Here is a 122,806-nt window from a genome sequence, read left to right as displayed (position 1 = left end):
CTCACACCTTCCCCTCCCTTCCAGAACCGCAACAGTGTTCCCCTTATCTTCACTTTCCACCCCACCAGCCTCCACATCCAAAGGATCATCCTCCGCCATTTCCGCCACCTCCAGCGTGATGCCGCCACCAAACGCATCTACCCCTCCCCGATGAGCATCTCTGAAGGGATCGTTCCCTCCACAGCACCCTGGTCCACTCCTCCATTACCACAGACACCTCACCCCCCTTCCCAAGCAATCGCAGCAGATGTAATACCTGCCCTTTTACCTCCTCTCTCCTCACTATCCAAGGCCCCAAACACTCCTTTCAGGTGAAGCAGCGATTTATATGTACTTCTTTCAATTTAGTATTCTGTATTCTCTTCTCACAATGCGGTCTCTTCTACATTGGGGAGATCAAATGCAGATTGGGTGACCGCTTTGCTGAACACCTCCACTCAGTCCAAAAGCATGACCCCAAGCTTCCGGTTGCTTGCCATTTCAACACTCCCCCCTGCTAACATTTCAACATTTCAACACTCCCCCCTGCTTATGCTAACATTTCTGTCTTTGGCCTACTCCAGTGTTCCAATGAAGATCAACGCAAGCTCGAGGAGCAGCACTTGACCTATCGATTAGACACTCTCCAGCCTTGCAGACTGAATATTGATTTCAATAACTTCTGAGCACGACTTGCCTTTTTAAAAATATTTTATTTTTTAACCATGTGCCTGCTTTTCATGTAGTCAGAGTTGCTCATTATTCCACTATTAACAATCTCTCTGGACTTAATGCTTTGTCTTTCACCACAAGCATTAACACACGCTTTGCATTTATCCCAGGACAGCTTTGTTATTTAATCTCTCTCTGCCCTATCAAACACCTTCCCCTTTGTTCTATCCCCCACCCTCCCTCCCCTTCACTTGCTTAGTACCTAATTCTTTTCTAACCTTTGCCAGTTCTGATGAAAGGTCACAGACCTGAAATGCTAACTTTTCTTCTCTCTCCAAAGATGCTGCCAGACCTGCTGAGTATTTCCAGCACTTTTTGTTTTTGTTGCACATTCCCACCTAGTTTTGTTTCATCTGCAAACTTGGAAATATTACATTGTGTCTCCACATCCAAATCATTGATATATATTGTGAACAGCTGGGGCCCAAGTACGGATCTTTGCAGTACCCTGCAAAGCCTGCCAACGTGAGAATGACCATTTATTTCTGCTCTCTGTTTTCTGCCTGTTCACCAATCCTTAATCCATGCCAGTATATTACCTCCTATCCCATGTGCTTTAATTTTGCTAACCAACCTACTTTATCAAAAGCCTTCAGAAAATCCAGGTATACGACGTCCACTGATACCCCTTTATGAATTCTGTTAGGAACATCCTCAAAAAAACTCCAACAGGTTCATCAACCAAGTTTTGCCATTCATAAATCCATGTTGACTATGCCCAACCTCTCCAATCCCTATTCAGAATTCAGACCCTTGCTATTAGGATTCTGACTTGTCTCTGCATTGTTGTTTAACAATTAGAACTGGATACAATAATCAAGTGTGGCTTGCCCAGAACACAATACAATGTAACTTTCTCTGACTTATCTTCGATTGTTCTAGCTGTGCAGCTGAACGTTCTATTGGCTTTCTTGATTGCTGCCCTGTATTGATTGAACGTTGTTCCAGATGGCGAGTATAGTGCAATAAATTTCAAAGCAAATCTGCTAACAGCACAACATTATCTGCAGAAATAAAGGGCACTGCTCAGAAATCAAAACAGAAAATGCTGGAAATACTTAGCAGGTCTGGCAGAATCTGTGGAGAGTTAACGGGCTGGACTTTATGAGTGCGCTGCAATTTCGCGATGGTGCACTCTGATCTCAGCGGCGTGCCCACATGTATTGGCTGCCACTGAGCCCCAATGATATTACATGCGGAGGCTCATTTAAATGGAGGGGCCGGAGCGGCCACCCCCAATGACATATAGAGGGTGGCCGCGCCATCCCCAGCAATGGCATCTGGCGCCACCACGCAGGAGCTGGCACCACTTTCAAAGGGCATCAAGCCCTTACAAGACAGTTGAATTTTTAAAGCAACAGTATTTTACCTTGGCCTTAAAAAACTAAATAAAAGCTGGAGGCCCTTTCCCACACCCCCAAATGTTTCTGTAAATGGCCCATATGCCGAACATCAACTTTATTCCCATTCCGACCTTTCCCCCCCAACTTCGTCACATTTGCCCTTCAACCCCTTGTAAGATTTGTGTGTGTTTGGATGGGCTGTTGACGAGCTTTTGACCCATAAGGTACAAACTCTGGCTTCTTAATCAAGATAGAGAGTTTATTAAGTACAGCAAGAATAGACAAGCAATACTTAACCAACGACAGTAGTTATACAACAGGATATTGAATGTCCTCGGTCCTTGCCTTCCAAGCTGCTGTGGTGCCATCTTCTTTCTTGAGGTCAGGTGCTGCTCCTCGAACTTGCGTTGATGTTCACTGGAACACTGGAGTAAGCCAAAGACAGAAATGTTGGTATGAGAGCAGTGGAGAGTGTTGAAATGGCAAGCAACCGAAAGCTTGGGATCATGCTTTTGGACTGAGCAGAGGTATTCAGCAAAGCGGTCACCCAATCTGCATTTGATCTCCCCAATGTAGAGGAGACCGCATTGTGAGCAGCAAATACAGCAGACTAAATTGAGGTATTCTGTTGACTGTACGTTGCTTTCTTCTTGAATTGGTGCACCCCGAGTTGTCTGAGCACCTGTCATTTATGGCCCCCTCCAAGGGTTCCTTCCTTCCAATTGGTCAGGTTTAACCTCACCTTCTGTCCATTGTCTCTTCTTGATTAGGTTATAGTAATCAGATTACAGCAGATATGACCCTATCCTCTGTACATTGTCTCTGCAGACAGCTTGATGGCCAGTCATTGTCAAACAATGGGAAATGTTTGCTGTCAATTCAAGTCTTGAATGGTCTCTGAATATCTTTATTTGCATTATCATCCTGCGTGAGGCCCACCAAGTCTATTCCTTATTGTGACTGAATCTGTCTTAGTTTGAAATGCAGAATGGGCATCCGGTCTCATAGTAACGCTATTTTTGGTATGTTTGTGAAAAAAAAACACTGGCTTCCACCTTCTCCCCACTACAGTATACCAATATACATTGAATTTTTTACAACATGATTCTAAACACAAAGTCCACAACTTAGTTCTAATCTAATACATTGATTTTATATAGAAAGCAAACTATTCCCGAGCATAACCGGAACATAGAAAATAGGAGGAATAGGCCATAAAGAACAAAGAACAAAGAAAATTACAGCACAGGAACAGGCCCTTCGGCCCTCCAAGCCTGCGCCGATCCAGATCCTCTACCTTAACATGTTGCCTATTTTCTAAGGGTCTGTATCTCTTTGCTTCCTGCCCATTCATGTATCTGTCTAGATACATCTTAAAAGACGCTATTGTGCCCGCGTCTACCGCCTCCGCTGGCAACGTGTTCCAGGCACCCACCGCCCTCTGCATAAAGAACTTTCCACGCATATCCCCCTTAAACCTTTCCCCTCTCACTTTGAACTCGTGACCCTAGTAATTGAATCCCCCACTCTGGGAAAAAGCTTCTTGCTATCCACCCTGTCTATACCTCTCATGATTTTGTACACCTCAATCAGGTCCCCCCTCAACCTCCGCCTTTCTAATGAAAATAATCCTAATCTACTCAACCTCTCTTCATAGCTAGCGCCCTCCATACCAGGCAACATCCTGGTGAACCTCCTCTGCACCCTCTCCAAAGCATCCACATCCTTTTGGTAATGTGGCGACCAGAACTGCACGCAGTATTCCAAATGCGGCCGAACCAAAGTCCTATACAACTGTAACATGACCTGCCAACTCTTGGACTCAATACCCCGTCCAATGAAGGAAAGCATGCCGTATGCCTTCTTGACCACTCTATTTACCTGCATTGCCACCTTCAGGGAACAATGGACCTGAACACCCAAATCTCTCTGTACATCAATTTTCCCCAGGACTTTTCCATTTACTGTATAGTTCACTCTTGCATTGGATCTTCCAAAATGCATCACCTCGCATTTACCCTGATTGAACCCCATCTGCCATTTCTCTGCCCAACTCTCCAATCTATCTATATTCTGCTGTATTCTCTGACAGTCCCCTTCACTATCTGCTACTCCACCAATCTTAGTGTCATCTGCAAACTTGCTAATCAGACCACCTGTACTTTCCTCCAAATCATTTATGTATATCACAAACAACAGTGGTCCCAGCACGGATCCCTGTGGAACACCACTGGTCACACGTCTCCATTTTGAGAAACTCCCTTCCACTGCTACTCTCTGTCTCCTGTTGCCCAGCCAGTTCTTTATCCATCTAGCTAGTACACCCTGGATCCCATGCGACTTCACTTTCTCCATCAGCCTACCATGGGGAACCTTATCAAACGCCTTACTGAAGTCCATGTATATGACATCTACAGCCCTTCCCTCATCAATCAACTTTGTCACTCCCTCAAAGAATTCTATTAAGTTGGTAAGACATGACCTTCCCTGCACAAAACCATGGCCATTTGGCCCTTCGAGCCTGTTCCGCCATTCATTATGATCATGGCTGATCATCCAACTGTTCTCGCGTTCTCCCCATATCCTTTGATCCCTTTCACTCCAAGAGCTATATCCAACTCCTTCTTGAAAACATACAATGTTTTGGCCTCAACTGCTTTCTGTGATAGCGAATTCCACAGGCTCACCACTCTCTGGGTGAAGAAATTTCTCCTCATCTCAGTCCTGAAAGGTTTATCCCGTATCCTTAGAGCATGACCTCTGGTGGGGGAGTCCAGAACCATCGGGAACATCCTTCCTGCACCTACCCTGTCAAGTCCTGTTAACATTTTACAGGTTTCTATGAGATCCCCCCTCACTCTTCTGAACTCCAGCGAATATAGTCCTAACCGACTCAATCTCTCCTCATATGTCAGTCCCGCCATCCCAGGAATGAGTCTGCAAAACCTTTGCTCCACTCCCTCTATAGCAAGAACATCTTCCTCAGATAAGGAGACCAAAACAGCACACATTATTCCAGATGTGGCCTCACCAAAGCCCTGTATAATTGCAGCAAGACATCCCTGCTCCTGTACTCGAATCAAAGTTGGGAGAGCTCTCCCACAGACCAGTCAAGCCACAGCTTGGCATAGTCATACTCACAGAATCATACCTGACAGACAATGTCCCACACACTGCCATCACCATCCCCGGGTATGTCCTGTCCCACCGGCAGGACAGACCCATCAGAGGTGGTGGCACAGTGGTATACAGTCAGGAGGGAGTTACCCTGGGAGTCCTCAACATCGGCTTCGTACCCAATGAAATCTCATGACATCAGGTCAAACATGGACAAGGAAACCTCCTGCTGATTACCACCTACCGCCCTCCCTCAGCTGATGAGTCAGTACTCCTCCATGTTGAACACCCCTTGGAGGAAGCACTGAGGGTGGCAAGGGCACAGAATGTACTCTGGGTGGGGGACTTCAATGTCCATCACCAAGAGTGGCTCGGCAGCACCCTTAAAGGACATAGCTGCCAGACTGGGTATGTGCAGGTGAAGTGTGAACCAACAAGAGGGAAAAACATACTTGACCTCGTCCTCACCAATCTGCCTGCCGCAGATGGATCTGTCTATGACTGTATTGGTAGGAGTGACCACTGCACAGTCCTTGTGGAGACGAAGTCCCGCCTTCACATTGAGGATACCCTCCATCGCGTTGTGTGGCAGTACCACCGTACTAAATGGGATAGATTTCGAACAGATCTAGCAATGCAAAACTGGGCATCCATGAGGCGCTGTGGGCCAGCAGCAGCAGCAGAACTGTACTCAACCACAATCTGTAATCTCATGGCCCGGCATATCCCCCACTCTACCATTACCATCAAGCCAGGAGAGCAACCCTGGTTCAATGAAGAGTGCAGGAGGGCATGCCAGGAGCAGCATCAGGCATACCTCAAAAAAAATGAGGTGTCAATCTGGTGAAGCTACAACACAGGACTATCTGCGTGCCAAACTGCGTAAGCAGCATGCGATAACCAGAGCGAAGCGATTCCATAACCAACGCATCAGATCTAAGCTCTGCAGTCCTGCCACAACCAGCCGTGAATGGCAGTGGACAATTAAACAACTAACTGGAGGAGGTGGGTCCACAAATATCCCCATCCTCAATGATGGGGGAGCTCAGCACATCAGAGCAAAAGATAAGGCAGAAGCATTTGCAACAATCTTCAGCCAGAAGTGCCGAGTTGATGATCCATTTTGGCCTCCTCCTGAAGTCCCCAGCATCACAGATGCCAGACTTCAGCCAATTCAATTCACTCCGCGTGATATCAAGAACGGACTGAAGGCACTGGATACTGCAAAGGCTATGGGCCCTGACAATATCCAGCAATAGTACAAAGAACAAAGAACAGTACAGCACAGGAACAGGCCATTCAGCCCTCCAAGCCTGCGCCGATCTTGATGCCTGCCGAAACGAACACCTTCTGCACTTCCGGGGCCCATATCCCTCTATTCCCTTCCTATTCATATATTTGTCAAGATGTCTCTTAAACGTCGCTATCGTATCTGCTTCCACCACCTCCCCTGGCAGCAAGTTCCAGGCACTCACCACCCTCTGTGTAAAAAACTTGCCTCGCACATCCCCTCTAAACTTTGCCCCTCGCTCCTTAAACCTATGTCCCCTAGTAACTGACTCATCCACCCTGGGAAAAAGCTTCTGACTATCCACTCTGTCCATGCCACTCATAACTTTGTAAACCTCTGTCATGTCGTCCCTCCACCTCCGTCGTTCCAGTGAAAACAATCCGAGTTTTTCCAACCTCTCCTCATAGCTAATGCCCTCCAGACCAGGCAACATCTTGGTAAACCTCCTCTGTCCCCTCTCCAAAGCCTCCACGTCCTTCTGGTAGTGTGGCGACCAGAATTGCACGCAATATTCTAAGTGTGGCCTAACTAAGGTTCTGTACAGCTGCAACATGACTTGCCAATTTTTATACTCTATGCCCCGACCGATGAAGGCAAGCATGCCATATGCCTTCTTGACTACCTTATCCACCTGCATTGTCACTTTCAGTGACCTGTGGACCTGCACGCCCAGATCTCTCTGCCTGTCAATACTCCTAAGGGTTCTGCCATTTATTGTATACCTCCCACCTGCATTAGACCTTCCAAAATGCATTACCTCACATTTGTCCGGATTAAACTCCATCTGCCATTTCTCCGCCCAAGTCTCCAACCGATCTATATCCTGCTGTATCCTCTGACAATCCTCATCATTATCCGCAACTCCACCAACCTTTGTGTCGTCCGCAAACTAACTAATCAGACCAGCTACATTTTCCTCCAAATCATTTATATATACTACAAACAGCAAAGGTCCCAGCACTGATCCCTGCGGAACACCGCTAGTCACAGCCCTCCATTCAGAAAAACACCCATCCACTGTTACCCTCTGTCTTCTGTGACTGAGCCAGTTCTGTATCCATCTTGCCAGCTCACCTCTGATCCCGTGTGACTTCACCTTTTGCACCAGTCTGCCATGCGGGACCTTGTCAAAGGCTTTACTGAAGTCCATATAGACAACATCCACTGCCCTTCCCTCATCAATCATCTTCGTCACTTCCTCAAAAAACTCAATCAAATTAGTAAGACACGACCTCCCCTTCACAAAACCATGCTGTTTCTCGCTAATAAGTTTGTTTGTTTCCAAATGGGAGTAAATCCTGTCCCGAGGAATCCTCTCTAATAGTTTCCCTACCACTGACGTAACGCTCACCGGCCTATAATTTCCTGGATTATCCTTACCACCCTTCTTAAACAAAGGAACAACATTGGCTATTCTCCAGTCCTCTGGGACCTCACCTGTAGCCAATGAGGATGCAAAGATTTCTGTCAAGGCCCCAGCAATTTCTTCCCTTGCCTCCCTCAGTATTCTAGGGTAGATCCCATCAGGCCCTGGGGACTTATCTACCTTAATGCTTTGCAAGACACCCAACACCTCCTCCTTTTTGATAATGAGATGACTGAGACTATCTGCACTCCCTTCCCTAGGCTCATCATCCACCAAGTCCTTCTCCTTGGTGAATACTGATGCAAAGTACTCATTTAGCACCTCACCCATTTCCTCTGGCTTCACGCATAGATTCCCATCTCTGTCCTTGAGTGGGCCAACCCTTTCCCTGGTTACCCTCTTGCTCTTTATATATGTATAAAAAGCCTTGGGATTTTCCTTAATCCTGTTTGCCAACGACTTTTCATGACCCCTTTTAGCCCTCCTAACTCCTTGCTTAAGTTCCTTCCTACTGTCTTTATATTCCTCAAGTGCTTCATCTGTTCCTAGCCTTCCAGCCCTTACAAATGCTTCCTTTTTCTTTTTGACTAGGCTCACAATATCCCATGTTATCCAAGCTTCCCGAAACTTGCCAAACTTGTCTTTCTTCCTCACAGGAACATGCTGTTCCTGGATTCTAATCAGCTGACGTTTGAATGACTCCCACATGTCAGATGTTGATTTACCCTCAAACAGCCACCCCCAATCTAAATTCTTCAGTTCCTGCCTAATATTGTTATAATTAGCCTTCCCCCAATTTAGCACCTTCACCCGAGGACTACTCTTATCCTTATCTACAAGTACCTTAAAACTTATGGAATTATGGTCACTGCTCCCAAAATGCTCCCCCACTGAAACTTCGACCACCTGGCCGGGCTCATTCCCCAATACCAGGTCCAGAATGGCCCCATCCCTAGTTGGACTATCTACATACTATTTCAAGAAGCCCTCCTGGATGGTCCTCACAAATTCTGCCCCATCCAAGCCCCTAGCACCAAGTGAGTCCCAGTCAATATTGGGGAAGTTAAAATCACCCACCACTACAACCCTGTTACCTTTACATCGTTCCAAAATCTGTCAACATGTCTGTTCCTCTACCTCCCGCTGGCTGTTGGGAGGCTTGTAGTAAACCCCCAACATGGTGACTGCACCCTTCCTATTCCTGAGCTCCACCCATATTGCCTCGCTGCATGACCTCTCTGAGGTGTCCTCCCGCAGTACAGCTGTGATATTCTCCTTAACCAGTAATGCAACTCCCCCACCCCTTTTATATCCCCCTCTATCCCGCCTGAAGCTTCTAAAGCCTGGAACATTTAGCTGCCAATCCTGCCCTTCCCTCAACCAAGTCTCTGTAATAGCAACATCATATTTCCAAGTACTAATCCAAGCTCTAAGTTCATCTGCCTTACCTGTTATACTTCTCGCATTGAAACAAATGCACTTCAGACCACCAGTCCCACTGTGCTCAGCAACATCTCCCTGCCTGCTCTTCCTCTTAGTCCTACTGGCCTTATTTACTATGTCCTCCTCATTTACTTCACTAGCTGTCCTACTGCTCTGGTTCCCACCCCCCTGCCACACTAGTTTAAACCCTCCCGAGTGACGCTAGCAAACCTTGCAGCCAGGATATTAGTGCCCTTCCAGTTTAGATGCAACCCGTCCTTCTTGGACAGGTCTCATCTGTCCCTGAAGAGAGCCCAATGGTCCAGATATCTGAAACCCTCCCTTCTACACCAGCTGCTCAGCCACATGTTTAGCTGCACTATCTTCCTATTTCTAGCCTCACTGGCACGTGGCACAGGGAGTAATCCAGAGATTACAACCCTAGAGGTCCTGTTTTTTAACTTACTACCTAACTCCCTAAACTCCCCCTGCAGGATCTCTTCACTCTTCCTGCCTATGTCATTGGTACCGATGTGTACCACAACCTCTGGCTGTTCACCCTCCCCCTTCAGAATGCCCTCTGTCTGTTCAGAGACATCTTTGACCCTGGCACCAGGGAGGCAACATACCTTCCTGGAGTCTCTTTCACGTCCACAGAAGTGCCTATCTGTGCCCCTGACTACAGAGTCTCCTATAACTATTGCTCTTCTGCGCTTTGTCCCTCCCTGCTGAACAACAGTGCCAGCCGTGGTGCTACTGCTCTGGCTGCTGCTGTTTTCCCCTGATAGGCCATCCCCCCCAACAGTATCCAAAACGGTATCCTTGTTAGAGAGGGGGATAGCCACAGGGGATTCCTGCACTGACTTGCCTGCCCCTTCTAGCGGTCACCCATCTATCTGTCTGCACCTTGGGTGTAACCACTTCTCTAAAACTCCTGTCTATGACGCTTTCCGCCACCTGCATGCTCCTAAGTGCATCCAGTTGCCGCTCCAACCGATCCATGCAGTCTGTGAGGAGCTGCAACTCCTGTAGATGTAGTCGCCCGGAATGCTGGAAGCGTAACGGACCTCCCACATCTCACAGGTGAAGCACTTCACCCCTCTAACTGTCATTTCTATCACTAATTAGTTAATTGATATAAAATAAATAAATACTTATTAAATCCTTACTAAATTATGATACACTTCACTATGTGGTCCCTAGTGCTAGATTTCTACAATAAATATTAAATGTTGTCTAAATACAGTAATCTCCTCCCTCTGGTTTAGTTATTCTACTTATTAATTCGTTAATTAGTGTTTTAATCAATTTTTATCAGTTTTATTTTCAAATTCGGTACAGATTCCCTACCAGCCAATCAGGTCACAACTTTCCTGTGACGTCACCTTTTCAGTTTTTTTCCCACGCGAGGTAACTTACTCAGTATACTTACCGCTCTGGAACTCCGCCCTCCGAGTCTGCTCCGAGAATCCCCGAGGTAAGTTTTTTTATGTACTTACCGCTCCGGAACTCCGCCCTCCGAGAAGTACTGAAGAACTGTGCTCCAGAACTTGCTGCACCCCTAGCCAAGCTGTTCCAGTACAGCTACAACACTGGCATCGACCCTGCAATGTGGAAAATTGCCCAGGTATGTCCTGTACACAAAAAGGAGGATGAGTCCAACCCGGCGAATTACTGCCCCATCAGCCTTCTCTCAAGCATCAGTCAAGTGATGGAAGGGGTCATGAACAGTGCCATCGAGTGGCACTTGCTCAGAAATAATCTGCTCAGAGGTGCTCAGTTTGGGTTCCGTCAGGGTCACTCAGCTCCTGATCTCATTACAGTCTTGGTTCAAACATGGACAAAAGAGCTGAACTCAAGAGGTGAGAGTCACTGCCCTTGACATCAAGGCAGCATTTGACAGAGAATGGCATCAAAGAGCCATCGCAAAACTGAAGTCAATGGGAATCAGGGGGAAAACCCTCCGCTGGATGGAGTCATACCTCGCACAAAGGAAGATGGTTGTGGTTGTTGGAGGTCAATCATCTGAGCTCCAGGACATCACTGCAGGAGTTCCTCAGGGTAGTGTCCTAGGCCCAACCATCTTCAGCTGCTTCATCAATGACCTTCCTTCAATCATAAGGTCAGAAGTGGGGATGTTCGCTGATGATTGCACAATGTTCAGCACCATTCGCAACTCCTCAGATACTGAAGCAGTCTGTGTAGAAATGCAGCAAGACCTGGACAATACCCAGGCTTGGGTTGATAACTGGCAAGTAACATTCGCGCCACCCAAGTGCCTGGCAATGACCATCTCCAACAAGAGAGGATCTAACCATCTCCCCCTGACATTCCATGGCATTACAATCACTGAATCCTCACTATCAACATCCTCGGAGCTACCATTGACCAGAAACTGAACTGGAGTAGCCATATAAATACCATGGCTACAAGAGCAGGTCAGAGGCTAGGAATCTTGCGGTGGGTAATTCACCTCCTGACTCCCCAAAGCCTGTCCACAAGGCACAAGTCAGGAGTGTGATGGAATACTCTCAACTTGTCTGGATGAGTGCAGCTCCAACAACACTCAAGAAGCTCGACACCATCCAGGACAAAGCAGCCCACTTAATTGGCACCCCATCTACAAACATTCACTCCCTCCACCACCAACACACAGTGGCAGCAGTGTGTACCATCTACAAGATACACTGCAGCAAAGCACCAAGGCTCCTTAGACAGCACCTTCCAAACCTGCGACCTCTACCAACCAGAAGGACAAGGGCAGAAAATGCATGGGAACATCACCTGCAAGTTCCCCTCCAAGTCACACACTATCCTGACTTGGAACTATATCGCCGTCCCTGCATAGTCGCTGGGTCAAAATCCTGGGACTGCCTTCCTAACAGCACTGTGGGTGTACCTACCCAAAATGGACTGCAGCGGTTCAAGAAGGCAGCTCACCACCACCTTCTCAAGGGCAATTAGGGATGGGCAATAAATGCTGGCCTGGCCAGCAACGCCCACATCCCATGAATGAATAAAAAAAACTGTTTAAAAACAAGGGGTTGTCTATTTAAGACAAAGATGAGAAGACATTTTTTCTCTCAGAGGGTCGTGAGTCTTTGGAATTCTCTTCATCAAAAGGCAGTGAGTGGAAGCAGAGTCTTTGAATATTTTTAAGGCAGAGGTAGATAGATTCTTGATAAGCAAGGGGGTGGAAGATTATCAGGGGTAGGTGGAAATGTGCAGTGATCAGTTCAGCCATGAACTTATTGAATGGCAGAGCAGGCTCGAAGGGCCAAGTGGCCTACTCCTGCTCTTAATTTATATGTTCATATCACTTGAGGTGTTAGGTCAAATACTTTTTGAAGATCAAAATCGACAATGCAAATAGGCTTTCTCCATACTTCACAATGCTTAGATTTCAATAAAGCCAGCAACTATCCTACCCATTTCTCATGGAAACATCAAGTCTATACTTTTATGTTTACTGCATCTGGTTCCAGAATATTCTTTATATCTACCATATTAACTCCAAGAACCACCTTTCGACCCACTGATATTACTGGAAGTTTTTCAAGCTCACTCGGATATCCTTTTTCGTGGATAGGAACCATATCAACACTCTGGAATGCTGGAACATTGAATACATCTCAAACAAAATCTTATTCACCAACTTCACGATAAGTTACTTCTTCCTGACACAACTCACCAGAGACAGTAGCATTCTCTATCTCTCATCTAAATCAGCACTTTTTGGAAATTGACATTTGTATTATCTACACCAATTACCCCACCATGAGATGGGCAACACAATCAGCATCCATTTCCTTCTATTCAATTGGTTCATTAAATATTTCCAGCTGAGCAGCACACCTCATCATTTCCCCAAACTTAGTGTACATGAATACTTACAAAGCCTGTTGGGCTAGATACCAATTCAATGTAGTTTCCTCTCTTTGACCATCAGGTGACCCTTATCGCTTTTATCAGAGTACCAGACTTGTCATTATTGACACCAGCCCAGAGGAACAATTTTGGCAATGATTGACAATAGACTTTAGGTGGGAAAACAATTTAAGATTATAATTATATTGCTCTCTGAAGAACACAACCCAATGATTTAACCTACCTCCCTAATTACTCTCCTGTCCTCATAAAGCATTGCATTGTAATCTACCTTTACAGCAGCTCCTGATTACTATTACTTCATAGACCCTTTGCATTATCTTAACAGTCTATTTTCGTTTTCAAGTTGCCTTAATAGGGTGCTGTTTGGTTGATGAACAACTAACTTTTTAGTTCATGATCAACAAAATGCTATTTCTTCCATCATGAAGTAGCAGGTTAGTTGTTGTTTTGAACACCAAACAGTTTGTGCAATGTTCTGACCCAGGTCTCATCAAGTTACTTTTTGTCATCTTTGTGTTTCACAATCCCCTTCCAAAATCTTGCATAACTTTTCCACTGACAACCCAATACATTATTTGAACTTTCTTAAGAATCTCCTGCAGTTTAAGTGAATGATATTGATCTTAAAATACCTTTACTACTAACATTGTTGAACATTTGGGAAATTGGACCAATCATTTTAAGAGATGATTTAGCTAGAAAAGGCTTGTTTACAAATTAAGACTTATTCTATCATCTGTGAATGGCTTCAAGACCAGGGACAACAAATTTCTTTTTAATTGTCTTTTATTGAGCTGGAGAAATGTACCAGCAATTGTATCTACTCCATTAACTTTTATGTAAAAAAACTTCAATGCAACTAACTACAGAACAAAGAAAATCACTCCTTTTGTCTTATGTTGGCCTAGATAGATATATCTTGATCAACTCAGCCATATCTTTATCTACATACTCAAACATAAAATTTTAAATTATCAAGCACAAGACAAAACTCTTTTGTTTTGGCTATTTTGCCTCTTTATAAAGTTTCATCATACAATTGCAGTATTGGTTGCATTTTGATATTAATATTGGATTTATTTGAAATAATTAACTCTTCAACATAAAATTTGAGTTTCTTCTCCAAAAACAAATGGCGAAATGGTATGGGCTCAGAATTATCGATTAAATTTTACAAGTACTTTATTTACTGTTACATGCTGCAATATCAAAACAAATCACCACACAAAAAAACAAAAATTATTTGCTGTTCTTTCACCTGCTCTGCTTCACCAGTAACAAAGTCAGGAATTCTTTAATGTTTTTAGATTAATGCTGCAATTTAAAATATGTACTCCCAAACCTTTACCAATATTTCAGTGTCATTCCCAGGGTTTTCACTCTTTTTTTTCTCTGCTAGGAAATTGTCTGCCTTTGCTCTACACCTACTTGCAAAACAACTGACGAGATCAGTAATTTACTTGCTTACATCCTTCAGAACAATGTTTTACTGCAAATGATTACAACAACTTTATTGGATTGACATTAGAGGCAATGATAGTCTGAAAAATTGAATGGAAGATGTAACAACCAGAGCTTGGCAGACATGAGTGTGCACTTTGACTACACTGCAACAGTGTAGTTAAATTATCACAATGCTATAATATGTATACAGGATATAGAAGTATATGTTTCACTATTCATTTAAGGTTGTGGGACTTGGCTGTGTCGTGAAAATTTATTTTATGCTGATCATTGAAAGCTAATATCCCATTTATTTTTGTCCAAGTGATTGGAATTGAGACATTGAATAGTCGATTGACAGATATTTTATTGACTAGTGACAGAGCTGGATTTTTTTTGTTAATTATCCTTTGGTATTTAGTGCGAATCTCCATTTGCTGACTCAGACCAGTACCTTAGTATTGATCTGGGAACGTGTATGTCTCCATATACATATGAAAATACATAACGTCTCTGAAATAAAAGGTAATTGAAACAATAAATTAAATGCATCCTATATTCATAAGTGAGTTGGATTACATTAACAATATTTTTCAAAGCAAAAACTGTGTGTGGCTTTTCTGATTTATTTCTGAAAACAATTTCAGTTAAAGTATGAGAACAGAAAGTGTCGGAAATACTCAGCAGGTCTGGCAGCATCTGCGTAGAGAGAAAAAGAGTTAACATTTCAGGTCTGTGATCCTTCATCAGAACTGGCAAAAGTTAGAAATGTAACAGTCTTTGAACAAGTGAAAGCAGGGAAGGGGAAGAAGAACAAGAAGGAAGAACTATGATAGGTTGGTGCAGGGAGAGATTAAATGACAGATATCATGGAACAGAATGCAAATGGAGTGCTAACTAGTTATAGCGAAAGACAAAGCATGAGTCTGCCACTAGCACTCTCTGGACTCTCTCCCCGCTCCATCCTATCACAGTACTTCCTTCTTGTTCTTCTTCCCCCCTTTCACTTGCTCAAAGACTGTTACATTTCTAACTTTTGCCAGTTCTGATGAAGGATCACAGACCTGAAACATTAACTTTGATTCAAAATTTAGTTGAACCGTCAGGCTGAGGCACTAATACGACTGGGGAACTTCAGCTGCTTTGATTGGGTTCAGTTAGGTGGTTTTCCAACATGTCTTGGGTTTCTGCTTTCAGCTGGGCCTGTTTCTCTGGACTTAAGCAATAAGGATGCTGTTTTTTTGGAGAGGATTATCCTACATCCACAGAATGTATGGCTGAGGTTGTACATCCTGGTTTATCCCTACAGACTCCTTTAAATGCTGTGAGGATTCTTGTTAGGTCTTCTCGTTGTTCTGCATCTAAATATGAAAACATAGTGTCTAATCTCCCTAACAATTCAATACTGGCTAACCGGATAGTAGGAGTTTCAATTTGAGAATTGTCTAGGCCTCCTTCTGCCTCATCCTCACTATGCCTTTCATCCTTCACTGTCCCTACTACTTGACATACTTGTGCTTGCTTATCCCCCTCCCGCCGGTGATATTGTTTCAACAAATTGATATGACACAGCCGATTCTTTTTGCGGTGATCTGTGGTGTCAATCAAAATAATTTACAATTCTCTTGACTACTCTATATGGTCCACTGAGCCATGCTTTCAGTGGTTCACCCTGCAAAGGCAGTAATACTAACACCTCATCCCCTGGTTGAAATGTTCGGGTCTTGGCATGTTTGTCTGCCCATTTTTTCATGGTTTTTTGGGAAGCTTTCAGGTGTTCCTCAGCCACTTAGCAGGCTCTCATGAGCTGCTCCTAGAACATGGATACATAATCTAACACAGAAGATTCATCCCTCTGTTCTAAAAACTTTTCTTTGATTAGTTTTGGAGGACCTCTTACCTCATGTCCATAAACTAATTCAAAAGGACTAAAACCGGTAGACTCATTAGGTGAATAGCTAATGCAAACATAAGAAATTCCAGCCCTTTATCCCAATCATGGGGATATTCAAGACAATATGCCCTGATCATCGTTTTGAAGGTCTGATGGTACCTTTCTAAATCCCCTTGTGTCTGTGGGTGGTATGCTAAGGACTTTAATTATATTATACCCAAATTACTCATAACTTCCTGGATAATTTTAGACATAAAATTGGAATCTTGATCTGACTGAATCTCAATCGGTAATCATATCTAATGAAAAACTGGGTTAGCTTTTCTACCACTACCTTAGCAGAAATTGTTCCCAAGGGAATGGCCTCTGGAACCAGATAGTCATATCCATAATTGGCAGTATACATTGATGTCCCGTTTTTGTTTTCGGTAAAGGTCCCTCACAGTCTACCAACACCCTACTAAATGGTTCCCCAAAAACTGGTATGAGAATTAGAGGTGCCGGTTTTATGGCAGGTTACGGTTTTCCCATAATCTGGCATGTATGACACGTTTTACAAAACTGCACCACGTCATTGGAATAACCTGGCCAGTAAAAATGTCAACCTGTACGTGATTTGGCCTTCCAGATCCTCCAAATGTACTGCCATAGAATTTCATGGGCTATCCTTAACATTTCCTGTCAATACTTGGGCAGTACCACTACCTGGTGAACTACCATCCATTCTTCGTCTGCAGATCTGTGTCTCCACTTCCTCATCAGAATCCCATTTTTAATATAGCAGCCTTTCGTAACTCCCTTTGCTTCAGCTTCAGTTAGAGCCGATTGTGCCACTTAACTTAAACTCTGGATCGGCTTGCTGAGCCTTGATCAGAGAAGACTTACTGAACATTTTCTTCGGATTATCCAAATCCCCAAAGAAAGTTCAGATATTTGGCTATCTGTCTGTGGTGCCAATTTGACCTCTGACAACAGAACTTGTTTAGCCATTGCTCGGGCCATTACACATGAAGAAAAAATTCCTGGAACCTTTTCCCGCAACTGCTCTGTCTCTTTGACTTCACTTGGTCTTTCTGTGACTATTGGAGAAGCTACTACCTTTGTTCTGGCCAAATCATTCCCCAGGAGTAGGTCAACTCAATCTACAGGCAAACTATGGACAATTCCTTTGGTTACCATTCCAGAAATTAGGCCACACTCCAGGTGCACACGATACAAAGGTACGCGTATATACTCCCCGCCGATACCATTCACTAAAACCTTGGCATTCATTGCACTCTCTGGTGGAAATGTCATGCCTTTCCCCACCAACAGAGTTTTGGTGGCTCCTGTATCCCTAAGTATAACTATAGGTTTACCTGCCTCACTTGAGGAATAAGGAGTTACTTTTCCTTTTGACAAGAATTCCCTATAACTCTCAGGTATCTTGTTCCCAGCACTCACAGCGGTTTTTGTACTTGGCCTTACAGCTGCAGTTAGAGCTACAGCTTGATCTGTCGTACTCTCAGTCAGGGCCCCTTTCTCTGCTTTGGCCTTGTGTACCCCAATAAGTCCCATGGGTTTACCCCACAACTTCCAGCATTCTGCACAAAGGTATCCCACTTTGTGGCAATGGAAACACTTCGGCTTTCATGTTGTGTGGTTGCCTTTAAGAGTGATGTCCCTTTAAGATCTTAGTATGCTAATGAGCCTGAGTACCAGGATGCAGTCACGTGACTCCATGCCAGTCGCACTCTGTAACTGTAACACCAAGAGGCAGGTCCTGTAAATGGTTCGCTCTGCACTGTATATACTTGTTAGCTGTTTAATAAACCTGTTTTAGATCTTCAATCGACTGAACTCCACGCTTCTCATTTATGTTGCATCAGACAACATAAAAAGCTTCTCATTACATGGTGGCAGGAGTGGTGAGAAGACAGAATCAAAGGTTGAAGACCACAGGAAAACAGCTTTTAAAAACTACTGCAGCTAAAAGAGAGAAAGTTAAAAGAAATACTGGCCTAAACAGTGTAAAGAAAAAAACGCTCTCCAGCTGCAGAGGACAGAGAGCTGAACAACAGGCTGCAAATCAATCACCATGATCAGGTGAGTCAGTATGCCATTGGTACAGGAACCCCAGTTAAAAAAAAGCTTTGAGGTGCTTGTAAAGTTGATTTTCTTTAAAGGCTCAGTAAAATACGAAGGAAAACCCAATCCCTATCCCAGACTGATCAATTGTTTTCAAAGGCTCCCCCAGGCTGATCAGGCCCGCACCATTACAAGAGGCGCCCCACAGCAAAAAGCGCGGGAATCCTCCAGTCACGCAGCTCGCAGCTAGAGCGATAAGAAGAAACTCATTCAATCACTTCAGCATGAACAGCTTTCATTTACTCAGCCTAAGTTTAAAAACTCATAAAACCACTCAAGTGTGAAGAACTGCTTCTTGAATGGCTGGATAAACCCTAGTTTAAAAAAAGCACTTGAAATGCCTATTGCTCAGCTATATATACAGACAGACTAGAGTGCTGGAAGCTGCTCCTGTCAATCAAATAAGCCAGTCTAAAGAGAGAATTTGTTTAAAAAGAAAGCAATACAGAGTCACAGAACCAAGTCTTAAAGCAAGTTTTAAAGCAAAAGAACAGCAGAAAGATGGATACCAATTTTCCCAGCATGAACTTGAAAGCCTTGGATATCCTATCCGCGTTCAAACTGTTCCAGCAGAGAATGCAGTTATGCTTGACAGACCAAGTAATTGCAGAACCAAAAAAACAGGCTGTAAAAATGATAGTGATTGGAAATGAGGGATTGCACAGAATCAGTACGACTCTGGATTATCTGAACAGGACCAGACAGATCCCGCAAAGATATGGAAAGTGCTGCAAGATCAGCTCCAATTGATGGTGAATTTCGAATTCACCGCCTGTCATTAATGTCCTACAGGCAAGAGCCTTAGGAATCAATAGACCACTTCGTCAGCAAAAGCCGTAGTAAGGGGAATGAATGTGATTTCTCAAAGGTTGAGCAGTCAGACCAAATAATGGAGCTGGTAATTTTATCAACACCCATCGAAGTGTTCCAGAAAGACCTCTTGGGGAAAAGGAAACATCACAGCAGCAAAGCACTGCTGGAAGATGGCAGAAAATATGAAGTCATTGTAGCTGGACAACAGCACCTGCAAGCAGTAAGATCAGCCAACAGTATCGGCACCATAACCAGGTCAAAAAGAGCAGGCAAACTGTCTGTTAAGAGCGGCCGGTTCCACTCACTGTGAAATTGCCCTGCATTTCGTGACCTGTGCAAGGTGTGCATTGCAAAAGGACAGTGGGCACATCTATGCAAGAATTCTGCCTCGAACGACACAGCCAGAAGCCACAGTCGGACAGAAGCCAATGGAAGACAGGCACAGCAACATGGCAACAGCAGCAAGGAAAGCACCAGAGACGTCCATAAATTCAAGTCAATGCACGGAGTCCACAGCAAAACAAACCTGAGACAAGACTCAGGTAGGAGCAAGTCTCAGTCACAAGACGAGCAATCATTCCACATTGTCAACATACACATCATGGTGATGAAGTCAAACAACTGGAAGCTTTCACCACCATTAACATCATGTGCCCAAAGAAAGCTGGCAAACACACACTCAAGGTCAAGATTAACACCGTAGCTAGTGCAAATATCCTACCAGTCCGAATCCTCAAAGATTTGTACCAGACATGTTGGAAATCAACGATAAAACCAATGACTGCCAAGTTATCTGCAAATGATGGGTCACCCATCCTGTGCAGTGGCACATTAACGATGCAATGCAGCTATGGCAAGTTGGCATGGAAACTACAAAATTCTACCTAGTAGATACGAGCAGACCAGCAGTGGCAGGACTACCAGTGTGTAAGGACCTCAACATCATAACTATCCAGGAGAGCATTGTCAAGGGGAAATCTCCAAGGACCGGAACCCGCTTGCAGACTCTGGCCAGCATCAAACGGTGCAGTTTGGAAACCCAGCAACAGCACATCAATGTCGCGCCTTCACTTCTGCTCTCTAGAGGACCTCCAGCACCACAACGAGCCAGAACGGACAGGTATCTTCATGTGATCAAGTAATCCTCCCCCAACAAGTCCTCAACCTGGAGCCCCAAGCCTTCAGACACGGAGGATGAGGAGAGGCGAAGGACACGCAATCTTCTGAAGAGGCAGAGGAGGAATGAGTTGAAGCATTGTCTATTGGCTCTTCGAGATGAGGTGCCGGAACTTTCCAAGAATGACAAGACCCCAAAATTGGTCATCTTCAGAAAAGCAACAGAGTACGTTAGCAGGCTGAAGGCAGAGCAACAGAAACTGAATGCAGAGAGGGAGAAACTTCAGAAAGAACAGCAACAGATAAGACACAAACTCCCTGAGCAAAAGTTGTCAAATCACCAAGACGATATATGGACTTTTGAGCCTCTATATTTGTAAAGTTCATAATCTCTATCCATGTGTAAATAATTTCGAAGTTATCTACTTTTATATGTTCTTTCTTTTAGCATATGAGGCTTATCGTTGGAAAGAAGGGGGGATGTTGTGCAATTGCCTTTAAGAGTGACGTCCCTTTAAGATCTTTATATGCTAATCAGCTGAGTACCAGGTTATAGTCATGTGACTATATGCCAGTCACACTGTAACACCAAAAGGCAGTTCCTGTAAATGGTTAGCTCTGCATTGCATGTACTTGTTAGCTGTTTAATAAATCTGTTTGAAATCTTCAATCAATTGAACTCCACGCATCTCATTTATGCTGCATCAGACAACATAAAAAGCTTCTCATATCAGTCTCACTTCCACCCTCAATATCTTCCTTTCTGGTCTGAGGAGGAGATCCCAGGGGTTCCCAGCTGTCCCTTATTGTTGCTGGCTACTTGCCTTCCTTTCACCCTCCCACCTTCTATCCATCTCGGGTTTGTGGGGGTGATGGAAAAGGGGTGTGGGCTTGTAAACAAGCTCATAATCATCAGCGATCTCAGCTGCCTATCTAGCTGTTGAAACCTTTTTGTTCTTTGCATGGGTTCTTACTAACCGAGGGAATAAATTTTTAAATTCTTCCAGACGAATTATTTCCCTAAGGGTCTCATACGTGGCTCTACCTTTAGTAACCGCATCCAATGATCATAATTAATTTGCTTTACCCTCTCAAATTCTATATAAGTCTGCCCAGGCTGTCTCCAGAAGTTCCGAAATTTCTGCCTGTAAGCTTCAGGGACTAATAAGCAGTGAGAATAGCCTTTTTTACCATCTCATAATCTACAGAAGCCTCCTCAGAAAGCATGGCATAAACTCTATGATTTCTGCCAATCAACCTGATTTGCATGAGCAGTGTCCAGCTTTCTTCAGCCACTTCATCTGTCTAGCTATCTTTTCAAAAGAAATGAAAAATGCCCCTACGTCCCTTTCTTTAAACTTCGGGAGGGCTTGAACAAATTTAAGCAGCTCTCCACTGCGTCCTGGGTTGAAGTCAGATTCTTACTCTTCAGAACTTTCACTGGAGTCAAAGCCACCCTTTTGTTTTAGTTCCATCTTTTTAAATTTGAATTCTCTTTCTCGCTCCTCCTGCCTCTCTTCTCTTTCCACTTGAAGTGTTCTCTCTGTTTCCTTTTCCTTTCTTTTTTTCCTTTTCCCTTTCTTTTTCTCTTTCAAGTTTTTTCATTTCTTTTTCCAGTTCATGCTACTTCATCTGCAACTGAATTCCAGCTACTCAATTGAACTACCATCCGGATTGCATTTTCCTTCATCCAATTTCAAATGCTGTGCTTTTACTTCAATTATGTCTGCTTTCTTAGCTCCTGGTTTTAATTCTAATTCCAACTTTTCTGCCAGTTCCTTTAGCCTATCCTTGGTTAAGTTTTTCAAATCACTCAGGGATAAATCTGTTCTCTCCAAAAAGTTCACAGCAAGTGACAAAGTCAGTCCGGTAGTATAAACTATATTTTAATGCACAAGAAATCTGGTGTTTTCCTTTTCCCCTTTTCAATTATTATTACCCCACTTACAATTGCATGCCGTCAGTTTTGGGTTATCCTGGAAGAGCCCCCAATTATATGTTACGACCGAGGCGGGAGGAGTGCACTGTCTTCCTCCAGTTCCACTTCTCCACAGGTCACAACATACATTTAAATGTTTACCCAGTTACTGATACAGCCAATGATATATTTTTATTTCAGAATAAAATTCACCAACCATGTTTCTTTAATAAACAACATGATTAATTTATTATAAAACAGTAAAGATGCAAAGCATTAACACACAGACTGAAATATGAAAGTTCCCTTTTTAATTAGCCCAACACACGCACAAACACACATCGGTTAAAGAAAAAAGAAGTTTTCTCTGCAGAGAACTTTTTCTTCTTCTTTGGCCTCCTTGTCTCGAGAGACAATGGGCAAGTGCCTGGAGGTCATAAAGTCATAGAGTTATACAGCAAAGAAACAGGCCCTTTGGCCCATCGTGTCTGTGCCGGCCATACAGCACCCAACTATTCTAATCCCATATTCCTGCACTTGGCCCGTGGCCTTGTATGCTATGGTGTTTCAAGTGCTCATCTAAATACTTCTTAAATGTTGTGAGGGTTCCTGCCTCCACCATCTCTTCAGGCAGTGCGTTCCAGATTCCAACCACCCTCTGAGTGATAAAATGCTTCCTCAAATCTCCCCTAAACCTCCTGCCCCTTACCCTAAATCTATGCCCCCTGGTTCTTGACCCCTCCGTTAAGGGAAAAGGTTTCTTCCTATCTAACCTATCAATGCCCCTCATAATCATGTACACCTCAGTCATGTCCCCCCTCAGCCTTCTCTGCTCTAAGGAAAACAACCCTAGCCTTTTCAGTCTCTCTTCATAGTTGAAATGCTGCAGCCCAGGCAACATCCTGGTGAATCTCCTCTGCGCCCTCTCCAGTGCAATCACATCCTTCCTATAGTGTGGTGACCAGAACGGAACACAGTACTCCAGCTGTGACCTAACTAGCGTTTTATATAGCTCCATCATAACCTCCCTGCTCTTATATTCTATGCCTCAGCTGATAAAGGCAAGTATCCCATATGCTTTCCTAACCACCTTACCCACCTGTGCTGTGGCCTTCAGTGATCTATGGACAAGTACACCAAGGTCCTTCTGACTTTCTGTACTTCCTAGGGTCCTACCATCCATTGTATATTCCCTTGCCTTGTTAGTCCTCCCAAAATGCATTACCTCACACATTTCAGGATTAAATTCCATTTGCCACTGCTCTGCCCATCTATATCTCCCTGTAATCTAAGGCTTTCCTCCTCACTATTTACAACACCAATTTTCGTGTCATCTGCGAACTTACTGATCATATCTCCTATATTCACGTCTAAATCATTAATGTACACTACAAACAGCAAGGGTCCCAGCACCGATCCCTGTGGTACACCACTTGTCACAGGCTTCCAATCGCAAAAAAAGCTCTCGACCATTACCCTCTGCCTCCTGCCACTAAGCCAATTTTGGATCCAATTTGCCAAATTGCCATGGATCCCATGGGCTCTTACCTTCTTAACCAATCTCCCACGCGGGACCTTATCAAAAGCCTTACTGAAATCCATGTATACTACATCTACTGCTTTACCCTCATTGACACATCTAGTTACCTCCTCGAAAAATTCAATCAAGTTAGTTGGACATGATCTCCCCTTGACAAAGCCGTGCTGACTATCCCTGATTAATCCCTGCCTCTCCAAGTGGAGATTAATCCTGTCCCTCAGAATTTTTACCAATATTTTCCCAACCACTGATGTTAGACTCACCGGCCTGTAATTACCTGGTTTAGCCCTGCTACCCTTCTTGAATAATGGCACCACATTCACTGTCCTCCAGTCCGCTGGTACCTCTCCTGCGGCCAGAGAGGATTTGCAAATTTGTGTCAGAGCCTCTGCTATCTCCTTCCTTGTCTCACATAACAGCCTGGGATACATCTCATCTGGGCCTGGGGATTTATCCATTTTTAAGCCCACTAAAACAACTAATACTTCCTCCCTTTCAATGCTAATATGTTCAAGTATATCACAATCCCCCTCCCTGATCTCTACACCTACATTGTCCTTCTCCATAGTGACCACAGATGCAAAGTAATCATTTAAAACCTCACCTATATCCTCCGGCTCACACAAAGATTGCCACGTTGGTCCCTAATGGGCCCTACTCTTTTCCTGGTTATCCTCTTACCCTTAATATACTTATAAAATGCCTTGGGATTTTCCTTTATCTTGCCCGCCAGTGTTTTTTCATGTCCCCTCTTCGCTCTCCTAATTACTTTTTTAAGTGCCACCCTACACTTTCTATACTCCTCTAGTGCCTCTGCTGTTTTCAGCACTTGGGATCTGCCATAAGCCTCCTTTTTTTTCCTGATCCAATCCTCCATATCCCTTGCCATCCAGGGTTCCCTGGACTTGTTGGTCCTACCCTTCACCTTAACGAGTATATGTTGACTCTGAACTCTCACAATTTCCTCTTTGAATGACTTCCAGTGATGCGATGTAGACTTTCCTACAAGTAGCTGCATCCAGTCCACTTTGGCCAGATTCTGTTTTATCATATTGAAATCGGCCTTCCCCCAATTCAGTACCTTTATTTCTGATCCATCTTTGTCCTTTTCCATAACTACCTTAAATCTTACAGAGTTATGGTCACTATCCCCGAAATGCTCCCCCACTGACACTTCTATCACTTGACTGGCTTCATTCCCTAGGATTAGGTCCAGTACTGCCCCTTCTCTTGTAGGACTTTCTACATACTGGCTCAAAAAGCTCTCCTGTATGCATTTTAAGAATTCTGCCTCTTTTAAGCCTTTTGCACTGAGACTATCCCAGTTAATATTGGGGAAGTTGAAATCCCCGACTATGATTACCCTATTATTTTTACACCTCTCAGAGATTTGCCGACATATTTGTTCCTCTATCTCTTTCTGATTGTTTGGAGGCCTGGAGTACACGCCCAGCCAAGTGATTGCCCCCTTTTTGTTTTTATATTCTACCCAAATGGCCTCATTTGAGGAACCTTCTAAGATATCATCCCTCCTCACTGCAGTAATTGACTCCTTGATCAACATGCAATGCCACCTCCTCTTTTACCCCTCCCCTGTCACACCTGAAGATTCTATACCCTGGAATATTGAGCTGTCAGTCCTGTCCCTCCCTCAACCATGTCTCTGCGATAGCAATAATATCATAATCCCATGTGCTAATCAACACCCTCAATTCATCTGCCTTACTAGTAAGACTCATTGCATTGAAATAGATGCAATCCAACCTTGCATTTTTCCCTTGTGCCTTACCAGGTCTTTATTTGCTCTGCCTTCCAGGCAGACTCACCTTCTGTTCTATATTACCCTCTACTGTACCTCCACGCTGTATCCCACCCCCCTGCCCAATTAGTTTAAACCCCCCCCCCAACAGAACGAGCAAATCTCCCAGCAAGGATGCTTGTCCCATTCCGGTTCAGGTGCAACCCGTCCAACTTGTACAGGTCTCATCTTTGCCAGAAACAGACCCAGTGATCCAGGAAACTAAAGCCCACCCTGCTGTACCATCTCCTCAGCCACGCATTAATCTGCTCGATCCTCCTATTTCTAAACTCACTCGCACGTGGCACCGGGAGTAATCCAGAGATTACAACCTTAGAGGTCCTGCTTTTTAATCTGCTACCTAGCTCCCTAAATTCTTGTTGCAGGACCTCATCCTTTTTTCTACCTATGTCATTGGTACCGATGTGTACCACAACCTCTGGCTGCTCACCCTCCCCCTTCAGAATGTCCTGCAGCTGCTCCGTGACATCCTTGACTCCAGCACCAGGGAGGCAACATACCATCCTGGAGTCACGTTTGCGGCCACAGAAACGCCTATCTGTACACCTTACGATAGAATCCCCTATCACTAGAGCTTTTCAACCCCTTTTTCTCCCCTGCTGTGCAGCAGAGCCATCCTTCGTGCCACGGACCTGTTGCTGCTTTCTCCTGGGAGGTCATCCCCCCCCAACAGTATCCAAAGCGGTATATCTGTTTGAGAGGGGGATGGACACAGGGGACTCCTGTACTACCTGCCTGCGCCTACTACTCCACCTGGTGGTCAACCATCCCTTTTCTGCCGTGCTGCCATTACCTGCGGTGTGACCACCTCTCTAACTGTGCTATCCACGATGTCCTCAGCATCATGGATGCTCCACAGTGAATCCACCCGCAGCTCTAGCTCCGCAATGCGGGTAGTCAGTAGCTGCAGATAGATACAATTCCTGCACACATGGTTGTCAGGGACACTGGAAGTATCCCTGATTTCCCACATAGTGCAGGAGGAGCATACCACGGGGCTGAGCTCTCCTGCCATGACTTACCTTTAAATTAATTTAGTTACTCTCTTTAAAAAAATACTAATTACACTAAGGGTCTTGTTCTACTCCAAACACTACCCAGTACAATCTAAAGTCTTAAAAAATTGTAGTACTACTCACCTTATCACTTGAGGGTTTAAAAAAAAAATTCCCCTTTTTTAGGTCATTTAAATACACTAACAGCTGTTACTTACCCAACCAATCACCATGCAGAATTCCTGTGACGTCACTGTAAGTTTTTTTTCCCTCTTTTCGAGGCTCAGCGCGCGCTGAGAGACAGCCGCCGCTCCGGATCAGGTTCCACGCAGGTCCGCCAGCCGCCGCTCCGCTCTGCTCCCAGGTAAGTGAAAAAGGTGGTCAGTGGTTTGTGAAGCAGCGCCTGGAGTGGCTATAAAGGCCAATTCTAAAGTGACAGACTCTTCCACAGGCACTGCAGATAAAATTGGTTGTCGGGGCTGTTGCACAGTTGGCTCTCTCCTTGCGCTTCTGTCTTTTTTCCTGCCAACTACTAAGTCTCTTCGACTCGCCACTCTTTAGCCCCGCCTTTATGGATGTCCGCCAGCTCTGGCGATCACAGGCAACTGACTCCCATGAATTGTGGTCAGTGTCACAGGACTTCATGTCACGTTTGCAGACGTCGTTAAAGCGGAGACATGGACGGCCGGTGGGTCTGACACCAGTGACGAGCTTGCTGTACAATGTGTCCTTGGGGATCTTGCCAACTTCAATGCGGCTCACATGGCCAAGCCATCTCAAGCGCCGCTGGCTCAGTAGGGTGTATATGCTGGGGATGTTGGCCACCTCGAGGACTTCTGCTTTGTAGATAAGGTCCTGCCACCTGTGCCAAGGTTTCTCCGGAGGCAGCGAAGATGAAATGAATTGAGACGTCGCTCTTGGCTGACATGCGTTGTCCAGGCCTCACTGCCGTACAGCAAGGTACTGAGGACACAGGCTTGATACACTCGGACTTTTGTGTTCCATGTCAGTGTGCCATTTTCCCACACTCTCTTGGCCAGTCTGGACATAGCAGCGGACGCCTTACCCATGCGCTTGTCTATTTCTGCATCGAGAGACAGGTTACTGGTGATAGTTGAGCCTAGGTAGGTGAACTCTTGAATCACTTCCAGAGCGTGGTCGCCGATATTGATGGATGGAGCATTTCTGACGTCCTGTCCCATGATGTTCGTTTTCTTGTGGCTGATGGTTAGGCCAAATTCGTTGCAGGCAGCCGCAATCCTGTCGATGAGTCTCTGCAGACACTCTTCTGTGTGGGATGTTAATGCAGCATCGTCAGCAAAGAGGAATTCCCTAATGAGGACCTTCTGTACTTTGGTCTTCGCTCTTAGACAGACAAGGTTGAACAACCTACCATCTGATCTTGTTTGGAGGAGAATTCCTTCTTCTGAAGACTTGAACGCATGTGAGAGCAGCAGGGAGAAGAAGATCCCAAACAGTGTAGGTGCGAGAACACAGCCCTGTTTCACGCCACTCAGGATAGGAAAGGGGCCTGATGAGGCGCCGCTATGCTGAATTGTGCCTTTCATATTGTCATGGAATGAGGTGATGATACCTAGTAGCTTTGGTGGACATCCGATCTTTGCTAGTAGTCTGAAGAGACCACGTCTGCTGACGAGGTCAAAGGCTTTGGTGAGATCTATGAAAGCAATGTAGAGGGGCATCTGTTGTTCGCGGCATTTCTCCTGTAGCTGGCGAAGGGAGAACAACATGTCAATGGTGGATCTCTCTGCACGAAAGCCACACTGTGCCTCAGGGTAGACATGCTCAGCCAACTTCTGGAGCCTGTTTAAAACGACTCGAGCAAAGACTTTCCATGCTGAGCAGGGAGATTCCACTGTAGTTGTTACAGTCACTGCGGTCACCCTTGTTCTTATAGAGGGTGATGATATTGGCATCGCGCATGTCCTGCGGTACTGCTCCCTCGTCCCAGCACAGGCAAAGCAGTTCATGGAATGCACAGCCAGTTGCTGTGCAAATGACTACTGGCAACACCTATGCAGTCGTATTCAGCTGGCCTCCGACACCGGAAACATCAGAGGAATGTATGATGGCATTAAGAGAACTTTTGGGCCAACCATCAAGAAGATCGCACCCCCCTCGTCTAAATCAGGGGACATGATCACTGACCAACGCAAGCAAATGGACCGCTGGGTGGACCACTACCTAAAACTGTATTCTAGGGAAAATGTTGTCACTGAGACCACCCTCAATGCAGCTCAGTCTCTGCCAATCATGGATGAGCTGGACAAACAGCCAACAGAATCGGAACTCAGTGATGCCATTGATTCTCTAGCCAGTGGAAAAGCCCCTGGGAAGGACGACATTACCCCTGAAATAATCAAGAGTGCCAAGCCTGCTATACTCTCTGCAGAGAACTCTTTACAAAAAAAGACCAAAAAAAATTTCGACCAAATACTTGTTAATTATTGAAGTAAAATGATAAGATATGGAATGATATCAGTTGTCCCTTTTCTGACGTCCCAAATACACATAGTCGGCTGTTACTGGAATCTTTTTGGAACAGTTCTCTTCAGGCGATGTCGAGGATTAGTCTGACAGGTTTTCCAAGAGAAATGCAACATCAGAGGTTTCAGCTATCACACACTGGATTCTCAGGGTTTCTCGGAGAGGTAGAGAAAGGATGAACTGGTGTCTTCTTTCTTAGCAGGCTGACCCCCAACTGACTCAAAACAATCCAAAACAAAACCAACTCCTGACCACCATAAATCTTGACAATTCGCTTCTCTGTAAACAACTCCCCCTGGACACCAAGGCTCCTGTTGTTTACTTCGCTGAAGACATGGGACTTCCAGTAAGTGTTTTTTTAAACCAAGTCCCAAAACCCTTCCACTGACCTTGTTTTTAAAAAAAATAAAAGTTCAGCAGCTCCTCAGATTTACACAGACTTTTACACACAAGTCGTCAAAAAATATTAAAACATGGAAACACCTTCATAACACAGCAGCGGCACAGTGGCTGCAGCCTTGTTTTTTAAAAAAAGAAAGTTCAGCAGCTCCTCAGATTTACACAGACTTTTACACACAAGTCGTCAAAAAATATTAAAACATGGAAACACCTTCATAACACAGCAGCGGCACAGTGGCGCAGTGGTTAGCACCGCAGCCTCACAGCTCCGGCGACCCGGTTTCAATTCCGGGTCCTGCCTGTGTGGAGTTTGCAAGTTCTCCCTGTGTCTGCGTGGGTTTCCTCCGGGTGCTCTGGTTTCCTCCCACATGCCAAAAGACTTGCAGGTTGATAGGTAAATTGGCCATTAGAAATTGCCCCTAGTATAAGTAGGTGGTAGGGAAAATATAGGAACAGGTGGGGATGTGGTAGGAATATGGGATTAGTGTAGGATTAGTATAAGTGGGTGTTTGATGGTCAGCACAGACTCGGTGGGCCGAAGGGCCTGTTTCAGTGCTGTATCTCTAAACTAAACTAACAGCACACACATGTAAAAACTGACACCGTGTTTTTGGATGATACTGCTGAGGGGACCAAGGATATATTCTTGGAGGGCACCAGAGGAAATGGTGCGGGAGTGGGATTGCAGGTGATTCTCGAGCTAGAACCAACTAGATAAGAATGGAACCAGATGAGACAGTCCGACCCAGCAAGACGGCAGTGGAAAGGTGTTGGAGAAGGATGTTGTGACCAACTGTGTCAAAGACTGGAGGCAGGTTGAGAAGAATGAGGAGAGATAGTTTATCTTTGTCACAGTCACATAGGATGTTAGATGTGACTTAAAGAGCTGTTTTGGTATTGTGGCAGGGGCAGAAACCTGTTAGGAGGGAGGCAGTGGCATAGTGGTAATGTCTCTAGACTAATAATCCAGAAGGCACGCTAATGCTCTGGGGACATGGGTTCGAATTCCACCACAGCAGATGGTGAAATTTGAATTCAATTAATAAACTTGGAATTAAAAGCTAGTCTAATGGTGACCATGAAACCATTGTCGATTGTTGTAAAAACCCATCTGATTCACTAATGTCCTTTAGGGAAGGAAGTCTGCCATCCTTACCTGGTCTGGCTGACATGTGACTCCAGACCCACAGCAATGTGGTTGACTCTAAAAATGCCCTCTGAAATGGCCTAGCAAGCCATTCAGTTCAAGAGCAATTAGGGATGGACAACAATGCTGGCGTAGCCAGTGATGCCCACATCCCACAAACAAATAATAAAAAAAAGAGTTTGAGGAAAGATAGCCACTAATTTGGATATGACAGCAAGTTCAAGGACTTTGGAGAAGAAAGGGAGGTTGGAGAATGGGGCCATACTTAGCAAGGATGGAGGGGGTCAAGGGGTTTTTTTTGAGGATGGGGTGATGACAGCAGATTTGAAGGTGAGGGGACAGGACCTAAGGAGATAGAATCATTAAAGTATCAGCTAACATGGATCCAGGAAGGGAAGTTAGGTGATCAGCAGTTTAGTGGAAACAGGGTTGAAGTGCAGGAGGTGGGTCACATGGACAAGATGAGCTTGGAGAGGGCATGAGTGAAAATAGGAGAGGAATTAGAGAAAGATGTGAGTTCAGGGTGAGGACAGGGGAAAATCTTAAAGAAAGCCTGGCCCGGTGGGCTGGGGGGAAGGGAGGGAAGCAGCAGACGCAGCTGATAGGATGGTATCAGTCTTAGTAACAAAGAAGTCCATGAGCACGTGTTGTTGGAGGTGAGGGTGGAGGAGACAGTGGAGATGGGTTTGAAAAAGAAGCTGGGGCTTATCCTGCCAGCAGGGCGGGGGAGGTTGGTGTGAGGTGGGGTGATCCTGGAATAGTGAGCAGTTTTTGCAGTCAAGAGCAGGACCAGATTGTGCTTTATGTGGTCCATGGCTAAACTCCACCATTTCCATTCAAGTCTGCAGCCCTCGGATGTAAAGAAGCAGAGATGAGGGCCAGGATGAGAGAAAATTATGGTTTTAATGGGGACTAGGACATCAAGGTGGAGTTGAAGGTATGATTGAGAAGATTGATAGCTGCAGAAATATTGTACTGAATGAAGGGCCAAAGTCGGGCTTTTGAAAGTGCAATTGTAAGGGGCAGATACAGAAGGAAGTCGGGTTGGCAGAGCAAAGGGGGATATGGGTGGACAGCGATACAAGGAAGTGATCAGTAATGGCTTTATCTGTGATAGCGAGGCCACATGTGATGGCAAGTTCAAGTTGATGGCCATGAATGTGTTGGGAGTTTATTTGGAGGAAGGAATTTAGGGAGGATAGGAGGGTAGTGAACTCAGAAGAGTGACAGCATGATGAATTATGATGGAGATTGAAATCACAAAGGATGAGAAATCGCTAGGTGTAGAGGCTGAGGGAGAAAAGCACTGAAGATATCTAGATGAAAAAAATGTTCATGGTACTTGAATGGTCGGTTAGGGAATGAGGATTTTTAATGAGAGGTGAGAGGGTGAGGTGCTCAAAGGAGCAGAAAGTCCCAGAGGAGTAGGGGGCAAACTAGGTGTAATTTGGTGATAAGAACCACACCACCACCATGATAGTCTGGATGGGGCAAGTGGAGAGTAGAAGGTATAGCCAGACATGGAGGGTTCATTTAGGGGAATGTGTCATCATCCCTCAACCAGGTTTCTGAGAAGGTGTCACCGTAGCCCTGCAAATTTTCTTTCAGATAATTATCCAGTTCTCTTTTGAAGGCCTCGATTTAATCTGCCTCCACCACACTCACAGGCAGTGCATTTCAGATCCTAACTACTCACTGTGCAAAAAGGTTTTTCCTCATGTCGCTGTTACTTCTTTTGTCAATCACCTTAAATTGATGTCCTCTGGTTCTGGATTCTTCGGCCAATGGGAACCGTGTCTGGCTGTGGTGTTGATGTGAACTGACATTTTGGAGGGAGATGCGGAGAGGAGCGGTGATAGCAGAGTCCACAGGGTCAGTACTGGGAGAGGTCAGTTGGCCTGGAAGGAGATTGTCAGGATTAGCTCCCAGCAGGTACGCTGGGTGGGAAGGTTAATGAGAGAGTAGGATAGGGCAGTTGGGGTTGCTGCTTGTAAGGAGGCAGCGACAAGTACCTCGTTGTGCCCTCCAGAGGATGCCAAGAGAGGCAGTGAGGGTAGGTGCAGCCTTATATAAGGAGACAACCCTGAGACGGTGGAAGGGGAGTAGGTTGAACAGTGCTGTAGGGTTGGAGTAGGGATTTGGAAGACAAGAGTAACCATGAAAGGAGAAATAAAAGGAGGCATGACGACAGGAGAGAGCAATCTAGGAAGAGTAAAGAGAAAAGTAAAAATGGGGAGAAAAACAATGGAAATAGAAGTGATGGGCTCCAGTCTGGAGCAGCAGCCAAAATGCACACAAAAATGGATAGGGAAACACTCAAGTTACATAGGTCTGGATACATTGCAATTATTAGGATACATATATTCTGGTAGTATCATAGAATGGTTACAGCACAGAAGGAGGCCATTCGGCCTGTCATGTCCTGCCAGCTCTCCACAAGAGCGACTCACCTAGTCCCATTCCCCTGCCTTTTCCCATCGCCCTGCAAATTTTCTCTCTTCAGATAATTATCCTGTTCTCTTCAGAAGGCCTCGATTGAATCTGCCTCCACCACACTCTGAGGCAGTGCATTCCAAATCCTAACTACTCACTGCATGAAAACGTTTTACCTCATGTCGCTGTTGCTTCTTTTGCCAGTCATCTTAAATTGGTGTCCTCTGGTTCTGGATCCTTTGGCCAATGGGATCTGTTTCTCCCTTTGTACTCTGTCCAGACCCCTCATGATTTTGAACACCTCTATCAAATCTCCTCAATCTTCTCTTCTCCAAGAAGAATAGATACAACTTCTCCAACCTATCCACGTAACTGAAGTTTCTCATCACTAGAACGATTCTCATGAATCTTTTCTGCATCCTCTCTCATGCCTTAACATCCTTCCGAAACTGTGGTGCCCAGAACTGGACGCAGTACTCCAGTTCAGGCTGAACCAGCGTTTTATACAGGTGTATCATAACTGCCTTGCTTTTGTACTCTATGCCCCTATTTATAAAGCCCAGGATCCCATATGCTTTATTAACCACCTTCTCAACCTGTCCTGCCACTTTCAATGATTTGTGCACATATAGCCCCAGGTCCCTCTGCTCCTGCACCCACTTTAGAATTGTACCCTTTAATTTATATTGCCTTTCCTCATTCTTCCGACCAAAATGAATTACTTCACACTTTTCTGCATTAAATTTCAACAGCCACTTGTCCAGCCATTCCACCAGTCTGTTTATGCCCTCTTGAAGTTTATCACTATCCTCCTCACAGTTCACGATAATTCCAAGTTTTGTGTCATCTGCAAATTTTGTAATTGTGTTCTGTACACCCAAATCTAGGTCATTAATATATATGAAAAAAGCAGGGGTCCCAACACCAACCCCTGGGGAATCCCACTGTACACTTTCCTCAAGTAAATGGGGAATAGAGAGAAGACAAAAGCAGGGAGACCATAGTTAAAGTCAGAGGTCCTGTGGTGGGATAAAGTTGATGTAGCATCAATAAACTGTTGTCCAGATTCAGAGACAGGTATGGCGGGCAAGTGACATCCAGAAGGCATTTGAAGGGTACAGTATTAGAGGATGCACTGATGAAGGTATTTCCTTGGGAGTCAAGATCCATGAGGCATGCAGAATCAGTTAATCAGTTGTGAACAATATATGGTGGTAAAGTTGGCGGTCACCATAAGATCCATAAACGGTGGAGGATTGTACTTCAGCCCAGGAACCAGTCTGTAAATGAAGCTGAAAAACCAGTAGGCCAGTCACAGGCTCTGCAGAGAACAGCAGCAGTGCGTGAAGGGCTGAAAGCTAATCAAAGTTACTTTAAAACTTAAGCAACAGAGATCAGAAACACAGCAACTTATCTCAGTGTATCCAATACAGAAGTGTAGTCTTGATATGCAGAGAAGTTCAGGAATTTGAGAAAGTATCCAGCGTTCACTGGGGAAAGCAAACATAGTGGCAGTTTCACTTCCCTTTCCTCTCCAACCTCCTTAATGAATTACTACTTTTCTGCATTAAATTTCATCAGCCACTTGAGTGGGCATTCCACCAGCCCGTTAATGCCCCCTTGAAGTTCATCACTATCCTCCTCACAGTTCACAATAATTCTAAGTTTTGCGTCATCTGCAAATTTTGTAATTGTGTCCTGTATGCCCAAACCTAGGTCATTAATATATATCAAAAAAGCATTGTAGCCTTCCAAATTTATATCTAGTTTCTCTGGGCACCATGCAGGCCTCTGGCCTTAACACCAACTTTTAACAACTTTATATCTTAACTACAGTTCCCACTTTCTCTCTGATAGTAGGCACTGACATATGGATAGGTCTGCTGGAGAGATGGAATTGGTTTGTATGGGGACAGTACCACTACCCATTCTGTCTTGGAACACTATTGTTGCATGTTTCTTCCACCAAATTCTTGGAAAGGTGGAGTATTTCATAACTCCATTCTACCTATTTCTACTCAGCTATTCAACCCTGTGTCGTGTCTGTCTTTCCTCTTGTTAAAACTCCTTTGGTCTCCTGCAAATATTCCTTCTTCTATTTAAATATCTCCTGTTCTCCTCCTGAGCACTTCACAGATCTGTCTATTTTCGGAGTGTATTTTTTTGCTTCCCCCATTCCATTGTTATATTTTCTTTAAAAGATGCTGTTCATCTGTAATATCGTCTGGTCCTGATGCAGGGTCTAGGGCCTGAAAACGTAGACTTCCGTTTTTCCTTCTTGCCTGCCCGCTGAGCATTTTCAGCTTCCCGTCTGTTTTCATCTTCAGGTTTCAAGCATTTTATTTTTTAGTTGATGTGCCACAGGTTGGACAACGCTGCCTTCAGGCAACAAGCGAGTGCGGGAGGGAGGGAGGGGTGGGTAGTGGTAAGTAGTGGAATTACCTCGGTGCTTTTCTGTCGTGGTTTCTTTTAAGCCTATGCTTTTTGTTTGAAAGTAGGGTGGGGTGGTGTGGTGGAAACAGAATGGGAACAGCCAAAGAAAAGCCAGGCCCAGTGAGGCCTCTTGACCAACTGAGCCACAGTCGCGAAGTGTGCTGGGTAGTTGTCTGCTCCCGGCCATGACTTAGCAAAGATGACGCGGAGGGGGCGGGGCAATGGGCAAACGTCATTTGAGGGACAGCTCTTTTCGCCAACCATCACGAAGAGTTTGGCAATGACGCTGTGCGTATGGGCTGGCGCGGGCGATAGGCGGCCAATGGGCGGCGCGGTCGGGAGGGAGTTTTCCAAACTGGTTTGGTCAGAGGTGTTGGATTTTTCCCCCCAGTTTTGGATGAGGGTTTGTCAGAATCGCGTTTTTTTCCCATTTTAAAATTTTGATTTTAAAAGTGAGGTCTGGACCGGAGTGCGAGCCACTTCTGGTAAATTATATTAAATACAATTCATTGACAATGAGGGTGAAAGTGGTGGCGACCGACGCCGAGTTTCAGCCCGAATTGACCAACGCCGGCTGCAGGTTGACGGTGGTGAAGTTTACTATGAAAGGGTGAGTTACCGTGGCGGCGAGGTCCCGGGGAGTGGAGTCGGGGGAGGGGGTTGGGTGAGTGGGAAGAAGTACACCGTTGCTTCCTGATTGAGGTCCAGGCTTTGCGGCCTAGCTGCCATCGTACACAGTGCGTTACATCTCGTAGTCGGCTGTAGGAGATGGAGTTCGACCTTTCTGGTTTACTGCCGTCCCGTTGAATTCTATTTCTGAAAGAATGACTCGAGTTCGTACTAGACTGGGAACTTAATGCTACCGGTTTTGAGCAGAAAGAGGAGGAAGGGTGGGCTGATCGGGTTAGTAACGGAGCCTTGTCTTAGTGCAAGGTTGTGCTTGGGAGGTTAAGATTAAATCCATATGGATAATTAGAAAATAAGTAACATAGTTGTTCGTGTGTATTATGGAGGACCAAAGAGGAGTTAAGGTGGAGGGAATATCTGTACTTCACATAAGTATACCAGATCAGAGCAGGAATATTAAAATGATACTGTTGGTGGCTGGAATAGATGTATATGGTTAAAACAGTGAATGCATCTAGGACTGCTTCCTGGATTAGTAGTTTCAAATCCAACAAGGAGTGGTGTACATTCTGGATAAAGAGGAAGAAATTATGGGAGAGAACAATTGGGAAATACTGACCATTGTCATGGAGTCATTTACGACACAGAACGCGGCCATTCAGCTCATTGAGTCCATGCTGGCATGTAAGCTTAGTTAAGTTCAGTGTGAGAATAGAAACGAATAACAATATCAAATGGATAGGAAAAAAGACTTGCTTTTACATAGTGACCGCAGAACTTCCCAAAGTGTTTTGCAACCAGTTAAATACTTTTGAAAGTTAGTCACTTATAATGTCGGAAAAAGCAAAACTTGGCAAGATAAGAGGGGTTCTTGCACAAATTGGTCAGAGAAGTTAACAAACAAGTCAACAAATAAACAATGATGAATATTAAAATAAGGAATTTACTAGAATGGTATTGGGGATGAAAGATTACATTTAACGGTGAGACAGGAGAATCTGGGGTTGTACTCCTTAGAACAAAGGAGGTAAAGAGATTTGAGGTGTTGAAAATCATGAACGGTTTTGACATGGAAGGAACTGTTACCAATGGCAGAAGGGTCAGTACGGGTTTAAGGTGATTCGTAAAAGAACTAAAGATGACAAAACATTTTAGCGAGTTACTGTGATCTGAAATGCACTGTCTGAAAGGGTGATGGAAGCAGATTCAATAGCAAGATTTAGAAGACAATTGGGTACATACTTGAATGGTGGGGGGAAGGAGAGAGGGCAGCACAGTGGTTAGCATCGCAGCCTCACAGCTCCAGCAACCCGGGTTCTCCCTGTGACTGCGTGGGTTTCCGCTGGGCTCTCCGGTTTCCTCTCACAGCCAAAGACTTGCAGGTTGATAGGTAAATTGACAATTGTAAATTGCCCCTAGTGTAGGTAGGTGTTAGGAGAATTGTGGAGATGTGGTAGGGAATATGGGGTTAATGTAAGATTAGTATAAATGGGTGGTTGTTGGTCGGCCCAGACTCGGTGGGCCGAAGGGCTTGTTTCAGTGCTGTATCTCTCTATGACTCTGAGAAATTACAGGGCTACAGGGGAAGTGTAGGAGTAGGACTCATTGAGAGCTGAATGGCTGCCTTCTGTCGTCTGATTCTGTGATTAAACTGATGGTCTGCCAACTTCCCATCCTGGATCCTCTGTTAGCTGATATTGTTAAAGGATCCTTCTCCTTGGGTGATGTTACCCCCTCCCCTTCAAATCTGCTGTCACCACCCATGTTCTCAAATACCCCACTCTTAATCCTCTGTCCTGACATCTGCCAACCCTTTCCTACTTTTCCCCTCCAGTTCTTGAGCATGTTGCCTCCTCCCAAATCATCTTTCCCACGATGCCATGTTTGAACTCCTCCAATCAGGTTTTATTGCTGAATGGACCTTATCAAAATCACAAATGAGAACCCTGTGTGACAGTGACCATGGTAAACAATCGTTTCTCATATTTTTCAACCTCCCTGCAACCTTTGATATGGTTGACCACAGCATTCTCATTCAAAGGGCCTCCTCTGTTGTTGAGCTGGGTGGGATTGCCCATCCCTGGTTCTATTCTGACCTATCTAGTTGTAGCCAGAGAATCACCTGCAATATCTTCTCTTCCAGCTCCTGCGCTGTTAACTTCTGAGTTCCCTAAGGATCTATCTTTGGCCCCCTTCTATTTCTTAACATTGCTGAAAGCAGCATGTAGATATCGGAAAATCCTATATCAGGTTTCACGTGCACAATGACACTCGGCTCTACCTGACCACTGTCTCTTAACTCCTCTGCTACCTCTGATTTGTCAGACATTATATCCGATGTCCAGTATTGGATGAGCAGATATTTGCTCCAGTTAAATATTGGGAAGGTCAAAGCTGTTGTCTTCTGTCCCTGCCACAAACTCCATTCCCTAGCCACTGACTCTTGCCCTCTCCCTGGCCATTGTCTGGAGCTGACTGTTGGACATTGGACTGTTCACAACCTTGGCATCCTGTTTGACCCTCTCCATCACCAAGATATCTTTCTTTCTTCATGATTTTTATGTACCTGTTAATGATGTCAATCTATGTACCTGATCTCCTTTGGGCCCCCCTGTTTCTAGCTTTTTGCCACTTAGTACCCTGTTCTATCCTTTTTAGATCCAAAGTAGATGACCTCACATTTGCCTACATTGAAATCTATTTGCCACAGTTTTGACCATTTACTTAAGCTATCAATATCTCTTTATAAGCAGTGTGGATGGAAAATTGTAATGTTTCCTCTCTTTGTGTCATCAGCGATGATAGTATGCAGATCCGCAAGAATGCGGCTGCTATCCCATCATCAAGTCATTGTTAATACAATAAATGGTTGAGGCCATAATTCAGATCCTTGTAGGGCACATCCTGCCCATTATACCTACTCTCAGTCTCCTGCCACTTAGCTGGTTTCCTAACAAGGTCAATAATTTGTCTTCATTTCCATGAGCTTTAGCTAACAGGCTCTTATGAGGGACTTTGTCAAATGTCTTCTGAAAGTCCATGTAAGTAACATCCATAGCCTTTCTCCTGTCCACTACATCAGTCATCTCTTCAAAAAATTCAATCTGGTACAGAAGTTATGATCTACCATTTACAAATCCACGCTGGCTCTCTGATCAGTTGAAAACTTTCAAGGTATACAGTCTCTGTATCCTAATTATAAACTCTAATAACAAATGTTAGGCTAACTGATTATAATTCCCCATTGCCTTAACCTCCTCCCCTCCCCTGTCTCCTTCACCCTCACCTCCAACAATTGCAAGGAGCTCATGGATTTCCTGGTCATCAAGATTGAAACCATCTTGGTCTTTGCCATTTCCCTTCCTTTCCTGAGCCCATTGGGCCAGACTTCCTCTAAGGTTCCCCCTGCCCTAACCCTGAATTCCTATCTTGCTCTAGTTTCTCTCCTATCTCCCTTCATGCCGTCTCCAAGTTCATGCTGTCATTGAGTCCCGCTCCCTCGACAGAAACCCATTAAATTGCTGACCATTCAACTTCCTTTCCTGGCTCCCCTGTTAGCAGTTATTGTTAGCGGTTTTGTCTCTGCGTGTCCTCTAATTCTGGCCTCTCTATATCCCTGATTTTAATTGCTTCGCAGTTGGTAACTGTGCCTTTGTCTGTCAAGGTCCTAAGTTCAGAATACCCTCCCTGAACTCCTCGTTCCTCCTTTAAGATGCTCCTTGAGACCTGTCTCTTTGACCAAGGTTTTGGCCGTCTGCCTTAACATCATCTCACGTGGCTCATTGTCAGATTTTGCTGTATAATGCTCCTGTGAATCACCCTGATTACTTGAAAACACTTTGAACATAATAAAACAAAGTCCTTGTTTCTTCCAGTCCCCCACTCCCCATCTTAAATAAATCTAAAGGAACAGTTCCCAAATCACAAGAATTTTGTAGATACCCTTACTGTTATAATCCAATGTTCTTACCTACATTGTTTAAAACCCTGGAATGGGAAGTATCTGGTCCTGGGGACTTGTTGGCCTTTAATGCGGTCATTTCCTTCATTACTGTTATTTTGCTTACATTCATTTTGGTGAGTCCCTGATCCAGTATTGGTTTTCTTGGGATGTCTGGCATCATAACCTCTGCCTCCAGTGTAAATACTGATGCAAAATAATTATCCAATGTGTCTGCCACTTCCTGATTTTCATTGACAATATCACTCTTTGTTTTTGACAACCCTTCTTTTCCTAATATCGTCAAACATTTTTGTTAGGAAACTTGCAAGGGACATCAAAACTTTCATAGTAATAAAAACAAAAAGTGCTGGTAATACTCAGCAGGTCTGTCAGCATCTGTGGCGAGAGAAGCAGAGTTAACATTTCAGGTCAGTGACCTTTCATCAGAACTGGTAAAGGTTAGAAATGTAATCGGTTTTAAGCAAATAAAGTGGGGGTGGGACAAAAAAGAACAAAAGGGATGGAGATACACTTTGGAAGGAGTAATGTGACACTGAAGTATTCAATGAATGACCTGACACAGAAGTTGCGAGGAACAAAGGGACCTTGGCGTGTTTGTCCATCGATTTCTGAAGGCAGAAGGGCAGGTTAATAGGGTGGTGAAAAAGGTATATGGGACACTTGCCTTTATCAATCGAGGCATAGATTACAAAAGCAGGGAGGTCGTGTTGGAGTTGTACAGAACTTTGGTAAGGCCACAGCTGGAGTACTGTGTGCAATTCTGGTCGCCACATTGTAGGAAGGATGTGATTGCACAGGAGGGGGTGCAGAGGCGATTCACCAGGATGTTGCCTGGAATGGAACATTTCAGCTATGAAGAGAGGTTGGATAGGCTTGGGTTGTTTTCGCTGGAGCAGAGAAGACTGAGGGGTGACCTGATCGAGGTGTACAAGATTATGAGGGGGGTGGATAGGGAGCAGCTGTTCCCCTTAGTTGAAGGGTCAGTTACGAGGGGTCACAAGTTTAAGGTGAGGGGCGGGAGGTTTAAGGGGGATTTGAGGAAGAACCTTTTTACCCAAAGGGTGGTGACGGTCTGGAATGCCCTACCTGAGAGGGTGGTAGAGGCAGGTTGCCTCACATCCTTTAAAAAGTACCTGGATGAGCACTTGGCACATCATAACATTCAAGGCTATGGGCCAAGTGCTGGCAAATGGGATTAAGTAGACAGGTCAGGTGTCTTTAATGCATCGGTGCAGACTTGATGGGCCGAAGGGCCTCTTCTGCACTGTGTTATTCTGTGGTGTTGATAGGACAGAGGGTCACAGAGAATAACTGACAAGGAGGTCATGGGGCAAAGGCAAAGAGTGTGTTAATGGTGTCGTGAAAGACAAAACGTTAGTGCAGAGAGGGTGTTAAATGACAATAATGAACAATTTTCATAGTTCCTATTTGTAGCCCTTGCTGTCTATTTTGCCACCTGTTCTTTTTATTTCTCCTATTTGCCAGGATCTGTGATTTATTCATTTTTAAAAATGTTTTTCTTTTTGTTTTCTCCTTTGGTCATCCATGACTGCTGTGTTTTGGCAAATAGATTTAGCATTGAAGTTAGCCTTGCCTGAATTGAAAATCTCAGCTGTTGAGCATTCTTCCTTTTCAGTTACTACTTTGAACGCATTGTGATCTCCCGTAAATAAATATTGAAACACTGTTGGGTTGTTAACTAAATCTGGCTCATTGCTCATTAAATCTAATATGGCATGCCCCTTGTTGTTTTAGGACATATTGTTGCAGAAAACTATCCTGACCGCACGCAAGAAATTCACCTCCTTTCCAACGTGCTAGTCGTCGTATCCTGAGCTATATGCAAATTAAACTCTCCATTAAAACCACTCTGCCCTTATTACTTGTTTGTCTAATCTCTGCATTGGTAAAGTCTACCACTACAGCTGCTACCGTGGGGGGCCTATACGGAACTCGTATTATAGTCTTAAATTCTTTTCTGTTTCTTAATTCTACCCATAAAGTCTCCACTGCCTGCTTACTTCTCATCATGTCCTCTCATCATTGAAGTGATTGCATCCTTAATAGCTAAGGCTACTGTTCCCACTCTACCATTTTCCTTATCTTTTCTGTAGACCATGCACGCTGGTATATTTTGTTGCCTGTCCTGACTCTTGCAATCATGTCTCAGTAATAGCTACCAGGTTGTACCCTCCAGATTGAATGTGTGTAGTAATTCATTCATTTGTTCCTCACACTGTATTTGTATTAAAAACAATTATCTGAGTGACACTCTGACCTGCCTTTCTGCTCTAATGTTTTATACTCATTACTTATTTCTCTTTCCTGGTTTAATTACCTGACATCTTTTAGTTTTCCCTGTATGTGTTGTGCTGAAAACACAATTTCTGACTGTTATACTACCCCCTTCCCTTTTGTTTTTGAACTATGTACACTACCTTTTCCACCTGATAGTGACAAAGAGGGTAAGATCTCTCGGGAATAAAATAAAAATATAATTGTAAATGATGAAGGTGCAGTAGGAGATATTGAATGTTTAGCACCAGTTTTTTGAATTACGGTGCAAGTGAAAATCTGGGTGTACTAGACGAAGGTTAGGAACAATTGTTAGGAGGCAACTAGAAAAGGAATGGGATATAAGGTCCTAATATATGCTTTCTAGTTTGTTGAAAGAAGTCAGGAGCTGGTTGCGGGGGGTGGGGTTATGCAATTTATCAGTCTTCCTTAGCTATGCAAATTATGCTTTGGGGCTGGCGGAGCAAATCTAACATTTTTTGTTAGAAAAAGTCAAGCAGGATAAAATAAACCAGGTAACTAAAGACTAAAATCAGTTGTAGGCAAACTCCAAGGATCATAAATTGTAGATTGAATTAGCAATTGTATAGAAATACATGGGTAAATCGAGGACAGTCAGAACAGATTTGTTAAAGGCAAGCTGTGTTTAACAAATTTGCATGTATTGATTAGAGATACAGCACTGAAACAGGCCCTTCGGCCCACCGAGTCTGTGCCCAACATCAACCACCCATTTACACTAATCCTACACTAATCCCATATTCCTACCAAACATCCCCACCTGTCCCTATATTTCCCTACCACCTACCTACACTAGTGACAATTTATAATGGCCAATTTACCTATCAACCTGCAAGTCTTTTGGCTTGTGGGAGGAAACCGGAGCACCCGGAGAAAACCCACGCAGACACAGGGAGAACTTGCAAACTCCACACAGGCAGTACCTGGAATCGAACCCGGGTCCCTGGAGCTGTGAGGCTGCGGTGCTAACCACTGCGCCACTGTGCCGCCCTATTGCTGGAAATAGAGACGTTGTTGAAGTTTTTAGTCTTGCACTCATCAGGACAATCTACAAGAATAACCACTAAGGGAAAACAACAATTTATACTGCAATAGAAGAGTGTTGATTGGTTGGCAAGTAAACTCTGGTAGAGGTGTTGCCATTGTCATGCAGACCCCCACCTGCCAAGAATGAGGCATATTAATTTTGCCATATGAACATTAATTTTAAACTGTTGCTGGAGTGAAGAAATGACTTGTTCAAGAGATCACCAGACATTTGGGCTGGAAAGACATTTACATACTAAGACACTGCTTGTGGAGACAAAGGACTCTTCTCTGATCCAAGTAACCCAAATGGATTTGATCACTAGACACTGAAGGTGTAAGGAAGCGCATTCCAGGGCCATCTAAGACAATACAATCCACAAACGCAGAAGTGGTTAAGCCAGTTAGTCACATGACTGAACTGCCGGCCAACTTGGGTTTTTATTTGTGCCACACAGAAAAGAATTCAGAAGAAGGTTTTGCAACTGAAGCTGGAACAAGGAAGCCTCTCCCCTGGCTGTCTGTCTTGCCTTCTCCCAAGCCACCGGACCCACAGAAGACATGTACATCTCGAGAGAAAAGACTCCGACGTCAGAACAAGTTGAAGTGTGAACTGGGCCCCAACGAATAGCAGGACTTACCGGCAATCAAAGACTCCACTTTGAACTCAAAGAACAGTAACTAACTAACACATTACCTCAAACCTTTCCCCTTTATTTCTACTTTATCTGTCTCTATCTGTGTTTGTGTTTACGTTGAGGAACCAACTAGAGAACAGGCCATCCTAGACTGAGTATTGTGTAATGAGAGAGGAATAATTGACAGTCTAGTTGTGTGAGACCCCTTGGGGATGAGCGACCATAATATGATAGAATTCTTCATCAAGATGGAGAGTGATGTTGATTCTGAGGCTCGGGTCCTGAATCTTAATAAAGGAAAATACGAAGGTATGAGGCGCGATTTGGCTGTGATGGATTGGGAAATGTTACTTAAAGGGATGACGGTGGATAGGCAATGGCAATGGCTAACATTCAAAGAGCGCATGGGTGAACTGTAACAATTGTTTATTCCTGTCTGGCGCAAATGTAAAATGGGAAAGTTAGCCAAACCATGGCTTACAAGGAAAATTAGAGATAGCATTAGATCCAAGGAAGAGGCATACAAATTCGCCAGAAAAATCAACGGACCTGAGGATTGGGAGCAGTTTAGAATTCAGCAAAGGAGGACCAAGGGATTGATTAAGAAGGGGAAAATAGAGTACGAGAGCAAGCTTGCGGGGAACATAAAAACTGACTGTAAAAGTTTCTATAGGTATATGAAGAGAAAAAGATTGATGAAGACAAATGTAGGTCCCTTACAGTCAAACGGGGGAATTTATTATGGGGAATAAAGAAATGGCTGACCAACTAAATGCATCCTTTGAACATAACATAGAACAGTACAGCACAGTACAGGCCCTTCGGCCCACGATGTTGTGCCGAACATTTAACCTACTCTAAGATCAAGCTAACTACCTACCCTTCATTCTACTATCATCCATGTACCTATCCAAGAGTCGCTTAAATGTCCCTAATGTATCTGCTTCTACTACCACCGCTGGCAGCGCATTCCACACACCCACCACTCTCTGTGTAAAGAACCTACCTCTGACATCTCCCCGAAACCTTCCTCCAATCACCTTAAAATTATGCCCCCTGGTGATAGCCCTTTCCACCCTGGGAAAAAGTCTCTGACTATCCACTCTATCTATGCCTCTCATCATCTTGTACCCCTCTATCAAGTCACCTCTCATCCTTCTACGCTCCAATGAGAAAAGCGCTAGCTCCCTCAATCTTTCTTCGTCAGACATGCCCTCCAGTCCAGGCAGCATCCTGGTAAATCTCCTCTGCACCCTCTCTAAAGCTTCCACATCCTTCCTATAATGAGGCGACCAGAACTGAACACAATGTTCCAAGTGTGGTTGAACCAGGGCCTTATAGAGCTGCAGCATAACCTCGCGGCTCTTAAACTCAATCCCCCTGTTGTATGCCTCTTCCTTGGATCTAATACTATCTCTAATTTTCCTTGTAAGCCATGGGGAACAAAGAAATGGCTGACCAAGTAAATGCATACTTTGGTTCTGTCTTCATAAAGGAGGACACAAATAACATACCAGAAATGTTGGGGAACACAGGGTTTAGTGAGAGGGAGGAACTGAAGGAAATCCGTATTAGTCGAAAAATGGTATTGGGGACATTGATGGGATTGAAGGCCGATAAATCACCAGGGCCTGATAATCTGCATCCCAGAGTACTTAAGGAAGTGGACCTAGAAATAGTGGATGCATTGGTGGTCATCTTCCAAGATTCTAGAGACTCTGGAACAGTTCCTACAGATTGGAGGGTGGCTAATGTAACCCCACTATTTAAAAAGGGAGGTAGAGAAAAAAACAGGGAATTATAGACCAGTCAGCCTGACGTCAGTAGTGGGGAAAATTCTAGAGTCCATTATCAAAGATTTTATAGCAGAGCACTTGGAGAACAGTGGTAGAATCGGACAGAGTTGCATGGATTTATGAAAGAGAAATCATGCTTGACAAATCTACTAGAATTCTTCGAGGATCTAACTAGTAGAGTTGATGAAGGGGGGCTAGTGAATGTGGTTTATTTAGACTTTCAGAAGGCTTGCGACAAAGCCCCACGTAAGAGATTAGCATGTAAAATTAAAGCGCATGGGATTGGGGGTAGTGTATTGCGATGGATTGGTTGGTGGAGAGGAAACAGAGTAGGAATAAACGGATATTTTTCCGAATGGCAGGCAGAGAGTGGTGGGGTACCGCAGGGGTTGGTGCTAGGACCCCAGTTGTTCACAATATATATTAATGATTTTAGATGAGGGAACTAAATGTAATATCTCCAAATTTCCAGATGACACAAAACTGGGTGGGAGGGTGAGTTGTGAGGAGGATGCAGAGAGGCTTCAGGGTGATTTGGACAAGTTGAGTGAGTGGGCAAATGCATGACCGATGCAGTATAATGTGGATAAATGTGAGGTTATCCACTGTGGTAGCAAAAACAGGAAGGCAGATTATTATCCCAATGGCTATAAACTGAGAGAGAGGAATATGCAACGAGACCTGGGTGTTCTCGTACTGAAGGTAAGCATGCAGGCGCAACAAGCGGTAAAAAAGGCAAATGGTATGTTGGTCTTCATAACGAGCGGATTTGAGTACAGGAGCAGGGATGTCTTGCTGCAATTATACAGGGCTTTGCTGAGGCCACGCCTGGAATATTGTGTGCAATTTTGGTCTCCTTATCTGAGGAAGGATGTTCTTGCTATAGAGGCAGTGCAGCGAAGGTTTACCACACTCATTCCTGGGATGGCGGGACTGACGTAAGAGGAGAGATTTAGTCGGTTAGGATTATATTCGCTGGAGTTCAGAAGAGTGAGGAGGGATCTCATAGAAACCTATAAAATTCTAACAGGACTTGACAGGGTAGATGCAGGAAGGATGTTCCCGATGGTGGGGGAGTCCAGAACCAGAGGTCATAGTCTAAGGATGCGGGGTAAACCTTTCAGGACTGAGATGAAGAGAAATTTCTTCACTCAGAGAGTGGTGAGCCTGTGGAATTCCCTCCAACAGAAAGCAGTTGAGGCCAAAACATTGTATGTTTTCAAGAAGGAGTTAGATATAGCTCTTGCGGCAAAAGGGATCAAAGGATATGGGGCGAAAGCGGGAACGGGTTACTGATCAGCAACCAATCAGCACGCTCTTCTCATGCAGTATAAGTTGTTTTCCCTTACATTGGTTATTCTTGCGATTGTCCTGATGAGTGCAAAATGGAAAGCTTCGACAACATGTCTATATTTTCAGCAATGCTCAAATTCTGTACTACTAAATGACTATAAATTTGCATTTTTTGAAGAAGCTATATCGTGGAGACAATATAGGTTTTCAAGCATTGATAATTTATTTGCTTTAAAATAATTCTCTTTATGGAATTGTGGCTAAATTAACTGGATGAAAGCTAGTTTGGCTAATGGAGTTCTGCATTGATATGATCTGGGTTGGTGTTTATGTGGTGTCGCAGAATTTGCTTTGGTCATATGACTAGGTGTCTGGCATGGGGGAAATTGATAAGGGAGGGGAATGGGACGGACTGGATTGCTCTGCAGAGAGCCAGCACGGACTCGATGGGCCAAATGGCCGTCGTCTATGCCAGAAATGACTGATAGCATTGAAAAAGCTAACTACAGATTAAGTGAAGAAGTGGAAGAATGGCAATTGGATATTCCTGGTAATGTGCACAGTATGGTGTATTGCACCATACTGGTTATGTTACTGGACTGGTAATTCAGAGGCCTGGACTAATGATCCAGAGATGGGAGTCAATTCCCTTTCACGGCAGCTGGGAATTTAAATTCAGTTACTCGCTTTTTTTAATTCCAAATTTATTTAGGCATCAGTGATATTTAAAACTACCAGATTGTCATTGAAAACTCATCTTCACGTAAGGAAATCTGCTACCCTTACTCAGTCTGGCCTATATGTGATTCCAGGCACACAGCAATGTGGTGAGCTCTTAGCTGCCCTCTGAAATAGCCGAGCATGCCACCCCATTGTATTTAAGAAGGTGGCTTACTGGCACCGTCTCGAGGGAAATTAATGATGGACAGTTAAAGCTCCGATGAAGGGTCACTGACCCGAAACGTTAACTCTGCTTCTCTTTCCACAGATGCTGCCAGACCTGCTGAGTGATTCCAGCATTTCTTGTTTTTAATGACAGTTAAAGCTAGCCTTGCCAGCAATGCTCACATCCCATGAATGCATTGAATAAAAATGCAAGAGAATCTGTGGGTTCAGGGTCAGCTGGTGTCTATCGGTAGAAATTAGTTTGGGTGTGTTTATTGCCACTTGTTACACATATGTTTTTAAAATAAAGCTTTTCCCAGCATTGCCTCAGTGATCTGGTATAGAAACATAGAAAATAGGAGCAGGAGTAGGCTATTCGGCCCTTCGGCATACTCCACCATTCATTATGATCATGGCTGATCATCCAACTCCATAACCTGTTCCCGCTTTTGCCCCATATCTTTGATCCCTTTAAACCCAAGAGCTATATCTAACTCATTCTTGAAAACATACAATGTTTTGGCCTCAACTGCTTTCTCTAGATACTGAGTCATAAGTTGAAGCAGGTCATTTCAACCTACGTAACTGAGTTCACGTTTAGAGTACAGTATTTTGGGATTTTATCGTCAAGCGTATGGATGCTTTGGAGAGAGAATAGAGAGCAGCTAGGATGATGAAACTTCGCACAGTGAGGAGTATAAATAACTCATTGGAATAAAACAGTTCAAGGGTGAACATGACTTTTTTTTCATAAACAGGTATTTGTTATGAATTAAAGCATTTTGTCAAGTAATCCTCTGGATGCATGGCTGTAATGGAATGCAGTATTAATACAATTGTCCTTTATATATTTAGAGTCATAGTTTTACAGCACAGAAACAGGCCCTTCGGCCCAACATGCCTGCGCCGACCATCAAGCACCTGTCCAAACTAATCCCATTTTCCCGCACTTGGCCCGTAGTCTTGTATGCTATGGCGTTTCAAGTGCTCATCTAAATACTTAAATGTTGTGAGGCATTATTTTTCACCTCAGTAAGCAGTTATGAATTGCTGATTAAAAAAGTGTTCATCTCTAAGAATAGCTGAGTAATCTAGTTTGTAATTTCTTTTTAAAGATGTGGACCGTGTGTGAGAATAGCTCCAGCTTTCAGTGCAATGAGTTCCAAATACCCACATGCTGTCTTTCTGGAAGTTGATGTGCATCAGTGTCAGGTGAGTGGATTGAAAATCCCCATAATTAATTGATAAGTTAAAAATGAAGTTTATCATCTGGAGTAATCCAGGTGTATTTACATTTAGTTTAATTGTTTCAACTAATCTGCCTGCAAAGCTGCAAAAATGCTGTCCTAAATGATCGCTCTTTTGCTGGCATCCTCATGGTATTGCAATAAAGATTCATCGAATTCCAACTTTTCTCAGAACCTCAAAACTGTAGTGTCTTGCTTCTACTCTTCTATAATCTTCAGATTTTTAAAATCCAAACTTGGTATCACCTGACCACTACCTCTTGATATCCCTGCACATCTGCTGTTTTCAGTCTTTGTATCATTGACATCCTTCTGTGCCATTATGACTCTGTTGGCCCATAGAGTCTATGTCTGCTCTCTTTGGAGCAATGCAGTCAGTCCCATTACACTGCTATATTCTCGTAACCCAAGAAGTTTATTTCCCTCAAGTGCCCATCCTATTTCTTTTTGAAATCATTGATCATCTCTGCTTACACACCCTTGTAGGCAGCGAGTTCCAGGTTATTACCAGTCGCTGCGTAAAAGAAAAAGTTCGTTCTCGCATTTACTGCCCCCCCCACCCCCGCATCTGTGTCTCCTTCGTCCTTGTACCATCAGGTAATGAGAACAGCTTTTCTTTGTCTCCCTTATCTCAACCTGTCATAATCTTGTAGACCTGTACCAAATCTCTGCTCAACCTCCTTTGCTTCAAGGAAAACATCCCAAGCTTCTCCAACCTAACTTTTAGCTAATTTCTTATATCCCTGGAATCATTCTAGTAAATCTCCTTTGCACACTGTCAAGGATCTTCACATCTTTGCTAAATTTGATGACCAGAACTGGATGCAATGTTGTAGTTGTGTACTAAAGAACAAAGAACAGTACAGCACAGGAACAGGCCATTCGGCCCTTCAAGCCTGCGCCGATCTTGATGCCTGTCTAAACTAAAACCTTCTGCATTTCCGGTGACCGTATCCCTCTATTCCCATCCTATTCATGTATTTGTCAAGATGCCTCTTAAACGTCGCTATCGTACCTGCTTCCACCACCACCTCCGGCAGCAAGTTCCAGGCACTCAGCACCCTCTGTGTAAAGAACTTGCCTCGCACATCCCCTCTAAACTTTGCCCCTCGCACCTTAAACCTATGTCCCCTAGTAACTGACTCTTTCACCCTGGGAAAAAGCTTTTGACTATCCACTCTCCATGCTGCTCATAACTTTGTAAACCTCTATCATGTCACCCCTCCACCTCCGTCGTTCCAGTGAAAACAATCCGAGTTTATCCAACCTCTCCTCATAGCTAATGCCCTCCAGACCAGGCAACATCCTGGTAAACCTCTTCTGTACCCTCTCCAAAGCCTCCATGTCCTTCTTGGCAGTGTGGCGACCAGAATTGCGCACACTATTCTAAGTGTGGCCTAACTAAGGTTCTGTACAGCTGCAGCATGACTTGCCAATTTTTATACTCTGTGCCTCGACTGATGAAGGCAAGCATGCCGTATGCCGCCTCGACTACCTTATCCACCTGCGTTGCCACTTTCAGTGACCTGTGGACCTGTACATCCAGATCTCTCTGCCTGTTAATACTCAGAAGGGTTTTGCCATTTACTGTATACTTCCCACCTGTATTAGATCTTCCAAAATGCATTACCTCACATTGTCCGAATTAAACTCCATCTGCCATTTCTCCGCCCAAGTCTCCAACCGATCTATATCCTGCTGTATCCTCTGACAATCCTCATCACTATCCGCAACTCAACCAACCTTTGTGTCGTCTGCAAACTTACTAGTCAGACCAGCTACATTTTCCTCCGAATCATTTATATATAATACAAATAGCAAAGGTCCCAGCACTGATCCCTGCGGAACACCGCTAGTCACAGCCCTCCATTCAGAAAATCACCCTTCCACTGCTACCCTCTGTCTTCTATGACCGAGCCAGTTCTGTATCCATCTTGCCAGCTTGCCTCTGATCCTGTGTGACTTCACCTTTTGTACCAGTCTGCCATGAGGGACCTTGTCAAAGGCTTTACTGAAGTCCATATAGACAACATCCACTGCCCTTCCTTCATCATACTAACCAGAGCTTTATAAAAGTTCAGCATAACTTCCCTGCTTTGTACTCGATACCTATTTTTATGAAGCCCAAGATCCCATATGCTTTGCCAACTACTCTCTCAATATGTCCTGCCACCTTCAAGGATCTGTGCACATGAATCCCCAAGTCACTCTGTCCGTATGCATTCTTTAGAACTGTACCATTAAGTCTATATTGTCTTTCCCTTCTGCCAAAATGTATCAACTCAGTTCTCTATTAAATTCCATCTGCCATTTGTTTGCTCATTCTGCTAGCCTATGTCCTGTTTCAGTTGATTGGTATCATCTTCACTGTTTACAAGCCTCCGTTTGGTGTTGTCAGCAATGAAATTAGTCCCTTCACCTAGGCTTCACTAAAGGGAAATGAATCATGAAGAAAATTCTAGAAACCTTCTCCGTTACAGTCCCAATCTTCTTTCTGTAGCAGATTAGTTAACTTTATGTATTTGGCATGGTTCTGTTTTCTCTTATGCTTATCATATGAGTTCACTGTATTGCAGGTATAAATTTAAGCTACTATAGGATCCCAATTTAATACATGCTGCTAGACTAGACAGCTTTTAGCATAAATTTGTGTAAATTGATCAGTTTTTTGAACTGGTTGTTTTCAGTCAGCTGCAAAGGCCATTACCAAACTGGTGTAACTGGCATTAACTGCTTTAATTGCATCTAACTTGTGATCTTCCTTTCTAGCCCCAATGTGAACTGTCAGTGTTGTGCAACATGTCACAAAAAAGGTTGGACAAGTGAGCTGCCCACCACCCCTCCCTGCCCCCAGGCCTCCACAAATGCTACTTGATAGCCTGTCAAATCAAATGTGTGAAAGCTTACTGGCAACTGTTAAAATCTTTTCATCCTTCCTCTGCGAAATCGCTTACCCTTCATATAGTTACTTACAGCAGCCTGAGGTTGATGACTCAAATTTGGCACTCAAGTATGTTTTTATCCCGAAGTAAGTATTACTTGGCGGGGTCCATTCTTTGAATTTAAAAAATCATTACTTTTTCCTTAATGGAAAGGCAAGGTTACTTCTCGTAGTATTTTGTGTAATTGTATCGGGTATTGTCATAGGTTTAAAGGGGAAAAAAGTCCCCCTTCATCCTCATGATTTCATATGGTTGATGTTGGCCGCCTTTATAAATGAATTCCTTAGCACCCACAGGCTATTCTCTAGCGTATTGCTATTGAAATATTGCATTGCTAAATAAAGCTGGTTAGCAAAAGGTCTATTGAGTGGGCTAACGCTCAGTTTTATAATGGCCATATGATGATGGCAGATTCTTCGCAGGTGAAGATCATGGGAAGGCTTGTCTCTGTGGTGCTTGGAATGATCATTTGTGATGAAAGAGGCCGGTTCGTGATCTGCATGCAGGGTCTTGAGCAGTTGAGGCACAAGAACTCCTAGTTTGGAGGGGCTCTGGTATAAGCAGACTTCTTCCATTGTCTTCACCTTTCTTCAGCAACCTCATGTCTGTTTGTTTTGAACTTGTGTGTTGCTTTCCTGGTTGTTGCACGCCAGCTGTCTCTCTGAGCAGCCTCCTCCTCCTTCACCTGTTGGTCAGTCTTAGCCAGAGAGAACTGTCTTTTCAGCTGGTCTTTGAAGAGTTTGCAAGGTCCACCTCATTCTTGCTTACTGGAGCATAGTTCACCATAAAGCACTGCTTTTGGCGTTCTGGAATTCTCCATGCATGATACAAATCCTGCCCTGTGCAGTTGGCATTGTAAGAGAATGCATTCAATGCTGGGCAGCTTGGTTCTGTTGAGAAGTTAGTTGTTTGTGTTGTAGTCCTGCCATCTGATCGTGATGGATCCAAGACAGCGTTGATAGGGCTGCAGCAGTCAGAGCCCATGATTCTGACCCGTACAAGAGGATGGTGATAACAATGCCTGTCAACCATCTACATGGCACAAGTCAGGAGTGTGATGGAATATTCTCCCCTTGCCTGGATGGGTACAGCTCCAACAATACTCGAGAAGCTTGACACCATCCAGGACAAAGCAGCCTGCTTGATTGTCACACCATCCATCACCTTCAACATTCACTCCCTTCACCATCAATGCACAGTGGCAATAGTGTGTACCATCTACAAGTTGCACTGCAGCAACTCAACCAAGACTCCCTTCAACAGTACCTTCCAAACCCACAACCTCTACCACCTTGAAGGACAAGAGCAGCAGCTGCATGGGTACTCCACAACCTGCAAGTCCCCCTCCAAGCCACACACCGTCCTGACTTGGAACTGTATATTGCCGTTCATTGTCGATGGGTCAAAATCCTGGAACTCCCTTCCTAGCAGCACTGTAGGTGTACCTACATCCTAAGGACTGCAGTGGTTCAAGAAGGCAGCTCACCACCACCTTCTTGAGGGAAATTCGTGATGTACAATAAATGCTGGTCTAGCCAGCGACATCTACATCCCATAAACGACTACAAAAAAAACTTCTGTATACTTGAATTTTGGTAGAGATGCTTACTTAAATCCTTGTTGACTGTGGTATCATCTAAAACGATGCTACCTAAGTAGGTAAACTGCATTGAGGTTGTTGCTGTAAATGCTGATCTGCGGTGATTGGAATTTCGTTTTTGGCCATGATTGTTACAGCACTTGTTTTCTTTAGTTTGATAGTCTGCCTCACGGAAACTGTTTGCAATGAGCTGCTTTGCCTCCTCGGTGTGCCCCAGAAGAGAGTAATCGTCAGCAAACAGAAGCACCATGATGAACTCTTCTGTGGTTTTAGCATGTGTTTTATATCAATGACTTAGATCTTGGAATGCAAAATAGAATTTCAAAATTTGCCAAGGATACCAAAGCTGGACCAGCAAACAGGATGTTGCAAACTGCCTGCAACAGGACATAGGCTAGCAGAATGGGCAGACAAAGTGGCAGGTGGAATTTAAGACTGGTGAGCGTAAAGTGATGCATTTTGGCAGAAGGAATAGGGTGAGGCAACATAGGCTTAATGGCACAGTTCTAAAGAGTGCAGGAACAGAGAGATCTGGGGGTGCATGTGCATCAATCTTTGTAGGTGGCAGGCCATACTGAGAGTAGTTAGCAAAGCGTATGGGAACTTGGGCTTCATAAATAAAGGCATTGAGTACAGAATCATTGAAATTATGCTGAACCTTTATAAAGCTATGGTTAGGCCCCACCGAGAATGTTGCGTCTGGTTCTGGTCACATGAGTTCGGGAAGGATGTGAGTCCTTGGGAAGGTGCAGAGGAGATTTACCAGATTGGTTCCAGGGTTGGGCGATTCTGGTTACAAGATTAGGTTGGTCTCTGAGGTTGTTCTCCATGGAGCAAAGGAGATTGAGGGGAGACTTGATAGAAGTGTACAAGTTTATGACAGGCTTAGATAGGTTAGATAAGGAAAAACTGTACCCGATAACGCATGGTACAAGGGCTAGGGGACACAGATTGAAGGTTTTGCCAAGAGATGCAGGAGGAATGTGAACATGAACTTTTTTACATAGTGAGTGGTAATGGCCTGGAACTTGCTGCCCAGAAGGGTGGTGGAAGCAGAGACCATCAATTTCAAAAAGAAACTCAATGGGTATTGAGTGAAATAAACTTGCAGGGCTATGGGAATCAAGCGGGGGTGTGGACTGGCTGGATTGCTCTACGGATAGCGGGTGTGGATTTCATGGGCCGAATGGCCGCCTCCTATGCCATAAATGACTGACTCTCATCGTCGCAGGTTGAAGAGACATTCGGTTTGGAAGCAGATGTATGTGCCCTCTGTCAAGTCTGTCTTTGCCTCTTGAGGCATCATACTGGGGGGATAAAAAAGAGTTGTTGCTATAACCTTGCTAAACAGCATTTGAAATAGTGAAGCTGTCTGAGAGGGCTCCATTCTGCTTGACCTGACATTTTAGGCCTTCATGCAGTTGACAGGGAATGAGGGCACTTCAATTGAGATCGTTTCTTCCAAATGAGTTTTAATAATTGTATTGAGTAAACAAGCTACATATCAGACTTTGCATGAGTGAAGTTACTAGATTTGGATATTGAAGCTCTGAACATCAAACTCTGATGGGATATATATGTATCTTTGAAATGTTTATCAACTAAATTCCATAATTTTCTTTTAGAAATGAGAACCTAAAACAAATTTTTTTATAACTTAATACTAAATTGAAATGGCCAGTGTGAGAGAGATACTGATGCAATAGGGTGTGCATTTTGAGGCTGAAGTAAATGCAAGCTTGCTTCCAGGTGGGAGCACCAGCCTAGGCTGCAGTTGACCTGGAAGTGCTTTATGGCCGTGCAGTGCCAAAAGCAGAAAATATTCCATTTTCAAGGCTACATTGCTCATTAATGAGCGTTTTACGAGAAGATCTATCAAAAATGATTGTTGCCTGTGACCTTCCAACTCTTTTAAAACATAACGACCCGTTGAGAGGTCAACAAAAGTTTGTATCAGGTGCAGTAAACAGAGTGTGTTTTAATGACAGCTTCCACTTGTATACTTGGAAAGTTTATGTAACTCTTTGAAATACAGGAACAACATATATTGGTGTAACACCTTTTACATATCACTGCAACGGGCCTTCCAGAGGAATGGTGGACATAAAACAGTACATGGGAAAATAATTGTGACCAAAATTGCAATCAAAGTAGGTGCATACAGCAGAGAGTGTGCTGAACATCAGGCTAGAGAAGTCAGTGCAGGGATTTGGACTTGTATGCTGAGGATTTCAAATTTGATACTGGGAGATGGTACACCTTTATGATTTGTAAGAACGGGCATGATTGTACGTGCATTTTTGTGGGCTGGGATACTCGCTGCAAAATTCTGATTAGGATAGGTTTAGGGTGGAGAACTCGAGGTTTGAGGATTTCAGCAATGGTAACAGTTAGTTGGAGAGATGTGCATATTTTGGAGGGTGGGTAACCCATTAACAGGAATTGAAACTCAGCTGAGGATTGAACAGAACATGTATAATTTAAGTACAACTCTGACTATATTTAAAGTTTCCCACAGCCCCTCCACCAACATTGGCCAATAGCTATCGTATAATCTGAATTTTGGTTTCAGTCTTAACCAGTTGAAGGTGGAATTAATTTTTTTATAAAATATTCTTGTTATATGTTAATAAACGTATTACTGTTTCAGCAAACAGCAACAGCCAATAACATTACAGCAACACCATCGTTTTTGTTCTTCCGAAATAAAGTGAGAATTGACCACCTTCATGGAGCAGATGCCAATGGCTTAGAAGAGAAAATTAAGCAACATCTGGAAAATGATCCTGGAATTGAAGATCTGGACATTCCCAGAGGATATGTATGTAAAACTTACAGTGCTGTGAAAATTTTCAAAATTGAGTAATATTGTTTCCTTGTTATTTGTCCTTGCCCTCTTGCACTGTAAATTATTCAATCTTGATATGATTTTTGATGTTTTTTGGATTCCCTTACTCTTGCCCTGTAAAAAGACGTAGGATCTGTGCAACAGCTCTTTTCTCACTCCTTCAATTTTGTTAATATTCTCCAAGATGGCAAAAAATTCAGTGGGGAAATGAGGGCTTTTTTTTTTTACACAGCAATAGCAATCTGGGGTGCACTACCTGAAAAGGTGGAAGCAGATTCAATAGTAATTTTCAAAAAATAATTAAATATTTACTAGAAAAGGAGAAATTTGCATGGCAATGGAGAACGAGAGTAGGACCAATTGCTTGGCTCTTTCAGGCAAGTTGGATGGAATGGTTTCCTTTTGTGCTGTATGATTCTATTCTATTATTCTACGATAACACCAGAGAGCCCTGATTTCAAGGCTGAGAAGCAGGCAAGAACATGATAGTCCATTTTAGTTTCATTTAGATGAGAACTGTGTCTCAACAGTTATTGCATTTTTATTCACTTATCTAATCAGACTTGACAGAATTGAATTAAGGGAACTTAAGGGAAGTATACAGTGGTATCCCTCAAGAGTTGGTATTCAGGCCACAACCACTACACTGCCAGTCTAGATTAGGTCTGATGGAACATGATGGGCCGAATGGCCACCTATGCTGAATCATTCTATAATTCTGTGTGCTCAAGTCTTTGGAGTGAGACTTGAGCCCATGACCTTCTGACTCAGATGTGAGAGATCACGGAGCCAAGGCTGACATCCCAAGATAAATCCCTTCACTTGGTCAATGTGTGCTAAGGCACTCAAAATAAACATTCTGGGGGGAAAAAACATAGAATTGAGGCTGAATGAGTGAAATTCGAGGAAATCTCATTTCCATTCTTGGCATATTTCTCAAAGCTGGTTAGCACATTGACATCGTTATAATTTATAATGTAGTACAGTAACTTAATTAAGTACAAAGTGGTATTGCTTATCAATACAAAGCTACAGTTACTTCTAACAATCCATGGGAAGAGCTTTAAAGTTACACAGCAGTGAACTGTCCTGATGATCTAATGGGTGAAGGTTGATTGATTAGAAGGTTCCAGATGGAAAATCAGTGCTATATTGCCTCTGGGTAGGGAAGGAAAAAATGTAATAGTTCCCATCCAAATTCTACCAGTGATCCCTTAAAGTGAGTTAGCAGGCTTGGCTATGATGTCTTCTACAGTTCATTAACCTGATACTCGCTGCTTAAGCTTACATGTGAGGCACAGCCACTGGATGGAGGTACTGGGGCAGGTTGCATCTTTAGAAGTGCACATTTAGAAAAGGAAGGGTGAAAATTTGGGGGAAAAAATAAAAATAGTGCTAGAGCCACATTAATGAAAAGATTGGGAGCTTCAAGTCTTGATTGAAGTAGTTAGAATTTGAGCAAAAGGTATTAAGTGCAGAATTTAGGAAATACAGTAAAGATCTCCAGTGGAATAAAATGGATGATCTAAGTTTTTCTTAAGTGTACTGTTGAATATTTTTTGAAAGTGAGTTTTTTTGGAATCTTCATTTCAGAATAAAGATATATGCTTCAAACCGAGTGCCTGGAATGAATACATATCTGGCCAAATCCCTAATTTAAGATGGTTTTTAAATAAAAATGATGCATCAATAATGCATTAAAAATCTTCATCTGCACACAGTATTTGTCAAGAAATTGTTACCATTGTTAGACTTTTGTCACATTTTAATCACTTTTCCCCCCATTAAACTGGAGGCTGCATTTTATCAGCATACCTTGGTCCAACCCATTCCCTAATCTCACTTCAGCCCAGGTTGCATTTGGTATTTACTCTTGGTGTACAGTGCTACAGGAGATCAACTAGGAGTATTTGAAAACAGAAAATGCTGAAATACTCAGGTCTGGCAGCATCAGTGGAGAGAGAAAGTTAGCATTTCAGGTCTGTCATCAAACACTGTTGAGTTCTTATGCAAGGTCGCAGACCTGAAATGTTAATTGTTTCTCTCTCCACCGATGCTGCCAGACTTGCTGAGTATTTCCAGCATTTTCTGTTTTCATTTCAAATTTCTGCAGTATTTTGATTTTGCAACTAGGAGTATTTATTTATTTGACTTTTTTTTTTGTTTTTCAGATGGATTTGTTGCCATTTATAAATAAGACTGGGTGTGAATGTCTTAATGAAAGTGATGAATATGGATTTGACAGTTGTCTACAAAAAGACCAAACATATTTGGAATCTGATTGTGATGAACAGGTAAGAGTTTTAATGTCATTCAAATAATCTTAAAAAGTTAAGTTGAATAAGGAGTCTTTAAGATTGCACTTTCTGCAGTGATTTAACTTCAAATAATTTAATTTTTATCCCTCTTGTGCTCTATTTCACATCAAGAAAAAATTTACTTGCCTGAATGCTTATATTCCTTTGCAGTGAAATCAATTATCTTTTCACTGAATGAAAAATTATATTATGGATTGATGTCAAAAGGTTTCAGTAGCCGACAGTAAACACCATGACTAAATTCAGTTTTGGAATTTATGTTGACACTAAAACAGATTACTGAGGAAATTGTGCTTTTCAGATAAGTTACATTAGGTGCACTAAGGTTGGAGAGGTTTTTGGTTTTGATAAGCTCTTGGTCTTGCCTTTACCAGTAAACCAAGTTAATAGCTTGGTGAGCTTAATTTGCTAGATCCAGTAGAGCTCCAGTGTGAGGTTGCACATCAGTACAGCTCTGATCATGATGAGATAAAGCAGCCATCCTTTGCACTGGAGGGCAATAGGCTGATTCTTAGCATCAGTACAAAGAGTCGGAGGTAAAGGTTTGGTAAACCAAGACTCTTGAACATTAAGATACCTGAGAAAATATTTTATAGAAGGGTATAAGGTATTTAATGGAAAAGACAAACCCAAAACAATATTTTGAAATACCAGAACATAAAGTGACATTGACTACTTCTTCCAATTAGACAAATTTAGGACTGAGACAATTTTTTTTATATCGGGCTGAATAATAGCTGCATGATGGGCATTGTATTTTGACAGGGTGATATATTAAAGGGTACTAGGAAATGGGATTAGAGTGGAAGGCTTTGATTTAGAGCTAGCGCCTGCACAGCTCAAATGGTTGCTTCTTAAATTGCAGTTTCTGTTTTATGAACTAGGTCATCTTAATCTAATCTACGACATGGGACTAAAGGCTGGAAAGTCCCCTGGACCCGATGGTCTGTGTCTAAGGTTCTTAAAAAGTGGCTGCAGAGATAGTGGATGCATTGGTTGTACTTTTGAAAAATTCCTGAAATTCTGGAAAGGTCCCAACGAGTTGGAAAACCGCAAATGTAACGCCCCTATTCAAGAAAGGAGGGAAACAGAAAGCAGGAAACTATAGGCCAGTTAGCCGAACATCTGTCATTGGGAAAATGTTGGAATCCATCATTAAAGAAACTAGTTTTGCCTGTCAACCTTTGATTTTATATGGGTCAGATCCATTCTTAGCCAATTGAAGTTGGCTTTCCCCAGTTATTATTTCTTTGGATTGTTCGTTGCCCTTTTCCATGGTCAACTTAAACCTTATGATACAATGATCACTGTCCCCTAAATGTTCCCCTACTGGCACTTGATCCACTTGACTCACCTCATTCTCAAGAACCAGGTCTAGCAATGTCTTTCTCATTGGTCTGGAAACATACTGCTGTAGACAATTCTCCTGAAGAAACTGTAGAAACTCATGCCCCTCTCTGCCCTTTATACTACTACTATTAAAGTCCCCCATTATAACTGGTTAGGGATCAAAAAGGAACTTAAGCACGGAGGCAGGGGCATGGCTAAGATATTAAATGAATACGTTGCATTTGTTTTTACCAAGGAAGAAGATGCAGTGCAAGTCATGGTGAAAGAGGAGGTAGTTCAGACACTTGAAGGATTTAAAATTTGAGCTATTGGATAGGCTGTCTGTACTTAAAGCGGATAATGCATCCAAGGATACTGTGGGGAATGAGAGTGGAAATTGAGGGGGCGCTGGCCATAATTTTCCAATCTCCCTACGCCTCGGGTGGTGCCAGAGGACTGGAGAAGGGCAAATGTTATGACCTTGTTCAAAAAGTATTGTGAACTGTGAGGAGGATAGTGTCGAACTTCAAACGGACGTGTACAGGTTGGTGGAATGGGCGAACCAAGTGACAAATGAAATATCATACGGCGAAGTGTGAAATGATTCATTTTGGTAGAATGTGGAGAGACAATATTAAAACAAAAGTAGAATTCTAAAGGGGTTCAGGAGCATGGGGACCTGGGTGTATATGTGCATAAATCATTCAAGGTGGCAGAAGAAGTTGAGAGTGCAGTTAATAAAGCATACAGCATGTTAGGCTTTATCAATAGGGGCATAAGAATACAAAGGCAAGGAAGTTGGGAGAGCTGAACCACAGACTAGTCAAAAAACAGCCTGTCATAGTCATATTCAACATTCGCACCCACCACTGCCGATGCACAGTGGCAGCCATGCGTACTACATTCAAAATGCACTGCAGCAACTCACGAAGGCTTCTTTGACAGCACCTTCCAAACCTGTGACCTTTACCACCGAGAAGGACATGGGCAGCAGTTGCATGGAAATGCCGCCACCTGCAGTTTCTCCTCCATGCCACATACCATCCTGACCTGGAACTATATCGTCGCTCCTTTGCTCATGGGATCAAAATTGTTTTTTTTTTCTTTAATTGGATGTGGGCATGGCTGGCACGGCCAGCATTTGTTGCCCATCCCTAATTGACAACTGAATGGCTTGCTAGGTCATTTCAGAGGGCAGTTAAGAGTTGACCACATTGCTGTGGGTCTGGGGTCACGTGTAGGCCAGACCAAGTAAGAATAGCAGATTTCCTTCCCTAAAGGACATTATTGATCCCAATGGGTTTTTGCAACAATCGATTGTTTCATGGCACCGTTACTTGAGAGTTTTCAATTACAGATTTTTATTAATTCATTGAAATTAAATTCCACCAGCTGCCGTAGTGGCATTTGAACCACTATCCTGGGCATCAGCTGTAAGAGGTTCCCACTCCCATTTCCCCCCTTTACTGATGGTTCTTGACTTTAGGATTTTATAAAGGACAAATTGCACAGACATGGGGTTGGACTGAACCACAAATGTGTTTATTAATTTCCATGACAGAACAATGAACTCCACCAAGTGAGGTATTCCAGGCTCCAGAGCTGATGTACATGAAAAAGTTTCTCTCTTGACAGGCGTGAATGCTGTGGTCTGTGGCCAGTTAGTTGTAACAATGGCCACCCCAGTTACTTAGATAGGTTACATGATGGCAGTTATGCTGTGTCACTGTTATGGTAATATCCCAAATTCCAGTCCGTTAACAATATCAGTTCTGTTGTGATGTTGGAATGTTTGAAATTGACCCATTGGAATGCAGCCTGCCTCTCTGTGCTTTGTGTTGAGTTTTGGCTCTCACTCACAGTACTATTGTCCGTGGGGGTTGGGGTTCCTTCCCCATACTCCACAAAGTCCAGTTGAGGGGGAGGAATTTTGATCCCGCAAGCCTAGGCCTCTGAGTTATTAGTTCAGTGACATTACCACGACACACCATCTCCCCCAGAATCCTAGAACTCCCTTCCGAACAGCACTGTGGGTGTACTTACACCAAAAAGACTGCAGAGGTGCAAGAAGACGGCTCACCGCCACCTTCTGATCGGCAACAAATGCTGGCATTGCTGGCGACGCCCATATCCCATGAAAGAATAAAAAAATTATCTTCAATTTGAATAAAACATTGGTTTAGCCTCAACTTGAGTATTTCGTCCAGTTCTGGGAATCACAGTTTCGGAAGGATGCTCAGGCATTAAATAGGGTGCAGAAAAGATTCACGAGAATGGTTCCAGGGGTGAGGACTTTCAGTTCGGTAGATAGATTGGAGAAGGGCGGCACAGTGGCGCAGTGGTTAGCACCGCAGCCTCATAGCTCCAGCGACCCGGGTTCAATTCTGGGTACTGCCTGTGTGGAGTTTGCAAGTTCTCCCTGTGTCTGCGTGGGTTTCCTCCGGGTGCTCCGGTTTCCTCCCACATGCCAAAAGACTTTCAGGTTGGTAGGTTAATTGGCCATTATAAATTGCCCCTAGTATAGGTAGGTGGTAGGGAAATATAGGGACAGGTGGGGATGTGGTAGGAATATGGAATTAGTGTAGGATTAGTATAAATGGGTGGTTGATGGTCGGCACAGACTCGGTGGGCCGAAGGGCCTGTTTCAGTGCTGTATCTCTAAACTAAACTAAAAGTTGGGACTATTCTTGCAGAAGAGAAAATTGAGAGGGGATTTGGTGGAGGTATTCAAAATAATGAGGGGTCAGGACAGTAGATGGGGAGAAACTGTTCCCGTTGGTGGAAGGATCGAGAACCAGAGGGGACAGATTTCAGGTAATCAGCCATAAAAGCTATGGCGACATGAGGAAAAGGTTTTTCGCACAGTGAGTAGTTAGTATCTGGAATGCACTGCCTGAGTGTGTGGTGGAGACAGGTACAATTGAGGCATTCAAGAGGGAATTGGATTATTAAAAGGAGGAATATGCAGGACTAGGGAGAGAAGGTGGGGAAGTGGTCTGAGGTGAATTGCTCCTTCAAAGAAACAGCACAGACATGATGGGCCAAACGGCAACCTCCTGTGTTGTAACCATTCTAAAATAGGTAATCATAACAGGACATTTTGTAGGTAATGCAATCAAGCAGGTCAACAAGTAGCAATCAGACCACACAAGTGCCAGAAAATGACCATCTCCAACAAGAGAGAATCGAACCATCTCCTCTTCATGTTCAATGGTATTACTATCATTGAATCCCCCACTATCAACATTCTGGGGGTTACCATTGACCAGAAACTGAACTGGACCAGCTATATAAATGCTGTGGCCATAAGATCAGGTCAGAGGCTAGGAATTCTGTGGTAATTAACTCACCTCCAGACTCCCCAAAGCCTGTTCACCATCTACAAGGCACAAGTCAGGAATGTGATGGAATACACTCCACTTGTCTGGAGGGGTGCAGCTCCAACAAAACTCAAGGAGCTCAACACTATCCAGGACAAAGCTGCTTGCTTGATTGGCACCCTATCCACCACCTTTAACAATCACTCCCTTCACCACTGATGCACAGTGGCAGCAGTGTGTACCATCTACACGTTGCAGTGCAGCAACTCACCAAGGCTTCTTCGACAGCATCTTCCAAACCCGTGACCTCTACACCCTAGAAGGACAAGTGCAGCAGATGCATGGGAACACCACCATTTACAAGTTCCCCTCCAAGCCACACACCATTCTGACTTGGAACTATATCGCCACTCCCTCACTGTTGGGTAAAATCCTGCAACTCCCTTCTGAACAGCCCTGTGCCCTTCTGAACAGCCCTGTGGGTGTACTTGTGCCCCATGGACTGTAGCAGTTCAAGAAGGCAGCTCCACCACCACCACCTTGAGGGCAATTAGGGATTGACAAATGCTGGCCTAGCCAGTGACACCTATATCCTATGAACGAGTAAGAGAAAAAGTACATGGTTTTATGAAAGGGGAATACTGTTTGAATTTGAGTTCTTTGAGGAAGCAATGAACAGGGTGGATAAAGGGGAAAATAGAAGATGTGGTGCATTTGGATTTTCAGAAGGCATTCACTGAGGTACCACATAAAAGTTTTCTGCACAAGATAAGAGCTCATGGTGTGGGTAATATATCATAATAGTACGGCTGGAGGATTGGGTAACTAACAGGAAATAGAATCGGGTGAAATGGGTCGTGTTCAGGTTGGAAACTAACTATTGGGGTGCCACAGGCAACACTACTGGGGCCTCAACTATTTACAATCTAGATTAATAACTTGGATGAAGGGACTGACTGAGTACATTGTAGCCAGATCTGCTGATGCATAGGTGGGAAAGCAAGATGTGATGAGGATCAAAGTCTCTGCAAAAGGGTATAGATAGGTTCAGGGAATCGGCAAAAATTTGACAGATGGTGTATCATCTGGGAAAATGTGAAGTTATCCACTTTGGTAGGAAGAATGGAGAAGCAAAATATTTCAATGGCGAGAGACATCGTGCAGCAGTACAGAGGAATCTGGATGTCCTCATTTGGAACACCAAATATTAGCATGCAAGTACAGCAAGTAATTATGAAGGCAAATGGAAGGTTGGCCTTTATTGCAAGCGGGATGGAATATGAAAGTAGGGGAGTCTTGCTACATCTGCACAGGGCATTGGTGAGACCACACCTTGAATATGGCATAAGTTTTGGTATCCTTATTTAAGGAGGGATATACCTGCATTGGAGGTAGTTCAGAAAAGGTTCACTAGATTGATTCTTGGGAAGAGGGGATTGCATGGAAATGGCCTGTGCTGGTTTTCACAATTAATTGCTAGATTCTGAGTAAATGAAAAATTAGAAACCGCAACCATTTTCTGTAGCTTCAATATAAACTGTGACTCTTCCTGAATTTGAACAAATGGGCAGAATGTTTTGGTGGAGAACTCAGTTTCTGGTACTCCAATTGTCTTGCATTCTGTGTGGCTCATCTTTGTGAAGTGGAAAACGCATCAATTTTCCCATTTATCCCATCAATTAATAGACACAAGCCTATAAAGTCAAGTTGTTAAGTAAACACAATGAGTTAATTTGGAATAAAAACAAGAAATGCTGGAACCACTCAGCAGGTCTGGCAGCATCTGTGGATAGAGAAGCAGAGTTAACGTTTTGGGTCAGTGACCCTTCTTCGGAACTAGCAAATATTAGAAATGTCAAAGGTTATAAGCAAGTGAGGCGGGGGTGGAGCAAGAGATAACAAAGGAGAAGGTGTAGATTGGACAAGGCCACATAGCTGACCAAGAGGTCATGGAGCAAAGGCAAACAATATGTTAATGGTGTGTTGAAAGACAAAGCATTAGTACAGATAGGGTGTTAACGGACTGAAGATTGAACAGCAGCAAGCACAAACATGAAAAAAACAGTGGGTAAGCAAACTGAACAAACTAAGATGAAATGAAATAAACACAAAAAAAATTGTAAAAAATAACTAAAAATAAAAGTAAAATGGGGGCCTGTCATGCTCTGAAATGAGTGAACTCAATGTTCAGTCCGGCAGGCTGTAGTGTGCATAATCGGTAAATGAGATGCTGTTCCTCGAGCTTGAGTTGATGTTCACTGGAACCACTGCAGCAATCCCAGGACAGAGATGTGAGCAGGGGGGAGTGTTGAAATGGCAAGCAACCGGAAGTTCAGGGTCCAGCTTGCGGACTGAGCGGAGGTGTTCCGCAAAGCGGTCACCCAGTCTGCGTTTGGTCTCCCCAATGTAGAGGAGACCACAATGTAGAGGAGAGTTAATTTGGAAGTTAACTGTTGTTCAGATGAAGGTCAGGACTATCACATTGTGCAAAGTGAGTCCAAAACTCGAGACTATAAATATGTGATAATCGCTAATAAATCCAATAAGGGCTACTACTTTACCCAGGGTGATGAGAATGTGGAACTTGCTACCACATGGTGTGGTTGAGGCCAACAGCAGAGATGCATTTAAGGGTATGCAAGAAAGGTACATGAAGGAGAAAGGAATAGAACGATATGTTAGGGTGAGAAGTAGTAAAGTAGGAGGAGGCGTAAGTGCATCATAAACACCGCACAGACATGTTGGGCCAAATGGTCTTTGTGTTATAAATTCTAAATTAATTACCCTTTATTTAAGGAGTTCATTTTTTTTGTTTTGAAACAGCTGCTTGTGACGATAGCATTTAACCAGCCAGTCAAGCTTTATTCAATGAGGCTTCAAGCGCCTGACAATGGTGAGTTACGTAATGCAGATTTTTCAAAATGATTTTCTTCTTGTGCTTTGATTTTGCTTCCAATTGATTTGCCTTTGCTGAAATTATTACATGTATCAGGAATAGGACTAAACTTCTTATCCTCACACTCTACTCAGCAGCTTTGCCTTTATTTTCTTTCCCCCACATTCTGCTTTCATTTGTCCAGGTCTGAGTTTGGTTTTCATCTGTTGATTGCCCTATGTAAATACAAGTTGTCGACTTTGGAGTGTTTTCTGTCACCTATGTAAGTGACTGGCTGCCATCATGTTCATTACTTATCACTGTACCGCAGCATTAAAAAAAAAGTTGCCTTTTTAATCCAATCCTTTTTTGGTCTTGTAACTAATTTGGAACTTTAGCATGCCTAGCCTTTAACATATACATTTTTACTGTTTTTGTATTGACAACATAAATTTGATTTTATGGAAAGTATCCTGCATTGTGTGGTATTTCCTACTTTCGAAAGATGGAAAACAAATTTGCTAACTGGATTTGATACTGAAATGTGCGGAAGCCAAGGCTGAAGTGTTTCCAAATATTTTCAACCAGAAGCGCCAAATGGAACATTATACTTGGTTTCCTCTTGAGAGCGCCCCCACCATCCCCTGACTGTAATAAATGCCCATGTCCATCCACTTCAATGTCCTCCAAATGACATTAAGAGGCAGATTGCACAGGTCCTAGCAATATATCAGCTACACCGCTGAAGACCTGTGAATCAGAACTAGCGACACCTAGCTAAGCTATTTGAGTGAAGATATTACACTGGACTTGACTGCATGGAAAGTTGCAGAGGTATGTCACATCCTCCAAAGATAGGACAAATCTAACACAGCCAACAGCAAATCTGTCATTCTTCAAGTAACAAATTTTCTCCTCGACTCTATCTTAAAAGGGAGACAGCTTATTTTTAAACTGTGTCCCCTAATTCTAGTCTCCCCCATAAGAGGAAACATCTTATCCATTAACTGCCAATGATTCCAAGGAACTGCAGCAAAATTGAGCTCTGTGGCATCAACGAATAAATATGCTGTAACTGGAATTGTGCCAAATGCATAGAAAGATGGTGTTTTTGGAGATCAATCATCACAGCCCCAAGACATTGTTGTAGCTGTTCCTCAGCGAAGTGTCCTTGGCTTAATCAGCTTCATCAATTACCTTTTGGTCCACCATCAACATTCTGAGGGTTACTATTAACCAGATTGGGCTTCGTTCACAGATGTGCATCTGATTTTTGACCTGTAACAAATAGTGACTTTACTTGGCCAGAAAGAACATTAAACAGAATCTGGACCTCAGCTTTCTGATCAATGATGTTCCTTTGAAAGTTTCAAAAGCTCTTTGCCGCCAACGCTGCCTTTCTATTCTGGATATTGATTTTGAAGCTCTGTTAATTAAAGCAGCACCAAAACTGCTCTAGGATTTTTACAAAATGGACTTGTTTGCATATATCACCAAAGCTGAATACAAGAAGCTTTATATCAAGCTGATCCAAGGTATCTTTCACTGCTTTTTTCATTTTATCAAAGCTCATCCACTGAGGCAGTCATATAGTTTATACAGCTTGCTGGCAGCAGAGACAAAAACACTCTTCAAAGGGTGTGATGAGTGGTGATTCAGATACAGCAATAGTGGTCGGTGAATTCTGCTTGTGTGAATAGATGGAATGGAGCAGTGGAGGATCTTCTCCTTTGCATTCCTGTTGCAAAGCTTAGGATGTACAACATTGCCATGCCCTTGTGACTACTAAAAGTGGGAAACTGCTGTTTAAGATAGAATTTATCCATTAAATGCCAATGATTCCAAAAAGCTGGCATGAGGCAATAATCATTAATGTTTTAAACATAGGAAACCATAACATTATACAGCCAGCTATGACAATACCACTTTCCACAACTCAAGATAATGGAGAGGGTTTTACATGCCTGTCTATTTTAGGTTACTGTGCCAAAGGGGCAAGTTGGTTTCGTAGGAATAGGAGTAGGCCATTCGGCCCTTCGAGCCTGCTCTGCCATTGTATAAGATCATGGCTGATCCGGTTGTGGTCTCAACTCCACTTTGCTCTCTCTTTTTTCCCCCCCCCCCCCCCGCCCCCATAACCCTTAACTCCCTTGTCTGTCAAAAATCTGTCTAACTCAGCCTTGAATAAATTCAATGATCCAGCCTCCACTGTTTTCTAGGGAAGAGAATTCTACAGAGTAATGACTCTCGGAAAACAAATTTTCTCCTCGACTCTGCCTTAAAAGTGAGACCGCTTATTTTTAAACTGTGTCCTCTAATTCTATTCTCCCCCACAAGAGGAAACCCTATCAAATTCCCTCAGGATCTTATATTTTTCAATAAGATCACTTCTCATTCTTTTAAACTCCAATGTGTATGGGCCCAACCTGTTGGACCTTAAGATATGTCCTTCATCGCAGGAATGAGTCGCATGAGCCTTCTCTGAACTGCCTCTGATGCAATTATATCCTTTTTCAAATAAGGAGACCAAAACTGTACATATATCCCAGATGTGGTCTCACCAAGGCCCTGTACAGCTGCAGTAAAACTTCCCTACTTTTTCATTTCATTCCCTTTGCAATAAATGGCAACATTCCATTTGCCTTCCTAATTATTTGCTGTACCTGCATACCAACTTTTTAGGATTCATGGCTAGGGCACCCAGATCCCTTTGTACCACAGAGTTCTGTAATTTCTCCATTAAACAGTGTACAGCTTTTCTATTCCTGCCATAGTGGACAAGTTCACTTGTTCCCCCCCTCATGTAATCTATCTATTTCTCTTTGTAGAGTCTTTACCTTCTCTTGACAGCTTACTTTCCTCCTTATCTTTGTGTCATCAGCAAATGTAGCACCCATACATTCGGTCCCCTCATCTAAGTCATTTACATAGATTGTAAATAGTTGAGGCCCCAGCACAGATCCCTTTGGCACTTCACTAGCTACAGCTTGCCAACCCATTTATCCCTACTCTGTTTGTTAGCTAACCAGTCCTTTATCCTTGCTAATATGTTTATGTTTAGAGATACAGCACTGAAACAGGCCCTTCGGCCCACCGAGTCTGTGCCGACCATCAACCACCCATTTATACTAATCCTACACTAATTCCATATTCCTACCACATCCCCACCTGTCCCTATATTCCCCTACCACCTACCTATACTCGTGGCAATTTATAATGGCCAATTAACCTATCGACCAGCAAGTCTTTGGCATGTGGGAGGAAACCGGAGCACCCGGAGGAAACCCACGCAGACACAGGGAGAACTTGCAAGCTCCACACAGGCAGTACCCAGAATCGAACCCGGGTCACTGGAGCTGTGAGGCTGCGATGCTAACCACTGCGCCGCCCATAAGATATGGTACTCGCTACACTATGCGCTCTTATTTTGTGTAGTAACCTTTGATGTGGAACCTTTATCGAAAGTCTTTTGGAAATCCAAGTACACCACATCTACAGGTTCCCCTTTATCCACCTTGCTTGTTACTTCCTCAAAGAGCTCTAATAAGTTAGTTAAACACTATTTCTCTTTCACAAAAGCATGTTGACTCTGTCTGATGCCATTATCATTTTTTAAGTAGCCTGCTCTAACCTTAATAATGGATTCTCGCAATTTCCCTATGACAGATGTTAGGCTAACTGGCCTATAGTTTCCTGCTTTGTTTCCCTCCTTTCTTGAACATAGCAGGAGTACGCCATTCAATTAGATCATGGCTGATCATCTACTTCAACGCTGCTTTCCTGCGCTATCCCCATATCCTTTGATGTCGTTAGTAGCTAGATATCTATCTATTTCTGTCTTGAACATGCTCAGTGATTGAGCTTCCATAGCCCTCGAATTCAAAATATTCAAACCCTTTGAAGAAATTTCTGCTCATCTCAGTCTTAAATGGCCTACCCCTTTTTCTGAGACTATGTCCCGTAGTTCTGGACTCAGCAGCCAGGGGAAACATCCAATCTACATCCACCCTGTTACGCCCTGTAAGAATTTTATAAGTTTCCATAAGATCACATCTCATTCTTCGAAACGCTAGACAGTGGTGCAGTAGTTAGCACCTCACGGCTCCAGCGACCCGGGTTCAATTCTGGGTACTGCCTGTGCGGAGTTTGCAAGTTCTCCCTGTGACCGCGTGGGTTTCCGTCAGGTGCTCCAGTTTCCTCCCACAGCCAAAGACTTGCAGGTTGATAGGTAAATTGGCCATTATAAATTGCCCCTTGTATAGGTAGGTGGTAGGGGAATTGCGGGAAGGTGGGGATGTGGTAGGAATATGGGATTAATGTAGGATTAGTATAAATGGGTGGTTGATGGTCGGCACAGACTTGGTGGGCCGAAGGGCCTGTTTCAGTGCTGTATCTCTAAATAAAAATAAATAAAATAAAAATTACCCTGATTAAAATTCCCTAATTTAGATGAAAGAAAAAGGAAAAATGCTCACCATCCAATCAAGCACTTGCCGCCTTTGCTGTGATGTCACACTTCAATTTTCTTGAAAATGCTTTGAACCCACAGCTCTTCAAACTCTGGCCACTGTCTCTAGGTTACCCTCTATTTCTGGGAAGCAACTTGTGTCTTCAACAGCTACTGGGATTGAAAAAAGAGCAGCTCTTCCCCCTCTGCACTGAATTCCCAAGTGAACCAAATTCCCAAATACACGCTGTCTACCTCTCGGGCATGGTTTCCTCTCCGTGTGTCCCCTTAGTCAAATTAAGCTGTTACCAGGCACACTACATTGAGTCAAATTGAAGCTAGCTTCCAGCTTAATCTGCTAACTGGAATGGAAATGATAAATTTATCTGTCTCCGGCATAGTATGTGATATGGCTCAAGACATTGAGGACCATCAAATGCTGTCGCACTGGGTACTCCTGACCACCATACTGAGCAATTGTAGGTACCGTGTCTCCACCATACAACATCTATATTAATGATTTATTTGACCCAATTTAATGCTTCAAGTGAGGACCTCTGCTCCATGATGAGACCCTCTATTGACCTGAAATTGGCAGTTTTGTTCCAAAGCCTGCAAAACTCTTAACGGCTTTTCACCTAAACAGCAAAAGTTCCAAGGAGCCACATAACGTCAGCTTATTGCAACCACCAAGTTTGAAATAATTTCTGTTCGAGGTACTTGGGTACAATCTTGGGCAGAAGTGTAACTTTTAAACAAAAGCAAAATATTGCGGATGTTGGAAATCCTGAAATTAAAAAAATAAAGTGCTGGAAATACTCAGCAGGTCTGGCAGCACCTGTGGAGCGAGAAACACAGTTGATGTTTCGGATCTGTGACCTTTCAAAGTGTGACTTTTAAAGCTCATCTGAAAATACCTCGCAAGGTGACTGGCAATAAGTCTTCAGTATTCCGCTATTTTAAACATAAGATTTCTTGAGGTTGAGCAGCCCAATGTATACTTCACTAATTTAACTGAGGGCTGTATAACAGTATTTGGTTCGTCCAATAATCATTGCTCATTATTGCACTGCACTGATGCAGATTGATGCCATGGACTTCACTTTACTACCACGCATACATTTGAAGGAGAAGGTGGCAAAATGGGTGTAAGGGATTTTCATCATGTTAACTACTTATGCCCTGCTTTGAATAATAATAGCACTTGTTTGTTTCACTCTTGGGAAAGAGTTGATTCAGTTGTTTAGATGTCAGCTTTATTAGTGTTGGCTAGCCAACTAACCCATAATTTCATTATGTAGCTTAATATTATTCTTGCATTCACAGGCCGAGGTCCTAAGTTTGTAAAAATATTCACAAATCTGCCACGCTCTTTTGATTTTGATGATGCTGAAAGAAGCGAACCAACCCAAACCCTGGAGTTAACACCAGATGACATCAAAGAAGATGGAGTTGTGCCATTGCGCTATGTTAAATTTCAGAATATTAATAGTGTAACAGTGAGTGCTAATGTTTGAAATTTTGTTTCAGAAAGTACGTTCAATATTTGTGCTCTAATTATTGGCACTGATTTAATTTTACTTTGTGTTGGAGGCATAATGAGCAAATGATCCTGCAATGACTATTAACCGTACAATGATTTAAAAAAAACACACGACGCAGTTTCCTTGGAAATGCTTCAGACTATTGTGAAATGATGCCAGGAGCATAAAGTGGAGTCTACGAGAGCATTTTAGCTGGAACTTGAGGTGGGGAAGCTCATGGCATATCCTGCTGGTCTTCCTGCATCCTTCAGTTCAAATTTTTGCACCCTAAATTACTGGAAGTGTGAGTTGTTAACAGCGCAAAAAGGGTATCTGGGACATTGAATGGCACGGGCAACAGTGTATCTCCTTAACCAATGAGATTTAAGGATTGATAAATAAATAGGAATGGCTGAGGAGGAAGGTGAATTAGTTAAATCAGATGGCGAGACATAACACTGGATTGAGAGAGAAAATAAATTTTTAAGAAAAAGTAAAATCTTTTTAAAAATCTTGCAGCAATTTAGTGCCTGAAGGAATGAGACTATAGTTTATTTTGTCTACATTCTGGGAAAGCAGTTTGTTGGCAGTTATTAACAATTATCACTTCATTAGAAGGGTGCTTATGCTATTAATTACTAGACATAACTTTCTGTGGCGTGTTTAATGTTAAAATCCAGCAAGTTCTGGAGGCTATGGGTCAGATGCTGTTTTTAGAATATAAAAAGTGATTTAAATCAGTTGGTTTAGAAAAAATGCAGTCTTAGGTTTCCTAGATTGCCAACAAATTATTTCACAATAATTAAAGTCAGAGGAACAGTATAAGTGTGATTAGGCAATGCAAAAGGTGAACTTGTTTGTGTGCTTTAATTAAGTCCTCTGCCATTTACTTTGGTTTTCAGCTTTTTATCAAATCAAACCAGGGTGATGAGGACACCACCAGAATTAACTACCTTGCATTTATTGGAACCCCTGTGCAAACCACAAACATGTTGGACTTCAGACGAGTAAGTTTTACCAATAAATTGAATTTTGAAGTTTTGAGTTGGCTGGTGTAGCGGTGTGCATCTGCCAGTTTCCATGTGCCTAGTTACTGCTCCCAGCTGCTCGAACTGGTTAGGTGAGACACCAAAGGCTACACTTGCATATCTCCCATCTTGTGGCTGTACAAGGGGAAAGGCAACAATTCAAAGTCATTGGGCTCTAAAAGTTGCGCCTAACAAATCTTGGAATTTTTTCAGATAATGGCTAGTTATATGGAAATTTATTGCTTGGTAAGTTGCTAATGTGGAAATAATGAATAATAAATGTTAACTCTAGCTACTTGTCTCCACTGCCTTGAATATTGTTGGGTTAGTCTTGATGATCAAATCTTACCAGAGATCCAGGAATTATTAAAATTAACTAGCATTTAGTGGAATCTTTTGTGCAAGCCGTAAATGTGTGTGTCAGTTTAATCAATACATAATTCTGCTATTTCATTTGTTCATAATTCTAACTCTTTTAACAGTGCTTGAACATTCAGAATTGGCTAAGTTGATGGCAGCATCGCTGGGTTAGTCTTGTGCATTTAAAGCTTTGGGTTGGATGACAGTGCTGTGGCTACAGAAGACGCAAGGCCATTAGAAATCAGAAATAGAGAAAAGTGGAAAAAAAATAGTCTAGCGTGCTTTTCAAAAAAAGAGTGGTGATAAAAGCCATTGGAATTACATCTTTGGATTTTTATACAAGATTCATCATGGTGATGTGGTTTGGAGCCCTACATCTAGTCATTTATGGCAGAGAAAGATTGTCATTTGGCCCATCAAGTCCATGCTAGTTCTCCATGGAGCATTCCAGTCAGTCCCACTCCCCCACTCGATCCCTGTAGCCCTGCAAGTTTATTTCCTTCAAGAGCACATCCAATTTCCTTTAGAAATCATTTCAAAGTGACTGCTGACAGCGCAGAGCGATCGCAGACGTTATCAGTGTGCGCGAACATTTACCAGCCTGCCAGTATGAATGTGCGCATGACGTCACCACCCCTCAATAGCGTCTCCATTCACCTGATCAGTACCCCGCTCCCTCCCACCATCCCTGCTTCAATCGCCATTTGATCCCCATTACGCCGTTACCTTCCCTTAGCCACTCACTTCCACCCCCCCCCCCCCCCCCCCGCCCCACTAGCTGCTCTACCCCTTGGCCACCCGCTCCAGGCCTCCAAGCTTCCCCCCCACCCCCCCCCCCATTGCCACTTGCTCCTGCCCTCGAGGCTTTTTCTACCCCCCTCCGCTTCCCGTACCTTAGCTGCTCGCTCCAGACCTCACCACTGTTCCCCTACACCCCCGAGCCAATTGTTCCCTGCCCCTTACTTCCCTGCCCCGCTGTCCGGCTGCTTGCTCCCCACTCCTTGTGTACGCGTGCCCTCCAGCCACGAGCTCTAGGCTGTGCCACGTCCCTCTTCGACCACTTGCTCCTACGTCGCCCTATCACCCCTCAAGGCCCTTCTTGCTTCGGGCGCCGTGGCAGGGAGCGAGTGGCCTGGAGCTCGCGGCTGGAGGGAAGTGGGGGGTGGGTAAGTGGGGAGTGAGCAAGCGGCCGGAGAGCAGGGTTATGGGATGGGGGAAGCAAGCGGGGTACGATGTGGGGGGTGGTGGGGAGAACAGTGGCGAGGCCTGGAGTGAGCACCTGAGGAGGTGGTGCGGGGAGCGAGTGGCTGGAGAGTGGGGTTGGGGGGTGGGGGGGGAGCAGGGAGTGAACAGCTGGAGAGCGGGATTGTTGGGGTTGGGGGGGGGGGAAGCAGGGAGCAAGTGGCCGGAGAGCTGGGGGTGGCAGGGAGCGGGGAACGATCGGCCCAGGTAGCCTTTGAGGGGATTTTTGGGTTAAACTTGTTTTTTGTGATAAATTGAGCAGTGTCATCTTTAGTCCTGGCAGCTGTCTGAGATGTCGCAGGCAGTGATATTTCAGTGAAAGATGCTGCATTTGCACATGTGCTAGTCCTGCGCCACCAAATGGTTGCATTGTCAGCAAACGCAACCAAATCATTTACTGTTTCCGTTTCTTCCAACCACATGGGCAGCGAGTTCCAGGTCGTTGAAACTCGCTGCATTTATAAAAAAAAAAATTCTTCCTCACATTCCTGCTGTATCTCTTGCCCAAAACCTTCAATCTGTATCCCTTAGTCCTTGTACCGGCAGTTAATGGCAACAGTTTTCCCTTGGTCTACCTTATCAAAGCCTGTCATAATCTTGAACACCCCTATCAAATTTCCACATAATCACCTTTACTTCAAGGAGAATAACCCCAGCTTTTCCAACCTAACCTTGCAATTAAAATTCCCATCCCTTGAACCATTTCTGGTAAATGTCCTCTGCAGCCTCTGTGACCCTCAGCCTGCCTAAAGTGTGATAACCAGAACTGGATGCAATACACTAGTTGTGGCCTAACCAGAGCTTTATAAAAGTTCAGCATACCGTCCCTGATTTTGTACTCGATGCCTCTTTATAAAGCCCAATGTTCCATTTGCTTTACTAACCACTCTCTCTATGTCCTTCCCCCTTCAAAGATCTCACCCCAGGTCCCTCTGTTCCTGCACACTCTGTGGAACTGTGCCATTAAATATATATTGCCTCTCCCCATTCCTTTTCTCAAAATTCATCACCTCACACTTGTCAGTATTAAATTCCATCTGTCCATTTTGCAAGCCTCTCCTGTTGCAGGCAATTCGTATCATCCTCATTGTTTGCCACACCTCCAAGTTTCATGTCATTGACAAATTTTGAAATTCAACTGTATTCCAACTTGCTGTTTTCTGTCATTAAGGCAGTTTTTTAATCTAGTTGGACCCTGACGCTTCTATTCCATGAGCTTCAATTTTGTTAACCAGCCTTTTATGTGGTACTTTTTGGGTTCACTTTTATGTTGATTGCTGTACTATTCTCATTCTCTTTGCCAGTCGTCTCTTCCTCTTCACCTCCCCTCTCAACATAACTGTATTTGGCCTGGTTCTAACTTGAAGAATTCATCTGATATGCATCATATGCTTTCTCAGCCAACTGTGCAACAGCCCCAACAAACAAATTTCTCTGCAGCACCTGTGGAAGAGCCTGTTACTCCAGAATTGGCCTTTATAGCCACTCCAGGCGCTGCTTCACAAACCACTGACCACCTCCAGGCGCGTATCCATTGTCTCTCGAGATAAGGAGGCCCAAAGAAGGCTTTCTCTTATTTCATCATCATCTCTATTGTTATGAAAGTGCTTCTATTTTTAAATATTTTTTGAGGACTCATGGGTGAAGATTGTGGAGATGGATTCATTTGGGACTGGACTCCATAGATGCTGGATTTTGTTCTTTTTTTTAAAAAAAAAGCAGTGCTTTCTGTTCAAAAAACATGTAATGGATGTCACATGTCTTCAGCTAAGGAAACAGCAGGTGCCTTCTGACTATGGGAGTTGTTTAGAGAAGTGGCATGTCTAGATTTATGGTGGTCAAGAGTGGGTTTCATTTTTGAATACGGTTTTGAGGCAGTTGGAGGTCAGCCTGCTAAAAGAGAAGACCAGTTCATCTTTTCTCCACCTCTTTGAGAAACCCTGAGAATCAAGTGAAAGAAATAGAGAAATTGAAGCAGCATTTCTCCTGAGAAGCTTCTGGAAGACATCCCCTCGATATCTCCTGAACGAACTGCTTCGACCTGTCTACCTGTACTCTGAGGCCAGACTGTGTGCCATCTGGAACATAACCTTTTCCTTCAAGAATTAACAAATACTTTGGCCAGAGCCAAAGGCAGCTTTTTTTAATCCAGTTGGACCCTGACCCTCCACTTTCATAACAATAGAGATGATGGAAGTAAGAGAAGGCATATGATGCATGTCAGGTGAATTCTTCAAGTTAGAACCAGGCCAAATACAGTTATGTTGAGAGGGGAGGTGAAGAGGAAAAGATGACTGGCAAAGAGGATGAGAATAGTACAGCAATCAACATAAAAGTGAACCCAAAAAGTACCACATAAAAGGCTGGTTAACAAAATTGAACCTTTTTAACCTGCGCGTATGTATTTTTTATGTGTTTGGGGGATGTGGGCGTCGTTGGCTATGTTGGCATTTATTGCCCATCACTAATTGCCCTTGAGAAGGTGGTGCTGAGCTGCTGCAGTCCTTGGGGTGTAGGTGCACCATCAGTGCTGTTAAGAGAGTTCTAAGATTTTGACCCAGTGACATTGAAGGAACAGCGATACAGTTCCAAGTCAGGATGGTGTGTGGCTTGGAGGGGAACTTGCAGGCGGTGGCGTACCTGTGCATCTGCTGCCCTTGTCCTTCCAGGTGGTAGAGGTCGCGAGATTGGAAGGTGCTGTTGAAGGAGCCTTGGTGAGTTGCTGTAGTGCATCTTGTAGATGGTACACACTGCTGCCACTGTGCATCGGTGGTGAAGAGAGTGAATGTTAAAGGTGGTGGATAGGGTGCCAGTCAAGCAGGCTGCTTTGTCCTGGACAGTTTTGAGCTGCTTGAGTGTTGTTGGAGCTGCACCCATCCAGGCAAGTGGAGAGTATTCCATCACACTCCTGACTTGTGCCTTGTAGATGGTGGACAGGCATTGGGGAGACAGGAGGTCCGTTACTCTCCTTTAACCTGCTCTTGTAACCACAGTATTTATGTAGCTGGTTCAGTTCAGTTTCTGGTCAATGGTGACCCCCAAGATGTTGATGGTGAGGGATTCAGCGAAGGTAATGCCATTGAATGTCAAGGGGAGATGGTTAGATTCTCTCTTGTTGGAGATGGTCATTGCCTGGCACTTGTGTGGGGTGAATGTTAGCAGCCCAAGCCTGGATGTTGTCCAGGTCCTGCTGCATCCGGGTACGCACTGCTTCAGTATGAGGAGTTGCGGATGGTACTGAACATTATGCAATTAGCAGTGAACATTCCCACTTCTGACCTTATGATGGAGGGAAGGTCATTAATGAAACAGCTGAAGATGGTTTGGCCTCGGACGCTACCCTGAGGAACTCCTGCAGTGATATCCTGGAACTGGGATGACTGACCTCTAAAAACCACAGACATATTCCTTTGTGCTGTGCATGACTCCAACCATTGGAGAGTTTTTCCCCTGATGCCCATTGACTCCAGTTTTGCTAGGGCTCCTTGATGCCATTCTCTGTCAAATGCTGCCTTGATGTCAAGGCGATCAATCACCTCCCCTCTGGAGTTCAGCTCTTTTGTCCATGTTTGAACCAAAGCTGTAATGAGGTCAGGAGCTAAGTGGCCTTGTCGGAACCCAAACCGCATCACTGAGCAGGTTATTGCTGAGCAAGTGCCGCTGATAGCGTTGTTGGCGACCACTTCTGTCTCTTTGCTGATGATTGAGAGTAGACTGATCAAGTGGTAATTGGCTGGGTTGGTTTTGTCCTGCTTTTTGTGGACATACATGGGCAATTTTCCACATTGCTGGGTAGATGCCAGTGTTACTCTTAGTAAATCACCCGATTGAATATTTTTAACTTCCCAGCTCCTAATTTGAACCTATACTCTAGTTTAGAGAGAGAAAGAGAAAAATACTCACCAACCAATCACTCGCCTCCTTCCCTCCAACATAACACTTTGATTTACTTTGGAATGTAGTTGGTCGGCTCTGAAATCACGCACCTTCCCCTGCTCCTTTATCGTGTTACCATCTTGCTGTGCACTCTCATTCATCTGTCATGAGTGAATTATGTTTGGCTGCAGTAGCAGTGGAATATAATTGGCCTTTTACTCCTCGGGGTTTTGGGGCTGGTGGGTGGGTGGAAGAAAATCGATGAAGTTCTTGATGCTATCAAAAGACACTTGTTGGACATGCATGTTGGGTAATAAACATTAAGAATGTGCATTTGTTTGATCTAAAATCATAATTTTAGTGAACTTCATGGCAGATTGTGCCAGTTATTCCAGGTAAATGAAATTCCTTAAGTTTTTGTTCAGTGGCAACTTAATATTCAAAGCACGATGTTTAAAACGTTAAATGTTAGAGTTGATCATAAAATAATGCTTTCAATTTATTTTCTTAGATTGCTGGAAAGAAAGGAGAAAGCCACTAATTGAATGAAGAAAAGACTGGGAATACTGACTGTGTGTTGATAGGACCGCATTTGGCCAATACTGTATTTTCTGGATTCCTGCAATATCATCATTGCCATGACTCTTGATTTGGTTCACTAAAATCTGTTGCTTCCAGACTTGCAAGCAAATCATTGTTCAGTTCAAAATATTTTGTGGATTATTCTTGATTGTAATGAACTGGTTGAATTATTTTCTGAAAAATGAGTCATTCTGGAAGTCAGCTTGGAATGCACCTGGAAGTTAGAGTTGTGCTTTTAGCCATGCTGTAACTAGCCAACCTAAATGTGGTGGTACTTTTCAGATCTTCGTGTCACAGAGGTTCCAATGGTAAGCTGGTAACTGTTTCCTCTAAATTTGAGATATAAAAATGGCTGCATTTGCTGTCTGTCAACTCTAATGCTAATAGCGTTGGATAATTAAAATAATGTTTACCTAATTGTGCCACCTGATTTTTTTTTTTTAAGAATTAACTGCAAGCGTATTAAATTTGTACTTGGATATTGACTTGGTAAATTACACTCTTATGCAATTATTTACATTACTTTTTATATTGGGTCTAGTTCAGGGGTTGGTAACCCGCAGCTCCAAAGCTACATGCGTCTCCTTAACATTTTCAGTTTCTAACTTTTATCGAACAGTTTTCATTTTCAGCAAATAGTTATATGTATATAGCACTTTTAATGTAATAAAATGTTCCATGGCATTTCACAGGGACATTATAAAACAAAGCATGGCTTTGAACCACAAAAGGAAATATTAGATCAGATGACCAGAAGCTTGGTCAGAGGTTTTAAGGAGTATCTTAAAGGAGGAAAGCAAGTTGAAGAGATTTAGGGAAGGTATTCCAGGGCTTGGGGCCTAGGCAGCTGAAGGCAGTGCCACCAATGATGGAGCAATTTAAAATCAGGGATGCACAAGAGGCCAGAATTTGAGGAGTGCAGATATTTTGAAGGATTTTGGGGCTGAAGGAGATTAGAGATGGGGAGGGGTGAGGTCATGGAGGTATTTGAGAACAAGGATGAGAAATTTTAAATAAAGATGTTGCTTGACCAGGAGCCAATGTAGGTCAGCGAACACAGGGATGATGGGGCAATGGGACTTGGTGCGAGTTGAGACGCAGGATGACTTCAAATTTATGGAATGAAATATGGGAGACCCCGCCCAGAAGCGTGTTGTACTAGTCAAGTCTAGAGGCAATGAAGGCATGCATGAGGGTTTCAGCAGCAAATGAGCTGAGACGGGCCAAGCCGGGCAATATTATGAAGGTGGAAATAGGCAGTCTCAAGGATGGCAAGAATATGAGGTCAGAAACTCATCTCTGGGTCAAATGTGACACCAAGGTTACAAAGACTGACAATCTCATACTGTTGCCAGGAAGAGAGATGGAGTCGGTTGCGAGAAAACGGTTTGGAGCGGAGCGGAAAAACGATGGCCTCAGTCTTGCCAATATTTAATTGGAAATTTCTGTTCACATAGTACTAGATGTTGGATAAGCAGTCTGATAATTTAGCAACAGTGGAGGAGTTGAGAGAAGTGGTGACGAGGTAGAGCTGATGTCATCAGTATACATGTGTAAACTAGTGCTGTGCTTTCGGGTGTTGTTGCAAGTGGCAGCATGTAGATGGGAAATGGGAGAGGGCCAAGGTTAGATCCTTGGGGGACGCCACAGGTAATGGTACAGGAGCAGGAAAAGAAGCCTTTGCAAGTGATTCTCTGGCTGCAATTAGACCAGAAGGGAACCAGTGGAGAGGAGTTGGAGGAGGATGGTGTGGTCTACCGTGTCAAAGGCTGCAGGCAGGTTGAGAAGGGAAAGTTTACCTTTGTCACAGTCGCATCGGGTGGCATTTGTGACTTTGATAAAAGCTGTTCTGGTACAGTGACAGGAGTGGCAATCTGATAGGTGGGTTTCAAACATGGCGTTCCAGGAAAAATGAGAACGATTTGGAAGGCGACAACATGTTTAAAATGATGTTCAAGTAGATGAACTGTTATGATCTCATTGAATGGCGGAGTGGGTTCGAAGGGCTGACTGGCCTACTCCTGCCCCCTGTTTCTTATGTTCTTCTGTTCAAGGGCATTGGACATGGGACAGTAATTTGCCAAAGCAGTGGGGTCAAGGGTTAGTTTTTTGAAGAGTGGGCTGATGACAGAAAATTTAAAGGAGTGAAGGACAGTACCTGAAGAAAGAGAACAGTTCAGCTGACATGGGGATCTGAAGGGAATGTTGGATGATCAGTTTAGTGGGAATAGGATTGAGAGAACAGGCGTTGGGGCTCATGGACAAGATGGGTTCAGAGAAGGCATGAGGGGGTTAGAGAAACTAGAGAGAGGAGTTCATGGCTGAAGCAGAGAGGAACATTATAGCAAATTTGACAAGGTTGGCTGATGGAAAGCAGGGATGTGGCAGAGGCAGCTGTTTGGCTGGTCTCTGTCTTAGTGACAAAAGTCCATGAGCAGCTCACACTTATTGTTGGAGGTGAGGATGCAGGAGATGGAAGAGGTGCTTATGACTGTTTGCAAAATGAAAAGAAGCTAGGGGTTATCTTTGCATTCTAGGCTGTTCCTGGAATAGTGATTTAGTGGAATAGTGGTTTTAGCAGACGAGAGCAGGATCCAACATTGTTTTAAGTAGTCCAGCCAGGAATGGTAGTGGATGGCTAAACCAGTTGTCTGTCATATCCTTTCAAGTCTGCGTCCCTTGGACTGAAGCAAGAGGAGATGAGAGTCATACCGAGGGAATGGCCAGTGTGAGACCCGATCTTTTTATTGGGCACTAGGGCATCACGGTGCCTAGTGTGCACTAGGGTGGAGGTGAGGGTGTGGTTGAGCAAATTTGTTGCAGAGAACGGAGGGCCAGAGGCTAGATAGCTAGGATTTTGAAAATGAATAGGGGGATAGTTTTTTCCAGGAACAGATACAAAAGGATGTAGCTACTTTTTCATGAAAAAAATTAAGTCGAGAAAATGTCAACTCCGAATGAGAGGGTAACGCAATTTTCCTGTGGGGATCAAAGGTTAACTATGATTTTCTTGATCAACCACATCATGGAGGAGCCAGTTAGAGGCCAAAGGCCCAGGGTGCTCCTGGGTGCCAGCCTTCCTCTGTGGACCTCGCCCCTGCCCACATCATTTCTAGGGCCCAGCACCGTGTCCACCGACTCGAGGCTGCCGCCATCTCCTTTGCCTGGTCTGTGGCTCAGGTAATGGTGCTTTGTGTCTGCGCTGCATCGTTCCATGTCGTATGAGATGATAACGTCCATGCCCAACAGTGACACATTGGTGTATGACATCATGGGAGGCAGCTGCCCAGGGGTTGAGAAATATCTGTCAATTAAATGACCGACAGTCAATGCTTTTAGAATTTAAAAAAAATGTAAAATCTGTAATATTTTGAAATATAAACTAATGACATGAGTGTAAATGCAATAATAGCAATTAATGTACAAGGGGAAAAAACTGCAAATACAATAATCTGAAATAAAAAAAAATGTAAATCTGACCAGGCAGCTGTCTGACGTTCAGGGTCCTCCTGCCGCTATTAGAGGACTGATGATCTTCCCAACCTTGGGTATAAAGTGAGCAAAATGCTTGGATGTAACAGTCTGCTGCATATATGGATTGGAACACTGAGAGGCAGTAGGACCTGCTAGCAAATTTGAGAGCTGTCTAAGTCCCAAGTAGCAGGAATGAGTGATACCTTGGGTATGACAGCCTAGAGTCTTACTGGCAAATTTAAAATGAACAATTTCATTTATTACAAGTATTATAAAAAAAAAGACAAAAAGGATTCATTTTTGTAAGTAAATTTGTTGATTTGTTTAGAGTGGAAAGTTGTTCTAATTTTTTTTTGCCTTGTGGCTGCGAACAGTTTGTATTTTAGGTAAATTTCTTTAAAAAGGCTCTTCAGATTTAAAAGAAAGGGTTGCTGACCCCTGGTCTAGTTCAAACTCAACCTGGGTAACCTCATCAGCTCCTTCTATGTTTTTCTCTGAACATCCTCCATAATCAACGATTAATGTAGAGTGCCATGAGCCTGATGTACCAGTAGAATGGTTACATTGTAGCAGGAATGTGAGAAGTCATGGGCCACAGTTCCCCAAAAACGTAAATTTCTACAAACACATTAATTTGAATACTGTGCCCTTTTGGGCTCCCTACCATAAAGAAAAAATAATTAACCTGCATTTGTGCAGCACCTTTCACTCCCTTAGGATGTCCTGATATGCTTCATGGGCAGACAGATGGCAGATATAATTTAATATTGCTTAGTATGAAGTGGTGCATTTTAGGAGGAGTAACATGGAGAGGAAGTATAATCCAAATGTTACTATTTTGAGGAGGTGCAAAAGCAGAGGGATGTGATCTGCATAGTCAGAAATCTTTGACATTTTCAGAAAAGTTTGATCAAGTAGGTAAAGCGTATGGGATACTTGGCTTTGTAAATATGATACAGTACAAAAACAAGGAAGTCATGCTATATGTGTGCAAACTACAGCTAGAATATTGAGTACAGTTCTAGGCACCATACTTTAAGGAGGATATCAAGATCTTGGAAAGGGTACAGAGGAGGTTTACCAGGATGATATCAGTGATGAGAGACTTCAGTTATGTAGAGAGATTGGAGAAGCTGGGATTGTTCTCATTACAGTAGAGAGGTTTAAGGGGAGACCTAATAAAGTATTCACAATTCAGGGGTTTTGATAGAGCAAGTAGGAAGAAACATTCTTCTGGCAAATGGGTCGGTAAGTAAAGGTCGCAGATTTAAAGTAATTGGCAGAAACTAGGGGAGGATATTGGGGAAACTTTTTTTTACCACACAGAGTTGAATTCCAGTTTACCCTTCCACCTTTTAACTTCTGTCAATTGTTATGAAAGTGCTTCCATTTTAAAAATTTTTTTGGATGATTTGTGTTTTAGAATTTTGGAGTTAGATTCATTTGAGACTGGGGATTCCGTGGTTTTTTTTTCAAGGGTGACGAGAAGGATTCTGTTTTAAAAACATTTACTGGATGTCACGTGCCTTCAGCTAAGTCAACAAGAAGTGCCTTCTGACTATGGGAGTTACAAGAGCAGGCTGAGAAATTCTGTAAAATTATATTGAATTACATAGAATGTATAGTACACTCCCTGGTGTGCAGCAAGGTTAGACTCAGACCAAAGAAGTTGCATCATTCCAAGCAGAAGGGCCACCCGCGCATCAACACGAGCAGAATTTCTCACCCACAGCTGTTACAAAAAGTTCTAAATTCACTTGTAACAGCCCTTCAAAACACTCCCACAGGGGATGCTGAGACCAAATGGGCCCACATCAGAGACGCCATCTATGAGTCAGCTTTGACCACCTACGGCAAAAGTGCGAAGAGAAATGCAGACTGGTTTCAATCTCATAATGAAGAGCTGGAACCTGTCATAGCCGCTAAGCGCATTGCACTGTTGAACTACAAGAAAGCCCCCAGCGATTTAACATCCGCAGCACTTAAAGCAGCCAGAGGTACTGCACAAAGAACAGCTAGGCGTTGCGCAAACGACTACTGGCAACACCTATGCAGTCATATTCAGCTGGCCTCAGACACCGGAAACATCAGAGGAATGTATGATGGCATGAAGAGAGCTCTTGGGCCAACCATCAAGAAGATCGCCCCCCTCAAATCTAAATCGGGGGACATAATCACTGACCAACGCAAACAGATGGACCGCTGGGTTGAGCACTACCTAGAACTGTACTCCAGGGAGAATGCTGTCACTGAGACTGCCCTCAATGCAGCCCAGCCTCTACCAATCATGGATGAGCTGGACATACAGCCAACCAAATCGGAACTCAGTGATGCCATTGATTCCCTAGCCAGCGGAAAAGCCCCTGGGAAGGACAGCATTACCCCTGAAATAATCAAGAGTGCCAAGCCTGCTATACTCTCAGCACTACATGAACTGCTATGCCTGTGCTGGGACGAGGGAGCAGTACCCCAGGACATGCGCGATGCCAACATCGTCACCCTCTATAAAAACAAAGGTGACCGCGGTGACTGCAACAACTACCGTGGAATCTCCCTGCTCAGCATAGTGGGGAAAGTCTTTGCTCGAGTCGCTCTGAACAGGCTCCAGAAGCTGGCCGAGCGCGTCTACCCTGAGGCACAGTGTGGCTTTCGTGCAGAGAGATCGACCATTGACATGCTGTTCTCCCTTCGTCAGATACAGGAGAAATACCGTGAACAACAGATGCCCCTCTACATTGCTTTCATTGATCTCACCAAAGCCTTTGACCTCGTCAGCAGACGCGGTCTCTTCAGACTACTAGAAAAGATCGGATGTCCACCAAAGCTACTAATTATCATCACCTCATTCCATGACAATATGAAAGGCACAATTCAACATGGTGGCTCCTCATCAGAGCCCTTTCCTATCCTGAGTGGTGTGAAACAGGGCTGTGTTCTCGCACCCACACTCTTTGGGATTTTCTTCTCCCTGCTGCTTTCACATGCGTTCAAATCCTCTGAAGAAGGAATTTTCCTCCACACAAGATCAGGGGGCAGGTTGTTCAACCTTGCCCGTCTAAGAGCGAAGTCCAAAGTACGGAAAGTCCTCATCAGAGAACTCCTCTTTGCTGACGATGCTGCTTTAACATCTCACACTGAAGAGTGCCTGCAGAGTCTCATCGACAGGTTTGCGTCTGCCTGCAATGAATTTGGCCTAACCATCAGCCTCAAGAAAACGAACATCATGGGGCAGGACGTCAGAAATGCTCCATCCATGAATATTGGCGACCACGCTCTGGAAGTGGTTCAAGAGTTCACCTACCTAGGCTCAACTATCACCAGTAACCTGTCTCTAGATGCAGAAATCAACAAGCGCATGGGTAAGGCTTCCACTGCTATGTCCAGACTGGCCAAGAGAGTGTGGGAAAATGGCGCACAGACACGGAACACAAAAGTCCGAGTGCATCAGGCCTGTGTCCTCAGTACCTTGCTCTACGGCAGCGAGGCCTGGGCAACGTATGCCAGCCAAGAGCGACGTCTCAATTCATTCCATCTTCGCTGCCTTCGGAGAATACTTGGCATCAGGTGGCAGGACTATATCTCCAACACAGAAGTCCTTGAAGCGGCCAACACCCCCAGCTTATACACACTACTGAGTCAGCGGCGCTTGAGATGGCTTGGCCATGTGAGCCGCATGGAAGATTGCAGGATCCCCAAAGACACATTGTACAGCGAACTCGCCACTGGTATCAGACCCACCGGCCGTCCATGTCTCCGCTATAAAGACGTCTGCAAACGCGACATGAAATCGTGTGACATTGATCACAAGTCGTGGGAGTCAGTTGCCAGCATTCGCCAGAGCTGGCGGGCAGCCATAAAGACAGGGCTAAATTGTGGCGAGTCGAAGAGACTTAGTTGGCAGGAAAAAAGACAGAGGCGCAAGGAGAGAGCCAACTGTGCAACAGCCCCGACAAACAAGTTTCTCTGCAGCACCTGTGGAAGAGCCTGTCACTCCAGAATTGGCCTTTATAGCCATTCCAGGCGCTGCTTCGCAAACCACTGACCACCTCCAGGCGCGTATCCATTGTCTCTCGAGATAAGGAGGCCCAAAAGAAAGAAAGAAATAGTACAGAAACAGGTGATTCAATCCAATTGGTCTACGCTAGTTGTTAATGCTCCACACAAGCCTCCTCCCACCCTACCTTATCAATACATCCTTCCATTCCTTTCTAACTTACTGTTAGACGCATCTGTGCTATTTTTTTTTATTCATTCATGGGATGTGGGCGTCACTGGCTATGCCAGCATTTATTGCCCATCCCTAATTGCCCTTGAGAAGAGGGTGGTGAGATGCCTTCTTGAACCGCTGCAGTCCATATGGGGTAGTTATATCCACAGTGCTGTTAGGAAGGGAGTTCCGGGATTTTGACCCAGTGACAGTAAAGGAACGGTGATATAGTTCCAAGTCAGGATGGTGTGACTTGGAGGGGAACTTGCAGGTGGTGGTGTTCCCATGTATTTGCTGCCCTTGTCCTTCTAGTTGGTAGAGGTCGCGGGTTTGGAAGGTGCTGTCTAAGGAGCCTTGGTGCATTGCTGCAGTGCACCTTGTAGATGGTACACACTGCTGCCACTGTGCGTCGGTGGTGGAGGGAGTGAATGTTTGTTGATGGGGTGCCAATCAAGTGGGCTGCTTTGTCCTGAATGGTGTTGAGCTTCTTGAGTGATGTTGGAGCTGCATCCATCCAGGCAAGTGGAGAGTATTCCATCACACTCCTGACTTGTGCCTTGTAGATGATGGACAGGCTTTGCGGAGTCAGGAGGTGAGTTACTCGCCTCAGGATTCCTAGCCTCTGACATGTTCTTGTAGCCACGGTATTTATATGGCTACTCCAGTTTCTGGTCAATGGTAGCCCCCAGGATGTTTATAGTGGGGGATTCAGCGATGATAATGCCATTGAATGTCAAGGAGAGATGGTTAGATTCTCTCTTGGAGATGGTCATTGCCTGGCACTTGTGTGGCACAAATGTTACTTGCCACTTATCAGCCCAAGCCTGGATATTGTCCAGCTCTTGCTGCATTTCTACACGGACTGTTTCAGTATCTGAGGAGTCACGAATGGTACTGAACATTGTGCAATCATCAGCGAACATCCCCACTTCTGACCTTATGATTGAAGGAAGGTCATTGATGAAGCAGCTGAAGATGGTTGGGCCTAGGACACTACCCTGAGGAACTCCTGCAGTGATGTCCTGGGACTGAGATGATTGACCTCCGACAACCACAACCATCTTCCTTTCCGCTAGGTATGACTCCAGCCAGTGGAGGGTTTTCCCCCTGATTCCCATTGACCTCAGTTTTGCTAGGGCTCCTTGATGCCATACTCGGTCAAATGCTGCCCTGATGTCAAGGGCAGTCACTCTCACCTCACCTCTTGAGTTCAGCTCTTTTGTCCATGTTTGAACCAAGGCTGTAATGAGGTCAGGAGCTGAGTGGCCCTGGCGGAACCCAAACTGAGCGTCACTGAGCAGGTTATTGCTAAGCAGGTGCCGCTTGATGGTACTGTTAATTATTTGCCTTAACTGCTGCTTGTGTTAAAAAGTTCCACTTTCTAACCACTCTCTGGGTAAAGAAGTTTCTCCTGAATTTCCTATTGGATTTATTAGTAACTATTTTGTATTTATGACTCCTAGTTGTGGTCTCCCTGCAAGTGAAACATCGACATCTCCCCTATCAAACCTTTTCATAATCTTAATCTCTTATCAGGTAACCGTTCAGCCTTCTCTTGTTATTCATAATCGGTATAACCTCTGAGTTCTGGTATTTTCATTGTAAATCATTTTTGCACCTTTCCCAGTTCTATATAATTTTTATATTTATGGAGGCCAGAACTGTGCACCCAAGTCACGGGGAGGCGATGGCGTAGTGGTAATGTCACTGGACTAGTAATCCAGAGCCCAGGCCAATGCTCTGGGAGACATGGATTTAAATCCCACCATGGCAGCTGGTGAAATTTGAATTCGGCTAATAAATCTGGAGCTAAAAGCTAGTCTAATGGTGATCATGAAACCATTGTCGATTGTTGTAAAAACCCATCTGGTTCATTAATGCCCTTTAAGGAAAGAAATAGAAATACAGAACCATAGAAAAATTCCGGCACAGAAAGAGGCCATTCAGCCCATCGTGTCTGTGGCAGCTGAAGAAACTAGCCTCCCAATCTAATCCCACCTTCCAGCACTTGGTCCATAGCCTTGCAGGCTACAGCACCTCTGGTGCATGTCCAGGTCCCCTTTCAAAGACTTGAGGGTTTCTGCCTCCACCACCATTCCTGGCAGTGAATTCCAGACATCCACCACCCTCTGGGTGAACAGGATTTTCCGCATGTCCCCTCTAATCCTTCTACCAATCACCTTACATCTGTGCTCCCTGGTAACTGACTCTCCACTAGGGGAAACAGGTCCTTCCTGCCTACTTTATCTAGGCCTCTCATAATTTTGTCCACCTCAATTAAGTCACCCCTCAGCTGCCTCTGTTCTACGAAAAACAACCCTAGCCTATCCAATCTTGCCTCTTAGCTGCAACTTTCAAACCCTGGCAACATTCTTGTAAATCTCCTCTGTACTCTCTTCAGAACAATTATGTCCTTCCTGTAATGGAAGGTCAGAACATACTCCAGCTGTGACCGAACCAGCATTTTATACAGTTCCAGCGTAACATCCCTGCTTTTGTATTCTATACCTCGGCCAATAAAGGAAAGCATTCCATATGCCTTCTTCACTCTATCTACCTGTCCTGCCACCTTAGACCTGTGGACATGCACTCCAAGGTGTTTCACTTGTTCTACCTCTCTCAATATCCTCCTGTTTATTATATATTCCCTCGCTTTATTTGCACTCCCTCAATGTATTACCTCACGCTTCTCTGGATTGTATTCCATTTGCCACTTTTCCGCCAAACCATTGATATCATTCTGGAGTCTACGACGATCCACTTTGCTATCAACTACCTGGCCAATTTTTGTGTCATCAGCAAATTTTCCAATCATGCCTTCCACATTTAAGTCCAAATCATTAATATATACCACAAACAGCATGCCATGTGGATCACTACTGGAAACCGCTTTCAATTCACAATAACATCCGTCGACTACTACCCTTTGTTTCCTGTCCTTGAGCCAATTTTGGATCCAACCTGCCACATTCCCCTGTATCCCATGGGCTTTCATTTTACTGACCAGTCTGCCATGCAGGACCTTATCAAATGCCTTACTAAAATCCATGTAGACAACACCCACTGCACTACCCTCATCAATTCTTGTTACTTTCTCAAAAAACTCAATTAAGTTAGTGAGAAATGACCTTCTCCGAACAAATTCGTGCTGCCTGTCCCTGATCAATCCGTGCCTTTATAAGTGGCAGTTTAACCTGTCCCTCTGAATTGATTCTAACAATTTACACACCACTGGGGTCAGACTGACCAGCCTATAATTATTTGGCCTATCGCTCACACTCTTTTTAAACAATGGTACAACGTTCGCAGACCTCCAATCGTCAAGTACCTCGCCTGTATCTAGCGCGTCTGTTATTTCCTCCCTGGCTTCCTTTAACAACCTGGGATGCAACCATCCAGCCCTGGCGATTTATCCACTTTCAAGGATGTCAGACCCCCTCGTGCTTCCCCTCTCATTTTGCTTATCCTATTTATATTTCACACTCCTCTAACTACAATGTCTGCATCAACCCGCTCTGTGAAGACAGAGACAAAAAACTCATTAAGAACCCTGCCCAAAGCTTCTGCATCCACGCATAAGTTCCCTTGTCTCTGGGCCTACTCTTTCCTTAGTTATCCTCTTGCTCCTAATGTACTGATAAAACATCTTTGGGTTTTCCTTGATGTTACCTGCCAATAATTTTTCATGTCCTCTCTTTAGTTTTCTAATTTCCTTTTTACTTCACCCCTGCACATTCTATACTCCTGTAGATTTTCTAATGTATTAAGATTTTTGTGATCTTCATAAGCTTTCTCTTTCTGCTTTAACTTACCCTGTAAGCTTCTAGATAACCAGGGGGCTCTAGATTTGGCAGTACCACCCTTTATCTTTGTGGGGACATGCCTACACTGTGCCTGTAGTATCTTGCTTTTGAATGCTCCCACTGGTTTGCCACTGATTTTCCTTATCTGGTCTGGCCTACATGTCACTCCAGACCCATGGCAATTTGGCTGACTCTTAAATGGAGGTTAAGAAGGCATTTGGAATACTTTCCTTTATTAGCTGAGGTATAGAAGATAATAACAGGGAGGTTATGCTGGAGTTATATAAAACACTAGTTAGGCCACAGCTTGAATACTCTGTGCAGTTCTGGTCACCTCATTACAGAAAGGATGTGATTGCACTAGAGAGGGTACAGAGGAGATTCCAGCTCAGGGAAGATTGGATAGGCTAGGGTTGTTTTCCTTAGAACAGAGGCTGAGGAGAGATTCGATTGAGGTGCACAAGGTTGTAAGGGGCCTGGATAGAGTTGATTGGAAGGACCTATTTCCCTTAGCAGTGGGGTCTGTGACCAGGGGGCATAGATTTAAAGTGATCAGTAGAAGGATTAGAGGGGAGATGAGGAAAATTTTTTTCACCTAGAGGGTGCTGGGGGTCTGGAACTCACTGCCTGAAAGGGTAGTAGAGGCAAAAACCCTCAACTCATTTAAAAGGTGTCAGGATAAGCACCTGAAGTCCCTTAACCTCCATGAATACGAACCAAGTGCTGAAAAATGGGATTATGCTGGGTGGTTCGTTTTTCAGTAGGGGCAGACACGATGGGCAGAGTGGCCTCCTTCTGTGCTATAAATTTTTCTACATATTCTAAATATCTGAAGAGGAGGAAGATGCAGGGATGTGGAGAGGGTGGGGGAGTGGCAGTACATGAATTACTCCTTAGGAGGGCCAGCACAGACACAATAGGTGGAATAGCCACCTTCTGTGCTGTAACAATTCTATGATTCTATCCACCTCATCCCTTGAACCATCCTTGTGAATCTTTTCTGTACTCTTTCTAATTCCTTCACATCCTTCCTAAAGTGTGGTGCAGAATTGGACACAATATTCCAGTTGAGGCTGAACCAGTGTTTTATACAGGTTCAGCATAACTTCCTTGCTTTTGTACCCTATGCCCATATTTATAAAGCCCAGGAACCCATATGCTTTATTAGCTGCTTTCTCAACCTGACCAATCATCTTCAGTGATTTATGCACCCCCAGAAAATTGTACCCCTTATTTTATATTGCTTCTCATTCTTCCTACCAAAATGAATCAGGTCACACTTCTCTGCATTAAATTTCATCTGCCACTTGTCGATGCATTCCACCAGCCTGTCTCCGTTCTCTTGAAGTTTATCACTATCCTCCTCACAGTTCACAATACTTCCAAGTTTTGTGTGGAACCCCACTATATATCTTCCTCCAGTCTGAAAAACAACTGTTCACCGCTACTGTCTGTTTCCTGTCACTCATCCAATTTCGTAAGCATGCAGTCACTGCCTCTTTTATTCCATGGGCTTTAACTTTGTTGATAAGCCTGTTATGTGGCACTTTATCAAATGCCTTTTGGAAGTCCATGTACACCAACCACATGACTAATCAACCCTCTCTGTTACCTCATCAAAAAAACTCAAGCAAATTAGTTTAAAAATGCTTTGCCCTTAACAAATCTGTTCTGGCATAATTAATCCACATTTGTTCAAGTGACTGTTAATTTTGTCCCAAATTATCATTTCTAAAAGCTTTCCCACCACCAAGGTTAAACCAACTGGCCTGTAGTTGCTGTGCTTATCCTTACACCCGTTTTTAAACAAAGGTTTAATATTTGCAATTCTCCAGTACTCTGGCACCACCCCTGTATCTAAGGAGGATTGAAAGATTATGGCCAGTGCCTCTTACTTCCCTCAGTATCCTTGGATGCATTTCATCCAGTCCTGGTGACTTATCAACTTTCATCACAGCCAGCCTAAAGTAAAAACTTTGATGAAAATCATTGGTTAAATTAAATCATTATTGTTGGACATTTTTTGAATTTTGTTTAGAACCTAATTTTGTGCAATGTAAAGTTTAATTACTGATTTGGAAAAAGCTTTATCAGAAACAGTGATGAAAGTGGAGGTTTAATAGCCTTCAAAAGTGAAATCAATAAGTAGTTGAAAAGCAGATTTTAAAGCATATGGCAAAAAGGTAGTGGAATGAAGTCAATTGTTTATTGATCAATACGCCTTATCCCGAAATTGTCACAACTGCCTCATGGCAGACTGGTACAAAAGGTGAAGTCACACGGGATCAGAGGGGAGCTGGCAAGATGGATACAGAACTGGCTCGGTCATAGAAGACAGAGGGTAGCAGTGGAAGGGTGATTTTCTGAATGGAGGGCTGTGACTAGTGGTGTCCCGCAGGGATCAGTGCTGGGACCTTTGTTTGTAGTATATATAAATGATTTGGAGGAAAATGTAGCTGGTCTGATTAGTAAGTTTGCGGACGACACAAAGGTTGGTGGAGTTGCGGACAGTGATGAGGATTGTCAGAGGATACAGCAGGATATAGATCGGTTGGAGACTTGGGCGGAGAAATGGCAGATGGAGTTTAATCTGGACAAATGTGAGGTAATGCATTTTGGAAGGTCTAATGCAGGTGGGAAGTATACAGTAAATGGCAGAACCCTTAGGAGTATTGACAGGCAGAGAGATCTGGGCGTACAGGTCCACAGGTCACTGAAAGTGGCAACGCAGGTGGATAAGGTAGTCAAGAAGGCATACGGCATGCTTGCCTTCATCGGTCGGGGCATAGAGTATAAAAATTGGCAAGTCATGCTGCAGCTGTACAGAACTTTAGTTAGGCCACACTTAGAATATTGTGTGCAATTCTGTTCGCCACACTACCAGAAGGACGTGGAGGCTTTGGAGAGGGTACAGAAGAGGTTTACCAGGATGTTGCCTGGTCTGGAGGGCATTAGCTATGAGGAGAGCTTGGATAGACTTGGATTGTTTTCACTGGAACGATGGAGGTGGAGGGGCGAAATGATAGAGGTTTACAAAGTTATAAGCGGCATGGACAGAGTGGATAGTCAGAAGCTTTTTCCCAGGGTGGAAGAGTCAGTTACTAGGGGACATAGGTTTAAGGAGCGAGGGGCAAAGTTTAGAGGGGATGTGTGAGGCAAGTTCTTCACACAGAGGTGAGTGCCTGGAACTTGTTGCCGGGGGAGGTGGTGGAAGCAGGTACCATAGAGACGTTTAAGAGGCATCTTGACAAATACATCAATAGGATGGGAATAGAGGGATACGGACCCCCGAAGTGCAGAAGGTTTTAGTTTAGGCAGGCATCAAGATCGGCGCAGGCTTGGAGGGCTGAATGGCCTGTTCCTGTGCTGTACTGTTGTTTGCATCCACTCACCTCACTCACCTCACTCAACTCACTCACTCTCTCTCTCTCTCTCTCTCTCTCTCTCTCTCTCTCTCTGTGTCTCTCTCTCTCTCTCTCTCTCACACACTCACGCACACACCTTTTAGCGGGGGGAGGTTATGACTCCTCTTGGAAATCAAGTTCTCCATGGATGCAGGCCTGAGATGATTGTAGATTCCTCTCTTGATTGAAGGTTCTGTTGAAGATGGTGGGTGTCTTCTAGCTCTCTCTGCTGTATAATGTAGATGTCGTATTCTGCAGCAGGGCATGTGCTTTCTGGTTTGGCTGGAACACAAGCTGTTAGGATGTTGCTTCTGTCTCTGCCTGTCTTTTTTCAAGGTAAAGCTGTTATCTTTCACCTTCTGTTAAGAGCTGTCCTTGTCTCTTCCCTGTGGTTATTGCACAATGGCCCAGGACATGACTATTTCACAGCTTCTTTGTTTCATAAGACACTGAATTCTGGAATGTTTTAGGATAGGTGTAGGATGGGTTCAATTGACACCTTAGCTTTGAAGATTTGTCCTTTGTCTTTGTCAGACAGTTTGAATACAGTAAAAGCCAAACCCTTTTTCTTCAGTGGCCATTTTGGACCATTGTTCACTTTTTAAAATAAAGGTTCATTTTTTAAAGACAAAGTCCGTTTTTCATAACTTTTCAGAGTTAGTCCATGATTGTTCTATCATCATACTTCCGGTGTGCGTGACAATTCTTTTTGCAACTTCTTTTCCATATCTTTCAGCAGTTATTAACTCCATAGAAAATTCCCGAGTGTGCAAAAAAAACATACTGACAAGGATAATAAGGACGTAGAAAGCAAGATAGAAATGAAAGCAGAAGGGTTGCAGTAATTTCCATTATCTAAGTCATAGGATACAGTGCTGCAGGAAAGAATTTATTTGGGTCAGACCACCCAGTCTTCATTTCCAGTGCGATTCTGTTTCAAGGCTAAGCTGCCACATAACTGAAGGACGCATAATGAAATTGATGTGCGACCATCTGATTTGAAGCAACTGATTACATGTGAGGAAGCTACTGTTGAGTTTTTTGGAGAGAAAGTCTAGAAAATAATAGGACTACAGAGACTAGAGACAAACAGTCTTACACACAGACTATGAAATGATAATATAATACCCCAATAAGTGTGTTTATCTACTCATAAGGTTCCACCTCCTGTTTTCCCAGAGTGAGGTGCACCTGGAATGAACCATTCACAAATGCGTACTGCACAGAGGAATCCACTCCATGAGAATATCATACCTGTACCTCCCATTGCACCACTGGCAATGCAGCAGACCTTTCACCCCCACTTTTGTCTGCTGTTGAACACGTCCCTGAGATTTGGGAAGGGATCATCAGCAGATGAAAGTGGTGGGTAGCTCATGCAAAAGCAACTCTTAATAAATTCCTATCACTGATGCATGTCCATCTGCATATCCTGATGCTTACTAGTTGGTCAAGCAGCTACCCAGCAGTCCTACTACTTCAGCTAGGGGACTATTTACTGGATATCAAACATAGAAAAGTTCGCAGCACTCAGTTGGCAAATGTGGGAGAAAAGCAAATATGTGCACAATGAAAAATACAATAAAATTATTTTATTTTAATATCTTTTGCCGTCTGTCGTTCATTCTGTCGAAAAGGATCATAGAAAGTTTAAGTTTAAGGCACAGAAAGAGGCCACTTGGCCCATCATGTCTATGCCGGGAATGTATGTCATGTGTAATGTGTCAAAAAGTTCAATAAACAAACAACATGGCAATCTTCAGTGATATTTCTTAGTCCTGATAGGACTTTGTGGCCTAAAATTGTTGGGCAGGGGTGACACCCACTGTCAATAATAGTGCATTGCACATAAGATGGCACTCCCTGCTGATCTTCACAACAAGATGATACACCTCAGTCGCAGTATCCCTGCTGAGTCTGGGTCCCCTTGTGCATTGCACCTTCATTACCTTCAGCTGGCTAACTTTATTACAATAGACCTGTTGCTTTGGGTCATACCTGAAATTAGTCTATGTTCCCTGTATTTTGTCCTCTCTTCCCTCCTATTCCATAGTGATATGTCCACCCATGTTCTTGGAAAGGAAACTCCTCTGTAATATTCTTTATAATATGTTGTACTTATTCAATTGCCATTATTATACTTCGGTGGAGAGAGAAACAGAGTTAATGTTTCAGGTTGCTGATATCTGGAAAACATTAGAAATATAACAGGGTTTAAACACGTACAGAAGCAGGGAAAGGGTGGAGGGGAGGAAAGAACAAATGGGAATATCTGTGATGGGGTGGCAGGCAGAAGAGATTAAATGACGAAAAGGGATAATGGTAGAAGGCAAAAGGCGATGGTAATGGGACAAAAATAAAAGAGGTGTCTAGTGAAGGTGTAGATGGTAATAGCAGAATCATTTCCAGCACTTGTTATCTGGAAAAAATGAGAGCAATTGTTACGATGTGAAATCAATGTACTAAATGATGAGACCTGAACCATGTGAAGTGTCTGGTGTTGTTCCTCGAGCTTCTTTGGAACAGAGTAAGGGGCCAAGGTCAGAGTGGGAGTATGATAGAGAATTAAAATGACAAGTGAGTGGAAGCTCAGCGTCATGCTTGTGGACTGAACGAAGGTGATCACCCAATTTGCATTTGATCTCCCCAATGTAGAGGAGACCACATGGTGCGCAGCGAATACAGTGTACTAAATTGAAAGTAGTACAAGTAAATCAGTGTTTCATCTGGAAGAAGTGTTTGCGGCCATGGATGGTGGTAAGGGAGGGGGTAAAATAGCAGTTGTTGCATTTCCTGTGCTTGCGGGGGGAGGAGGAAGGGGTGAGAGCAAAGGTGCTGGAAATGGGACAGACACAGCTGAGGGCCTTGTCAACCACATTGTAGGGGCTTCCTTGGTTGGGGGTAAAGATAGACATCGGAAGCATTGGTATGGAAGGTGATATTGACTGAACAGATGTGAGAGAGATGGAGAAAATAATAATGGTGTTGTTCTCAGAGAAGACAAAGCTGCCATATCAAAAATATTGTAAGATTGCAGAGTAGACCTTGGCATAATGGCCACCAAGGGAATGGGAAACAAAATTTCTTCTACGTGAAAGTACATGATTTCCGAGCATTAATGAGAAAGAAGAGGAAGTTGTGAAGTCCCAAATGACTTACCAAGCAGGTCTAAAAATAAGCGAGAACTACTTGCACTGTCTGAATTCCTGGAATACCAATGTTAGAAAATAGGTATTTATTTCTGTACCCTTTCCAACCGGCAACTACCTATTCATGATCCCCAGATGGTGAGTCAAGCTTTTAAGAAGTTTAAGGTCTGAAGTTGACAACTGCTCAGATCGCACTACAATGGATTCAGAATCATGCAATGATACAGCACAGAAGGAGGCCATTGTGCCCATGCCGGCTCTTTGGGTGAACTGTCCAATTAATTATGCTCCCCAACTCTGTCCATTGTAATTCTTTTCCCTTCAAGTATTTTTCCAATTCTCTTTACAGGCAGTGCATTCCAGATCACAACAATTAGCTGTGCAAAAAATGCTTCCTCATATCACCTCTGGTTCTTTTGCAAATCACCTTAAGCCTGTGTCCTCCAGTTATCGACGACTCTGCCATTGGAAACAAATTCTACTTATTTGCTAGATCAAATTTATCTGGAACCTCATGGCCTGGCATATCCCCCACTCTACCATTACCATCAAGCCGGGGGATCAACCCTGGTTCAATGAAGAGTGCAGGAGGGCATGCCAGGAACTGCACAAGGGATACTTCAAAATGAGATGTCAATCTGGTGAAGCTACTACCCAGGACTACTTGTGTGCCAACAGCGAAAGCAGCATGCAATAGACAGGGAAGCTAAGTGATCCCACAACCAACGGATCAGATCTAAGCTCTGCAGTCCTGCCACATCCAGTTGTGAATGGTGGTGGACAATTAAACAACTAACTGGAGGAGGTGGCTCCACAAATACCCCCGTCCACAATGATGGGAGAGCCCAGCACATCAGTGCAAAAGATAAGGCTGAAGCATTTGCAACAATCTTCAGCCATAAGTGCCGAGTGGATGATCCATCTTGGCCTCCTCCCGAAGTCTCCAGCATCACAGATGCCAGTCTTCAGCCAATTCAATTCACTCCGTATGATATCAAGAAATGACTGAAGGCACTGGATACTGCAAAGATTATGGACCCTGACAACATTCCGGCAATAGTACTGAAGACCTGTGCTCCAGAACTTGACGGGCCCCTAGCCAAGCTGTTCCAGTACAGCTACAACACTGGCATATACCTGGCAATGTGGAAAATTGCCCAGGTACGTCCTGTACACAAAAAGCAGGACAAATCCAACCTTGCCAATTACTGCTATCAGTCTACTCCCAATCATCACGAAAGTGATGGAAGGTGTCATCAACAGTGTTATCAAGTGGCACTTGCTTAGCAATAACCAGCTCAGTGATGCTCAGATTGGGTTTTGTCTGGGCCACCCAGCTCCTGACCTCATTTCAGCCTTGGTCCAAACATGGACAAAGGAGCTGAACTCAAGAGGTGAGGTGAGAGTGACTGCCCTTGACATTAAGACAGCATTTGACCGAGTATGGCATCAAGGAGCCCTAGTAAAACTGAAGTCAACGGTAATCAGGGGGAACACTCTCCGCTAGTTGGAGTCATACCTAGCGCAAAGGAAGATGGTTGTGGTTGTTTGTGGTCAATCATCTCAGCTTCAGCACATTACTGCAGGAGTTCCTCAGTTCCTAGGCCCAACCATCTTCAGTTGCTTCATCAATGACCTTCCTTCAATCATAAGGTTAGAAGTGGGGATGTTCCCTGATAATTGCACAATTCGCGACTCCTCAGATACTGAAGCAGTCGGTGTAGAAATGTAGCAAGACCTGGACAATATGCAGGCTTGGCTGATAAGTAGCAAGTAACATTCGCGCCACACAAGTGCCAGGCAATGACCATCTCCAACAAGAGAGAAACTAACCATCTCTAATAATAGTTAGGGATTTCAATTTCAATTGGGCAGCACAGTGGTGCAGTGGTTAGCACCGCAGCCTCACAGCTCCAGCAACCCAGGTTCAATTCTGGGTACTGCCTGTACGGAGTTTGCAAGTTCTCCCTGTGACTGTGTGGGTTTTCGCCGGGTGCTCTTGTTTCCTCCCACCGCCAAAGACTTGCAGGTTGATAGGTAAGTTGGCCATTATAAATTGCCCCTAGTATAGGTAGGTGGTAGAGAAATTGAGGGAAGGGGAGGATGTGTTAGGAATATGGGATTAATGTAGGATTAGTATAAATGGGTGGTTGATGGTCGGCACAGACTCGGTGGGCCGAAGGGCCTTTTTCAGTGCTGTATCTCTAAATAAAATAAATAAATAAATTACCTTAATATCAACTGGGAAACAAACAGTGTGAAGGGCACAGAGGGCACACAATTCTTAAACTGCATTCAAGAGAACTTTTTTAGCCAGCACATAACAAGCCCAATGAGAGGGGGCCCAATTCTAGATTTAGTCTTTGGTAATGAAGCTGGCCAAGTAGATGAAGTAGCAGTGGGTGACCATTTTGGAGATAGTGACCATAATCATGGAAAAGGACAAAGATAAAACAGGAGTAAAAGTTTTAAATTGGGGGAAGGCAAATTTTACGAAACTGAGGTGTGAACTGGCGAAAGTGGACTGGATAGAGTGATTTGAAGGAAAATCAGTGGCAAACCAGTGGTAGGCATTCAAAAGCAAGATTCTACAGGCACAGTGTAGGCATGTCCCCACAAAGATAAAGGGTAGTACGGCGAAATCTAGAGCCCCCTGGTTATCTAGAAGCTGACAGGGAAAGTTAAAGCAGAAAAAGAAAGCTTATGATCACAAAAAACTTAATACTTTAGAAAGCCTAGAGGAGTATAGAAAGTGCAGAGGTGAAGTAAAAAAGGAAATTCAGAAAGCAAAGAGAGGACATGAAAAATTATTGGCAGGTAAAATTAAGGAAAACCCAAAGATGTTTTATCACTACATTAACTAAGGTAAGGGTAGGGCCTATCAGAGATGTACAAGGGACGTTATGCATGGATGCAGACGCTTTGGGCAGGGTTCTTAATGAGTTTTTTGTCTCTGTCTTCAAAAAGGAGAGGGATGATGCCGACATTGTAGTAAAAGAGGGGGAGAGTGAAATATTAGATACGATAAGCATAATGAGAGAGGAAGTACTAGAGGGTCTGACATCCTTGAAAGTGGATAAATCACCAGGGCCAGATGAATTGTATAGCAAGAGGGAAAAACATTCTTGACATTGTCCTCACCAATCTGCCTGCCGCAGATGCATCTGTCCATGACTGTATTGGTAGAAGTGACCACCACACAGTCCTTGTGGAGACAAACTCCTGCCTTCACATTGAGGATACCATCCATCGTGTTGTGTGGCACTATCACCGTGCTAAATGGGATAGATTTCGAACAGATCTAGCAATGCAAAACTGGGCATCCATGAGGCACTGTGGGCAATCAGCAGCAGCAGAAATGTACTCAACCACAATCTGTAACCTCATGGCACGGCATATCCCCCACTCTACCATTACCATCAAGCCAGGAGACCAACCCTGGTTCAATGAAGAGTGCAGGAGGGCATGCCAGGAGCAGCACCAGGCATACCTCAAAATGAGGTGTCAACCTGGAGAAGCTACAACCCAGGACTACTTGCATGCCAAACTGCGAAAGCAGCATGTGATAGACAGAGCTAAGCGATCCCATAACCAACGGATCAGATCTAAGCTCTGCAGTCCTGCCACATCCAGCCGTGAATGGTGGTGGACAATTAAACAACTAACTGGAGGAGGTGGCTCCACAAATATCCCCATCCTGAATGATGGGGGAGCCCAGCACATCAGCGCGAAAGATAAGGCAGAAGCATTTGCAACAATCTTCAGCCAGAAGTGCTGAGTTGATGATCCATCTCGACCTCCTCCTGAAGTTCCCAGCATCACAAATGCCAGTCTTCAGCCAATTCGATTCATTCCGTGTAATATCAATAAACGACTGAAGGCACTGGATACTGCAAAGGCTATGGGTCCTGACAATATTCCAGCAATAGTACTGAACACCTGTGCTCCAGAACTTGCCGCACCCCGAGCCAAGCTGTTCCAGTACAGCTACAACACTGGCATCGTCCCGGCAATGTGAAAAATTGCCCAGGTCTGTCCTGTACACAAAAAGCAGGACAGGTCCAACCCGGCCAATTACCGCCCCATCAGTCAATCATCAGTAAAGTGATGGAAGGTGTCATCAACAATGCCATCAAGCAGCACTTGCTTAGCAATAACCTGCTCAGTGATACCCAGTTTGGGTTCCGTCAGGGCCACTCAGCACCTGACCTCATTACAGCCTTGGTTCAAACATAAATAAAAGAGCTGAACTCAAGAGGTGAGGTGAGAGTGACTGCCCTTGACATCAAGGCAGCATTTGACCGAGTATGGCATCAAGGAGCCCCAGCAAAACTGGAGTCAATGGGAATCAGGGGGAAAACTCTCTGCTGGTTGGAGTCATACCTAGCGGAAAGGAAGATGGCTGGGGTTGTTGGAGGTCAATCATCTGAGCTCCAGGACATCACTGCAGGAGTTCCTTAGGGTAGTGTCCTAGGCCCAACCATCTTCAGCTGCTTCATCAATGACCTTCCTTCAATCATAAGGTCAGAAGTGGGGATGTTCACTGATGATTGCACAATGTTCAGCACCATTTGCGACTCCTCAACTACTGAAGCAGTCCATGTAGAAATGCAGCAAGACCTGGACAATATCCAGGCTTGGGCTGATAAGTGGCAAGTAACATTTGCGCCACACAAGTGCCAGGCATGACCATCTCCAACAAGAGAGAATCTAACCATCTCCCCTTGACATTCCATGGCATTACCATTGCTGAATTCCCCACTATCAACATCCTAGGGGATACCATTGACCAGAAACTGAACAGGAGTAGCCATATAAATACCGTGGCTACAAGAGGAGGTCAGAGGTTAGGAATCCTGCGGCGAGTAACTCACCTCCTGACTCCCCAAAACCTGTCCACCATCTACAAGGCACAAGTCAGGAGTGTGATGGAATACTCTCCATTTGCCTGGATGGGTGCAGCTCCAACAACACTCAAGAAGCTCGACACCATCCAGGACAAAGCAACCTGCTTGATTGGCAAACCATCCACAAACATTAACGGAGAAGACTCAGAGGGCGGAGTTCCAGACCAGTAAGTATAAAAAACTTACCTCAGGGATTTGCGGCCTACATTCACGGAGAAGACTCCGAGGGCAGAGTTCCAGACCAGTATGTATAAAAAACTTAGCACTGGTAAAAAAAACTGAAAAGTGACGTCACAGGAAAGCTGTGACCTGATTGGCTGGTAGGGAATTTGTACTGAATTTGAAAATAAAACATTGGTAAAAATTGGTTAAAACCCGAATTAACTAATTAACAAGTAGAGTAACTAAACCAGAGGGAGGAGATTACTGTATTTAGTCAGCATTTAATATTTATAGTAGGAATCTAGCACTAGGGACCATATCTTTAATTATAACAATTTAGTAAGGATTTAATAAGTATTTATTTTTATTCATTAAATAGTGCTAGAAATGTCAGTTAGAGGGGTGAAGTGCTTCACCTGTGAGTTGTGGGAGGTCCGTGACACTTCCAGCGTTCCGGACGACTACATCTGCAGGAAGTGTACCCAGTTGCAGCTCCTCACAGACCGCATGGATCGGTTGGAGCAGCAACTGGATGCACTTAGGAGCATGCAGGTGACAGAAAGCGTCTTAGACAGGAGTTTTAGAGAAGTGGTTACATCCAAGGTGCAGGCAGATAGATGGGTGACCGCTAGAAGGGGCAGGCAAGTCAGTGCAGGAATCCCTTGTGGCTATCTCCCTCTCTAAAAAGTATACCGTTTTGGATACTGTTGGGGGGGGATGGCCCATCAGGGAAAAACAGCAGCAGCCAGAGGAGTGGTACCACGGCTGGCACTGTTGTTCAGCAGGGAGGGACAAAGCGCAGAAGAGCAATAGTTATAGGGGACTCTATAGTCAGGGGCACAGATAGGCGCTTCTGTGGACGTGAAAGAGACTCCAGGATGGTATGTTGCCTCCCTGGTGCCAGGGTCAAGGATGTCTCTGAACGGACAGGGGGCATTCTGAAGGGGGAGGGTGAACAGCCAGAGGTTGTGGTACACATCGGTACCAACGACTTAGGCAGGAAGAGTGACGAGGTCCTGCAGGGGGAGTTTAGGGAGTTAGGTAGAAAGTTAAAAGACAGGACCTCTAGGGTTGTAATCTCGGGATTACTCCCTGTGCCACGTGCCAGTGAGGCTAGAAATAGGAAGATAGTGCAGCTAAACACGTGGCTGAACAGCTGGTGTAGAAGGGAGGATTTCAGATATCTGGACCATTGGGATCTCTTCAGGGACAGATGGGACCTGTACAAGAAGGACGGGTTGCATCTAAACTGGAGGGGCACAAATATCCTGGCTGCGAGGTTTGCTAGCGTCACTCGGGAGGGTTTAAACTAGTGTGGCAGGGGGGTGGGAACCAGAACAGTAGGACAGCAAGTGAAATAAATGAGGGGGAACTAGTAAGTAAGGCCAGTAAGACTAAGAGGAAGAGCAGGCAGGGAGATGTTGCGGAGCACAGCGGGACTGGTTGTCTGAAGTGCATTTGTTTTAATGCGAGAAGTATAACAGGTAAGGCAGATGAACTTAGAGCTTGGATTAGTACTTGGAACTATGATGTTGTTGCTATTACAGAGACTTGGTTGAGGGAAGGACAGGATTGGCAGCTAAATGTTCCAGGATTTAGAAGCTTCAGGCGGGATAGAGGGGGATGTAAAAGGGGTGGGGGAGTTTCATTACTGGTTGAGAATATCACAGCTATACTGCGGGAGGACACCTCGGAGGGGTCATGCAGTGAGGCAATATGGGTGGAACTCAGGAATAGGAAAGGTGCAGTCACGATGTTGGGGGTTTACTACAGGCCTCCCAGCGGGAGGTAGAGGAGCAGATATGTAGACAGATTTTGGAAAGATGAAAAGGTAACAGGGTTGTAGTGGTGGGTGATTTTAACTTTCCCTATATTGACTTGGACTCACTTAGTGCTTGGGGCTTGGATGGGGTAGAATTTGTAAGGAGCATCCAGGAGGGCTTCTTGAAACAATACGTAGATAGTCCAACTAGGGATGGGGCCGTACTGGACCTGGAATGAGCCCTGCCAGGTGGTCGAAGTTTCAGTAGGGGAGCATTTTGGGAACAGTGACCATAATTCCATAAGTTTTAAGGTACTTGTGGATAAGGATAAGAGTAGTCCTCGGGTGAAGGTGCTAAATTGGGGGAAGGCTAATTATAACAATATTAGGCAGGAACTGAAAAATTTAGATTGGGGGCAGCTATTTGAGGGTAAATCAACATCTGACATGTGGGAGTCTTTCAAACGTCAGTTGATTAGAATCCAGGCCCAGCATGTTCCTGTGAGGAAGAAGGATAACTTTGGCAAGTTTCGGGAACCTTGGATAACGCAGGATATTGTGAGCCTCGTCAAAAAGAAAAAGGAAGCATTCGTAAGGGCTGGAAGGCTAGGAACAGACGAATCCCTTGAGGAATATAAAGACAGTAGGAAGGAACTTAAGCAAGGAGTCAGGAGGGCTAAAAGTGGTTATGAGAAGTCATTGGCAAACAGGATTAAGGAAAATCCCAAGGCTTTTTATATGTATGTAAAGAGCAAGAGGGTAACCAGGGAAAGGGTTGGCCCACTCAAGGACAGAGAAGGGAATCTATGTGTGGAGCCAGAGGAAATGGGCAAGGTACTAAATGAATACTTTGCATCAGTATTCACCAAGGAGAAGGACTTGGTGGATGATGTGCCTAGGGAAGGGAGTGCAGATAGTCTCAGTCATCTCATTATCAAAAAGGAGGAGGTGTTGGATGTCTTGCAAAGCATTAAGGTAGATAGGTCCCCAGGGCCTGATGGGATCTACCCCAGAATACTGAGGGAGGCCAGGGAAGAAATTGCTGGGGCCTTGACAGAAATCTTTGCATCCTCACTGGCTACAGGTGAGGTCCCAGAGGACTGGAGAATAGCCAATGTTGTTCCTTTGTTTAAGAAGAGTAGCAAAGATAATCCAGGAAATTATAGGCCGGTGAGCCTTATGTCAGTGGCAGGGAAATTATTAGAGAGGATTCTTCGGGACAGGATTTACTCCCATTTGGAAACAAATGGACTTATTAGCGAGAGGCAGCATGGTTTTGTGAAGGGGAGGTTGTGTCTCACTAACTTGATTGAGTTTTTTGAGGAAGTGACAAAGATGATTGATGAAGGAAGGGCAGTGGATGTTATCTATATGGACTTCAGTAAAGCCTTTGACAAGGTCCCTCATGGCAGACTGGTACAAAAGGTGAAGTCACACGGGATCAGAGGTGAGCTGGCAAGATGGATACAGAACTGGCTTGGTCATAGAAGACAGAGGGTAGCAGTGGAAGGGTGCTTTTCTGAATGGAGGGCTGTGACTAGTGGTGTTCCGCAGGGATCAGTGCTGGGACCTTTGCTGTTTGTAGTATATATAAATGATTTGGAGGAAAATGTAGCTGGTCTGATTAGTAAGTTTGCGGACGACACAAAGGTCGGTGGAGTTGCGGACAGTGATGAGGATTGTCAGAGGATACAGCAGGATGTAGATCGGTTGGAGACTTGGGCGGAGAAATGGCAGATGGAGTTTAATTTGGACAAATGTGAGGTAATGCATTTTGGAAGGTCTAATGCAGGTGGGAAGTATACAGTAAATGGCAGAACCCTTAGGAGTATTGACAGGTAGAGAGATCTGGGCGTACAGGTCCACAGGTCACTGAAAGTGGCAACGCAGGAGGATAAGGTAGTCAAGAAGGCATACGGCATGCTTGCCTTCATCGGTCGGGGCATAGAGTATAAAAATTGTCAAGTCATGCTGCAGCTGTACAGAACTTTAGTTAGGCCACACTTAGAATATTGTGTGCAATTCTGGTCGCCACACTACCAGAAGGACGTGGAGGCTTTGGAGAGGGTACAGAAGAGGTTTACCAGGAGGTTGCCTGGTCTGGAGGGCATTAGCTGTGAGGAGAAGTTGGATAAACTCGGATTGTTTTCACTGGAATGACGGAGGTGGAGGGGCGACATGATAGAGGTTTACAAAGTTATAAGCGGCATGGACAGAGTGGATAGTCAGAAGCTTTTTCCTTGGGTGGAAGAGTCAGTTACTAGGGGACATAGGTTTAAGGTGAGAGGGGCAAAGTTTAGAGGGGATGTGCGAGGCAAGTTCTTCACACAGAGGGTGGTGAGTGCCTGGAACATGTTGCCGGGGGAGGTGGTGGAAGCAGGTACCATAGAGACGTTTAAGAGGCATCTTGACAAATACATGAATCGGATGGGAATAGAGGGATACGGACCCCCGAAGTGCAGAAGGTTTTAGTTTAGGCAGGCATCAAGATCGGCGCAGGCTTGGAGGGCCGAATGGCCTGTTCCTGTGCTGTACTGTTCTTTGTTCTTTGTATTCACTCCCTTCACCACCGACGCACAGTGGCAGCAGAGTGTACCATCTACATGATGCACTGCAGCAACGCACCAAGGCTCCTTAGACAGCACCTTCCAAACCCGCGACCTCTACCACCTCGAAGGACAAGAGCAGCAGATGCATGGGAACATCACCAACTGCAAGTTCCCATCCAAGTCACACACTATCCTGACTTGAACTATATCGCCGTTCCTTCATTGTCGCTGGGTCAAAATCCTGGAACTCCCTTCCTAACAGCACTGTGGGTATACCTACCTCACATGGACTGCAGCGATTCAAGAAGGCAGCTCACCACCACCTTCTCAAGGGCAATTAGGGATGGAAAATAAATGCTGGCCTAGCCAGTGACGCCCACATCCCATGAATTAATTAAAAAAAGGAAGCCAGGAAGGAAATAGCAGATGCGCTAAGGAACTCCTTCAAACCCTCACTGGATACAGATGAGGAGCAAGAGGGTTGGAGGTTCTCGAACGTTATACCATTGTTTAAAAAGGATGCGAGGGATAGGCCAAATAATTATAGGCTGGTCTGTCTGACCTTGGTGGTGGGTAAATTATTAGAATCAATTCTGAGGGACAGGATAAACTGCCATTTAGGAAGGCACGGATTAATCTGGGATAGGCAGCATGTATTTGTTAAAGGAAGATCATTTCTTACTAACTTGATTGAGTTTTTGAGAAAGTAACAAGGAGGATTGATGAGGGTAGTGCGGTGGATGTTGTCTACATGGATTTTAGTCAGGCATTTGACAAGGTCCCGTATGGCAGACAAGTCAGTAAAATGAAAGCCCATGGGATATAGGGGAATGTGGCAGGTTGGATCCAAAATTGGCTCAGTGACAGGAAACAAAGGGTAGTAGTTGATGGATGTTTTTGCGAATGGAAAGCTGTTTCCAGTAGTGTTCCACAGGGCTCAATGTTGGGTCCCTTGCTGTTTGTGGTATATATTAATGACTTGGATTTAAATGTGGGAGGCATGATTAGGAAATTTGCTGATGACACAAAATTTGGCCAGGTAGGTGATAGTGAAGAGGATAGCTGTAGACTTCAGAATGATATCAATGGGTTGGTTGAGTGGGCGGGAAAGTGGCAAATGGAATTCAATTCAGAGAAGTGTGAGGTAATGCATTTGGGGAGGGCAAACAAAATGAGGGAATACACAATAAATGGGAGAATATTGAGAGGGGTAGAAGAAGTCATAATCGGGGATAGTATAGTTAGGGGCATAGGCACTGGTCTCTGTGGCCAGGATCGAGAGTCCCGAAGGCTCTGTTGCCTACCTGGTGCCAGGGTTTGGGATATCTCAGCTGGACTGCAGATGAACTTGGAGTGGGAGGGGAAAGATCCAATTGTCGTGGTCCTCGTAGGTACCAATGATATAGGTAGAATGAGGATAGAGGTTCTGCTGAGGGAATATGAGCAGCTAGGGGCTAAATTAAAAAGCAGAACCAAAAAGGTAATAGTCTCCGGATTACTACCTGAGCCACGAGCACATTGGCAAAGTGTCAATAAGATTAAAGAGGTAAATGCGTGGCTCAAAGATTGGTGTGGGAGAAATGGGTTCGAATTCGTGGGACATTGGCACCAGTACTGGGGAAGGAGGGAGCTGTTCCGATGGGACGGGCTCCCCCTGAAGCATGCTGGGACCAGAGTCCTGGCAAATTGCATTACTAGGGCTGTAGATAGGGCTTTAAACTAAATAGTGGGGGGAAGGGTTCAGTTGCATGGAAAAACAGGAAGTTAAAGAAGAAGGTAGGAGTGCAGGTTAGTGGTGAGGCTGATTGTTACCAGAAAATAAAAGGAAGGGACAGAATGTGTGAACATCATATTGCACCAAGGAATCGTACAAGAGTAGGGAAATTTAATAATAGAACAAACTTAAAGGCTTTGTATCTGAATGCACAAAGCATTCGGAATAAAATAAATGAGTTAACAGCGCAAATAGAGACAAATGGGTATGATTTAGTGGTAATTACTGAGACGTGGTTGCAGGGAAACCAGGTTTGGGAATTGAATATCCAAGGGTACTCAGTATTTCGGAAGGATAGACAGGAAGGAAAAGGAGGAGGTGTAGCTTTGTTAGTGAAGGAAGAGATTAGTGCTGTAGTGAGAAATGATATAGGCACTGGAGATCAAGGCGTAGAATCAGTCTGGGTAGAAATAAGAAATAGCAAGGGAAAGAAGTCACTGGTGGGAGTAATCTATAGGTCCTCAAACAGTAGTTCCGCAGTGGGGCACAGTATAAACCAGGAAATACTGGAGGCGTGTAAGAAAGGTATGGCAATAATCATGGATGATTTTAATATGCATATTGTCTGGATTAGTCAAATTGGCAAGAGTAGCCTCGAGGGAGAGGTCATTGAATGTATTAGAAATTGTTTTTTGAAGCAATATGTTGTGGAACCAACCAGGGAACAGGCTATTCTAGATTTGGTGTTGTGTAATGAGGTGGGATTAATAAATGATCTCATTGTTAAGGATCCTCCAGGGAAAAGTGATCATAGCATGCTAGAATTTCAAATTCAGTTTGAGGGCGAGAAGCTGGAGTCCTACACGAGCGTTCTGAAGTTAAACAAAGGTAATTATATAGGCATGAGGACAGATTTGGCCCTAATGGACTGGGCAGGAAAATTAAAAGGTAGGACTGTTGACGAGCAGTGGCCGATGTTTAAGGAGATATTCAATTTATCCCAACTAAAATATATTCCAGAGAGGAAGAAAAATTCCAAGAGGGGGAAAAAATATCCATGGCTAAGCAAGGAAGTTAAGGATAATATAAAGACAAAAACTAAGGCATACCATATTGCAAAGGCCAGTGGCAGGATGGAAGATTGGGAAACTTTTAAAGATCAACAAAGGGTTACTTATAAAGTAATAGAAAGAGCAAAGGTAAATTATGAAAGAAAACTAGCGCAAAATATAAAAATGGATAGCAAAAGCTTCCATAAGTACATAAAAGGGAAGAGAGTAGCTAAAGTATGTTGGTCCTTTGGAGGATGAGATTGGGGAGTTAATGGTGGGGAACACAGAAATGACAGAGACACTAAATCAGTATTTTGCCTCAGTTTTCAGGGTGGAGGACACTCGTACCATCCCAATAGTATCAGGTAATGCAGAGGTAATAGAAAGGGAGAAACTTAGAACAATCATCATCACTAGGGAAAAGGTACTGAGCAAACTATTGGTGTTGAAGGCAGACAAGTCCCCAGGGCCTAATTGCTTACATCCTAGGGTCTTAAATGAAGTGGCAGCGGAGATAGTGGATCCATTGGTTATAATAATCCAAAATTCTCTGGATACGGGAAAGGTTCAAGTGTATTTGTAAAAAAGCTAATGTAACGTCCTTATTCAAAAAGGGAGGGAGGCAGAAAGTAGGAAACTATAGACCAGTTAGTTTAACATCTGTCATTGGGAAATTGTTAGAATCCATTATTAAGGAAGTAATAACAGGACACTTAGAAAGTCAAAATGCAATCCATCAGAGTCAGCATAGTTTTATGAAGGGTAAATCGTGCTTGACTAATTTTCTAGTGTTCTTTGAAGAAGGAAGAAGTAAAGTGGATAATGGAGATCCTGTAGATGTAGTATATATGGACTTCCAGAAGGCATTTGATAAGGTGCCACACAATAGGTTAATACACAAGGTAGGTTTACATGGGTTTAGGGGCAATTTATTAGCTTGGATAGAGGATTGGCTAACCAACAGAAAACAGAGAGTTGGGATAAATGGGTCTTTTTCTGGTTGGCAAGATGTAACTACTGGGGTGCCACAGGGTTCGGTCCTCGGGCCCCAACTATTTACAATCTATATAAATGACTTGGATGAAGGGATAGAAGGTACAATAGCCAAATTTGCAGATGATACTAAAATAGGTGGGATAGTAAGTTGCAATAAAGAAATAAGAAATCTACAAATTGATATGGATAGAGTAGATAAATGGGCCAAAATTTGGCAGATGGATTTTAACGTGGAGAAGTGTGAGGTTATCCATTTTGGTCGGAAGAATCGAAAGATAAATTATTATCTAAATGGAGAAAAACTTCAGAGTGCTTCAGTGCAGAGGGATCTGGGTGTCCTCGTGCATGAATCACAGAAAACTAGTTTGCAGGTACAGCAGGTAATAAGGAAGGCAAATGGAATTTTGGCATTTATTGCTAAAAAATAGAGTATAAAAGTAGGGAAGTGTTGCTGCGACTGTACAAGGCATTAGTGAGACCGTACCTGGAGTATTGCAACAATTTTTGGTCCCCTTACTTGAGGAGGGATGTAGTTGCATTGGAGGCAGTTCAGAAGAGGTTCACTGGATTGATTCCAGAGGTGAGGGGTATGTCTTATGAAGAGAGATTGAGCAGTTTAGGCCTTTACTCTCTAGAGTTTAGAAGAATGAGAGGAGATCTAATTGAGGTATATAAGATGATTAAGGGGATTGACAAAGTAGACATAGAGAGGATGTTTCCTCTGGTGGGGCAATCTAGAACGATAGGTCATAGTATTAGGATAAGGGGTAGCAGATTTAAGATAAAGATGAGGAGAAATTACCTCACTCAAAGGTTCGTGAATCTGTGGAATTCACTACCCCAGTGTGCAGTGGATGCCGGGACATTGGGTAAATTTAAGGAGGAGATAGACAGATTTTTAATTAGAAATGGGTTGAAGGGTTATGGAGAATGGGCAGGAAAGTGGAGTTGAGGCCGAGATGAGATCAGCCATGATCGTATCGAATGGCGGAGCAGGCTCCAGGGGCAGAAATGCCTACTCCTGCTCCTAGTTCTTATGTTCTTATGTTCTAAGTGAGGGACCTTGGAGTGCATGTCCACAGGTTCCTGAAGGTGGCAGGACAGGTAGATAGAGTGGTGAAGAAGGCATATGGAATACATTCCTTTATTGGCCGAGGTATAGAATACAAAAGTAGGGATTTAATGCTGGACTGTATAAAATGCTGGTTAGGCCGCAGCTGGAGTATTGCGTGTAGTTCTGGTCACCACATTACAGGAAGGACATATTTGCCCTGGATCCCATGGGCTCTTACCTTCTTAACCAATCTCCCGTGTGGGTCCTTATCAAAAGCCTTACTGAAGTCCATGTAGACTACATCAACTGCTTTACCCTCATCTACACATCTAGTCACTGCCTCGAAAAATTCAATCAAGTTAGTTGGACCTGATCTCCCCCGACAAAGCCCTGCTGACTATCCCTGATTAATCCTTGCCTCTCCAAGTGGAGATTAATCCTGTCCCTCAGAATTTTTTCCAATATTTTCCCAACCATTGATGTTTGGCTCACCAGCCTGTAATTACCTGGTTTAGCCCTGCTACCCTTCTTGAATAATGGCACCACATTTGCTGTCCTCCAGTCCGCTGGTACCTCTCCTGTGGCCAGAGAGGATTTGAAAATTTGTGTCAGAGCCCCTGCTATCTCCTTCCTTGTCTCACATAACAGCCTGGGATACATCTCATCTGGGCCTGGGGATTTATCCATTTTTAAGCCCGCTAAAACAACTAATACTTCCTCCCTTTCAATGCTAATATGTTCAAGTATATCACAATCCCCCTCCCTGATTACTACACCTACATTGTCCTTCTCCATAGTGAACACAGATGCAAAGTAATCATTTAAAACCTCACCTATGTCCTCCGGCTCCACACACAGATTGCCACTTTGGTCCCTAATGGGCCCTACTCTTTCCCTGGTTATCCTCTTGCCCTTAATATACTTATAAAACACCTTAGGATTTTCCTTAATTTTGCCCACCAGTGTTTTTTCATGTCCCCTCTTTGCTCTCCTAATTACTTTTTTAAGTACCCCCCTACACTTTCTATACTCCTCTAGTGCCTCCGCTGTTTTCAGCACTCTGAATCTGTCATAAGCCTCCTTTTTTTTCCTGATCCAATCCTCCATATCCTTTGACATACAGGGTTCCCTGGACTTGTTGGTCCTACCTTTCACCTTAATGGGTACATGTTGGCTTTGATCCTTCACTATTTCCTCTTTGAATGACCCACTGGTCTGATGTAGACTTTCCTACAAGTAGCTGCTCCCAGTCCACTCTGGCCAGATCCTGTTTTATCATATTGAAATTGGCCTTCCCCCAATTCAGTACCTTTATTTCCGGCCCGTCTTTGTCCTTTTCCATAACTACCTTAAATCTTACAGAGTTATGGTCACTATCCCTGAAATGCTTCCCCCACTGACACTTCTACCATTTGTCCAGCTTCATTCCCTAGGATTAGGTCCAGTACTGCCCCTTCTCTTGTAGGACTTTCTACGGACTGGCTCAAAAAGCTCTCCTCTATGCATTTTAAGAATTCTGCCCCCTTTAAGCCTTTTGCACTAAGACTATCCCAGTTGATATTGGGGAAGTTGAAATCCCCTACTATTATTACCCTATTATTTTTACACCTCTCTGAGATTTGCCTTCATATCTGCTCCTCTATCTCTCCCTGACTGTTTGGAGGCCTGCAGTACACTCCCAGCCAAGTGATCGCCCCCTTTTTGTTTTTAAGTTCTACCCATATGACCTCATTTGAAGAACCTTCTAAGATATCATCCCTCCTTACTGAAGTAATTGACTCCTTGATCAACAGTGCAATAGCACCTCCTCTTTTATCCCCTCCCCTGTCGTGCCTAAAGATTCTAGACCCTGGAATATTGAGCTGCCAGTCCTGCCCCTCCCTCAACCATGTCTTTGTGATAGCAATAATATCATAATTCCAAGTGTTAATCAACGCCCTCACTTCATCTGTCTTACTAGTAAGACTCCTTGCATTAAAATAGATGCAATCCAGCCTTGCATTTTTCCCTTATGCCTTAACAGGCATATATTTGCTCTGCCTTCCAGACTGACTCAGTTTCTCTTCTATATTTGACTGAGCATCACCCCCTACTGTACCTCCACTCTGTATCACATTCCCCTGCCAAATTAGTTTAAACGCCCCGCAACAGCACTAGCATACCTCCCAGCAAGGATGTCGGTCCAGCTCCAGTTCAGGTGCAACCCGTCCAACTTGTACAGGCCTGCCTTTGCCAGAAACAGACCCAGTGATCCAGGAAACTAAAGCCCTCCCTCCTGCAGCACCTCTTCAGCCAAGCATTCATCTACTCTCTTCTCGTATTCCTATACTCACTAGCACGTGGCACCGGCATTAATCCAGAGATTACAACCTTTGAGGTCCTGCTTTTCAATCTGCTACCTAGCTCCCTAAATTCTTGTTGCAGGAGCTCAGCCCTCTTTTTACCTATGTCTTTGGTACCAATGTGAGCCACGACCTCTGAATGTTCACCCTCCCTTCAGAATGTCCTGCAGCCGCTCCATGACATCCTTGACCCTAGCACCAGGGAGGCAACATACCATCCTGGAGTCACGTTTGCGGCCACAGAAACACCTCTTTGTACCCCTTATTCTTTCTGTGCTGTAATTTTTCTATGGTTCTATGGGAGATGGAAAGATGAAATGAAGACAAGGGGAAGAGGCCAAATGTGGGACTGGTGCTTTGGGGTGGGCGAGGAAGAATGAATTAATAGGGAATAGGGATGAAAAGTCCAGCATTAACTGAAGGGAAAGAGTGCCAGCATGAATTGATGGAAATTGAGGGGATCCAGAAGAAAGACAACGAATAATCTGAGAGATTCTGCTGATAAACTAAGTTATGCTCAAAAATCGGAAGTCAAGGATAAAGGGGTAGAAATTGCAAAATGTTGGCTTATTGGCATAAACTGGGCATGGGAAACTGCCTGCATGACAAAAGTCGGATTAAAATGGAGCCTCATTTAAATTAGAGCAGCGGTCTAGGGAAGCAGATATCAATGGAGGGCCACTGTGACACTGGCAGTGGCCCCGAGGTAAGGCCTGGGAAGGTGGTTACAACAAGCCGTAGTGGGCGGGAGGAATGACATTGATGCCTGAGAAGCTGGGGGAAAACTCCTGTTCCTCCTGGCTCCTCAGGAAGTTAAAAAATTATATTTTTTAGTAACTTTCCTTTCATTGTGGCCATAAACGTGTTCCACTCGTTACTGACAAATTTTGAAAAGGGGTCATTCAACAGGTGTTAGTTCCCTATTCTATATATTCAAGGGGCTTAATACTCCTACCCAAATACAAATGAGTGTATTCACTATTACTTCCAGAGGAATATCCAGGAAGTGACATCGGATGCCCGTTAGTTGGTGGGATGATTCACTGTCCCATTTCTCACTGCCAACCACCCTGCTATTGCCTGAAATCAGCCAGTAGCAGGATGGAAAATTCAACATGTTTAAAAACTGTATACACATGTAAATTGTCTATTTTATCAAGTGTTTGTCATCTTTCTGCACTTAACCTAGCTTGAAGCAATGCTTAGGAATGTATTATAAAGTCGCATCTGTATCTCGCCATTGCTGGAGATAATGCTGTTATCGGTTGGGTAAGTTCCTGGCTTAGATGTAAGTAGTTAGCAAGTTAGTAAGTTAGAAGTTGGGGCAATAGATATAAAGACAGAGTTAGTTTAGTTTAGTTTAGAGATACAGCACTGAAACAGGTCCTTCGGCCCACCGAGTCTGTGCCAACTATCAACCACCCATTTATACTAATCCTACACTAATCCCATATTCCTACCACATCCCCACCTGTCCCTATATTTCCCTACCACCTACCTATACTAGGGACAATTTATAATGGCCAATTTACCTACCAACCTGCAAGTCTTTTGGCTTGTGGGAGGAAACCGGAGCACCCGGAGAAAACCCATGCAGACACAGGGAGAACTTGCAAACTCCACACAGGCAGTACCCAGAATTGAACCCGGGTCGCTGGAGCAGTGAGGCTGCGGTGCTAACCACTGCGCCACTGTGCCGCCCAATTTTGTGAAAAAATAGATTATTTTCCATTTTATTTAGTATTCAATTCCATACAAACTTCCTACAATCTACAGGTTTTAAAAATCCAAACTTGTGCCATCATCTTCCTGATTTCCTTCCTTGTTGTCATTTTTTTGCTGATTTCAACCTGGTGCTACCCTACATTGCGGACCTTGACCTTTTGCAAAGTTTTTTCAGTTTAAGCAAAAATTACACTTGTCCCCTTTGTAACATTTAAATATTCTATGGCAAGTCAGATGTATATAGATCTCCTTGATGCTGAAATAGGGCGAATCAAAGACATCCTGCATGACAACGATTACCCTGATCAGATCCTCTCTCGCTATATATTGCGCAAACTTATGAACTGGTCTAAGGCCGTCATTTCCAGCCCTGAAAAGTGTCCAGTCTACCTCAGATTACCCTGGAAGGGTAATGTGTCCCAAAAATTTGAGCAACAGATGAAGCTAGCTGTTTCACGCTGCCTCTATGCAGCAGCGACGTGTGCGGTGTTCGCCACTAACAGGATGCTGTCGTCAAGCCAAAAAGACTTTCTACCTATCACACAAATGAATAATGTGATATATGAATTTCAATGTCAGTGTGATGCTAGGTATATAGGCCGTATGTCCCAAAGACTGGCAGATCGTATCAAACAACATGTCCCTTCTGCTGTTCGCAACGGGCAAGGTACAGACCGTACCCAACCAGCCCGTGCTTGCAAAACTCAAAACACGGAGTCCAACATTAGATGTGATTCCGGGATTGGACAACATTCGCTAAATAATATAACCGAGGATTCTCCCCCACTGTGGTTGACAGGGCCCTCAACCGTGTCCGGCCCATTTCCCGTACCTCTACCCTCACCCCTTCCCCTCCCTCCCAGAACCGCGACAGGGTTCCCCTTGTTCTCACTTTCCACCCCACCAACCTCCACATCATCCTCTGCCATTTCCGCCACCTCCAGCGTGATGCCACTAACAAACGCATCTTCCCCTTCCTTCCCCTGTCAGCACTCCGAAGGGATTGCTCCCTCCGCGACACCCTGGTCCACTCCTCCATTACCCCACCACCTCGTCCCCTTCCCATGGCACCTTTCCCTGCAATTGCAGGAGGTGTACTACCTGCCCATTTACCTCCTCTCTCCTCACAATGTAAGGCCCCAAACATTCCTTTCAGGTGAAGCAGCGATTTACTTGTACTTCTTTCAATTTAGTATACTATATTCGCTGCTCACAATGTGGTCTCCTCTACATTGGGGAGACCAAACGCAGATTGGGTGACTGTTTTGAAGAACACCTCCGCTCAGTCCGAAAGTATGACCTGGAGCTTCTGGTTGCTGGCCATTTCAACACACCCCCCTGCTCTCATGCCCACATCTCGGTCCAGGGATTGCTGCAGTGTTCCAGTGAGCATCAACGCAAGCTCGAGGAACAGCACCTCATTTACCGATGAGGCATGCTACAGCCTGCCGGACTGAACATTGAGTTCAATAATTTCAGAGCATGACGGGCCGGGCCCCCCTTTTTATTTTTAATTTTTCTTTTTCAACACCTTCTCTTTTGTTATCTCTTGTCCCAACACTGCTTTACTTGCTTAAAACCTTTTACATTTCTAGCCTTTGCCAGTTCTGATGAAGGGTCACTGACCTGAAACGTTAACTCTGCTTCTCTCTCCACAGATGCTGCCAGACCTGCTCCAGCATTTCTTGTTTTTATTTGCTAAATAATCCTCAGTGTGCCAAGAATTATGCTGACAACCAATTTAAGATTGTCAGTAGGGCTCACAGTGTGGTGCACTTGCACACACTGGAAGCTACAAATATTAATACACAGGGCCCTGTTCTTTGCAGACAGAAAGAACATGTACACACATTGCATCTGTTTCAGCTAAACAAAACAAGTGTTACGACCAGGTGAGAAAGGTGTCTAGGGGACTTTTGCTGTCTTCATCTGGTCTTATTGTAACAGAACAAAGAACAAAGAAAAGAACAAAGAAAATTACAGCACAGGAACAGGCCCTTCGGCCCTCCAAGCCTACGCCGATCCAAATCCTCTATCTAAACCTGTCACCTATTTTCTAAGGGTCTGTATCTCTTTACTTCCTGCCCATTCATGTATCTGTCTAGATACATCTTAAAAGACGCTATCGTGCCCGCGTCTACCACCTCCGCTGGCAATGCGTTCCAGGCACCCACCACCCTCTGCGTAAAGAACTTTCCACGCATATCCCCCCTAAACTTTTCCCCTTTCACTTTGAACTCGTGTCCCCTTGTAATTGAATCCCCCACTCTGGGAAAAAGCTTCTTGCTATCCACCCTGTCTATACCTCTCATGATTTTGTACACCTCAATCAGGTCCCCCCTCAACCTCCGTCTTTCTAATGAAAATAATCCTAATCTACTCAACCTCTCTTCATAGCTAGCGCCCTCCATACCAGGCAACATCCTGGTGAACCTCCTCTGCACCCTCTCCAAAGCATCCACATCCTTTTGGTAATGTGGCGACCAGAACTGCACGCAGTATTCCAAATGTGGCCGAACCAAAGTCCTATACAACTGTAACTTGACCTGCCAACTCTTGTACTCAATACCCCGTCCGATGAAGGAAAGCATGCCGTATGCCTTCTTGACCACTCTATTGACCTGCGTTGCCACCTTCAGGGAACAATGGACCTGAACACCCAAATCTCTCTGGACATCAATTTTCCCCAGGACTTTTCCATTTACTGTATAGTTCACTCTTGAATTGGATCTTCCAAAATGCATCACCTCGCATTTGCCCGGATTGAACTCCATCTGCCATTTCTCTGCCCAACTCTCCAATCTATCTATATTCTGCTGTATTCTCTGACAGTCCCCTTCACTATCTGCTACTCCACCAATCTTAGTGTCATCTGCAAACTTGCTAATCAGACCACCTATACTTTCCTCCAAATCATTTATGTATATCACAAACAACAGTGGTCCCAGCACGGATCCCTGTGGAAAACCACTGGTCACACGTCTCCATTTTGAGAAACTCCCTTCCACTGCTACTCTCTGTCTCCTGTTGCCCAGCCAGTTCTTTATCCATCTAGCTAGTACACCCTGGATCCCATGCGACTTCACTTTCTCCATCAGCCTACCATGGGGAACCTTATCAAACGCCTTACTGAAGTCCATGTATATGACATCTACAGCCCTTCCCTCATCAATCAACTTTGTCACTTCCTCAAAGAATTAAGTTGGTAAGACATGACCTTCCCTGCACAAAACCATGTTGCCTATCACTGATAAGCCCATTTTCTTACAAATGGGAATAGATCCGATCCCTCAGTATCTTCTCCAGCAGCTTTCCTACCACTGACGTCAGGCTCACCGGTCTATAATTACCTTTTTTATCCCTGCTACCCTTCTTAAACAAGGGGACAACATTAGCAATTCTCCAGTCCTCCGGGACCTCACCCGTGTTTAAGGATGCTGCAAAGATATCTGTTAAGGCTCCAGCTATTTCCTCTCTCGCTTCCCTCAGTAACCTGGGATAGATCCCATCCGGACCTGGGGACTTGTCCACCTTAATGCCTTTTAGAATACCCAACACTTCCTCCCTCCTTATGCCGACTTGACCTAGAGTAATCAAACATCTGTCCCTAACCTCAACATCCGTCATGTCCCTCTCCTCGGTGAATACCGATGCAAAGTACTCGTTTAGAATCTCACCCATTTTCTCTGACTCCACGAATAATTTTCCTCCTTTGTCCTTGAGTGGGCCAATCCTTTCTCTAGTTACCCTCTTGCTCCTTATATATGAATAAAAGGCTTTGGCATTTTCCTTAACCCTGTTTGCTAAAGATATTTCATGACCCCTTTTAGCCCTCTTAATTCCTCGTTTCAGATTGGTCCTACATTCCCGATATTTTTCCAAAGCTTCATCTTTCTTCAGCCGCCTAGACCTTATGTATGCTTCCTTTTTCCTCTTAGCTAGTTTCATAATTTCACCTGTCATCCATGGTTCCCTAATCTTGCCATTTCTATCCCTCATTTTCACAGGAACATGTCTCTCCTGCACGCTGATCAACCTCTCTTTAAAAACCTCCCACATATCAAATGCGGATTTATCTTCAAACAGCTGCTCCAATCTACACTCCCCAGCTCCTGCTGAATTTTGGTATAGTTGGCCTTCCCCCAATTTAGCACTCTTCCTTTAGGACCACTCTCGTCTTTGTCCATGAGTATTCTAAAACTTACGGAATTGTGATTCCCAAAGTAGTCCCCTACTGAAACTTCAACAACCTGGCCGGGCTCATTCCCCAACACCAGGTCCAGTATGGCCCCTTCCCGAGTTGGACTATTTACATACTGCTCTAGAAAACACTCCTGGATGCTCCTTACAAATTCTGCTCCATCTAGACCTCTAACACTAAGTGAATCCCAGTCAATGTTGGGAAAATTAAAATCTCCTATCACCACCACCCTGTTGCTCCTACATCTTTCCATAATCTGTTTACATATTTGTACCTCTATCTCACGCTCGCTGTTGGGAGGCCTGTAGTACAGCCCCAACATTGTTACTGCACCCTTCCTATTTCTGAGTTCTGCCCATATTACCTCACTGCTCGAGTCCTCCATAGTGCCCTCCTTCAGCACAGCTGTGATATCCTCTTTGACCAGTAATGCAACTCCTCCACCCCTTTTACCTCCCTCTCTATCCCGCCTGAAGCATCGCTATCCTGGGATATTTAGTTGCCAATCGTGCCCTTCCCTCAACCAAGTCTCAGTAATAGCAATATCATACTCCCAGGTACTAATCCAAGCCCTAAGTTCATCTGCCTTACCTACTACAATTCTTGCATTAAAACAAATGCACCTCAGACCACCAGTCCCTTTGCATTCATCATCTGCTCTTTGCCTACTCTTCCCCTTAGTCACGCTAACTTCATTATCTAGTTCCTTACAGGCTTTAGTTACTACCTCCTTACTGTCCACTGACCTCCTCATTTGGTTCCCATCCCCCTGCCACATTAGTTTAAACCCTCCCCAACAGCGTTAGCAAAAGCACCCCCAAGGACATTGGTTCCAGTCCGGCCCAGGTGTAGACCGTCCAATTTGTAATAGTCCCACCTCCCCCAGAACCGGTCCCAATGTCCCAAAAATCTGAACCCCTCCCTCCTGCACCATCTCTCAAGCCACGCATTCATCCTGACTATTCTTTCATTTCTACTCTGACTAGCACGTGGCACTGGTAGCAATCCTGAGATTACTATCTCTGAGGTCCTACTTTTTTACTTGGCTCCTAACTCCCTAAACTCTGCTTGTAGGACCTCATCCCGTTTTTTACCTATATCATTGGTGCCTATGTGCACAACGACAACTGGCTGTTCACCCGCCCCCTTCAGAATGTTCTGCAGCCGATCTGAGACATCCCTGACCCGTGCACCTGGGAGGCAACATACCATTCGGGAGTCTCGTTTTTGACCACAGAACCGCCTATCTACTCCCCTTACAATCGAATCCCCTATGACTATAGCCCTTCCACTCTTTTTCCCGCCCTTCTAAACAGCAGAGCCAGCCAAGGTGAACTATACAGTAAATGGAAAAGTCCTGGGGAAAATTGATGTCCAGAGAGATTTGGGTGTTCAGGTCCACTGTTCCCTGAAGGTGGCAACGCAGGTAAATAGAGTGGTCAAGAAGGCATACGGCATGCTTTCCTTCATCGGACGGGGCATTGAGTACAAGAGTTGGCAGGTCATGTTACAGTTGTATAGGACTTTGGTTCGGCCACATTTGGAATACTGCGTACAGTTCTGGTCGCCACATTATCAAAAGGATGTGGATGCTTTGGAGAGGGTGCAGAGGAGGTTCACCAGGATGTTGCCTGGTATGGAGGGCGCTAGCTATGAAGAGAGGTTGAGCAGATTAGGATTATTTTCATTAGAAAGACGGAGGTTGAGGGGGGACCTGATTGAGGTGTACAAAATCATGAGAGGTATAGACAGGGTGGATAGCAAGAGGCTTTTTCCCAGAGTGGGGGTTTCAATTACTAGAGGACACGAGTTCAAAGTGAAAGGGGAAAAGTTTAGGGGGGATATGCGTGGAAAGTTCTTTACGCAGAGGGTGGTGAGCACCTGGAACGCATTGCCAGCGGAGGTGGTAGATGCGGGCACGATGGAGTCTTTTAAGATGTATCTAGACAGATACATGAATGGGCAGGAAGAAAAGAGATACAGAACCTTAGAAAATAGGCGACATGTTTAGAGAGAGGATCTGGATCGGCGCAGGCTTGGAGGGCCGAAGGGCCTGTTCCTGTGCTGTAATTATCTTTGTTCTTTGTTCTTTCTTTGTTCTTTAAGGTGCCATGAACCTGGCTACTGCTGCCTTCCCCTGGTGAGCCATCTCCCTCAACAGTATCCAAAATGGTATACCTGTTTTGGAGGGAGATGACCGCAGGGGACACCTGCGCTGCCTTCCTGCTCTTTCTCTGCCTTTTGGTCACCCATTTCCTTTCTCCCTCAGCAATCCTAATCTGCGGTGTGACCAATTTGGTAAACGTGCTCAAGATTCAGTTCTGTGGGAAAGAAATGGAGGCAGGCAGGACTGGAGAGGAGGCTCTGTTCCAACCAGGAGCATAGCTTTCTCAGTTCAAATCCTCTGTTGGAGGTTCAAATTCAACAGTCAGTCAGTCATGTGACCAAAACTGGGCTGACCACTTCTTCTGTGTACTAGGGAACAAAGACTGGGTTC

At 44.1% G+C, this 122,806-nt stretch overlaps 1 protein-coding gene and 1 long non-coding RNA gene across 2 annotated transcripts; one reads left to right on the top strand and one right to left on the bottom strand.

The window, feature by feature from the left end:
- Positions 1 to 2,393: 2,393 nt before the first annotated feature.
- On the bottom strand, positions 2,394 to 35,866 carry LOC137377727 (uncharacterized). The gene is made up of 3 exons (XR_010976478.1): positions 35,736 to 35,866; positions 32,607 to 32,758; positions 2,394 to 2,479 (listed from the first exon to the last, which is right to left on the bottom strand). It is a non-coding gene; the product is annotated as an uncharacterized lncRNA (long non-coding RNA).
- A 186-nt stretch (positions 35,867 to 36,052) lies between these two features.
- On the top strand, positions 36,053 to 80,225 carry txnl1 (thioredoxin-like 1). The gene is made up of 8 exons (XM_068030893.1): positions 36,053 to 36,336; positions 49,387 to 49,483; positions 56,711 to 56,881; positions 59,080 to 59,202; positions 66,699 to 66,768; positions 72,524 to 72,696; positions 73,623 to 73,727; positions 79,738 to 80,225. The coding sequence occupies exons 1-8, from the start codon at positions 36,242 to 36,244 to the stop codon at positions 79,765 to 79,767; spliced, it is 864 nt and encodes a 287-aa protein (XP_067886994.1). The 5' UTR covers positions 36,053 to 36,241; the 3' UTR covers positions 79,768 to 80,225.
- The last annotated feature ends 42,581 nt before the right edge of the window (positions 80,226 to 122,806 follow it).

Source organism: Heterodontus francisci, chromosome 1, assembly GCF_036365525.1.
Source record: "Heterodontus francisci isolate sHetFra1 chromosome 1, sHetFra1.hap1, whole genome shotgun sequence".
Lineage (NCBI taxonomy): Eukaryota > Metazoa > Chordata > Chondrichthyes > Heterodontiformes > Heterodontidae > Heterodontus > Heterodontus francisci.
This window is presented reverse-complemented; position numbering and strand designations above follow the sequence as displayed.

Coding starts and splice junctions, on each gene's coding strand:
- txnl1 (XM_068030893.1), top strand. CDS start 36,242: ATGAGGGTGAAAGTGGTGGCGACCGACGCCGAGTTTCAGCCCGAATTG. Junction 59,203..66,698: donor AATCTGATTGTGATGAACAG/GTAAGAGTTTTA, acceptor GTTTTGAAACAG/CTGCTTGTGACGATAGCATT. Junction 73,728..79,737: donor ACATGTTGGACTTCAGACGA/GTAAGTTTTACC, acceptor TTATTTTCTTAG/ATTGCTGGAAAGAAAGGAGA.